Here is a 110,703-nt window from a genome sequence, read left to right as displayed (position 1 = left end):
TTTACCCCGGTAGCGGTCTAGCCCCGGTCTCCCCTACTGATAAAATATTCGTAGTATTGAGCATATTATTAATTTATATATAATTGGAATATATAGGTGTAAGGTAAAAAAGTAGGTATTTTATGTAAAAAATAAATAAAAATGTGAAATTATTTAATTCATATATAAACAAAGCTTTAGACAAAAATGTTATTTCACACTTTTTATTCATTTTTATATAAAGTATCTACTTTTTGATATAAAAATGTCTCTCATTTTACATTGCATATATATTTGATATCACATAAATCATATACATATATGTTCATATCACATAAATCACATATATTTCTACATTTTATAAAATATATGTATTATATAATCGGAATTTATACGACATAATCCGAATTTCTCGGATAAAAGATTCAATACGGCAATAGTGAATATTAAACAACTAAAATTAATCAGTTCTATATTCTCGAAGTCTTATTATTATTCAAAGAAATAACTTTCGCAGTCCTTCAATTGACTCGTTCTACAAAAGCTTTTAAAAAACTGACGACACGCTCGGTACAATTAATAACATTAAAGTTAGTCTAGTTTTCTACATTTTTGAAATATAATTAAAGAACAGTACTAAATAAAAGAGAAATAGTTACAAAAACTTAATTATGAGGACATATTAATAGCGAATATTAAACAACTAAAATCAATCACTTCTATATTCTCGAAGTCTTATTATTATTCAAAAAAATAACTTTTGCGGTCCTTCAATTGACTCGTTCTAAAAATATACAAGCTGCGAAACTCCGATTTGAATTTTGATAACAAATTTCGTTGACTAAAAGTTGACTTCGCCAGATTGGCCAAAGAAAAATATTTAAATTGAGGTCGCTTATATTCCAGGATACCCTATATTCGAGGCTAACTCAAACGAATTCTTTGTAGAAAAATAAAAAAATGTGCGGATCAATCCTCTCTGTTTGCGATTGCAAAAAATACCTCTTCATTCGCACTTCCTTGAAATCTCTTTTTTCTTTGGCAGTCCGTTCTTTGGCATGAGCTAACCATGTTTTTATCGGGGCTGATATCTGATCATCTGTTGCATACGTATGAGCCTTTCTTATCACACCTGGAACATATTAATTAGTATTATATATTACATAAAATATATCACTTGAAATATTGTGGCAATAATAAAATGATCATAAATAAAGTGATATTTAAAATAACAATATAAATTTTTAATATTATCAAAATTTATATGTTAATAAAATTAGAAACGGAAATATTGAGCAAAATACAAATAATATTCTAGATGAAATATTGAATGTGATAAATTAAAAACCTGAACATTCCAGACCGTGATAATATAATATCTTTATCAATTAGAAAACGTTGAAAATTAAATAAACTGTAATTAATAATTAAATATTTTGCTATCCTTAAATTATTCAGTAGTTTCTGCAATTCTTTTATGTGTGGGAAATTAATGTAGATATCCTAAAATATTATGAATATAATACTCAAAATTCTATAGGTTTTACTGTAATTTATCTTTCTTTTAAAAGGTGCTTAATAAAATAAATAGAATAAAATACAGAATACATTACATTTAGTACCATGTTCTATGAGCAGAAATAAGAAAAAAATGTTACATAAACATACATCTCCAAAATGCTTCATTAGAAAGTTATAACCAAAATACGAAATGTATAAAAAACAATTTTATTTAGGTTTGTATTTTAAAGTACCGTCCTTCTCTCTCTCTCTCCTGTCTATCCCTGTCAATACAAGCTATACAATGTAATATTGAATTTATCACGTACTCTAGAGATTTTATGTCAATTTTGCTTTATTTCTACAGCTGTATACAAACTTCCACTTTTTGGGACAATGTTCTACATGGTATATATTGCGTGGTACTATTAATCATAAAAGTTTTCACAATTACCTTCAATCATTTTAAATAACAAATACAATTAGAAGGATAAGATAATTGGCATGTTACTTATTCATGGCAATAAGTTCATGGTGGAACCAACAGATAGGGCCTATTAGTTTAACAGAAACCTCGCTGTCGCATATTAGGAGCCTATCTCATAATAGGGGACTTTCCTCTACAATTTAAAATTATTTTTAATTAAACGGAATTTAAATTATAGAAATTTTTGTTCGTGTTTAAAAAACGCAAAAAATTATGGATACAGAAAATTTTGTTGACTTTATGTTGAAAATTCATCTATGACGAATAACAATGGTCTGCATGATTTGATTTACACGTTCTTGGGATATTTTTGCCTGAAAATAACAATAAAAATGAATTAATAAAAATTGAGTATTATTAATAATAAATGAAACATGCAGCTATAACAAATACTTAAGTTCTTGTGATAATTTTGCCTGAAAATACAAAAAAATTTGATTAATGAAAATTGAATATTATTAATAAATAATATTAATAATAAATGAAACATGCAGGTATAAAAAATACTTCCTTAACTGCATTAAATATGTCAGACAAAAATATCGAAAAAGATTTTTAATTTATTTCGAATTGCAACATTTTTCGTTATAAACTAATTTAATTTTGATGTTCACTAGCCAAAGGCTAATTAAAATTAAAAAAAAATTAAGCAGCTGTCTTCTGAATTATCAAAAAAGAAAAATTATATGTAAAGGGAAAAAGAAAAATAACAATTTAATGAATGACAATTTAATTATATTATGCGATTAAGCTTATCAATTTTTTAACAAAAATAATTTTTTATAAAATTAGAATATTAACAAAAACGAAGAATATTAAATTAAGAAAAATCAAATTGTATACATCACTTATTTAATATAAAAATAAAAAATAATTTTTTATAAAATTATAATATTAGCAAAAACGAAGAATATTAAATTAAGAAAAATCAAATTGTATACATCACTTATTTAATATAAATATGCATTGCTATTGTTTTACTAGATTGCACGTTCACAGTCTTTGGTTTATTTAAAAAATTACATTTATTAAAGATGATCTTAATTTAAACAGACAATATCTAACGATCAATTTATTTTTTAAGTTGTGACAATTAGGAATAGAATAAGGGAGTTTCTGAATTTGAGATATAAAGTATTGTTTAGCATTTAGAGTTGAATCTGATAAGACTCTCTGCAAGTGGTTTCTAAAAATTTGTTCCATTGCTAGAAAAAATTTAAATGAAATTTTATTAATAAAATATAATGACTCGGCGTTGCTAATACGTTTTAAACGTGTTAATTTGGCATAAATATATCTTGTACTTTTTTTGATCCCACTGCTTGTACACATATTGCACAATATTTTTCCCTTCTTACGATCCATTGTAATATATATAACATAAAATATTTTGTTCAATATTGTTAAGTTGAATTGTTACATTGATAGTTGGTGTAGAATCTTGTATAATCATACTTTTATACTTTGATTACTATTTAGATTTGTGTTATTATTATTACTATTATTATTATGCTTATTATAATTACCATTAATATTATTATTATTAATGATATTACAGTTATTTTCCTTATTGCCGTCCTCTTCTTCTTCCTTCTTTTCATCATTAGTTCTAGTCTTTTTTGTCTTTCTCTTTTCTAAAATTTCTAAAAACTCTGATAAAAAAGTTCGATCATCTTCCTCATAATTGCCGTGGCTTACATTTGCCATATATTGTGATATTGTGATTAGCTTTAAATCATTTTTAAATTGAATGGAATTTGGTGTAGGATGTTTTTGCCGTACAATGCAAAAAACATTTTCTAAGCAATCTTGGCTGAATCTCGAACCCATAACAAAATCAAAACCTTTATTCAGTAAATATTCTGATACTTGAATATATGACGTAGTGGATATCGCAGCTGATGTTTGAAATGGTTTCCAACTTTGATCCTTTCCAACTTTTAATTCAGAAAAAAAAGTTATAGCTTCTTTGAGAAATGTTATGGTTTTATATACTCCTTTATATTATTTTTCCCCAAAGCAAAGAGAGGATGGCGCGCAGTCATTATTTGAAACCAATGAGCAATATATTTTACGAACCACGACGTAGACTTATATGAAACTTTGTTTTTTTCTTCAGCTAAAAAATTTAATGCTGAGCTAACATCATAATTCAATACGTTAGATGCGAAAAAATTGTATTCTTATCTTAAGAATATACCACTTATCTTTATAATATTTTCCACTAAAATAAGCGCCAAGAGGATCCTCTTAGTTTAAGAGAGAAATCCTCTAAAGATATTCTTAAGTATCAGATATTCTTAAAATGTAAGAATATATACTAAATGGAATGTTTTCTTATTATTCACTGAGAGAAACGTTTTATTACTATGTGAACCAACATTTTTTGCTGCAAAAGCTAATTAATTTTACAATAATAGCAAAACCTTTTATTGCAATAGCAAAGTTCAGTAAAACTTTGCTATTATTGCAAAATTAATTAGCTCTTGCAGCAAAAATGTTGGTTGTTCACATAGTAACAAAACCTTTCTCTCAGTGTTATATTATTATATTATTTATTATTTGGGATTATTGACCATGATAACATAAAACAGTTCTACAAATAAATATTCGCTATTTATTAAATAAACGCATACATATTGCAACTGTCGTTTAGTCTTTCGTATTGTATGCTACGCACCTTCCTTGCATCCTGACGAGGACTTTAGACGCGGCATTTATGCCTTATACTTCTTACAAATATACATTTTATTAAAATAAGAAAAGTTCTGCAACGTAAAACGAAATCGTGGAATAGCCTTAAACACTAGATTTTCTTTGAAACTAATTCAATTAAGGAACTAAGTATACTTGTTACTCGAGGAATATTATCATTCTCTTTAAGATACAAATCGTAAAAATACTTCTGAATAAAAAGCCAGACTGCTCGGCACTCCTCTTGATATGCAGCGTCCAGCGCATGAAACGCCTTGAAACACGTGTCCAGAGCTTTTAATGGAGTACGAAGCTCATACCGCACAGTATCTATTTGAACGTAACTGGCAGTAATGTTCGATAAAGTAGGTCCAACAAATACTAACGTCGGCTGCAAGTTGAGGCCATGATTTGCCAGTCACTCGCTATGAATCTTGATTTGACGATTCAAGTCCCCCGGAATCTGCAAAATATTTTTGAAAACAGTCAGTTTATGTACTTAATTATTATCATAAAATAGAAATATTTTCTATAAATGATAATTACAAGGACATGGAGGATGAAGACCTTTCTGGCTTCTGCGACAGATGGTATATTTACGCTCGCACCTCTTGTCCTTTTACAGCAAAGTGATGGCAGTAAATGAAATAGAATTACGTCATTTTTTTCTGAAAAACATAAATAAAGTAGTTAAAATAAATTAATAACAGTTATATAAATTAATATATAATTACAAATAAGTAACAAAAGAAATTGAGCCACAAAATACAGTCTTTTTATAAATACCTGTATCTGTAACAGTCAAATCTTTAAGTAACTTCCTGCCATACTCATCTGATTTAGCAATTTCAGCATTAAGAAGATTAATTAAGACTTCTTTGGGGTTGAATCCCACTTTGATATCAAACCATCTTCTCTTCCAGGATATAATTCTTTAAAATCTTGCTGAATCTACAACCATATACAAATCAATTAATTTAGCATGTTTGAAAGGGAATAAATTCGAAAGGAGAAAAAAAGAGCATCACACACACACACACACACACACACACACACACACACACACACATTCAAAACATGTATAAATTCAATTTTCTCACCAGTAGATATCCATTAAGTAGTGCGAGCACGCCCCAATTTTTGAAATAATCACTCACTAAAGCATCAGACTCTTGCGATTGTTGGACAGAAGACGTTGCCTTATTCAGCTGCGATATCGGTCTGGTTTCTCTCAGATACTGAAAGCGCAAAGGATGTGTCACTGACCAACTGCGCAAAAGTTCAGGCCAAGACTCAATACTGTCATATTTTAAGCAGGCGATTGCAGTTTTAACTGTAGAGTCGTTTGGATCACAACTTCCTGAAAAATACCAAAAATATTAAAATTAAACAAGTTTTGAATCTATCTCTTAATTATTTCCTACAATTTGCATACTTAAATTAGCTATAAAATTGTATTCTCCTTCTGTGTTGAATATTTAACTAATAAATCTGATTTCTTTATTACTAAACATATCTGATATTTTTATTAGTATCAAAAACTTGCTAGAAATTTTGACAAACTATAAATAAAGAGTAAAAGAGCAATTACAATTATTACCTGCAAATTTTGCAGGATGAGTGATTCGATTTTCACTCGAGACAAAAGAAGATTCAGAGTGAGAATATTCTGTTTCCCAAGAATCAGCAGCTTTTTTTTTACCTGATATTTTATATTTTTTACTTATTATATGTACTTAAATCACATAGTGATTTGAGTACATATGAAGTACATATTTAAAACTAGCGAAAATAATCGTTTTCTTAAAAAGGATTGCACATAAGTAAACAAAAAAGAAATAGGAAAGTATGCATTTTTTACATGTCGTGTATCTAATGACGCTTATTTAAAACAAAAGGATAGGAAAATGTATTATAGTCACACGACTTGTTGGAAAGATTTAAAAATCTGAGTCCTCACTCGTAAGTTATCGTTTGCACAGAAAAATTTACAAATTAAGCGTGATTTAAAATTCGAGAACACTGCAATCGTTCAAATATCTCGTGAATACATTTTCAATTGAATAATACATTAAGACAAACAATTTTTACAGTGCGAACATGCAATTATCTTGTAAGTTATGTCAGACAGTAATCTCGATATTTCGGATAGAAGATAACTTTATAAATTTTGTAACGTAATTGCAGCGCATTTACAGCTGTAAGCGGCAAGTTATAATTATACGAATGATACATATATGGCAAGAGAAGGCATCATATGTTCGTGGATGTTTCAATATACGTGTTGTATTATATATGTTACAAAATTATATAGTTGTCTTTCCATATACGGACCATCCTTCAGTATACATAGATGTACACACACACACACACACACACACACACACACACACACACACACACACACACACACATATATGCATAAGTATACATATATCATGTTACATACGTATGTGCACATGTCGCTGTACATAATATATATTTTTCAAGGAAAAAAAATACATATATTAACTATATGTCATCCTCTCGACGAAACATACCCATTACAAAATGAGAAGACGAAGCAAAATTCGTTGAGCTGTTGGTACATATTGCACAAATACACGATTGGTATCACAAATTGACTACAACGTACGCAAGCCAAACACTTCGTCGTCGCACGCAATCTGTTTTACGGGAACGAGAACCAGCACGTGAAATAGGAGCGATAAAATCTCGCGTTTAGAAAAGTAAACAAATAAGCTGCTCCTCCAGACACAACGTTTTAAATGTTCCGATAATCTAAATATGAACAATTCTAAATGTAAGTATATCAGCTCGTTGTGCATTAGCTGAAAAACGTAAGACGTAAGAAAAATAGGCGTTTAACGGTCAGTGTAAAATTGATTGCGTGTGACATACGCTTAACTAAAGGTTCTTATTTCCTAATATGAAACTTTCCTTACGAGAATAATACCTATCCGAAATAATACTTAATATTTTGCTAACGCGATTATCTACATATAACACTAAAATTAAAGATTTTTGGTTTTTTTGCATTACGCTAAACCATATTAAATAAGTTCTCTATGCAAAACTGGACCAACGCGGACAGTGTGTCACTACGGCAGAATTGCATTGATAATACTGGCACAGTGAGGCAATGACCTTAGGATTCTCTCTAAATAACTAAGAGTAGTTATTAACATATTTATCTGGAAAACTATATAATCATTTACGTCGCGTAAGTAATTATTATTTTGTTTATCCTATACTAGAGATGGGTGATACAGTCTGAAAGTATCGATACGCATCATGAATGAAAATATCGTCCATCTTTATCCTATACCATCAATCACTTCCACTTAATTCCTATACACGGAAAACCAATATTGCAGACCAACATTTAAAAAATAAAACTTTTAAGAAAGGAAACATGCGTTGCTACAGCATCTCGACAATATTGCAATATAATATAATAGGTTATTGCGATAAATATTACCACATGCCCCAGTGGTCGAACTGGTACGACATCTTCACGGAATGAAGGAGGTTCCAGGTTCGAACCCTGGCTGAGGTAATATTTTTCGCAATGATTTCTTTACAGTTATTTAGATGCATATAGCATCAAAAATTAAATCGATTCAATTTAATTAGGTGTAGGGAAGGATTTTATTACTCCAACCGGCACTGTGTTTCGAGTCTGACATTTAGTCGGTGCATCTCGATGTTGCAAGAGCGACAACTAGTGTAGACAATAAAATCCTAGTTTTTAGACGACATATAAATTTAATTACACAATTTAATTCAAGATCCGCACGAATATAGAAAACGGGCTATTAACTAAGAACCAAGCGCTGTAAATGATGCGCGAAAGTTTCATTTTTATTGCTATCTTACATATCTTTCAACCTTGACTGTGCGCCGACTAAATTTCAGTCAAGGTTGGAAGATATGTAATGATATGTTTCGTTAGCGAAACATTTGATACCTATGAAATTATATATGATATTTGGGGCAATGTGTCGCGACACTGCGATATTGACGTATACGCGTCGATATCGGGCGGGGCGCGGGCCATTGCGTCGTGGTCCAGCGAGCGGGTGGATGCTGCACGAGAGAGATACCGCGACCGCCGTGACAACCCTGGCAAAAATAATATGTTTATAAAATGTTTGCTTAAATGTTGAGTAGATGTTTCATTTGAGTTTTAAAAAATTTATTAAATTGTTTATAAGATGTAAATTTAAACACGGAATTGTTTATGAGATGTTCACAGCTACGTTTTTCTTATGAAATATTTAAGTGGCGTTTAATAACATAGTCTACGTTTCCATTATAGTTTTCTAAGTATTTATAAAATGTTTTGTCAGCAGGGGGTTAACCAAGTGTTTGCAACGTGCTTCCAAACAGTGTAAACATCAATAAAACTCTTTATAAATAGTGTAACCATTGAAAAAACTCATCATAAACAAATACAAACACAATCTCTCACTAAAAATTTTCGCCAGGGGAGCGGTGCGAGCGAGAAAAAGAGAACGACAGGCGGACATATATGGTCGCGGGGTCCGCGAGGCTCTCAAGTTACGCCTGCTATATGTCCCTCGGAAGCCCTACCGGGGATGGTTTTGTTCTATCGTTTACACGAGCGTCGCGAGGGATCTACAAACGGATTACTCGCGTCGTACTGCAGGCGAAAGCGCCCTTTCTATGCCATGGATGCGCTGAAAATTAACAATGGGAAGTAATCTCGCGATCTGATATTTCTATCGATTTACGTTGTAGTTATCTATTGTCGACGCAAATATCAAGAGTTGCAGTATTCATCGAATCGCAAATCGAATCGACGTAGGTACTTCTCCTTCTGGGCCGATATAACAGTGCGTATCTCCTTGCGATATTTACGACCACTCCGAAGGCTCATGTCTTCATAAAGATCCGCGAAAACATTCAACAAAGCGCTTCGTTGCGATCCATCGTTTTCTCCGCGGTTGGGAGAAGAAATTTATTCGCGTATACTCTTTACTTTAATGCGAAATAAAGGCGTGCGCGTATTCCTCGCGAATTAAGCAGGTAGCCACTATTGGGCGACGTAACAATATAATTTCCTACGAAAAAACGGCACTTCGTTAAAAAGTCTATCTAGTCTCCACAATGGATTTTTTTGCACGCTACCGAGTTTCGCAATCCGGCGCTGCTTTCACTTCTTAACACAGCTTTAATTCGTGAACTTTCGAGGCGCTATCACCGGTCGGACGGTAGAATTTATCGTGCCGTAATCGCCGTCTTAAAAATGAAATACCCGAATAATTATCGGGGTCGCAACACCGAACCGAAGTGTCCGAGTGAACTGGACTGATATTTCGCTCGTATATCATGTAATTTCGGAAGAAAACAGGTTTTTGCTTCTTTTAGCATTATCTCAACGCCCACCCTTTACAACCCTGGGAATGGGACGCAGTTCGTAAAAATGTCCAAATACCTATTCTGTGGACAAAAGAAACTTTGTACGCATATCAGAAATAAATAATTATATGTTATCGTACATTCTTCCTTTTTAATACTTTTATGTAAAGAGGATCGTTCACGTGAAAAATTCACGTTTCGACATTCCAAATTTCTGCCTAATTTGCTATATCCCAATTATTCTAGAGATGTCTTAAATTTATCGACGTCTATTTCGAGAGCTTTGTCCGATTGTGTGCGACGCGAAATCGCGGCGCGCCGTTTCGCGACGATCCGCGAAACCGGCGCAATGTTACTTTCACTTAGCGCGATTTATTTTCTGCGCCGTCGACGTGCGTGCGAATCGAACGTGCCTACCGTTCGCGGTCGGCGGAGTTAATTAATTAACGTCACTTGTACGTATGTGTACGCGTGTGTGCGTGCGCGTGTGTTCGGAAGAACGACAAAATGCATGCACTTTTCAAGAACAATAAAAAAACATTGATCAATTAAAATTCGCTAAACAGAGACAGAAATGGTCCCTAATAAACTCATTTTTTCACTCATAGAGGTAATTACCATAGCAGTTAACGTGCTAAAGTATAAATTTTGTAATTTTTTAGAAAATATTGTATCCTATTTCTTGTCCTATTTCTTCGCGCACTTAGTTTTATCAAAAATAAATGTAATATGCATGGAAAGCAAATATAACTATCATTATTATATAGATAGATGCATTCGAATTTATTGGCACGTGTGTAACATTTAATTCAAGATGTTTATATTTTTCACAAATTTCAAGACATAATAAAACACACTACAGGATACAATATTAATAAGAATATACATTCATCCACATATAAATTAAATATAATAATAATGATGACGCTTCGCAACGAAATCAAGAGACACGGTAGTGTCTCGTGCCAAGTACACGCGGAGCGAGACCGACCGTGACTCTTTTACGCGACGCGACGGGTTGCGAGTACCCAAGATGTTGAGATCTCGATAACGAGTGAACGGATCAAGTTCTAAGTAGGCTTGATCGATAGCTTGGGGTCGACTTTGGGGGGGTATCTCCTATAATATTTTCCGCTACGTGCCCTACGAGCGGAGATATTGCGACGCAAAGTCCAAATGTGAAAATTTATTTTTAAGATACGGAGATACGTCGTCGTCTCTCAATCAATATAACATATATATATCAGAAAATGTCACTTTCACTTTTTCGACGCTGGCGGCGCAGGTATCGCCAGTTTCGATATCGCGCGCGTATTTCGATCGATCTAGTAGGCAAATTAAATAAGGTCGATAGACTTATCGGTCAGGAGGAAGATTTCTATTTAGGTAAATTAGGTATTAGGTATATAATACATATTGAGTCAATTGCTTCATGTTTATCTGGAGAGATTTCGTATCCTTACATCGTATTACCACCGCTGCCGGAAAAGAAGGTTCTCTACGCTTGGCAGAAAGTGCCGCTAGGGAATTTTTAAGTCGATTCTTATGAATCAAGCTTGAATTCGACGTCTAGGTATCCCAGGTTGCCGATGACGAGGTCCAGATAGTGCGCTTCATAGTTTTCGGTGTCCAGGTGTAATAATACGTTGAATTCGATGTCTACGTGTCCCAGGTTGCCGATGACGAGGTCCACATAGTGCGCTCCGTAGTTTTCGGTGTCTACGTGTATTAATACTTTGAATTTGATGTCCACGTGTCCCAGGTTGCCGATGACAGGATCCAGATAGTGCGCTTCATTGTTTTCTGTGTCCAGGTGTAATCGTACGTTGAATTCGATGTCTAGGTGTCCCAGGTTGCCGATGACGAGGTCCACATAGTGCGCTCCGTAGTTTTCGGTGTCTACGTGTATTAATACCTTGAATTCGATATCCACGTGTCCCAGGTTGCCGATGACGGGATCCAGATAGTGCGCTTCATAGTTTTCGGTGTCCAGGTGTAATCGTACGTTGAATTCAATGTCTAGGTGTTCCAGGTTGCCGCTGACGAGGTCCACATAGTGCGCTTCGTAGTTTTCGGTGTCCAGGTGTAATAATACGTTGAATGCGATGTCTAGGTGTCCCAGGTTGCCGATGACGATGTCTAGATAGTGAGCTCCGTAGTTTTCGGTGTCTACGTGTATTAATACGTTGAATTCGATGTCTAGGTGTCCCAGGTTGCCGATGACGAGGTCCACATAGTGCGCTCCGTAGTTTTCGGTGTCTACGTGTATTAATACCTTGAAATTGATGTCTAGGTGTCCCAGGTTGCTGATGACGAGGTCCAGATAGCGCGCTCCGTAGTTTTCGGTGTCTAGGTGTAATAATACCTCGAATTCGATGTCTACGTGTCCCAGGTTGCCGATGACGAGGTTCACATAGTGTGCTTTGTAGTTTTTGGTGTCTAGGTGTATTAATAACTTTAAATCTGAATGTAGGACACGTAGATATCGAATTCGAGGTATTAATACACGTAGACACCGAAAACTACGGAGCGCACTATGTGGACCTCGTCATCGGCAACGTGAGACACCTAGACATCGAATTCAACGTATTATTACACCTGGACACCGAAAACTATGGAGCGCACTATCTGGAACCCGTCATCGGCAACCTGGAACACGTGGACATCGAATTCAAGGTATTAATACACCTGAACACCGAAAACTATGGAGCGCACTATGTGGACCTCGTTATCGGCAACCTGGGACACTTAGACATCAAATTCAAGCTTGATTTATAAGAATCGACTTAAAAATTCCCTAGCGGCAGAATTAAAATTATGTCATGACATAATAAAAATTCGCTGAATTAAAATTATGTCTAGACATAATAAAAATTGGACGAATAATAGTAATCTTTCGGAAGTAGAGGTTTTAAGCTTGAAATTTAAATTTTATTCATTTTTAAAGATAAATTTAGTGTTCCTTCAATTTTTGTGAGAAATGTATAATTTACTTTTACTTAAATATTATTAATTTTTATGTATTTGTTGGTATTGCTAATTTTGTGAATAATTAAAAAATAAAAAATAAAAATGTTTTGCAGATCCTTGCTTAACACTACAAAATAGGTGATATCAGTACAAAATTACCTTTTTCAAAAAAGGTAAAAAAAAGTGCCAAGTACACGCAATGTATTTTGTAAATTCAAAATTTAACCTAAGTGGTAGCTTTATATCTTTTTCACAAAATTATATTATCTAACTTAACTCAAGTGACATGTATTTCAAAAAAAAGATGTAAAATCTTTAATTTCTTCTTCACAAAATTATATTACCTAACTTAACTCAAGTGACATGTATCTAACCTAAGTGGTAGCTTTATATCTTCTTCACAAAATTATATTACCTAACTTAACTCAAGTGACATGTATTTCAAAAAAAGATGTGAAATCTTTAAATTAAATTGCGCCAATTGTAAAGAGAATATGTATATTGCTTTGAAAGATAATTGTTATGCAACTACTTTAAAGAAATAAAACCCAAGTGGTATCTTCGTATTCCTATTCAAGGGTCTTCCTATTCTAAACCCAAGTGATAATAGCTTCTTAATTCTCTTTAACAATTTTTTAATATTACAAAGAATCATTTTAATTACAAAGAATTAAAGAAGTAACAGTACAAAATAAAAATATTTAATTAAAACAAAATAAATAAATTTTTCTTGTAAAAAAACTTGGCGCTGCTAGACTTTGAAATTTAAACATTAAAATTTAAACATTAGTACTAAGATTTTTGATTGAATAAAAAACAATAAACATAATTTAGGGAAGAATGCGACAGGAGTAAAAAAGCAGCGCCAAGTTTTTTTACAAGAAAAATTTATTTATTTTGTTTTAATTAAATATTTTTATTTTGTACTGTTACTTCTTTAATTCTTTGTAATTAAAATGATTCTTTGTAATATTAAAAAATTGTTAAAGAGAATTAAGAAGCTATTATCACTTGGGTTTAGAATAGGAAGACCCTTGAATAGGAATACGAAGATACCACTTGGGTTTTATTTCTTTAAAGTAGTTGCATAACAATTATCTTTCAAAGCAATATACATATTCTCTTTACAATTGGCGCAATTTAATTTAAAGATTTCACATCTTTTTTTGAAATACATGTCACTTGAGTTAAGTTAGGTAATATAATTTTGTGAAGAAGAAATTAAAGATTTTACATCTTTTTTTTTGAAATACATGTCACTTGAGTTAAGTTAGATAATATAATTTTGTGAAAAAGATATAAAGCTACCACTTAGGTTAAATTTTGAATTTACAAAATACATTGCGTGTACTTGGCACTTTTTTTTACCTTTTTTGAAAAAGGTAATTTTGTACTGATAAAATAACAACGGCATGAACGACATTTTTAAGTGTGCAAATTTGGAGTTTGCACATTGCATCATCAACATTTTATTGCGCTTACAAAACTTCTCTTATGAGGAAACTTGTATTTTATTTGATGCATAATTATTAGTATTTATTATTTAGTATAGTACAGTTTGGCTTTCTCACAGAGGAAGTTTTATGAGCGCAATAAAATGTTGACGAAGCAATGTGCAAATTCCTAATTTGCACACTTGTTTATTTTTATATTTTGACAGAAATTTTACGGGCTCCATCCTGTTCCGGGTGCCTTTCCATTGAACTTTACGACCCGGGGGCAGGTCTTTAATCGGTTTTTTTGCTCAATATTTAAAAAAAAGAATCTCTTCACCGATTATCGTCAAATTCAATACTTCAATTCAATACTAACCTTCTTTAATGATACTTTATCGATTAAAGAAAAGTCAGTCCGAAATTTCCAAATTTGCAAGAGCAACCACGGATATTTCTCACTAAATTTCAAATTTTATTAGAAAAGAATTCTTTTATTGATTATCGCCAAATTCAATATCAAATTTCCTTTAATAATACTTTATTAATTAAAAAAAGTACAAACTTGCACATTTCTTCCTCATAGAGGAAGCAGAGATTTCGTCCAATCGTTAGTTAACGTTAGAAATATATAAAGAAATATATACATATATATATATCTATATATATATATATATATATATATATATATCAAAATCTATGTATATTACGTTTTTCTATAAGTAGGGGAGACCGGGGCCTAACCGTCGCCGGGGTTGAACTGTCAAATCAAATATCTCGGAACCTGTATATTGTGCGAACTCGCTATTAACATTGTAAACGCTGCTTATGGTACCCATGTGACCAACGGAGTTTCGGCAGGTTACCTGCCGTATTATGATTTTTACGAGGGCAAACGTGTTTTCGGAAGGTGAAAGTTACATTTTCTGCGCGTGGAAATTTTGTAATATCTGCAATAATATTTGCTTTCCAAGCCTCGAGGTACGTGATTATAAAGAGTAATGCATGCTGAACACGAATCCAGTGTAGTTTTTTCATTATCGTTGATGTCTAATATTTCGTGGGCGATCAAACCTGAAACTTGTGTTTGGGGTTAATCCGTCAGTAAGCAGTCCGGGTGCATTTTCAAGGCATTCTCGGGCATTTCCAGGCTCACTGCATATGGAATATGGATGAGACGGGAATTACAACCGTTCAGACACCGAATAGAGTCATCGGACGTCGAGGAGTGAAACAAGTCGGGCGAGTGACTTCTGCGGAAAGAGGAACCCTCGTAACTATTTTTTAATAATGTTTCGCATAAAAATTTTGAATAAATTTTTATATTTTTCTCTTAAAAAACAATTATTAAGATGTATCCTATCATTTTTCAGGATTAGATGTACGTATATGTATTGAAAATGCAGTGTGACGGTTAAACCCCGGCGTTTTTGAGATTTCAATTTTTCCACCGTTGTCGTTTTTGCTCTATACCAGTTAAACAAAGCGACGTAGACAAAAATTTCCTATATAAATTTTGTAGCTAAAGGTTCACTCTTTACAGTGGTATACCAGATTTAACTAAAATTATTTATTTTCTTGTTAAAAATCGGCACCGAAAAAAAATTGACGGTTAGGCCCCGGTCTCCCCTACCCGTATTCAAAAAGGAAATATAATCTGTGAAACAAGCAACTTATTTAGTCATTTTTTTAAATTGACAATCAGAGATATCATTTCTAAATGCTTGTTTCACAGATCAAATCAGTCGAACAAATATGTCGAAAATTTTTTTTAAAAAGAACCCCTTTACCAATTATCGCCAAATTCAATACCAACCTTCCTTAAATGATACTCTATCAATTAAAAAAAAATTCAGCCCGATATCTCAATATTTGCGAAAGTTAAAGCAACCACGGCCATTTCTAAAAAAATTCAAAATTTTTTAAAAAAAGAACCCCTTTATCGATCATCACCAAATTCAATACCAACCTTCCTTAAATGATACTCTATCGATTAAAAAATACTTGCACACTTAAAAACTATAAGTAAGCAATGTGCAGGTTTCTACTTGCACACTTAAAAACTATGAAAAAGCAATGTGCAAGTTTCTACTTGCACACTTTTTTTTATTGTGATAACCTTTATTGCGGCTAATATATGTTATACTAATATCTGTTCGCGTATAAAGCTGAATCTAATCAAGCAAATCTTAAAGAATTATGTATAAAATAGGGGTAGAAAAGACTGAAAAATATAATAAAATTAGAAACAGTCCTATATCTTAAAATTTACGGAAGTTAGAGCTATTACAGGCATTTCTCAAAATTATGGACCTTTGATTGCGTATAAAGCTAGGTCTAATCAACCAAATCTTAAAGAATTATATATGAAATAGGAGTAGAAAAGACTGAAGAATATAATAAAATTAGAAACAACCCAATATCTTGAAATTTACGAAAGTTAGAGCTATTACAGGCATTTCTTAAAAAATTATGGACCTTTGCTCGCGTATAAAGCTGGGTCTAATCAATTAAATCTTAAAGAATTATATATAAAATAGGGGTAGAAAAGACTGAAGAATATAATAAAATTAGAAATAGATCGATATCTCCAAATTTGCGGAAGTTAGACCTATTACAGGCATTTCTTAAAAAATTATGGACCTTTGATCGCGTATAAAGCTGGGTCTAATCAACCAAATCTTAAAGAATTATATATAAAATAGGGGTAGAAAAGACTGAAAAATATAATAAAATTAAAAATAGATCGATATCTCCAAATTTACGGAAGTTAGAGCAACCATAGACATTTAAAAAAAAAATCAGAATTTAAAAAAAAACCCCTTGATTATTAGCAATTTTTATTAATTCTATTATATTCTTCAGTTTTTTCTACCCCTATTTCATATATAATTCGTTAAGATTTGATTGATTAGTTCTGGAGTTATAGAAATTTCGGTAAATTTGGCACATACACACATACACACACACATACATTTTTTTAAATTACAATTTTTCGACGTTTTAGAACATTCTAAACACGTTCAGAAAAACAAAAAAAATTTTTTTTTTTACGAAAACAAAGCTTTCTCTATGAGGAAGCAAAAGTACATTTCTATTTATTAAATGGATTTTCTCCCAATGCTATTGTTACAGGAAATGCTGCTAAAAATACACCACACAATTGCTTTGTAACTTCTTCAAATATTACATTATTCTAGGTCAGAATATGTGTCTAATATGTGTTCTACTAATAATAATCGGCAAAAATTATTTGTATTCTGCAATTTTCACTAATTTTAAGAAAGAAACATAAATTACGCTTAACGATCGATCGCAGTCACTTATTTATGTACCAACAGCTTGTACGAACTGTCATGTGGAACATTGAAGAGCGATTCTACTCGTATCCCATTAATCACAAAGACCTTTAGTCCAGTCACTATGTACATTTAAAAAAGACATAATTCTGACCCAGGATTTTTCTTTTGGGGGGTGTTGGAGGGATCAAGAAAAGCTTAACCGGAAGTTTTCGACCTCTGTTTCCCGCTTGCTTTTTTTACGGGAGTAAAAAATGTGAAAAAATGGTTTTTCCGCGATAACTCGGTTTCTAATAGAGTTACAAGGTCGAATCGGAGCTCATTTTAAAGCTTTTTTTACGCTCTACAAATTATGTCGTATGACATTTTTACGTATGATCGATTGTTTTCGAGACATCGAACGAGAAAGGGAAAAATAAAAGTATGTACGTTTATTTCGTTTTTGTTTTTTATAATACATAATTTCTGTTAATAATAAATATAGACTATCATGATATTTTGAAATATTTTTTTGTGGCAGCGCCCGTTACGTTTCTGTCCGGTTTTAACCGACACTTTAAAATACCTGGAAGGGTCAAGCGGCGGAACACGTGTAGCATTGGAATGCGAGGGTCGGAAATCCCGTCCGGCGTCTATAGTAAACATCTGCTCGTTCGGTCCTTTTTATCGCATTTGCCAGCCGTTTTCTGTATATCGCAGCGAGCGGAAGCTTTTCGATGTAAATGCAAGGGAAACTGCAGTGGCTCGTGTGGTTGCCGAAAAGCAGGCATTAAATGTTCGATGATTTGCTATCACTGTTCCGGACAAACATGCCTGAATTCGATAACTCCGGCAGAAATTATGGCAAGTGAGATGGATGACTATTTCAACGACGACGAAGACGACGAGCAACACCCGAACGAGGTTCAACTTCAAGAAGACGATGGCGACAATCAGCCACGACCAAAACGTTCAAGACACGAATAACTTGTTATTTCCCTTTCTCGTTCGATGTCTCGAAAACAATCGATCATACGTAAAAATGTCATACGACATAATTTGTAGAGCGTAAAAAAAGCTTTAAAATGAGCTCCGATTCGACCTTGTAACTTTATTAGAAACCGAGTTATCGCGGAAAAACCATTTTTTTTTCACATTTTTTACTCCCGTAAAAAAAGCAAGCGGAAAACAGAGGTCGAAAACTTGAGATTAAGCTTTTCTTGAGCCCCCCAACACCCCCCAAAAGACAAATCTTGGGTCAGAATTATGTCTTTTATAATTCGTTTTTTTGTACATAGTGACTGGACTATATATTGTTCTACAACATCAACATCGTCGTTCCACGCCACGATTTGCACGCGTTTTCCGCTACCATTGTTTAAATAGAATTTAAAAACTTTGTATTGAGATTTATCACCTACATAACGCGGAGCGTCTATGCCATCAACGTAACCTACTACCTCACTGTAAGAATAATAAAGTTATTTAAAATATTTAAACAGTTAATGGATATGAATTGTTTTTTAGATGCAACATAAAAAATTGTTACAGACCACAGGATATTAAAAATTGTAAAGACAAAACTATAACTTGAAGTCCATAGAAAAGTAAACATAAATATTTGTATTTTAAGTTTTTATAAATAATAAAAATTTAGGAGTAAACTTACACAGTTGAATCGTACATTTGAACATTATCCAGCATTTCGTTAGAAGTTAACATATCCATGGCATTTAAATCTTCGGACTCATTACTGAAATAATCGTCTTCTTCATGCGACTCTTTTAAATTATTTATCTTTTCCATTTTTATATACTTTTTTGTTACAAATATGCTTTATGTGTTGCTGTATAACATTTCAAATCACTCCATTAATAAAAACTGCGTTTAATATGTAATTATTTAAAAAATGATTATTTTTACTTAAATGACTATTATTAGATACTTATTAATAATTTTTAAATGACATGATAAAATATATATATATGAAATATATAAAACGACATTTAACATAAAATATATTGAGTTGCAGTACACGTAATTAAACAATTACTCAAAAATATAATTTATAAAATGCCAATTATGTACAGGGTAATTTAAAATCATATAATTAAAATGTTTTAAAGAATGAATCTATTTAAAATATTATAGTGATTATAAATAATATACATTAAATAAGATATTTTACGACGTTACATATAATTTTGTAAAACATGCAAATAATGTAAAATAATAAACATCTATATATAATTTACCATTCCTAGAAAGGCAAATCCGATTTACGATAAAATTAAATAATTAATTAACACAACTTGAAACTAATCATAAAAAGTGAAATATACTCTACACACATACGTATACACACTGCATGCTGTAGACAAATTTAAACTTAATTCAATAATATTTTCATAAGAATCAAAGCGATTCTACAATTATTAGAGAAAAATTTAATTTATTGAATAAATCACTTTAACGTTAGAAAAAATACAAAGATATCTAAAAAATCAGATTTTACATTAACTTTCAGATATTTAGTGTTTTTTATATAAGAGTATTAAGAATAATGTATAGTGTATACAATAAATACAAAAAGGACATATATAATACTCCCATATTTATTATAATTGCATAATGTCATATAATTAAAAGAAACGAAATAAGTATCTTATACCTTTATATTAATTATCTCTCAGCAAGATCTCAATGTGCAAACGTCCTCTTCGTTTCCTTGCGCGATTATAGACTGTTATTTAATTATATAGATTTGTTAAATACATAGCAACGTGTAGCCGACAATAATCACTTGAAGTTGTAATCAAATGTATTGATCGCACGTAATTAAACAATTACTCGAAAACATAATCTATAAAATGTCAATTATGTATAGGGTGATTTAAAATTATACAATTAAAATATTTTTTAAGAATGAATCTATTTGAAAGTAAAGATTTCAAGCTTAAGAATTATTTTTTAGACTTTGAATGCCATTTTTTTTAAAACACAGTTACAGCTTGTTAAAATTTGCTTATTTTTTAAACAATTGTTTTTATCCCTTAATTATTTGATGGAGTGTATATTTCTTTATATATAATTTTTAACGTCTTTGGTATCTTGTTGCTTATCTAGATAAGCTTTTGACTTTACTTTTAATTTTTTTATTAGAAACTATATATAAAAACTTAAAGGGAGAGAAAATCATACGTATATTTCTTTATATACATAGTTTTTAACTTGTTTATTATTTCGCTGACTGCCAAGATAAACTTTTAATGCCTCCCAAGATCTAACTCGTGAAAAGGCAACATAAAGTTGTCCATGATTAAAAACGTTTCTGCGAAGATTTATTCCTACTCTGTCAAATGTCTGACCCTGTGACTTATTAATTGTCATAGCAAAAGTTAATTTTATCGGAAACTGTCTTCTTTTAAAAGTAAAAGGATATACATTTTCACAATACAACGTTATACGATTTAAGAAAACAATATCTCCTACTTTATCACCCGTTAAGATTTTGCATTTTAATAAGTGATCCGCAAGTTCTATAATCATTAATCTAGTACCGTTACAAAGACCTTCATTGATACTAAGATTTCTAATCAGCATAATGACACAATTCGGTTTTAAACGCAACTCATAAGGAAGAAGAGATGACGGAGACAAAGTATTTAAATATTCTGGTAATAAAACTTCACCAATTTCACCGTTATCACCGCAATTTTCAGTACTATCTGTACTTGTATAAATTCGTTCTTCAGATATATCTAATAATTCGACAACTCGTTTATTAATTTCATCTACATCAGCATTTCTTGCAGAAAGTATTGCACACTTGGCCATATTATTAAATTCTTTATTTCGTATTAGATCACCATATATATCTTCTACAATATCGTCATTATTGGGTGTAATACAACAATCTGGAAGTTGCATATTATCATTAGCATCATTTAATATGCCATCTCCCATATCCAATAAAAATTTTGCAAATTTAGTTTCCTCTGGAAGAACTCGCATGTTTTCCGTTAAAGAAAAACTTATAAAATGTTTCCAAGTAAAACTAAACTTAATAGAAAGATTTATGATTTCACATCGGGTACCATGTATCTTAATAGGAAGAAGTTGCCTGAAATCACCACCTAGTACAATAATTTTTCCTCCAAAAAGTAAGTCGTTATTCATAATGTCACGCAACGTTCGATCCATAATCTCTAAAGCATATCGTGGTGCCATTGGCGCTTCATCCCAAATAAAAATATCTGTTTCTTTTAAATATTGAGCTTCTTTTGATTGGATTTTAATGCTGGATGATGAATCAGCAAATAATGGAACCGGCAAACCAAAAGTCTTATGAATCGTTTTTCCCGCAGGCAGTAACGTCGCTGCAATGCCCGTAAAAGCCATCGTATATAAATACATGTTTATTTTGAGTTTTTGCTAAGTAATAAATAGTTGTATATACAAACGTTTTACCTAATCCACCTGAACCATCAATATAAAAACAATTGTTATTATGATTATTATTATCTAATCTGTTTAATATTAAATCAACTATTTCTTTTTGCTTTTTATTTAATTGATTATATTGTCTGGAACCAATTTCCATAGCTTGTTCAAGTGTCATAAAATCATCCTCTTCGTCATTTTGTTGCAATTGTTCCATTAGTGGAAAATCAGTAAGACTTTTGCCTTCAGTACACAGCATAGCATTGATTTGCGCATATGCTTTCGTTTGTCCTTGTAACATTTCAAAGTGTCGAATATAATCTTCTGACATTGCTACTTTGAAACTTTCCCAGAGTTCCTCGGGATGCAACGGTTGACAATGCAATAATATACGTACAAAATAATCTACGAAGTTGTCTTGGCATCATCCATCCAACAGCTTCATTCATAGCTCGTTTCCATTCATCATCATCTTCAATCAAACCTAAAGCTAAACATGCCGCTGAAAATGATCGACAAACTTCTCCATTTACAGTTCCTAAATTATCGAAACTCGTAGCTCCCTTTACAGTAAGTAATAATAGTCGTAAATGATATAATTCAGTTTGTGTTGGACTAACGGAATACATTCGTCCTATACAATTATAATGACTTTTGCGTTTAATCCAACGTGATACATTTCTTCCATTAATTTTCTCTTTCTTAAACGTATAATAGCGTGGAATTTCTACATATAAATATTGTCTTGCTTCTTCGTCACGAGAATTTAACGAGAAATAATCAATTAACATCGTAACTTGATTTAAAGCAGAAGTCATTGCTTCTTCAATTGCTTCGTTTTCAATTATGTTACATTTTGTTCATTAGGAAGATGAACTGGCAAACGCATTATAGAATGACTTTTATCTTGTAGCTTTTTCTCAAGTATACGCCAACTGGCTTCTACAGGTCCAACATAACGAGCCTCTATAAAATTACGTATCTCATCATGATCAGTAATTACATTTTCTGTTATCGGCTCAACTGTTATAGCAGCAACATCATGTCCCTTGTAAATATACTTATATAAATATTTAACCGATTTGATACTTGAAACTATCTCAACATTAATATGACAATTAAAAATAATCGATAAAATAGGGCAATATGGAACTACATAACGATTATCAACAACATATCCTCCAGGACGTTCAAAACTTTTGCCATTATTTCGTCGACGATAATAAGGATAAGCATTTTCATCCATTCTGGTCTCTTCATGATACGGTTTAGGATAATGTTTCGAACATTTTCCATCTACCAAACACCAATCACCACAAGGTCCATGAATCATATGCTTCATAAATATGTCGTGTATAGCACGATTTTCACCAGGATCAGGAATTTCGATCAGCAGAGATATATTTATCAACGATCTGTGGTGTTGTTATTTTGAAATGGTATTTTAAAGTAACTAATATGTGGACATGTGGCAAACCGCGTTTTTGAAATTCAATAATATATACAAAGGCTGCTACTTCTCCAAAAAATTTTTGCTTAACAATCAAATCAATTAAATAATCCTTTTTAAGATTAAAAACACGTGCACAAATGTCAGGTCTATCAGAAGCTTCGTGACCAGGCAAAAGATTTTCTTCAATTTCACGCCATTTTGGATTGCAAGTCATTGTAATAAAAAGATCTGGTTTACCAAATTTACTAACTATTGCCATTGAATCTTGAAAAAATGTGGATGGAAGTATAATCATCTTTCCAATACGTGCATTTAAATTATTCGCCGTACTTTGTAAATAATCTCTTAAACCTTGATATGTTTCAGTACGTAATTCTTTTTGATGATCTCTACAATAATTTATTCTGTCCTTTTCAATTTTTACATAACTGTCTACAAGCCACTGTTGAAATAGACGACGCCCTAATAAAAAGACGTTAAATTCGTCACAAATAGCCATGCGATATTTAATATACTGACCTCTCGTTACTCGTTTATTACTGTTTAATTTGGTTAAATTACAATGCCATCCTTGAGTAACATATGGATAAAATAATGGATATATCCATGGTTCAGCATTTGGATCCATGGTACTAACGTTTTGTAAAGTTTTGTCATTTCTATTACGTATTGTTACGTATGATTTTGGAATTTCTCCATCAGCAGTTGTACGAAAAACAGCAGCAACTTCATTAGTTCTTTGAGCATTATATCGGCGTCGATCCATACCTGGTCTTAATGTGAATAATAATTGTCATTCTGGCAACAATTCTCCAGATTCTATTTCTAATTGTCGTTGATTTTTCAATTCTTCACCCATCATTTGATAAGATTGAGCAAATATATTTAATTCCCGCATTATATGTTCAAGATTTTGTATGATTTCAAAATCTAAATCTAAATTTTCATTAAAACGATAATTTATTGCTTCATTAGAATCTATAATAAAAAGTTGACCATAAGTCGGATTTTCACTTTGAGCAGCATATAATGCTGTATTTATTTGATAATAAATTTGTCCTTGTATTTTGAAACAATACGCACCTGATCGTCTATTTTGAAAATTAACTAAATTATCATTAAATGACGCAAATGAAAATGAACTCTTGTAACTACGAATATATTTAAAAAATTTATTAGATTTTGCATGACTACCATCGAATAAACTACGAAGGAATTGTGGAAGTTGAGGTAAAGGTTCCAAATATACCGCACCATGATTACAACAATCATGAAATAAATCTCCTTTATTAGATATTTTTTCAGCTGCAAAATGTTTTGCATTGCAATGGATACAAAGCACATCCATGGAACCAATATAATATTCTGTTATATTGTTTATAGACATTGTATTATTAATATTTAAACGTGGTTGTTTTCTCTTACGTGATCGATAATAGGACTGATATTCGGCATATTGGTGGCATACTGCTGTAACATTCACGGAATTTTCTCCACTTATTTCATCGCTTAGATTTATTACACGATTACCATTTATTGTACCAGGAACATATGAAACATTATGAGATCTTGGATTAATTAAAGTTTTTCTAGCTTCATTACGATGACGTTGATTATCCGCTTTTCTTTTACGACGTTGTTGTTGAAATTCTTCTTCCTCTTCAAAAGAACGTTCTATTTTACGTCGTGGCATTATTAAAATATATCTTAATAAAAATTTAATACATATAAAAAATTGTTTAATTAATTTCAATATTTGTTGATTATATTTATATATTAATTATATTAATATATATAATATCAATAAAACAAAAGATTATCAAATATTTATTAATTATTTAAAAATTTTTTGAAGGAATTACTTTTTTTATTAATAAATAATTTTTATTAATTTTATCTTATTTATATATTAATTGTATTGGTCATGTACTTCAGCTTCATACAAATACTTCATACTTCAAACGCAATGTCGCAATACAAATCCATGCTTTACATCAGTATTTTCAAAAATAGAACTTCCTCCTGATCCAAATAATCATATTGAAGTATAACTGTAAATAAAATATAACACATAGTATCATCATTTTTAAACAGAACAGATGTAAGAACACAGGTTATAAAAAAGTTTTGTGAAACTTATCTGACACAGTCTGACACAGCAATCTTATCTTAATGACAAAAAAAGTCATAAAAGCAGAACCAACATAGTAAACAAATTAATTTTTATAGCAAATATATTGCACTATTATTATTATACTATTCTAACCCTCGATCTTTCTTATCCCGACCTGGCCATGTCGGCCTCTTACAATCTAGCTCCCTCCCGCCCCTTCTCGCCCCTTCTCCGACACAAGGGGTTAGGTTGGTTTTGGAGTTGTAATAAAAATACTAAAAGCCCACCCCCGTACCATTGTCGTAGCCAAAAATGGGGGTGCAAAAAAGGTCCCAAAAATTGGTTTTTTGCCAATAACTCAAAAAGTATCGCAATTAGGGGAAAAAGTGAAGACGTGAAAGTTGTAGAGAATTAAATTTCACACAAAAAAGGTCCAGAGAAAAATTTTGTACGACCAATTGCAGTCGATCTAGATTTTTTTTAAATAATAGGTATTTCATGACACATGGAAAACACATGAGCGCGTCGCATATTTTTTATCGATAGTTAGAAAATGGCGACTCGAATAAAAAAATAGTTCAAATAGAAGTTGTAGACAATTTAATTGCGAACAATTTCCATTTTTTTTTTTCGATACGATCAATATTGACAGAGATATGAATTTTTGAAAACATTTATTATCGATCCTCGAGTATGATTTTTAGTGGTAAAATCGCTTGTAACTCAACATCTGTAAGTTTAACGCAAATATTACATCCGATGAAAGTGAAAGATAATTAAATTTCGAAAATTTTGATGTATATGCAAACTCATTTTGGATATATGCGTAGGTGATAATGCTAATAAACATGAAAAATTGTCATTTTTTGTGGATTTTGTCAAAAAAAGTCACTTTCGGTTAGCTGTAGGTCAAAATGTCTGTCTACATTTTTTGAAGAGAATTAAATTATCTTTAAAACGGCGTTTGGTTCATCTTCGTACGATCATTTGTTAACAAGTTACAGCTGTTTAAAAATTTCATGAAAAATACAATTTCATACGAAATTAATAATATATTTAAAAAATATATACATAATAATTTTTTAAAAATTGGATTTCACCTATTTTTAGTAGTTTATATGTGTGTGAAAGTAATGCAGCACTGTAAGTTCATCGAAAGGTATGATTTCTTTAAAAAAAGAACCCTCGAAAAGTGGTGTTTTTTGAAGAAATTATGCAAAAGTGGCATTTGTATTTAGTTTTTTGCATGTATCTTCTTTTCTATTGATTTTACGAAGAAATTTCATCCGATCAAAATTAAAGCTGATAAAATTTCCTACAAAACTGATACTTTGATATTCGATTTGTAATAAGTAGTATTATGAAACGGACAATTGAAAATGCTTGTGATTTTGAATTTGCAGAAAAGTGAAATTTTGGAGCATTTGCAAAGTTAAAAATAATGTACTTAACAAATTTTTAAAATTTTTTCAAGTATTGAAAGTCATTCTGCATACATTTAGGTGTCATTCAGTACCGGTGCGATATTTTTAGAACGAATAGTACACAAGAAAGCCCCATGCTGTCGGATAGCATGGGGCGAGCAGGTAGTCGGGCTTCAGTGTAACTTGTTCAGTGTAACAAATGATCGTACGAAGATGAAGTTTTCTCCTATCCTACAGTCTTCAGCTGAAAACTACGCCCACTTCTCGGTCTTTGACCTCACTTCAGCTGAACCGTAGGGTAGGAGAAAGCGATGATGAAGTCAAAAGACCGAGCAGTTCCGAGTCGAATATCTCGCGCCGTAGTGTTGACGCTTTACCGCGCGTGTAATTGGCCGGTCGAAGCCGGCGATCGCGAGATCGCGGCAGTGTCGCGTAATAAATGTTAGTGACAGCTCGTGTGTGTCGTGTCGCGCAAGGTTAGTGTTTATTATATTATATATAAATAATACATATTATTTACAAATAATAAATATTATATAAATAAATACATATAATATATATAAATATATATAATTCATATTATTTATTGCATAATATATATATTATTAATTGTATAATACATATATATATATGTATATAATTAAGTATGTGTGTATCTATATGGATGTGTACATATGTATTATACAATTAAAAAACATGTAATAAAAATGTGTTGCTTAATTTATTAATTCAAACAATAATTTTAATTAATCAGATAAATTTTTTGACAGCCCGATCAAATATTTTTTAGGTTATCGTGGTTATCGTGAAGAAGTTTTCAACATGTGATTAATGAAAAAGAAATAAAGAAGAAGAAAATATCAAAGGAATCGAAGAGGGTGTCGTGTTATACCTACTACATAATTACTAAGAAATGGAAAGATCACATATAGATTATTTTGTTTGTGGTAAGTTTATTATGTATATATGTATGTATATTACGTATCTATGCTGATATATACATATAATATGTTATTATATTACATACTATTATTAAAATTAATAAAATTACCAATTTTATCATATGATATAATATTATAATACAATAACGTACCAATGTATATACAGGATGTGCTATTTTAAATACTCCAGGGAAATCTAAAAAAATATGGAAGATATGGAAAAACGTTTTAGACAAAAGTTGTAGGATATCAAGGAAATCAAATTTTCAAAAAATCGTCATATAAAGGTTCATCGTTATTTTTTAAAACAGAATTTTATGATTTTTTTATATAATATGATTCTTCTAATTATTCTACATATAAAGGTATTGGTAGAGTTATCAAAAAATAGTTCACGAAATATTTTATATTTTATTCTGGTACTTTTCGACATAAAATATAAAATATCTCGTAAACTATTCATTTTTTGGTAACTGTACCTCAACACTTTTATGTACAGAATAATAATAAGATGAATCAAAATTGGTGGAAAGAAAACATATTGTTACTTTGCAAAAAAGATAATTATTGTAGTTTATATAAAGCAATTAAATTTTTTATTATACAGTTACATCGAGTAATTTTGGAAACAGAGAGAGAGAGAAAGAAGGGAATAGAAAACTTCGTGCTTCCTTAGAAGATTGAAATGCCTTCAGTGACTCTTAGGAAACTTCATTTAATATATAGGTAAGCAGGGAATATAAAGTTAAATTGTTTCGTTTATTACTTATATCTGTTTATATGTGAAATATAAGATTACAAGGATAACTGTGTTTTGATATTAACTATTCACACTTAAAATCTAGCTACCGTTATGTAAACTTTAGATTTTTACTATGAGTAATGAATATTGAAACGCAGCCTATATGAAGTAATTAAACTTTTTATTTTTACAGAGTTACATCAAGCAATTTTAGAAACGGAGAGAGAAAGAAGGAAATAAAAAAGACATTGTTCTTCTCTTAGAAAATTAAAATGTTTTAAATGCCTCATGAAAAGCTTTGTTTAATAGGTAAGTGAGTAATAAAAAGTTTAATTGCTTTATATAAGTTGCGTTTCAATATTCATTGCTTGTACTGAAAATCTAAAGTATACGTAACAGTAACTATAGATTTTTAGTACAAACAGTAAATATCAAGACACAGTTATACGTGTCCTCTCTCTCTCTCTCTCTCTCTCTCTCTCTCTCTCTCTCTCTCTCTCTCTCTCTCTCTCTCTCTCTCTCTCTCTCTCTCTCTCTCTCTCTCTCTCTCTCTCTCTCTCTCTCTCTCTCTCTCTCTCTCTCTCTCTCTCTCTCTCTCTCTCTCTCTCTCTCTCTCTCTCTCTCTCTCTCTCTCTCTCTCTCTCTCTCTCTCTCTCTCTCTCTCTCTCTCTCTCTCTCTCTCCTCTCTCTCTCTCTCTTGTATCTTTATATTACATATTTGAGCAAATATAAATAATGATTACTATTATTGCATTATATTATAGTGTTATTATATTACATTCAGGCAGCTAAAAAATTCTCGCGTATTCTACATCTATAGGAAGCACGAGTTATGTTACAAACTTTTAGCATCTTTCCTACCCCGGCCTGGCCATGCGGCCTCTTACATTCTTGTTCCCTCCCTCCCTCCCTCGCCCCTTATCCTTTCCCCTCTCCCTCTCCACACCCTTCCCTTCTCCTCCTTCTTAGCCTGCTTTTTCTCCCATTCCTCCCGCTCCTCACTCCACCTCCACTCTCTGTCCTCTATCCATACTCTCCTATTCGTTACCCTGACTTTTCTTCCTTTCGCCCTCTCCTCCTTCGCCTTCTCCACAATCCTCCACCTCGTCTTCCTCTCCTCCATCGTTTCCTCCTCCGCTCTCTCCCTAACGTTTCCCTTTTTTCCTTCCTTTCTCTTCCTTCGCCCTTCACACCCTTTCTCTCTTCCTGCTACCTCTCTGTCTCTCTTCCCCGCTCCTGCGTCACCCCGTCACACTTCTTGTCTCGTCTCTCTGCTCTCCGATCTCTGATTCTGCTTTCAGTCCGTTCTTCCGTCTCTCTTCACCTTTCTCCTCCTCTATTATTCTCCCTTCGCCTTCACCTACTTCTTCTCTCCCTTTCTTCCGATTCTTTCTTATCTCTTCTTCGTATCCACTGTCTTCACCTCTCTCCACTCTCTCCCTCTGCTCTCTTCTCTTCGCCTTCCACTCGGTCCATTCCCTCCTCTATCCTTTCACCGATCTTCACTCTCTACTCTCTCGCTCTCTTCTCGCCCCTCTTCGATCATCCCTTTTCACTCTCCGTATTCCTCTTTCTCCGTTCCCCCCCCCCCCGGCCTTCTCTCTCCTTCTTCTTGCCGTGCGGCGGCCGATCTGTCCAGCTCACGCACGCTCGGCCGTCTCTCCTTCCTCGTTCTACTCCTCCGTTGCTTTCTCTCCTTCTCTTTCTATCACCTGGAGGTCGATTCTGTATTTTGAGACGAGGTGAAAATTACAAAAGTGAACAAATTTACTAAGGTAAACGGCCCAGTTAATGGCACCTTTATAGCAGCGGCCTTGATTTTCTATTATTTACGAACGCGATATATTGTTAAACCCCAAACGAACTATTTTAACACGTGCATTAAAGCTTTCTGAGTAAGATTCACCTATATTTTTAGTTAAATCATTCAGTTCTAATAAATAAATAATTATTTTCATAATGCTCGTTACTGCCGGCGTTTTTGGCACTATCGAAGTGCTCATGCCGCACTTTATAGCACCAACGGGCCCAATTTCCGGCACTTCAAGACGTCACATTCGAAAAGGAGTTAAATTGGCCTGCGTATAATTTCAGCAGTAATAAACAATGTTTAATTAGCTTGTAGGTATTATATTTTGTCAACCTCTATACAAAAACTATAACATATAATATAAAATAAGATAATATAAAATAATACATTTTGCACACTTTTATAAAGTTAATTTGCAAGTTTTTCTTTACCTTTTAGGATTTCTAATGGCTATTTTTTTACTCTTTTCGCTATTTGTGCTTGTTCTTTTTGAACTAAAGTAAGGAATTAATATTTAAAACGATAATTTATGGATATAAGTATATTTCGCTTAATTCTTCTATTTAAATCTACCCAAGAAACAAGAAATAACAATTATTGAGAAGTTAACGTTCATGAATCTTAGAATCCATCACTTCCGTGCTTCTTCACATGATCCTTCCTATTTTTCTTTTTCCATGGTAAGTATTTTTTCGTTTTTTTTTAATCCTTCTTCTCCTCCTACTTTACACTTTCTCTATCCCTTTGTGATATCATTTTGTATATCTATTTCTTTTAAATTTTACATATAGAAAATATCAAATATGCTCAGCAAAATCCAACCCCACGTCCGTGCGTTGTGAGCCACGTGCTGAGCGGGCAACATTTCTTATAAATGGCTAACGGGGCAATGGCAAACCCACTTGGAGTGGACAAATATCTGAGGTAAGTAAACATAACTTGTTGCGGTTGCTCGCTATACTTATATTATTATTGACATTGAAAATTGATACTGAAATTTATATTGAAGCATTGTTATATTTTTTTGGTTTATTTGTTGCAGGCATCTCTTCAAACTGGGAACATTTATTCGAGAATTGTATATCGATGATTGCTGGTACAAATGTTACTTTGGTGGTGTGCCCATAACGATCAAAGTTGGCCAAAGACTGGTTAAGACTGGCATCGTTCCCAATTTCTTGGAGCAAAAAAAGCAAAGAAGAAGAAGAGAAGAAAGAGTCTGAAATCACTCTAATTATATTCGACAAATCACAAACTCTTAAAGGGTAAGTAATCGTCTGTCGACGTTGCAATAAATAAGTAAACAGTTAAAAAAAGTTTGCAAGTTTCCACTTGCACATTGCTTTCTCATAGTTTTTAAGTATGCAAGTTATGTACGTTGCTAAATCAACATTTTATTTTGCTCAAAAGCTTCCTCTTTTGTGGAAGCCTTTTTATATGCATAATTATTAATAGATATTGATTTGTCTTTCTCATAGAGGAAGCTTTATGAGCTGAATAAAATGTTGATTTAGCAACGTGCAAATTTATAATTTGCATACTTAAAAATATATAAAATACTATGAGGAAGCAATGTGCAACCACGCAAGCACCATTTGTACATTTAAATTGGAGTCGGAGCAAGATCGGCAAATTAAATTCGTTTAACGTCAGTACTTGACGTGTTTTCTAATGCAGCTACAATTTGCTTGAACTAAAATGTCCTGCTTGCATAAACATGGGTCTCACGTTTGTAATCTTAAGTAAAACATTTGGGTAGGCAAATCCAAACATGGTTTTGAAATGGGGATAAATATTTAGTGACTGTAACACTATATCTGTATCCAATTTCATGACTAGATAGCTGTTTAATTATAGCTCATTAGAGAAGAAGGTAATTATATGTAGACTGTTATATTCGGTAAGGAATATGAATAGTTAGGTAAAAAGCTATTTATTTATAGACTTGTTACAGCCAGCTAACTCGATCGTGTCCGTTATTGCACTGGCGCGCTCCCCAGTGCTAACAACTTTCTCAACTTAACATCACTATAACATAGACAGTTATGAGAGATATGTGAGAAGCTATAAATAAGACATTGAAATTAATATGTCACGCATAGATTATTTATCTTTGCATTTGTCTCCAAACTAATAATTTTGCTCTAAAATCTTATATATTGTTACATTAAATTGCCTATAAATGTTTATCGCTAATATATGCTCCACTTATTTGTTTTAGGCTGTCGTCTGGGTGAGCAATGAATGTACTTCGTATTTTGACACACCGTGTGTGTTACAACGCAGACTTATAAGGGGTATAAATAATACTGATAAAAGGGACTCCTGGTTCATGAGAAGACTTGGAGATGCCTCTCACATGACACATAGAATGGATGCTTCTGCATCATCAAGCATCACCAGTGTAGGTGGAGATTCGGTCCAAGCAGCCAGACTCTCGGCGTCAAGTAGTCCGGAACAACATGGCATTGCAGTTAGGTACATATTATCAACGTTTTATACAATTTGCAATATTCGTAATGTCATTTTGCTTAGCGCTTAAGTTTTTAAATAATAAAAGAAATATTTAGTTCGTGTTTTACGAAGCGCGTAAAGCTTTGAACAATGACTATCTTTAAGAGTATTATCTCAAATAAGAAATGCAGAGAAATAATGAGTTTAAACAGTAAAAGTAATATGCTGTATCATATTTTATAATATATAAGTAGATAATGATTGATAGATGAGAGTTATAGATTTGATCGCACATCAAACTTTCTATAGTTGTTTATTCATGTATAGAGAGAAAAAGAAGAAGATGACAGGATTTGCAACGCTGCGCAAGAAATTTATTAGGAGACGCCGCTCCTCTAAAGCGTGTGATCATGGTAGAATTATTAGAAACCTGGTGTCCACATGGAGTCACTTAGAAGCGACCGCTTTGCTTGAAGAGTATGAGGCGTTAGCTGCGTTGAAAGATCTTCATGTTCAAGCCGAATTAGCCAGACCGCCAGCTGCTATTTTTAAGCAAGATCTGTCGATGTTATATGATTACAAACATTGCTCCGATGTGGATCTTGTATATAGAGGAGCGTGTTTTCCCGTTCATAGAGCCGTGCTTTCCGCCAGATGCCCATACTTTAGGGATTTGTTGGCTGGTTGTCCTGGTATATATTTTAACGATAGTTTACATTCTCTTTATAAAGCAATAAAAAATTTTCATGGCAATTTTCCTTTTATAATTTGAAAATTAATATTAAACGAGATGCTGTTATATTGTTCACGCATTATATGTATATTTCATAAAAAATTGCAGGATATGGTGCTAGAATATGTTTGGAGCTACGGACTCCGCATCTCGAGGTGCAGATGTTCTCAGCGTTATTACGATATCTTTACACCGGTGATATTTGTCCGCACGATGCGACTTTGGAAGCGAACCTACTCCAGCGACTCGGAGAAGAGTTCGGAACTCCAAATCCACTGGAGCATGATCTCAGATATTTGCTGGATACCGGTGATTATGCGGACGCCGCTCTCGTATTCACATCGGACAGTGATTATCAAAGACCGGATAGTGGAAGTTCGGAGTACGGATTTCGCCCCAAATTAGAGCTGCCATGTCACAAAGCGATACTTTCCGCAAGATCTCCTTTCTTCAGAAATTTAATACAAAGGCGGACTAGATCGGGCGAGGATTATACAGAAAGGGCGCTTCACATACCTACTAGAATAGTGTTGGACGAAAGCGTGATACCTAAACGATATGCCAGAGTATTGCTACATGCTGTGTATCTAGATACCGTTGAATTGTCATTAATACTGAGAGAAAGCGGTTGTGGAAATAGTGCTGGTAGTTTGGGAGAGGTAAGAAAATCTTAACATAGAAATATTCCGTACATTACGTGATATATTAATTTTATACGTTAATACTTTTGTTTAAATTTACAGGTTCAAGCTCTGACACATACGGGCCGAATGCAACCAAGCCCATTAGAGGAAGCGATGGAATTGTATCAGATTGGACGGTTTCTCGAGCTTGATATATTATCGCAAGGCTGCGAGGATCTTATTTTAGAGTATCTCACCTTGGAATCACTACCGACTGTTTTCAAGTAAATCTGATTACTAATAGATCTTTTACAACCATTAGAAATTAGATTGTTACTAAAAAAAAGTACATTACGTGCAGGTGGGACAATGAACCTCATGGATCAGCATGGGTGCACAGACAAGCGTTACATTACTTAAGGGAGGAATTTCAGCCAATTGCTTCGTCCTCGATTCTTCATTAGTTAGATCACGCCCACTTAGCGAATGTTTTACAGAGCCATTTTTTACAAGCGAGCGAACTTGAAGTACTGCAGGCAGTGCTCAAGTGGGGCGAACACGAATTAGTACGTCGAATGGAGGATCGGGAACCTAATTTGCTTAGCCATACTGTGCACTCGGTGACGAGAAAGGGTATTAAGAAAAGAGATCTCAGCGACATCGAATTGCGGGAAATACTAAGTGAACTTTTGCCGCTTGTCAGAATAGATCATATATTGCCGCCGAATAGCGAAGCATTAGCACAGGTATATTTCTCACAAAACATTTTTAAATTATTTAAAAGTAAATATATTTCTCGTTAATATATATTTTTTTATATTGATAATTTAGGCTATTAGGAGAGGACTGGTTTCAACCCCACCAAGTCACATGATAGGAGACGAAAGAGATAATTTGAGGGTGAATGCTTGGATAAGAGGCGGAAAGAAAAATGGATTTTTTGTGCGACCAAGACTATTCATGCCGTATTATGAAGAAATCAAGGTGATAATAATACATGGTTTTCAAAACCAGAAACATATTAATGACAATGGAATATACTAAAAATACGGGCCGATCTTCGATAGTCGAATTAGGCAAAGGTGCGGCAAAAACTGTCAACCCTTTGCCATCTGAGATAATTTCGAGTAATGCGATTTTAAATCTTCTCTTTCTATCGCAATCGTCTCAACACTACGTAATAGCACAATCGATATCTTTTCTGTACAATATTTTACGCAAAGTTCGAAAAATCTTTCTTGTAAATTATAATGATTTATTTAGAAAAATATATTATAAAAATATACAGATCGCGTAAGTCATAGAATGGAATTAATTCCACACTGTGAAGAATCCATCCTGACAATTTTAATACTTATTTAGAAATCGTACGTAAAGAAATTTTTTCGATTCATACATATTATTTAAATTTGGAAAGGAGAAAGAGCTTACGGCCTTGCGATTACTACTAAAATTTTTGTACGTGCAATGGCCTTTAAAGCTCAGACACAATAAGAAAAATAGGGAATAAGATAAAGGAATAAGGAATAAGGCATCTCACTTTAATGTACGTGTACTGAAGTGAGATGCGACATTCCCTTATTCCTTATTCCTTTATCTTATTCCTTATTTTTCTCATTGTATCTGAGCTCTAAAGGCCATTGCACGTACAAAAATTGTAGTATTCCAAATTTATGTATTTTATTAAAGGTGTAGTGTGTTTTGTAGAAAATATTTTTATGATACTTTCTCTCTCTCTCTCTCTCTCTCTCTCTTTCTCTCTCTCTCGTTTTTTCCACTTTTTACTTTCTCTTTGTGACATTATTCTTCACATATCTTTTTTAATTTCTCTATCGTTTTATGATTCAAATGTAGGGGAGACCGCGGCTAACTCGACACAATTTTTTCAAAGGCAATTTTCAACAATTAATTAAAATTTTCAAGCAAATTTAATGGTACACATTTAAAGAGCGTTCCTTCAGGTACAAAATTGCTTAAAGAAATTTTGCTGTACGTCGCTTAGTTTTGCCCCCAGGAAAGGAAAAGTGACGCGAAGACAAATTTTCAAATTGAAAAATGCCGGGGTAAACTCGACACTTTGCCTGATCGACACAATTTGATCTGGAACTTATTTTTTATTGTCTGAAACTAAACATACATTGTTTAGCGTGTATTTAAAAAGTACAAAAATTCGGAATTAAGTAAAACAATCGTTGGAAATAATGAGAACAGAAATTGTTAAACATTCAATTATTTTAATCTAAACTCATGTCTGAAAAACAATTTATGCAAATAAATTCGCGATTAGACGTGCACACACATTTGTCATGGGCTATATAGCTGCATGATAAGCATCGTTTGTTATTGGGAGCTGATAAAACGGCGTGGTGTCGACTTTGCCCCGAACGTCGTTTTTCACTTTTGTTACTCCAAAAATATAAAAATTTTGAAAATATGCAAAAACTATTATCGGATTCGTATAAACCATCGAATTTCCTATCAAAATCACTTACCGGTAGATTCGGACTTGGTTAGTGGAGCGAGTGTGTTGTGCATGCGTGTGAGAGTTGTGGATAAATTAGGCGAAAGTTTAGAGGGAAACAGGAGTCGAGGTAGGCGTTAAACCGGTAGAAAGGTAGGAAGAAGATCTTAAATTTAGGATAGGATAATAGAAGTAGCAGGGAAATATTAATTAGTGAAGGAAAAGAGCGCTAAATGTTGTAGAGAGAGGGAGAGGTTAGGTGAGAGAAGGCGGGAAAATAACGCGGTGCGTTCCAAAAGGGAGCGAGATTTGCGTCACGCATAGAGTAGGTAGCGTCACTAGACGGAACAGTCTAGGCATAGAGGCAGCGGTTAAGGAGATCGACTAGAAGGTGAGCGTGAACGTGGGACGTACATACAGGATGGAGGGAGAAGCAGACGAGAGCGAGAAAGCAGCAACGAGTAAAGAAATTTTTGCCACACCAAAAGAAGAAAAAAGAGGAAAAGGAAGACTTACAAAGGATGAGTTAAGAATGAGAGAAAGATCGAGCTCGGTCAGCATACTGGAGTTTATGACGAGTGATAACAGCACGGCATGCGAGTTAGCGAAAGCTAAGAGGAAAAGAGAGGAAAACGAACAACGTGCGAAGGAAATTTTCAAGAGAGATAACAAGACTGTGAGAACGCCACCAGGAATGGGCAAATCGAAGGAAGGAGTCGGCGTTGTAGGTGAGAAGAGAGAAGAGGTAGTTCCGTCAGCAACAAAGAAGGATGAAGAGGACGGTACGCTAATAGCAATCTTGAGAGAGATTAGAGACGAGATGAGGGACATGAGGGACGAGATGAGAGAGATGAGAGAGAGGATGAACGTCTTAGAAGAGGGTTGGAGGAAAAAAGAAGAAAAGGTAGCGGAAAGGATGGATAAGATAGAAGAGAGACTATCGATGATCGAACGAAGAAGTGAAAACACAACGGATGAGGCGACCGGCGGCAAAATGGAGGCGATTGTGGAAAAGGTGGCGGAGATGGTTAGGAAGAGAGAAAGAAATATGAAGGAAAGGAAGGAAAAGAAAAATAATCTAGTGATCAGAGAATTACATAAAGAGGAAAACAAGAGCTTAATGGACACAGCGGAGACGTTTCTTGAGAGGGAGTTTGGTGCAAAAGCGGGAGTAAAGAAGATGCGGTCAACAGGCAGGGTAGGAAGAGAGATAGTAATAGTTGAAATGGACTGCTGGGAATCGAAGGACAACATCATGAAGGAGAAGAAGAAGCTTGGAAGTAAGAAAATTTTCATTGATCACGACCTGACCTTTGAGGACAGAGAAGTGCAAAGACGGATAAAAGAAAGGGCATGGAAAGAGAAAACAGAAGGAAAATTGGTGAAAATAGGTTATAGGAAGCTAGAGGTGCAAGGTAGGAAGTACGTATGGAGCGAGGTAGAAAATAAGCTAATAGAAAAGGAAAATTTTTAGATGGCTGCCAAGTTAGGAGAAGAGTACCAGCAAGTGGCATTCAAGAGGACAACAGGCGAACAACACGAAAGGAGGTCGGAAAAGCGAAGCAACAGAAGAATGAAAATAGGCGAAAGATAATTTTTTGGAATGTTGCGGGTATTGAGAGGCAGGACAAAGATTTCTGGAATTACATAGTAGGTTTCGATTTTATAGGGCTATGTGAAACATGGTTAGAGGAAAAGGGATGGGATAGAATTAAGGGTAGACTGCCGGAAACGCACAACTGGAAAAACATTAACGCGGTAAGGGAAAGGAAGAAGGGTAGGGCGAAGGGAGGTTTACTAATAGGTATTAGAAAAGACTGGGTGGTGGAAGTGGAGAATTATGAAAGTGTATTGATTACAGAAAGAATTGCGCGAACGAGAATAGTAAAAGAGGATAAAGGTCTAAATATTTTTACAGTATATAATGTAGGAGCAAAGAAAGATGTTGAAGAGATAATGGCGAAAATAACAGAGCAATGCGAAGGATGCGAAGGAGAGAATATTATTATAGGAGGCGATTTTAATATTAGAATAGGAAACTTAGGAGGTTGTAGGGACGAGGAGTGTGACTTTGAAAAGGAGAGCAAAGATAAAGTCATAGGAGATGGGGGTAGAAGTTTTGTGGACATGATAAATGAAAAAGGATGGTATTTTTTGAATGGATGTACAGAGGGGGATTGGGATGGGGAATATACGTATGTGGGTGCGAGAGGGTGCTCGGTAATTGATTATGCAATTGTAAACGATAGTGCGCAAGAGCGAGTGTTGGAATTTAGAATAGGGGACAGGGTGGACTCGGATCATTTGCCTCTGACCTTGTTACTGGAGGAAGAAGAGAATACGAGACAAATGGAGGGGTGGACAGAAGAGGAAGAAGAGGAACAGAATATGTCAAAGAAGATCATATGTTGGAACGAAGAGGCAAGGAAATTATACAGGGAGAGGACGGAGGCATGGAATGTAAACGAGGACCAGGAAATAGAGTCGGTGGATAGGAAATGGGAGAAAATCAAAAACTGGATCCTTGGAGCCTTAGTTTATAAGGAAATCAAGATAAAGAAAAGAAGGAAAATAGGGCACAAAGATTGGTGGGATAGGAGTTGTACCAGAAAGAAGAGGGAGGTGAAAAGACAGTACAGAAGGTGGAGAAGTGGAAAGGGAAGTAAGGAAGACTATCTGGAAGGTAAGAAAGGCCTGAAGGGGTGGTTAGAGAAGAAAAGGATGGAGAAGAGAGAGAGGGAAGAAGAGGAATTAAGAAAACTGAAGGATGAAAAGAAAATTTGGAATTACATAAACAGTCGAAGAAAGAAGAAAGAATGGAAAGAGAATAATATTCCGAAAGAGAACTGGAGAAGTTACTTCATGGAGTTGTTAGGTGGGTCCGAGATGGAGGGAAGGGATGAGGCGTTGGAGGTGCGTGACATGGGAACAGAAGAAAGAAATGAGGAACAGGTTCAAGATATAGAAATGGAGTTGCAAGAAGAGGAGATAGTGAGGGCAGTCAGGAACATGAAGTTAGGCAAAGCTGCAGGTGTCGATGGAATCCCAATGGAAGCATGGCTGTATGGTGGCGCAGCGGTGAGAAGGGCTCTAACTGATCTGTTGAAGCTCATTTGGAAGGAAGGTAAAATTCCGACCGAATGGCAAACAAGTATAGTTGTCCCCCTATATAAAAGGGGGGATAAGGAGAGAACAGACAACTATAGGGGGATCTCTCTGCTGTGCACTGCATACAAGGTATATGCGGAAATTCTAAGGAACAGATTGGAGGAAATAATGGAGATGAAAGGGATGATACCTGACAGCCAAGCCGGCTTTAGGAAAGGGAGGTCTACGATGGATAACATATTTATCTTGAACCATATAGTGCAAAGGGAAAAGGAGAAAGGTATGGCAATTGGGAAAGACAAGATTTTCGCAATATTTGTGGATCTAAGGGCAGCGTTCGACAACGTTGACAGAGGAATTTTATGGAAGATAATGGAAGAGAAAGGAGTAGATCGCAGTTTAATAAACAGGATAAAAGAAATTTACAAAGAGACGGAGGTGACAATACGAACGAGGGATGGGTTCACAAGGTGCTTCAAGACGAAGAAAGGTGTAAGGCAAGGCTGTGTGATGAGTCCCGCCCTGTTCAATTTATACAATGCGGACATTAATAAAGTTTTAGAAAAGCGTGGTATAGGAGGAGTGGAGCTTGGAGGAGTGAGAGTGTGGTCATTAGCATACGCGGATGATATGGTTTTGGTAGCGAAAAATAGAGAGGCTTTACTAGATATGATGAGCATGTTAAAAAGATTTTTAAAAGAAAGGAAACTAGAATTAAATACAGAAAAAACTAAAGTGTTGGTATTTAATAGTAAAGGTAAAAGAGGCAGAATGACATGGAAATGGGGCGAAAAAATAATAGAGGAAGTAGAAATGTTTAAATATCTGGGTTTCACGTTTAATAGGAAAGGTAATTATATCGATCATATAAAAGAGCTGAAAAGAAAAGGAAGGATCGCTGCAAATATGGTCTGGGGTATAGGAGAAAGATTATGTAAAGATGATTTTAGTAGGAGATGGACGCTTTTTAAGTACCTAGTGAAAAGTGTGATGGAATACGGAGCAGAGATATGGGGGTGGAGTGAAAAAAAGGAGTTGGAGAAAGTCATGTTGGATTATGTAAGATGGATATTTAGACTAGATTTTTGCACACCGAGGTATGTAATATTAAGGGAACTAGGATTAGAGAAACTTAAAATCTGTTGGGGTATAAGAGCCATGAGGTTCGAGAAAAGAAGTAGAGGGAAAAAAGATGGAAGTTTAGTAAAGGCATGTTGGGATGAAAAGGACACAAGGGATAAAAAAAAAAGGATTTATATAATTTGGAACGAGAAAGGTTTTATAATAACAATGGTTGGAGCTCTGAAGTAATAAAAGAATTAAATTATGAAGGTAAAAATACTGAAGGCTTAGTAAGAATAAGGGAACAGGATATTCAAGGGCAAATAATAAACAGTAAAATAGTAGAGGCAAGGTATAATACAAGGTACAAAGTGATAGAGGCGAGCAACAAAACACCGAGTTATTTATTAAAAGCGAACTTGGATAAAGTAAAAACAGGAGACGAGATTAGAGCGATGATAAAATTAAGGTGCGGCAATTTCGAGGACGCAAATAAATACTGGCTTGACGAAGAAGATACGAAGTGTAGATTCTGCAAGTCAGGTAGGGACAATTTAGAGCATTATATAAGCAAGTGCAACATCACAAGTATATGGTTTGAGAATTTAGGTAGGAATAACGAAGAACGATTAGAGAATATATGCGATGACAAATTTAGAATGGAAAAAGGAAAGGTGCTAAATAGATTATGGAAAAGGAGAGAGGAATACTACAAAAAAGATAACGGTTGTAAATAATAATAATGTAAATAATGTATTGCGGCTTGTTTGTAAAGAAGAATGTTGTTTGGTGTGTGGATGGATGTGTGAGTTAAGTGGAATTGTAAACCAAGTCCTTTCTTGGCGTATAGCTGAAATAAACACACATATATAACACTTACCGGTAGATTCGCAAGAGTAAAGCTTGATAAAAGAGTAGAACTTTTCGAGAGATCAGAAAAATTACTTTTCACCATCAAAAACGCTTATGTTGCGCTAAAAATTACACCATAACTCAGAATGTCAACAAATTCCGTTGATAATACTGGCACATAAAGACGCATTTACAGTAGGAAAGGCAAGTTTCTACGATAGATATAAATGGCAAAAAGCCTAGTGTCAAGTTTGCCCCAATGTCGAGTTTGCCCCGGTCTCCCCTATTCTAAAATTTTAAATTTGTGTATCTTAATGGTTCTTTTCAGTTTGTTCTTCGTCAAATAAATACTTAAGCAGAATCTCAATTAGGACTTAAGCGTGTGTAAATTCTTGGAAGGTACTGGAAGGGACTTTTGGAAAAGAATTGGAAATAATTATTAAATTATCAGGTATGTGTAAATTTTTTACTTTAATGATTTAGAAAAATATGATGATGATGATATGATGATGATGACGTTGTTGTTTTTGTCGTTGTTGATGATATTGATGATATTGATGATGATGATGATGATAAAATTGATTATTATTGCTGTATATGTATATGTACGAAATTTATATTTTATAGTAATATTATAAAATTAAATAAAAATTTTAATTATTGGGTGTACAACTTAATTCGGTCCGTTTTTTGCTTGAAAAACGCATTTATTTGAACGATAAAATGAATTAATACCTTATTCAAAGTACTGTCCATCGCTAGCCACTACTTTTTCCCATTTTTCTGGCAATTTATGGATTCCGTCGCGGAAGAAGCGTTCATCTTTTGAAGCCAAGAATGAATCGAGCCAATTTTTGATACCCTATTCTGAAGTGAAGCGTATTCCAGTCAAAGCGTTCTGCATCGATCGAAACAAATGGTAGTCGGAAGGGGCAAGGTCTGGGCTATAAGGCGGGTGAGCCAGAACTTTCCATCCGATATTTTCCAAATAGTTTTTAACCGGAACAGCAACATGAGGCCGAGCGTTGTTATGGTGAAAGATTATGGATTCGTGTCTGGTCACATATTCTGGACGTTTTTCGGCTATAGCTCGCTTTAAACGGATCAATTGTTGCCTGTAGAAGTCTCCCGTGATGGTTTGACCAGGTTTTATCAGCTCATAGTGGATCACACCCTTCTGATCCCACCAAATACAGAGCATTACCTTGGCACCATGGATATTCGGCTTCGGCGTTGATGTTCCCGGTTGGCCGGGCTTTACATACGATTTTTTGCGTTTCGGGTTGTCGTAGTGAATCCATTTTTCGTCCCCGGTAATGATTCGATGCAGAAAAGACTTCTTCTTGTACCGTTCAAGCAACATTTCGGACATGCAAAATCGTCGTTCGATATCTCTCGGTTTCAATTCATATGGGACACAATTTCCTTGCTTTTGGATGTATCCCGCGGCTTTGAGTCGTTTCGAAATAGCTTGTTGAGTAACTTCCAATGTTTTTGCGAGCTCTTCTTGCGTTTGACACGAATCTTGATCGAGTAATGTTTTTAATTCTTCATCTTCAAACTTTTTCGGTTGACACGAACGCTCTTTGTCTTCAACACTAAAATCACCACTTTTAAATCGTCGAAACCATTCTCTGCAAGATTTATCCGATGGTGCAGATTCACCATACACGTCCACAAGCATTCGATGCGCTTCAGCTGCACTTTTCTTCCAATTGAAACAGAAAATCAAAACTTCCCGCAAATGGTGCTTATTTGGAACGAAACTCGACATTTTCAACGCAATAAAAATTAAACTTGTTGTGCAAAACTCAAAGGCTTGTAAACAATATTTGGTTGACAGATGTTGACACTTCACGATACAGCAAAAATCAGCTGTCGCCGTCAACCATTTATAGCAACTAGAGCCATCTTTTGAAAACGGACCGAACTAAGTTGTACACCCAATATATGTGTTTGGGTGTGTCTACAATACCCTTATGGAAAAATACACTCAACTTTTGGTGTTAACCGTTAAAAAACACACCAAAGAAAAACCCTTAAAGTTGGGTGTGATTTCGGACCGCCAATTGAAGGTTAACCATCATTTGAAGGTTAACCTTCAATTGGTGGTCCGAAATCACACCCAACTTTAAGGGTTTTTCTTTAGATGATGGTTAACCTTCAAGTGATAGTCAACCTTCAATTACCCATACAGCACAGGAACCTTTCAGAGATATTTAAAAAATGTTTTATCTGATATGGAGTTGAAACATGTCATAAATATTTCAAAATGTTTCTACAACATCTCTGAGACAACTCTGGAATAGCAAAATGTCCGCGATTCTCACACTTGAAACCTTTCTGAAAGTGTGTTGAAAGATTTCCGAAATATATTGCCGTATTTTTTTTATTCGGGCGGTCACCCATCCAAGTAGTAAGGCTGCGTTCGGAAACGTCACCCGAGTGCACACGAGTATACTCCCTTCTCTTTCTATCTCAGCGAGTTAGAAGGAGAAGGGAGTATACCCGTGTGTACCCGGGTGACGTTTCCGAACGCAGCCTGACTGGACGCACTCGATAATCGGGAAGCTCTCCCATTAATTCGTTGGCGATCGCGGCCTTTTCGCGAGTACATTTAACGCACCGATATAGGATCGCGCGTATCGTTTGGCGTGCGCGCAATATCCAAAATTCCTCGCGGAGGAGAGACAACGTCAACTGTGGCCCGGCGTGTAGCGCCCGGAGGTGCGTGTATTGTATTATCAGGGAAACCAACGGGTGTGCTGCAAGCACGACGGGATGCTTGGTTTTCTCCGCGAGTGTCGAGTGTCGGCGACGTCCTCCGACTCGAATTAGTCCCTTTTCGTCAAGAAAGGGATTCAGCGATGCCAATTTGCTCTTTCCTTTCACTTGAAGAGCATTTTGTAGTTGAGAATACTCTGTCGGAAAGAGCCGTTGTTGTATGAATTTTAGCCAAAAATCGCGCGCGGAATTAATTTCTTCCGGAAGAAGAAAGGAGCTTGTGACTTCGCGCTTTCGTGTTTGTTGGACGAACCGGAGTACGTACGCGGTCACCCGGAGCAACTTTGTCCACGAGGAGAAACGAGTGCTCAGCTCCCACTCGTCTAGAGACGGAAGGAGGTGGCTCACCACACTGGTTCGCTCTTCTGGAGGTGAGACGGAAGGATGGAGGAATTGTGGCTGTGGCCATTGATCTTGAGCCATTTGAAGCCAGACTGGACCATTCCACCAGAGAGGCAAGTCCAACATTTTGGAGGGAGGAGTGCCTCTTGAGATCCGCGGGATTTTGTTCTGAGGGAACGTGACGCCATATCGCATCCGGGACGAGTTGTTGCACTTCGTGCACTCGATTGGCCACGAAGACCTTCCATCGCGATGGAGATTGCGTAATCCAGGCTAACACGACTTTAGCATCTATCCAACCGTAGCACGCGATTTTTGGTAATTCGAGAGCTGATCGCACGAAAGCGATCAGTCGCGCCAGCAATAATGCTGCTAACAGTTCTAATCGCGGGACAGTCATTGGCTTGAGCGGTGCCACCTTTGATTTAGCAGTTAGTAGCGTGACTTGAATAGATCCGTCAATTTTTATAATTCTCAAATACACGACCGCGCCGTAGGCGGAGGTCGACGCGTCCGCGAATCCATGAATCTCGGCGGTGAACGTGTCCGAACCGTATTCGGTCCACCTTGGAATCGAGATCACCCGCACTAACTTTAATTGCGAATGATACGTCCGCCATCTTATTAGAAAGTCGTCAGGAACGACGTCATCCCAATTACATTTTATCAACCATAGTTGTTGCATCAGGATTTTGGCGGTTATGACCATCGGAGTTAGCCATCCCAAGGGGTCAAAGATTTTGGCAATGGTTGAAAGAATCGCGCGTTTTGTCTCCGGAACGGAAGAAATCGTGACTTCAAACTGAAATGCATCCGCGCTGGGATTCCATTTAATCCCCAGAACTTTGACATGATCGTCCGCGCAAAGAGGTTTTGACTGTGCGAGCCCGTGATCCGTCGGGTCTATGCCGGCCAGGAGTGAGGCGCGGTTGCTTGCCCATTTCCGAAGTTTAAATCCCGCGTTACCCAACAAGCCGATTAGTTGATCTCTTGTTTGTCGCGCGAGAGGTTCATCATCGGCACCAAAGACACAATCGTCTACGTAGGTGCGTCGAAGAATGACCGAGACGGCCAATGGAAATTTCGCGCCTTCGTCCTTCGCGGCTTTTTTTAAGGAGCAAAGGGCCAAAAACGGGGCGCATGCTGTCCCATACGTTACGGTGAGCATTATATATGCTTCAATCGGGGCGGCGGGATGCGGACGCCACAAAATTCTTTGATAATTGACATCGCGTGAATCTACTAGAATTTGTCTATACATTTTTGCGATGTCGGCCGTAAATACGAACCGGAATTGTCGCCATTGCAAAATTACTGCTGCCAAGTCCGTCTGCAATTTCGGGCCGACCAGGAGATGGTCGTTCAAGGATACACCGTTTGACGTCGGTTGGGAAGCGTTAAAGACGACTCGTAAGTGCGATGTAGCACTGTGTTCGCGCATGACCGCATGATGCGGTATGTAGACTGTCTGCGGATTGGAACTTTCGGATGGGGGAGCTTTGACCATGTGGCCCAATCGTTCGTATTCTCGCAGGAACTCGTTGTACTCTTTCGCGATCTCCGGTTGTGATTTTAAGCGAGATTCGAGACGCAAATACAGGGAACGAGCTATTGATTTTGATTCACCTATATCGATGGGTGGATCTGTTTTAAATGGAAGTCGGACTATGTACTGCCCATTCGGAGCTCGAGTGTGCGTGGATATGAAGTGTTCTTCACACCGGTGTTCTTCCGGGGAGAGGAATGTTTGTCGCGGAAGCTCCTCTATTTCCCAGAAACGTTTCAACTGATTATTGAGTTCCGTGAGCACTGTACAGTGGTGAATCCGTATCGACGCGCTGTCCGACCGTGATCGCGACGGCATGGGACCCGAGAGAACCCACCCGAAGATGGAGTTCTGAGCGACGGGCTCATTGGGACCGCGAGCGCACACGCCCGGCAACAAGATCGCGCCGTACAAATCCGCGCCTATAATGACATCAATTTGATCCGAGCTGGTCGGATCTCCGTCGGCTAGTTCAAGCTGACGGATATACGACAAGTGAGTCACTGTTTCCGCTCGTTGTGGTATGTAATTGGTGAGCGATTTTAAGACCAGTGCCGTAACGGGCAATGACGGTTCCGCCCCGTCGCGAGGGGATACTTCGATTTGAGCAGCATATTTTGCCGTGGCGGCGGTGTTCCCGATTCCCGTTATTGAAACGGATACGCGCTCGCGCGACAATCGCAACCGCTGCGCTAATCTCTCGGTTATGAGAGTTGTTACCGACCCTTGGTCCAACAACGCGCGAACGACATCGGTTCGACCGTTCGAGCCATTCACCCGGATCCACGCAGTAGCTAACAATATGCTCGTTTTCGAAAAACTTGTTTTGGAGAGCAAGTGAGAGTTGATTGTTGTGGATTCGTCAACCTTCGACTCGTTAGACTCAGGTGAATCCTCGACGGTCGTGTCTTTATTCGAACTATCGTGAAGCAGCGTATGATGCTTCTGTTGACACTGTCGACAGGTATGTTTACTTGGGCACGCATTCCGAGCGTGTTTGGTACTCAGACAGTTGAAACAGCAATTGAATTTCTTAACTAGCTCTCGCCGCTGAGAGCAGGCCTTTTGCCGAAAGTCCGGACAAAAAGTGCGTCTTTTGACACAGGGGACACTTAGCTGAATTCGCATTCGTTGTATGACTTTGAACGGACGTCGAGTTTTGTTTACTGCCTTTTGGCGACGGCAAGACTGGTAGAATGTTCTCGAACGCACGTATTCGCGCAGCGAGGAATTGTTCTAGTTGTTCGTACGAGGGATATTCCAACGTGTCTCCCAACTGCAATTCCCACGCCTTTCTCGTGACTTTGTCAAATTTTTGGACAATTAAGTACACTAGTATATCGTCCCATGTGTCAACCGAACGCCCGAGATTTCGCAACGCTTGAACCGCGACGTTCGCTCTATCACGCAACGCAGTGAGGACGGTCGCGGAGTCGATATTAGCTTGGGGAAGCGTGTGAAGAGCATGAATGTGCTCGTGCACTAACCGGCGTTGATTATCGTAGCGAACAGTGAGGAGGTCCCACGCGACCTTGAAATTTGCGTCGGTCAGTGCAAGATTCTGAATGACGGCTCTGGCGTCACCCTTTACACAGGAGTGCAAATATTGCATGCGATTCACATTTGCCAAGTCGGCGTTGCCGATTACTAACGATTTGAATTGATCGCGAAACGCTTCCCACTCGCTAAATTCGCCGGAGAATGTCGGAAGATTTATACGCGGGAGTTGAAATGTTGACCGCGGCGAAATGCTGTGATGTTTTTGGCTTACGGGTGATGATTCACAAGACGGCAGCGTCGGCTCCAACTGACTCTGGCACTCGGCCATGTAGTCGGAAGCGGTGAGGTACTTCGTCTCGCATGCAGAAAAGTGATCCTCGGTGAAGTATTTATCTGTCTCGATAAACTCCGTCGTGGCGGCCGCAAGGATCCGTCCATGTAATTGCTCACAGCGAGCAAAGGCCTCCTTCAATGTCTGCAGTCGGTTGCGTACGATTCCGTACGTGAAATTGGCTTTCCCAAGTTTTTTGAAATTGTCCAAGGCTCGCTCGATTGAGCGGATTAGGACTTGTTGCTGCGCCATTAGTTCGTCCATGATTTGAACGTCGTCCACGCCCTTTGGTTTTGGTGTAGTGGTCGGACGACGCCGGTTGCACGTTCTTGCCAGGCAAATTTCTTGTGCCGCTTGTCTCGTATGCACCCTCCGATCCGGCTCGAAGGACCACAAAATGTTGATTGATGTGCTGATTATCCCGAGAGGGATGCGGAGTGCAGGGATCGGACTCGACACAGGTATCGCCGTCACAAGAACTCGCCTTTATTTCTTTTCACAATCGCTGAGAACGTATCGCTGTTCGTACGCAAAGCTTGCGTGGGAGACGCTCGAACGCGACGACCGTGCTTTCGCGGTCGGACGATAGTGACTCCGGTTTGGCAACGCGGAGTAATAGTCGACCGGCTCGAGTCACTGTCAGAATCGTTCTGTCCTTTCGGAGCACAGCAATGACGACTACTGGAGCGGCCCGCGATTCCCCGATACGGGCGCTCCTTCCGGATCGCCGCCGAATTCTTCGAGAGTCATCTGTTCGACGCGTGATCAGCTCCGCTTTCCCTCGGAAATACGCGGCGCGGTGTTGATGACGAATGGTTCGCGCAGTATCGCTCGGATGGCGCCGTCGATCCCTTTTGTGGATCTTCGGGACACGCAAAATAACGGCACAATCGTCTTAATGATAATTTAAATTTGGATTTTGAAATCGTACAAAATCTTGAGCATATAATGCGAGAATGTAACGTGTTTGCTCAATCATATCAAATGATGGGTGAAGAATTAGAAAATCAACGACAATTAGAATCTAATCAATTGGGATTACAATTATTATTTAACTTAAGACCAGAAACGGATCGACGTCGATATAATGCCCAAAGAACGAATGAAGTTGCTGCTGTTTTCGCTACAACTGCTGATGGAGAAATCCCTGAATCATACGTTGTAGTACGTAATAAGAATACCAAAACTTTGCAAAATATTAGTATCATGAACCCAAATGTTGAGCCATGGATCTATCCATTGTTTTATCCATACGGTACTCAAGGATGGCATTGTCTTTTAAAGAAATTAAATAGTGACAAACGTATAAGTAGAGGGCAATATGTCAAGTATCGCATGGCTATTCGTGATGATTTTAATATTTTTTTATTAGGACGACGCTTATTCCAACAATGGCTTGTAGACAATTATGTAAGAATAGAAAGAGACAGAACGGAATATTGCAAGACTCATCAAAAAGAGTTGCGTTCTGAAACATATCAAGGTTTAATAGATTATATGGAAAATATGGTAAACAATTTAAATGGACGTATTGGAAAAATGGTTATACTTCCTTCTACGTTTATCGGCTCACCACGTAATATGTTTCAAAATTACCAAGATGCAATTTCACTTGTTGTTAAATTTGGTAAACCAGATCTTTTTGTCACAATAATGACCTGTAATCCAAAATGGCGTGAAATTACAGAAAATCTTTTGCCTGGTCAACAAGCTTATGATAGACCTGATATTTGTGCTCGCGTTTTTAATATTAAAAAAGATTATCTTATATAGATGTGATTGTTAAACAAAAATTTTTTGGTAAGGTAGCAGCATATGTATATGTTATCGAATTTCAGAAACGTGGTTTACCACACGTTCATATGTTGATCACTTTAAAACAAAATTTTAAAATAACAACTTCAGAAATTGTTCTAATTCTTCACCCATCATTTGATATGATTGAGAAAACACGTTACATTCTTGCATTATATGCTCAAGATTTCGTACGATTCCAAAATCCAAATTTGAATTATCATTAAGACGATAATTGGTAATTATTTACTTTTAGAGTGTCACCTCCGAACGACTTTGAGATTGACATATGTTGTCAAGGACATGACCCTGAGTAACTTTTCCTTATAACTTAATCGGCTGTCTTTGTTTATTAAAAAGTTATAAACAAAAAAAAATTGAGAAATGTAGCAGTTATTTTGAGTGTTAAAAGGCATGTGTGACTAATATATATGTCGAAATAGTACATGCATGAACAAAGGAATGCGGAACCTACTGTTCCACGCATATCTTTACAACGCGAAGCGAGATTTACTTCATAATTGCTATAAGTGAGAAAGAGTATGCGTGGAACAGTAGGTTTCGCCCCCCCCCCCCTGCGGAGGCTCCACATCCAAAAAACTAACCTAACCCAACCTAATTATGGTGTGGGTGGATCACACATATAATTTGATTTGAAATACATCCTTGCATAAAGATTACGTTTTAAAGTGAGCAAATGCCCTAAGTCTTTACTTGAAATTCTCGACTAGATTTTAATTTTTCTCTTTGACACCTGTTATTTCTTCGAAAATGAGGACGTACTTACTTATGAGAAATTTTAGACTGAATTTTAATTTTCCTCTTTTCCTTTTCTCTGTTACTTCTTCGAAAGTGTAAGGACGTATTTAAAAAAAAAATAGTTTTAAATAATTATAAATGAAATAGAATGAATGGCGCGCGCGCGTAGCGCGCGCCCTTGTGTTGTTCTAGTGCTCTAAAAAGCGTAAGACGCAATTTGGAAATGACTTCTTGAAATAATCATTAAACGCGTCGGTTCAGCTACTGAGTAACCTTGTGCCATTATTCAAGTACGTCTCCCAAAATTTCCGAGGTATCAAAATACTAGAGTACGTATTTTCTTCAGATGAGTCATGCGTACGGGGTTCCTTACTATATTGTGAGGTATTGTTTTTGAACTCATCGCAATCGGCAGAAGATGAAACACTTTCGTGCATATATGCGGAAATAGCACTATCATTGTCCTTAAGTTCATCGTCATTTATTTCGAATTCATATACGGGCGGTTAAATTATTAAAAGAGGCAATTTGACTTAAAATACCGCTATTATTAAAAAACTATTATAAGATTTGTTAATGGAATTAAAAAATATATACCTTTCTCTATATTTATCTAATTTGAAGTTTCAATATAAGCAGAATACTTCTTTATTTCTCAAGCGCTGCTAGAGTAATAATTTGACGTTTTTTGAGATAAAATTTATACGACCTATTCAAACGATTGTTATAACACAACTACAAGTGTGAATAGTAAATATTTTGTAGAAAATAAACTATCAGATATCTTTCTTATAAATATAATTATTTATTTTAAGAAATATTAATCTTCGAAAATCGACTTTTGTCCAGCTAGATTGGAATAGATAAACAACATTTAGAAATTAAGTTAAAAGTACCAATACCCGGACCTATATCTGGACACCTTTATTTATAAGTATAACGCCAATTAAAATCAAAGATAAAAATATTTTTTCTTGTAGTTTGAAACTTTAGTTATGGTATCCAAACGTTTATTTCCATAAATTTATATATTTTTGAAGGTATCCAGACATAGGTAGGTGTCCAGGCATTGGTACATTTACCTACTCTCTCTCTCTCGTAAACTATTATTTACTGTATATCCCCGTAGGGTTCACAGTCTAGTATCTTACGGCGTTTTTGAAGGGACGTACCCAACCCTATCCCACTCATCCATTTCCTTTTGGAAACAATTTGTTGGACCAACGGTTTAACGTCTCTTCCGAAAGACGGAGCCCAGTTTTTCCGCACAAGATCCTATCTTGCACGGAGGGCGCAGTTTCTTCGGAAAAAAACTTTTCCATGTTACATGGCTCTAGTGGACTCGAACCTGGTTCCTCAGATTACGAGTCTGGCGCAAAATTTATTTACCTACTCTTAAATGTCCGGATATAGGTACCTTTATACCTTAATTGGATCTGAAAATTAAATAATTCCCTCCGCACGAGCCGAAATAATTAATAAGATATTTTCTTTTTTCTATTATATGCAAAATAAAGATAAACTTTATATTCTACAAATTTAGATTTTGTGTTAGACATTTAATCATTTTTAAGTGGAATTAGTTGTTCGAATTTTCATTAGAAAATTAGATAATTTGTATATGACAATTAAAATAAATCCATATAATTAATTGCATCTTTAAGCTTATCGGTTAAATGAGTTTTTCTTGTGTTTTTACTAAATCTAGAATTTATTAGTACCTACAGTATATGATGAATAGTTCACGAAAGAGTACTTTTTAGTGAAAAGTAGATTATAGCGGATATACTGAATAGTTCTAGCTTGTGAAAATATCGTTTTGTTAATGATACTACGTAAATGTAATTTTCAAAAAAGGTAAAAAAAAGGCGCTAAGTACGCTTCTATAATATACATTAATGATACGCGAGATTCACTTACGTGTACAAGTTAAATGTCTATTGTTTTCTATTTTGTATACATTGAGCCGTTCGGAATCGGCGTTAAACTGTAGCTTCCATATACAATGTGTATAATCCACGTGCGCAACACATGTATATGAAGAGAAGTCACCACGCTCGGACATGAGTAATAGGACTGAGGTATACGATGAAAGACTATTTGTACCCTTAGGAAAATTTACTTAAAAAAACTTAAAATAAACTAGAAAGTTTACCAAAGAAATTACTATTGATAAACTATTGATAAACTAGAAGTGATTTCGAACCAAACTTTAAGTATTTCTATAATATACTTTAAAGGTTACTTTAAGTTAACTCATGCAATTACTATTAATTACCCCAAAAAAAATATTCTGTCATTTAGTGGCTCCCGCTTGATTTTAGAGGATTTTCCTCTGAAATACGGTCTCAAGAAGATATTTTAAAATCTAGAGGAATATCCTCTAACCATGAGACACTAGACTTAAGATTACAGTCCTCTTAATACTAGAGGACACTGATTTCCGATATTCACCCGGAATAAAAAAAAATTATTTATTTCGAAATTTTATTACTATTTTATAACTAAATTTGTTTCTTAAGATGCAGTCTATGATTATAAATATTTTCTCGTATTTGAAAAACACACTTACCTTGGTGGGATTCGAACTCGGGACCTCTGGATCGTGAGCCAACTGCCTTTATACGTGGTAGACTACTTCTTAATTTGATGTAAGTGTTATATATAGTCTACATATGTCATAACCAGCGCAAATATATAATTTTCCAAAAATCATCTTAAGAAACAAATTCAGTTTAAAAAGAGTAATAAAATTTTGAATTGGATATATGATATAATATTTCTTAATGTCTCGTGTGGTGCAAGTATGGTGAAAAAGGGAACTTGTCTTTTTAAGTATACTGTTGAAACAACACGCATAAGTTAAAATCAGCTTTAAGTATTACCTTTATAAAAAGTAAAGTTAAAGTATATTTATAAGTATTACGTTTGTTAAAAGTAAATTTAAAGTATATTTGCGACTTGCTTATAAAGTTTTTATTGAGGTTAATAACTTAAAGAAAACTTTACGCTCGGCGGTCAGTATACTATTAGTCTACTATTATACTATTAGTATACTATTATTACGGCTAGTATACTTTATAATACTTTAAAATACTTTAAGTAACTTTAAAAAACTTTAAGTAAATTTTCCTGTATCACTCGAGAAACATGCGTTACATTTATGACACGTAAATGTGGGATTATAATATTGTAACATCCAGTCTTCTGTTTTCTGCTCGGCCACTATAACCGTTCTATTCTGCGAAGAATGCGTATCTTCCGCCATTATAACCGCTCTATTCTGCGGAGAATGCGTTATCTTCTTGACGTGTCGCTTCTTTTGTACGTCTACTCTGTTTATAAATGCATAATTATGTATTTTTCTTTTGATATTTAAAGGCGCACGTTATATCATCAGTTGAAGTTCGGCCGAATCTGTTTGGCCGAAACGGTTGTTTATTATAAGTTTTAATACGATATCGTAACACGCGATTTGGCGTGAAAACGTGAACTTTCATTACCGCAGAGAGAGAGAGAGAAAAAGAGACTCTAAGAATCTCGAGATCCCTCGTGTACATGGATTTTTACGTAAATTTAACATTGTAATGACTTAACGCATTTTTATTTTTCGATATCCTCTCTCTATATTTGTAAAGGGTGTACAAAAGAATGGTGCACGGAAAAAACGGTTTTGCTGAAGTATCTAAAAATTTAGCTAGATACAGATCTGAAAATAATTTTGTTGCATCATTAAAATAATGATGTAAAACAATCAAACTGATTACTAATATATTAAAATTTTTTACAGCATTATCATCATACTTCAGCGACCTACTATAATTATTTTAATGGTGCAACAAAATTATTTTCAGACAGTATCTAGTTAAATTTTTAGATACTTTAGCAAAACCGTTCTTTCCGTATGTGTAGATTAAGGGCGTACATTTCCATGATGCGTGAATAAGAAACTCTGCAAGTTTCTGGTTTTCCTTTGCGCTTTACAAAACCGAATTTTGTACCCGTACTATCGTTGTCAATAATTTCTGCGTGGTCGACGTTACTTCGTACATGAGCGTGAATAAATTGCATGTTATCTTTTTTAACCCTAGGTATACACAGTCTTATTTTGTCTATACACTTATACACTGTACGGTCTCGAAGACCCCATCCATATTTGTCATCGTAACTTCAGCAAAAATGAATTTCAGTTTATTTATTTTTTTTCAATCGATCGAGAATCGATCGAGAATCAATCATCATGGGCCATATAGGCCCATAATGTATAAAAGTCGATAGAATTAAAGAGTTCCGAGATATACGAATAAAAGAAAAGAATGTATGGTACAGAAGTCTATAGGAACGCGAAAAAATGAAGCTGGGCTGGGGTCTTGGAGACTTCAGTGTGCATACCTAGGGTTAATAAGCAGCACTTTGCTGCTGCATTCTCGATGCTGCATAGCAACGAAGAAATCGATATAATTTTTATTTTTATTTAAAAAACCGTATATATGCAGTACATGGAAAGAACAGTTTTGCTGAAGTATCTAAAAATTTAGCTAGATACAGATCTGAAAACAATTTTGTTGGTCCATCAAAATAATTATGTAGAATTTAAACTAATTGCTAAAATGTCAAAATTTTTTACAGAATTATATTTCAGCGACTTACTATAATTATTTTAATGGTGTAACAAAATAATTTTCAAATCTGTAGGTATATCTAGCGAAATGTTTAGATATTTCAGCAAAACCGTTCTTTCCGTGCACATATTTTTATCAGGGTCTAAATATCGCTAATATATATCACTAATGTAAAATGTACATAAAAGAAGCCAGTTGTTGCCATTTGTACACGCATTAATCTAATAATTTCTTCATCTGAACGTTGTTGGAATATTATCGAATCATTGGAGAATCTTAATATCTTGAGTTCGACTGATCGAGATTCAGCGGAAAGGCAAATATGTATAATATATGAGAAGCTTGAAGAAGTTCAGGATGTCTCTACTGAGATTACCTGAAAAAGTAACAGACAGTATTTGAACATTTTTAAAGAAAGAGAAAGTTACGACAAATGGATTAACAACGCGTAATGAGTTAATATTTATTTTAACTGGCTCAGTAGATTAGTGTGATTATGGCATTCAAAATTATCATATGAACGTTATTTGTTACCTTATATATTATCTTTTGTGAATCATGGCAGAAAGGACAAAAGGTTCATGGACACATAGTTGTCTCACGTGTTGGCGCCGAACGACCCCCCCTTAAGGGTTCAAGCCCATTAAAGCATGAGATTATCTTTTACTTTAGCCGGGGAGTCGAAGTTGGCCGGCCTTGCAACGTGGGAGAAGCGGACGTGATTCCCGCCACCGTTGCGAGTCGATCCCTGGCGCCGGGCATGCTTAAAACGCAATGCCCGTGCACTGTGTTTGACACAGATGGATATCCATTCACGAAATAACTTATTACTATTTATTTCTATTTTAATTTGACACGGCTACTGGGGGCAAGTCTCGTCGAGACCGTGGACATGTTCGGACGTGTTTTGTCCTGAATAATTTTTGAAGATTGCTGATGCAATCAGCGCCGAGTTTGGATTGAATCTTTCGAGTCTGTATTTATTATTTTCGACTTGTTCTTGGCCATTATGTGATCCTGAGGAGGATTAGGTGCCATGAAATTTACAAAGAAGAAGAAGGCTATTGGGGGCCACGGCTACTCGTGGCATGAGTCTCGTGCGTCAAGAGGCGTCATGTTTTTATACCCGATAACTACCGCCTACTCTCGAGGAGACAGCTACGTAGTTACTGGGTGTCCCCGCACTAACCGAGTCATCAGTCTCGCATCGTGGTTGCAGTGCCCGGACCATACGAGAACCCGGGGGTGAAGATTCATTCTTGGCTTCTTCATATTTACTGCGTGTTGGGGAGCAAACGTATTGACAGCCGAGAGCTTAGCTTCTCAGATAACCGTGCCCTTCCTTGGCTCCACAACTCACCAACGGTACTTGAACCCGTATCACTACAGGCTCTTAGAGGCGCAGTCAGATTGCCATTGACGCCACTTGGTTACTGCAGAGCGCGCTGGCCAGCCGACATCAGATCTTGCGACCGAGCCGTACTGAATCGGAACAGTTCCATTGCAGCGCTCCAGCAAGACCACTGGGAGGTGGGCGCATGACTTGACTGGGAGAGGCTATATATTCGCCTCACCAGACCAGGAACTGGCTCTAACTCCAGGCCCAAAGAGACTCGTGCAGAGAATCAAGGGTCTAAGACAGCCTGACTTCCTCCGATACAATACGACAGTGCTCGCACCAGCGTAGTTTTCAGGCCATTTGAATCTTCGGATTGTAACACGGATTCGCCACTTTTTTCACGTTTCTTTTTGCCACGATTTACAAAAGGTAGTAGTCTTGTCACTGTTCGCAACGCGGACGGGAGCGAGGCCGCCGTGGCCATCGTGATTACCGGTAGTAGGTCCGACCGAGAGAACGAGTACGTGCATACGCGATCGCGTACTTAACGCGGATCGGCGAGCGACCGGTCGGTCGGCCGCGGGTCCGGTACACGGCCAACAGTGCCTCCGATCACGTAATCTGACTGATCGTTTCTAGTTTCGCCGGCGTGAACTCGCTTCTAGTATTATGGCCACGCGAAGTAAGACCATCTCCGCCCGTTCGCCGAGCGGGCGCTGATGATACGCCTCATACGTAAAGGCGAATCTGCACAATTCACTTATAACGATTATCCCGGAAAGATCAACCGGCAGGAGAGGAAGAAAAAAAATTCATCTGTAAACAGTACACTAAAAAAAACAAAAAACAAAAAACAAAAAAAACAAAAAAAAACAAAAAAACAAAAAAAAACAAAAAAACAAAAAAACAAAAAACAAAAAACAAAAAAAAAAAAAAAAAAAAAAAAAAAAAAAAAAAAAAACAAAAAAACAAAAAAAACAAAAAACAAAAAAACAAAAAAAACAAAAAACAAAAAAAAAAAAAAACAAAAAACAAAAAAACAAAAAAAAAAAAAAAAAAAAAAAACAAAAAAAACAAAAACCAAAAAAACAAAAAACAAAAAAAAAACAAAAAAGCAAAAAAAACAAAAAAACGAAAAACAAAAAAGAACAAAAAGAACAAAGAACAAAAAGAACAAAGAACAAAAAGAACAAAGAACAAAAAACAACTCAAGGTATTTGTTTAAATTTTATCTTTTAATATTTAATAGCGTAGAGAAAACTATAGTAATACTATAGTATACCATTTTTTAATTATATAGAGTATATAGACTAATGATTATATGTATAGAATACTTTGTAATTAATTTTAATTGCAAGCCGTTTTATCATACACTGTAAATCCAAGTGTGTTATTTCTGCACGCATAAACGTTTGAAAATGACACATTTGACTGAAGCTCGTTTTACATGTTTTGTTGCGTGTTAAATCAACATGTTTAATCGTATCAATATGTTCAACCGTGTTAAATGGCATCATTCAAAACGATAGAAATGCTTTAGTTAAAGAAGAGCTTTAGTTAAAATAAGAAGAAGCTTTAGTTAAAATAACACACTTGGATTTGCAGTGAATTAGCCGTATAAAAAAAGAATTTCTCATTATTTCATAAAATTATGCTCTTTAAATGAAAGAAAGTTACGCACGTTGCACGTAACTTTCTTCAACTTATTAATACGCCATGAATGTCTGTACTCGATGCATTAAATTATGCGTTTTATTCGTTGATATTGTTTACGATAATCTTATCGTCGCATCTTTAATCGATTATACGCATATATATAACGATGCTGCGAGATTTATATCAATATTACTCGTATAACGAACTCTTTCCGTGAATATATCTCCGATTTAAGGTCGATTTAGACATAACCGAGCCGTGCCCGTACCGTTTACGGACAGAAATATTTAGACTCGTTTCACACGTAGGTATCCGGCACCGGACTACCGATGCCGGGTATCCGATCGATTTTCTTTGTTTTCACAAGTCGGCTATTGGACAAACGTGTAAATGCTTCCATATTAATCCATACACTTCCCGATCGGATACCCGGCGTCAGTAGTCCAGTGTCGGATACGTGTGAAACGGGGCTTTTAGTCGAATTTCATCCGTTGCATGTTCGAATATCTTCGAATTCTTAACTAGTGGCCAGATCGCCACTAGTTAGTGGTAGAGTTACAGGCGTTTTGATGGGAGTTTTAAGAAGATATTCGATTTCGAAGGTCTGCCGTGAATGTCATTTGCGTTTTGATGATAATTTTTTAAAATAATTCTAAGGTTTTGCAGTTTTTTACTTATCAGGAACTCTAGAACTTTTTGAAAGAAATCAAATGAGCTACTTAGAACTATTTGGACTTTAAATCAAACTTTTCTTTTTTTTTGTTTTTTGAAAAAAATAAAAAAAAATTTTTCTTTTATCAGGAACTCTAGTGTACTCGTCAAAATGCTTCAGATGAGCTATTCAGAACTATTCGATCTTAAAGTTGAGTGTGAAGTTAGCATTCCATTTTTTAATTGCCTTTTTCAAAGAGTTAATCGCCGGAACTCTATTTATAAACATAAAAATACTCTTATACTCTTCGAAAAGAAGCTGGAACTCTAATCAGAACTAAAAAATATTAAAGTAAGGGTGCGAACTTCACACACCCATCTTCGTCAGTATCTGAATTTTCATCAGACATGTCAGAGTTTGTTAGACATTGCGTTTGTCTTTCTTCTGCAGCTTGTATGTTTGGTGGAATCAATAATTATAATTGTACGGCAACTGGTGATAGTTTTTAATTTTTTTGTGGCAGACTTTTGTAAACTAGATATATATGGATCAGATGTGATCATAAGCCGCACAAAACATCTTTCATTGTTTTTGTTCGAGAGCACTTTCTCGAGAAGTCTTCTCGAAACTTTTTTATGTGCTCGTTCATTGTTTCTTGGGCATCTTCAGACATTTGCCCTATCGGTAATAGAGCAGAGGCTATAATTTTCGGTCCATGAATTAATAGCGTCAGAGTAAACTGCTGCTAGGCTTGATAAAATTTTTGAGCTTGCTGATAAGCGAAAGCTTATCGGACAGTTTGTCCTTGAGCACAGACACCTGTTTCTTAAACTTTTCAATCTGCTCCTCCAAAGCTCTTGTCGCCGTCTCTTTCTCCTCGGGCTTCTTGGCGCTTTCATTGCTGCATATCTCCTCGCGTTTTTCTCGTTGTCACCACGTGACAACAATAATATGGCTCGAGACTGGGCCATTTGTTTATTCCTACCTGGGGAGCGCGCTGTAGCGTAGACGCTCGATGCGTCGTTGAGAACAAGCGTTGAAATTCAGGTCTTCAAGGAGAGCTACTCCACTCGCGTCCAGCTCGCTCCCAATATCACGGGAGGCTGGAATCTTCTGTCGACGATCGTGAATCACGCCCGTAATTATTCGTCAACACGTTATTGACACGTTATTAACACGTTATCAACACGTTAAAATAGCCTCGTTACCTATCGGTTCGGATAGGTCTTTATCAAAGGTCCGTCGAGCTTGAACTGAGCTCGCAGGATCGTCGCATAACACGCGAAATGTCGAATTCGGAAGCGACGCTGGTATGCGGGAGCATGGCCCGCGCGTGATCCCATTGTCTGAGACGCGTGTATGCGTGATCGACGTACAACGCTTTAGTCGTACGAAAATATCTAAACCTAACTTAAATTCCGGAGTAACGGCGAATCCGGAACACACATTATTACATTACGTTTCATTAGGGAAAATTATTATACATTATAAAATATATTCAGTAATTCTTCAATAACTTTTATTTCACTTTTCATCGATTTCATGGTACTTTCAGCAAAATTCCATCAGAGCCATCCGCTGAAAATATTATGAAATCGATGAAAAGTGAAATAAAACTTATTGAAAAATTACTGAATATATTTCAAAATAAATAATAATTTTCCTTATAAAATGTAATGTAATACTGTAAAATATAAGGAAAGGATTTTTTAAATTATATTATTGAAAAGTAATAACAAAATTGTTTTGAGGTATGAAATTTACTAAATTTAACTGAAGAAACTGAAATTTTTACTAAAATATTGATGGAATAACAATGAGATGGGATCAATTGAGAGAGATTTCAGTAAAATTTCATTATATTTTATTACATTTTTATTTAATATAATTTTATTATATTTTTAATAAAATATTTCCATCAGTTAGCATTATTTCAAAACGTTATATGATCATTTCATTGGCTGAATAAAGAATTAAGACCGCCTACGATCAGACTAATGACAAGACGATCTTAAATATAAGATCGAACTATAAATACTGTCCTATGATGACTCGCTTCGTCGTAGAAGGGAATTCAAAGTATGTGAGTAATTCGCAGAACGAGGAGCCGTTTACTTACAGAGAGGACAATCTCTGGCTGTGTGCCCTTGTTAATCAATACATATAAGTAAAATTAATGTTTTCGACATAGAATGCAATTATTATTTTCGTTAATTCTAAGTTGCTTATACTTATTGTTATTCAAATTCCACGACTAATTTCCCAATTAATGCAAGTGATGTATAAGTGTCTAATAATAAAAAAGTAGGTAAAATTAATAAAAGCATTAATCAATGGCAATTTTTTAAGTTGTATGATTTTCATGTATCTTTATTTTATGTTTGATGCATCAATATCGATATATGTCTATGTCACTTTGTAAAGAAATACATTTTGTCTTACACAAACATAAAAATTCATGAAAATATGATTTTGTTGTCTCATTTGCTCAGATTTAAATAAATATTAATATTGCTTGCTAGTCCCTTACATTCAAAGCATAAACAAATACTAAGATAAGTTTAACGGTCAAGTTATTCGTATTTAATATCCATATTCCTTGTTTATTGCTTCCTCATAGAGTGATAGAGGAAGGCCTTGTTGTCGTTTCTTTGATCGAGGTTTAGGAAAACATCACCGATCGTGACCTCTTCGTCGATTCCTTCGAAAAATCTAACGTATCTTGCTTTAATGACTGTCTTCGTGCCACGACGCCACAGACGATAAGCTTTTGATTCGTGAGAACACCCTACGAGAACATATTCGAGACCCTTCGAATCGAACTTTTTATTTCGTCCGTTTTTATTCAACGCAATTACCTTGCTTCCGATAACGCGTAAAAATCCAACGTATGATTTTTCGCCAAACCATGCCTCGTACGGCGTTTTATTTTCGAGCGATTTAGTTGAACACCAATTTCGTAAGAATGTAGCAGCATTGACTGCTTCTGCCCATAGTGATTTTGGTAATTCCGCTTGAAGCATGAGACATCGTGCCATCTCTACCAGGGTACGGTTTGCGCGCTCAGCCACGCCGTTTTGCTGAGGCGTATATTCGACGGTGAGTTGCCTTGCGATGCCTTCGTCTTCGAGAAATTTCTTGAATTCTTTCGAAGTATATTCTTTCGCGTTGTCCGTTCTCAACCGTTTTATGACGCACCCGGTTTCTTTTTCGACACGCTTTTTGAAATTTTTGAATGCCGTTAAAACGTCCGATCGTTGCCGAAGCATCGTTGTTTCCGTATATCGCGAATAATCGTCTATAAATGTCGCAAAATATTTTGCGCCGCCGAGTGATTCCGTATTCATCGGACCGCAAATGTCCGAGTGTATGAGTCCGAGTTTTTCTTTTTGACGATGTTCAGAACTTTTGTAAGGAAGTTGCTGAATCTTACCTTTTGCGCAAACTACACAATCCGCACTTGCACTTTTCACGTCCAAATTCAAGCCTTTAACCATGTCTTTCGTCTGTAAACTTTTTAGGTTCACGAAATTGAGGTGGCCGAAACGTTTGTGCCATCTCTCTAGATTTCCGGGGTTTGCACTTGTTTGCAACGCGCGATCTTCAATGATGTCCACGGTGTATATCTCGTTCCGTTTCTCAGCTACCATCGCCGTTGATCCGTCACTAATTTAATTAATTACCGCGCGATTTTGATCAAAAATCACTTTGAAACCGTTTTTTGTTATCTGCGGAATCGATATTAGATTATTCTTTAGTTCAGGCACAAAAATCGCGTTTGTTAGCTTCACCCGATTCGTACTTTTATCGCTTAGTTTTACGTTTAGTTCGATTTCACCGACACCGCACGATTTTATCCACTGACCAGATGCAGTGAAGACTTTTGATTCCACGTTCTCGTCGAGCACGCCGAATTTCTGTCTTTCATTTCGTAGCCGCACTATCTAAGCACCAAATATTCGGTTTTCTTACTTTGACGTTACACGCAATTGCCGTCATCGCGTCGTCCGTTTTTCTCATCCGCTTCTCGTTTCTTTCTCACATAGCAGTCTGCGCCTTTGTGTCCGACCTTTCCGCACTCGTAGCACTTTCCAGCGAATTTTGGTTGTTGCTTTGAACTGTTCTTGCTTTTATTTGCACGAAGATTCGTTGGTTTCGTCGCTTTCGTGAGCAGCGCTTCGTTGTTGACATCACTCTTCTTTTCCTTATCGGGACGTCCGTCTCTCTCCAATTGACGGGCTTCTTCTTCGATCAGTTTGACCTTCAGGTTGCTGACGCTAGAAATTTCATCACGTGACTCGATTGCCACTGTGAAACTTTCGAATTCCTCGGGTAATGATCCGAGTAACATAATCGATAATAAATCGTCGGGGATATTAATTACAGCCTCTGTCAGTTGTTCTGCTTTACTCGTGAAGTCGTTGAGGTACCTCGTCATCGATGTATCTAGATCCTTTTTCATCCGGTACAATTGTTTGTACAGCGTTGCTTTACGAACGGGACCTTTTGACTCGTAGATCCGTTCGAGTTCTATCCACGCTGCATACGATGTTTCAGCTTTCTTAATGTAATTTAGCTGACCGCGTGACATGCTAAGCATGATCATCGCCAGAGCCTTCTGATCCTTTTTCGTCCATTCTGTCCGCGGTTTGCCTCGGTTTTCACTTCAGCACCGCTTGCATACGCCCACAGTTCGTTGCAAATAAGGACGCTTCTCATCTGCAGTTTCCACGACTCATAGTTCTCATCGTTGAGTTTCTCGATACCGTGTGAGCTGTTCAACGCCGCCATTATTTCTTGTACGCGAACTACTCGACCACGTTTCACGCGCTTACTTTCGTCGAACAGATTTCTTAACTCTCGTTACCGATTACTCTCCCTTACGACGATGTCTGGGCCCATAACCTGACAGGATTACGTGTGGGATGAGTGAATTCACGGAGTTATGCAAAAGTAAATTATATACAAAACTTTATTATATATGAGCGACTCGTACAGCGACTTACAGCGCGAAGGTCTTGTAAGCGACTGACTCCTTCCTCGAGCTCCTTGTTCGTGAACATCGCCGTATCACGTGATTCTAATGTCTAATACATGTGTGTACCCGAGAGAGGACACTGAATGTGCCGAGTTACATCGATATATCCTAACAATTTGTAATTAAAACAAAAATTGAATACTTACATGGGAGATCATGTAATTTATAAGTGAATGACATAAAAGAATCTTTATCCGCCGTGATATCAATGTACCAAAAAGCACCTAATGCGTATGCTGCTATTTCATCAAATTCAGATGAAACTTTACTTAAATAAGTTGCATACAGTTTTTTGAGCTTCTGACATAATTCAGTAGTCTCCTTTGCGTTTTTGCGACACAGGTTAAATCTGTAGATAAAAAAGAATAACTAATAAAGTTAGGACTATAATCTGCTCTACCGTTGATTTGTCCTGTTCGTTGTTTATAAGTTCCTTTAGTTGTTTTATCATCTTGTTTAATTTCGTCTTGCAAAATTCAATCAACGTAGATACTTTATATATTTTTTCATTATACCAATCTGGGAGATTATTGGATGTTACATCGGTCTGAATCGATCACACTGTTATCTTCTAGGAGTAATTTATAATGTTCATCTACCGTCTGCGTTTGAACTGCGACCATTCCCGTTTCCGTGGAGAAATGAGAACTCAAGGCGTTGCTAGGTATTTCATGATTGTTTTTTCTCTTTCTCGCTCTTTAGGAAACGCGCTTGCAACTGGTTCGAAGACTTTTTTCAGATGGTCTGCTAATACTCTAGTTTTGTCCTTATTGGTTCTTGTCCATTCGTCGTTTTCTTGTTTTATGGGTGGAATTGTTTGTTAGGGAGTTTTTTTGATCTTTCTGGTAAGTTTCCACAACGAGTAGTTCTGTGGAGGTTAGATTGATAAGAAACTCTTCTAGATATTTGTCCTGTTCGTTGTTTATAAGTTCCTTTAGTTGTTTTATCACCTTGTTTAATTTCGTCTTGCAAAATTAAATCAACGTAGTTACTTACCCTTTATATATATTTTTATTAAACCAATCTGGGAGATCATTGGATGTTACATCGGTCTGAATCGATCACACTGTTATCTTCTAGAAGTAATTTGTAATGTTCATCTACCGTCTGCGTTTGAACTGCGACCATTCCCGTTTCCGCGGAAAAATGAGAACTCAAGGCGTTGCTAGGTATTTCATGATTATTTCTTCTCTTTCTCGCTCCTTAGGAAACGGGCTTGCAACTGATTCGAAGACTGTTTTCAGATGGTCTGCTAATACTCTAGTTTTGTCCTTATTGGTTCTTGTCCATTCGTCGTTTTCTTGTTTTATGGGTGGAATTGTTTGTTAGGGAGTTCTTTTGATCTTTCTAGTAAGTTTCCACAACGAGTAGTTCTGTGGAGGTTAGATTGATAAGAAACTCTTCGATTGATTTGTCCTGTTTGTTGTTTATAAGTTCCTTTAGTTGTTTTATCACCTTGTTTAATTTCGTCTTGCAAAATTAAATCAACGTAGATACTTACCCTTTATATATATTTTTATTAAACCAATATGGGAGATCATTGGATGTTACATCGGTCTGAATTGATCACACTTTTATCTTCTAGGAGTAATTTGTAATGTTCATCTACCGTCTGCGTTTGAACTGCGACCATTCCCGTTTCCGCGGAGAAATGAGAACTCAAGGCGTTGTTAGGTATTTCATGATTGTTTCTTCTCTTTCTCGCTCTTTAGGAAACGCGCTTGCAACTGATTCGAAGACTGTTTTCAGATGGTCTGCTAATACTCTAGTTTTGTCCTTATTGGTTCTTGTCCATTCGTCGTTTTCTTGCTTTATGGGTGGAATTGTTTGTTAGGGAGTTCTTTTGATCTTTCTGGTAAGTTTCCACAACGAGTAGTCTGTAGTTTCTGTGGGGGTTAGATTGATAAGAAACTCTTCGATTAATTTGTCCTGTTCGTTGTTTATAAGTTTCTTTAGTTGTTTTATCACCTTGTTTAATTTCGTCTTGCAAAATTGAATCAACGTAGATACTTACCCTTTATATATATTTTTATTGTACCAATCTGGGAGATCATTGGATGTTAACATCGGTCTGATCTGGATTGATCACACTGTTATCTTCTAGGAGTAATTTGAAATGTTCATCTACCGTCTGCGTTTGAACTGCGTTTGAACTAATATATTTATACACGGAATAATGTCTAATACATGTGTGTACCCGAGAGAGGACACTGAATGTGCCGAGTTACATCGATATATCCTAACAATTTGTAATTAAAACAAAAATTGAATACTTACATGGGAGATCATGTAATTTATAAGTGAATGACATAAAAGAATCTTTATCCGCCGTGATATCAATGTACCAAAAAGCATCTAATGCGTATGCTGCTATTTCATCAAATTCAGATGAAACTTTACTTAAATAAGTTGCATACAGTTTTTTGAGCTTCTGACATAATTCAGTAGTCTCCTTTGCGTTTTTGCGACACAGGTTAAATCTGTAGATAAAAAAGAATAACTAATAAAGTTAGGACTATAATCTGCTCTACCGTTGATTTGTCCTGTTCGTTGTTTATAAGTTCCTTTAGTTGTTTTATCATCTTGTTTAATTTCGTCTTGCAAATTTAAATCAACGTAGATACTTTATATATTTTTTCATTATACCAATCTGGGAGATCATTGGATGTTACATCGGTCTGAATCGATCACACTGTTATCTTCTAGGAGTAATTTGTAATGTTCATCTACCGTCTGCGTTTGAACTGCGACCATTCCCGTTTCCGTGGAGAAATGAGAACTCAAGGCGTTGCTAGGTATTTCATGATTGTTTCTTCTCTTTCTCGCTCTTTAGGAAACGCGCTTGCAACTGATTTAAAGACTGTTTTCAGATGGTCTGCTAATACTCTAGTTTTGTCCTTATTGGTTCTTGTCCATTCGTCGTTTTCTTGCTTTATGGGTGGAATTGTTTGTTAGGGAGTTCTTTTGATCTTTCTGGTAAGTTTCCACAACGAGTAGTCTGTAGTTTCTGTGAGGGTTAGATTGATAAGAAACTCTTCGATTAATTTGTCCTGTTCGTTGTTTATAAGTTTTGCTTCCTCATAGAGGAAGCTTTGTGATGGTGAAAAAAAAATTTTTCGAGATTTTAAAGGAAATAGATTTCGAATGTTCCAAAATGTCGAGAAATCATATTAGTAAAAAATGTCCGGAAGTATGTATGTATGTGTGTGTGTACGGATTTTTTGTACACGCATCTACTTCTACAATTTTTTAGATACCGGGATGCATTTTTTTTTAATCGATAGAGTATCATAGAAAGTATGTCCTCCTCAAATTTTATTAAGATCGGTCAACCGGTATAGATTTTAGGGGAATTTTTTTTTTTAGAAAAGTGTGTTTTACGCTATAGCCTTCTCAATATTTGAGATACCGTTTTATTTCTAATTCTACTATATTTTTCAGTTTTTTCTACCCCTATTTCATATATAATTAATTAAGATTTGGTTAATTAGTTCTGGAGTTACAGACGTTTGAAATTTCGGAGAATTCGTACATATATAGAACCCTGATAAAGTTTGGTCTAATCAACCAAATTATATATGAAATAGGGGTGGAAAATACTGAAGAATATAACAGAATTAGAAAAGTTGCCAATAATTAATACTAAATTGTTCAAAAACATCATTCTTTAAAAAGTCGTAAGCGGTTGAGACTTGAGGTATAGTCTATAAGGTTTAAAGTTTACTTGAGTGCTTATCACAATCTTTAATCTTTATTTAATTAAAAAATAACTACTTTAAAAAAAGTTTATAAAAAGTATATAAAAAGAAAATATATAAAATAGAAATTTTTATTATTTTAAAACACATTTAACGCACATTTTATTATTTTAAAACATTACATTTTGAATATAACAATAAATTATTTGTAATACAATATTAAATATAATAACACAATAATAGATAATAAACAATAAATTTTAATTATTAAAAATATAAATAGGGCCTGTAATTTCATGCCCGGAACGCCCCCTATTAAATCTTTTCCAGCCTCCTCCTATCCATCTTCCTCTATATCCTCTTCCTCGCCATTCTCCTTCTCTCCAGCTTCCTCTTCTCCATCCGCCTCTTCTCCATTCACCTTCTCTCCATCCTCCTCCTCTTTTCCATTCTGTACCTCTCCAATTCCCTCTGCTCCTTATTAACCGCGCTCTTGACGAGTAATAGCTATTCCAAAAATATAAAGATGGTTATGAACGGGGATTATAATTTTGTTTATAACCTTTTGTACCTAGTTACGTTATATATTAATATTACCTTTTATTCCTTTCCTTTAGGCTTTTTCCCTCCTCTTCTTTTTCTTTGATTATTATCTTCCTTGGCCTCTTCTTCTTCTAAACTTATTTCTTTTTCACTTTCTCTCTCTCCATTCTCTTCCTCCTCTCTTCTCTGCTTCCGTTTAGTTTCTCTGCTATGTTCTTGTTCCATTTCTATTTCTTTTTCTTGCTTTTTTCGATTTCTTTCCAGTCTCCTAATTATTCGTCAAGATAATTAATTTGAATTTTAATTACGTATCATTTGAGAATTGACAAGATATTCTAAGATAGTTTCTTTAAGAGTGTAAATCTAAAAATAAAGCAATAGTGTACAAACCTTTCTTTATTTAAGTTTAATTCTTTTTCCTTCGTCTTTTTTTGTTCTTCTTTCTTCTTTTTATTTTTTATTTTCTCCACTTCCATTACATTCTCTTCCTTATCTTTTTGGCTCGATATATTTGTTCGACTGATTTTTGATTGTCAATTTAAAAAAACAAATAAGTTGCTTGCTTCACAGATTATATTTCCTTTTTGAATATACGTGTACTAATAGACAAAACGTAATATACATTGAATTTGATATATATATTTTTTTTCTTTTTCTATTTCTCACGTTAACTAACGATTGGACGAAATGGAGGACCGCATAAACGAAAGGGAGGAATATAGAAGAAGTAATTAAAAATTAATTATTGTTTTTAATATTAAACAAAAAGAAAATATAAATAAAAATATTTAAAAATATTCCATAAAAAAGTGTCTTTTTAAATAATTAAATAAGTTAATTAAATTAATTTGCACATAAGAAGCATTTATCCATGTAGATTATATATCGGCAAAAATTTTTTTCACAAACACAAAGCACCATCACATATGTATTTACATGTATGGTATACATATATAAATGTTTCATAGACAATTTGACATGATTATATATGAGTTTAATCCTCATAGATGTAAACATCTATATATATAAAATAGAATGTCTGTATGTATGAATGTATGTATGTCTGTTCTTTATACACTCTTAAACTATTCGACCGAATTTTTACCAAAAGTATATAAAATAGGGGTAGAAATCGTTTGAAGAAAAAAATTATTTTTTTGAAAAAAAAACGTAATTTTTGAGGGAATTTTTTAAAATATATAAATAATTCAAACGGCACTTTTTATTTATATCAATTGATTTAACAATGTTCCAAGTACATTTGGAAATTTTTTCAAGCTGATCGCACTTGTCAATTTAAAATGGCGGACGATCAAAGTGTGTGTAGGGTCAGGTTGACCCAGAGTGTTCTCCGTGATTGAAAAAATAGGTGTGTTCTTGGAGGGTTAAATTACTTATATATAATTATATATAAGAAACTTAAACAAATAGATAATCACTGTTTAAATCATTGGTGTACTCATTGACTTGCCCACTATCAATTTCTTAAAATAGACACAGAATTTTTTAAACATTTACATTTGTAGAACTTTTTTTCTTACAAGTTCAACGCTCTATAATTATTCTTATATTCATCTTTGTGCTTTGGGCCCGAAGAAGATTATATCAATATCAATCGAATATAAATGTATCGAAATGCTGAATCCGTTATAGCGCGATGCTAATTGACCATCTCGCTTATGTGTCGCGCGGCTGGCTTCGCGTATTATCGTATTATGATCGTATTACGAGGTTATTTATTTATCGTATTACGAGGTTATTTAGTTTGCACCGAGAATTAAGATTACCATTAAGCGCTAAGTGTGTTAGAGAGAGAAAGAGATAAATAAAGAAAAAATAAGGTATTTATAAAATAAAAAGTATAAAAATAATGTAATGAAATTAATAATTGAGAGAGAGAGAGAGAGAGAGAGAGAGAGAGAGAGAGAGAGAGAGAGAGAGTAAAAAAGAAGTTATACATATTAAATAATTAGTAATATAATTAATAATATTAATAATTAATTCTTATGATTATTTTCGGCATTCTTGGGTGTTTCTAAAAAAGTGAGGAAGAGAAAAAAATTGATTGTTACGATAAAGAGAAAAAGGGAGAGAGAGAGGAAGAGAAAAATAGAGAGAGAGAGAGAGAGAGAGAGAGAGAGAGAGAGAGAGAAAAAAGAGAAAAAAAGTATTTATAATATATATAAATAATAAATAATATTTAATAAATTTTGTTACATAAATATATTATATTATGGTAACTTTTTAGTTTAGCTATCCCAGCACAGAAATCGATGAAATTAGGCTCCCTCGACGTGTTTTTGCAAAAAACGAAAGTTAGTAATCCCCAAGGCCTATTCTTTCAAGGTATTCCAAAAAAAGAATTACGCAAAAAAAAAATAATTGTGCAAAAAGTTTGACAAAATATTTGCAAAATTATAATTAATATGTGTAAACGAATATATAATCATATATGCTCACATATGGCCATAAATAATTATATACTAGAGCTTTTATATATGTTACGGGCAATATGACAAATTGGGCAATATGCATAATGGCCGAGCAATGTGCATAATTTTCGGAAACCGAGTAGAAATTGGAGGAAAAGAAGACGAGAAATGTACTACGCGATGAACAAAATTATAACAAATAACGGTATTTGTAACAAACAACGATATTCATAAAAGAGGCACGCACACACACACACGCATATACACACACGGTGGCGGGGTGCGGGGGGGGGGGGGCAATAATCAAGCGTCTTAATTTTATACACATTTTATGCATAAATACCGTTGTTATGATTTTGTTTGTCGCGTAGTACATTCCTTATCTTTCTTTCCATACACGTCAATATATCCTATATAATATATCAAAGTACATGAGGGGGAGGTTAGTAACGCGCTTTAAATAGTTAAATACTTTTGAAGTGCTTCAATAACTTCCACCCCCTCTCATGTACTTTGATAAATTATATAGGATATATTGAAGACGGGGATTATGCATATTGCCTGGCCAATATGCATAATGTACGAATTACATTTAAACTCATATATAATCATATCAAATTGTATATGAAACATTTATATATATATTTAAATATATTTTAATCGCCTACATAATTATTATATATTCTTCTTTCTCGTCGTATCTTCATGTCTGAAGAGTCGTGACATTATGGTCATGTACAGTGGCGAACCACCGTCCTCCAACAATGGCGGTCTTCCGCTTCTCGGAGATTCTTTTGTAGTGGTTGGCCTGTGATATCTTTTATTTGATCCAGCCAGCGCGATGGAGAACGGCCTCTTGGTCTCTTCCCCTCAACTTTCCCCTGTACAATCAGTTTTTCGAGATTGTCCTGGTTTCTACGTGTGATGTGACCAAAGTATTGGAGAACTCTTCTGCGGCAAATAGTGGACAGTCGATCGGTGATGTTCAGCTCCTTGAGAATTGACACGTTCGTTCTTCTTGCCGTCCAGGGGATGCCCAGCATCCGCCTCCAGCACCACATTTCAAACGCATCTATGCGGGCGGCGTCTGTCCGTCGCCTTGATGGTCCATGTCTCCACTCCATATGAGAATATAGAGAACACTAGGGATCTCACTAGGGCTATCTTTGTGTTCATTGTTATTTGTTTGTCTTCCCATATTCTCCTGAGGTTCGCCATGGCTGTTCGCGACATTGCTATCCGTCTTCTTATCTCTACTTCGCTTCCTCCTATGTTGGAGATTAAGGATCCCAAGTAGATGAACTCCTTGACTGTTTCCATGTCTGGGCGTACATTGTTTCGTTGTATCGTGTTGCCCCTGTCAATCACCATGAGTTTGGTCTTCTCCAGGTTGATATGTAGACCTACTTCATTGCTTTCCTTGGTAACTAATTCCAGCATTTTGGTTAGTTCCTCTTCGTTTTTCGCTATTAAGGTGGTGTCATCAGCGTATCGGAGATTATTCAAGTTTTTGCCGTTGATTATTATTCCCCCGTTGTATCCTTCCAGGGCGCGTCTCATTATATATTCGCCGTAGACGTTGAATAACCTGGGTGACAATATGCAGCCCTGCCGCACTCCTTTATGTGTTTTGAAGGGTTTCGATTTTTTGTTCTCCAGCTTAATGACAGCCGCACTCTCCTTGTACAAATTGCTTATCAGGGTCACTAAATGATCCGGGACTCCCATCTCTCTTAGCACTTTCCATAGGTCTTTCCATCTTACACAGTCGAACGCTTTCTTGTAGTCTATGAAGCACAGGAACATAGGCGTATTAAATTCGCGTGCTTTTTCTATCAGTTGGCGGATGTTAAATATTTGATCTCTGGTTCCTCTGCCTTTAACGAATCCGGCTTGTTCAGGAGGAATTTGGTGAGACAGATACTGCTGCAATCTCCGGTCGATTATTCTGAGTAGTACCTTGCTGGCATGGGATATCAGAGATATTGTGCGATAGTTTTGGCACTTTCGTGTGGACCCCTTTTTATGGATGGGTATTACTGCAGATTTGGCCCAGTCCTTAGGCCACTGGCCCGATTGCCAGACTTTATTGCAAATGTCATGAATTATCCTGAAGCCCTCGTCTCCCAGCAGTCTTATCTTTTCGGCGGATACTTCGTCCAAGCCGGGTGCTTTATTTGGTTTAAGATGCATTATGGCCTCTCCAACTTCACTTTTCAGTATCGGTGGTTCCCGTTCGTTTGTCATTTTTATCGCTTGTTCCTCGTTTTCTTCTACCGTATCTTCTTTGTACAGTTCTTCGCAGTACTGCCTCCAGCGTTCTACTATGTCTTTGCTTTCCCATAGAATCTTGTCGTTTTTGTCCTCGATGGCCGCTGTCCTCGGAGTGAATTTTCGTGTTAGTTCACGAACTTTCCTGTATAGATCTCGGGTGTCGTTGGAGTTTTGGTGCTCTTCGATTTCTCCGCAGATTTTCTTTATGTATTCGTTTTTGTCTTGTCTGCATTCTCTTTGTATTTTTCTGCATAGAGCTTTGTGCGTATCCCTTGCTGCCTGTGTTTTTAGTCCTTTCCTTTTTAATTCTTTCCGTTCCTCGATAGTGACGAGGGTGCGTTGCGTTATCCAGAACTTGTTGGATCTATTAGGGTGGTTTTTGCATTGAATTGTTTCTGAGGCTGTTTTGATCATCTTTTTGAGTTCTTCCCATTCTTGGTTCGGGTCTTGTGTGTTTATAATATCCGCTGTGTTGGTGGCCAATTTTTGCTGGACTTCTTGTCGGAATAGTTCTTTATTAGCATCATTGATTGCTATTACTTTCTGTGGTTGGCGGATATTTTTCAGGCGTAGTCTGAACTTCATTACCAGTAGCTGGTGATCGGTTCCGCAGTCAGCACCGAGATAGGTTTTGCAGTTTAGGATGGAGGATTTCCATCGTGATCCAACCATGATGTAGTCTATTTGGTTTCTGTACCTGTCGCCGGGCGACCTCCATGTGTATAGTCTTCTGATATGATGTTGGAACAGTGTGTTGGCTATTGTTAAGTTGTGTTCCTGGCAGAACTGAAGCATTCTGTCTCCTCGGTCATTTCTGGTCCCCATGCCAAACCGTCCCAACACTTCTTTGAGTTGCTGGTCTATCGCAGTTGTACGTCCAATTTTTGCGTTCACATCCCCCATTACAACAGGGATTTCGCCTCTGGGAAGGTCGTTTATAGTGTTTTCTAGCTGTTCATAGAATGTTTCGATGGCTTCTTCTGTCGACTCCGCCGTTGGGGCATACACTTGTATGATGTTGATGTTCAATGGATGTGCATTGATTTTTAGTATTAAAATCCTATCGCTGACCGCCTTATACCCTAGGACCGCTTTGTTAGTTGCACTGGAAAGCAGCAGAGCCACACCGTTGCGACTCTCCGAGTTGTGGCCCGAGAAATATATGACATTGCCGGACGCAGTGCTGAAGTGTCCTTCCCCTCTCCAGTGCGTCTCGCTCAGTCCTACTATGTCCAGCTTGAGGGACTGAATTTCTCTTTCCACAATGAGCAGTTTCCCGATTTGTAGGAGGCCCCGAGTGTTCCATGTGCCTATTTGGAGGTTGTTGCGCAGGTTTACTCCGTTTCGTGTGGCATCATTCAAAGCAGCTCCCCCCGGAGATCCGATTGGGGAGCTATTTAATCCTCCGGAAAATTTTACGCTGAATGAAGCCATAATGTTCTCTTGGGATAAATGATGAAGGTGGTTTCCCGTTTCCTTCCTTCATGGACCAACGGTTTTAACGTCTCTTTCCGAAAGACGGTGGCGCCGATATCTCCTCTTTCCCCCCCATACCCGTTAACGGGGCAGGTGAGGGCGAGTCCCCCATTAGGAGGGAGAAATCGACTTGATGGCGTCCCCCGAAAATTCCGAGGAGGCGCACATCCTGTAGCCCCCGCCGCCTTCTACTGGACCCGCCACGAATCACCGGGAAAAAAACCCCACCAGGATTTTGTGTACCCGGCTGGGATCGAACTCGGATCTCCGGAGCGTGAATCCAGCGTCTAGCATAGGAGACCACTGACTCGCTTTATTATATATTATTATACATATATAATCATATATAATCATATAGGGTTATATATACTTCCATATGAATCTTATATGTATCTATACATGAGTGCATATGATCTATTGTTCATATCTAGTTATATTTGGAATTATATATCCCCATACATAATGATATATGGACCCATATATCTATATGTATAAAATAGAATGTCTGTATGTATGTATGTATGTATGTTCTTTATACACTCTTAAACTATTCGACCGAATTTTTACCAAAGTATATAAAATAGGGGTAGAATTTTCCGGAAAGTGTTATAGAGTGTATAATTTTACGTTACCGATCTTTTTGGAAACCGGTATCTGAAATTTTTTCAATTTTTCGGGAAATAATTGACCGAATTTTAAAGATTTGTAAATAAAACAGGAGTAGAATTTCCCGGGGAGTGCTATAAACTGTATAGTTTTTTGTTACCGATCTTTTTGGGACCTGGTATCCGAAATTTTTCTAATTTTTCGAGAATAATAATTGACCGAATTTTAAAAAATTGTATATAAAACGGGGGTAGAATTTCTCGGGGAGTGCCATAAAGTGTATAATTTTTCGTTCAGTCCATAAAAAAGTGATATTTTTCAATTTATAGCATTTTTGTGGATTGGTGTGTATGTATGTTTGCTTAACTACTCATTCGTTAGTGGACCAAATTTTATTAGCCATTGCCTGATAAAGAAATTTTTTTCGATTAAGGATATTGAAACACAAATGAAGTCGTTTGAAGAAAAACGACTCCCGGACGAAGCCCGGGTAACCAGCTAGTAATTTTATATAAAACACCAAATTTCCCAAACACTAAATATCTATCTATATATATAAGTACCGTCGTCTGTATGTATGTATGACCGCGAACTACTCATTCGTTAGTGGACCGAATTTTTACCAAAAGTATATGAAGTAGGGGTAGAATTTCCCGGGGAGTGCCATAAAGTGTATAGTTTTTCGTTACCGATTTTCTGGAAACCGGTTTTTTTTATTTTTCCAATTTTTCGGGAAATAATTGACCGAATCTTAAAGAATTATATACGAAGTAGGGGTAGAATTTTCCGGGGAATGCTATAAAGTGTATAGTTTTTCGTTGCCGATCTTTTTGGAAACCGGTTTTTTTAATTTTTCCAATTTTTCGGGAAATAATTGACCGAATCTTAAAGAATTATATACGAAGTAGGGGTAAAGTGTATAGTTTTTTGTTACCGATAAATGTAATAAAATTAATAATAAATAAATCCTTTTCATAAAAATAAATTTAAATTTAACAAATGATATCGTTCATAGGTTGATCAGTTTTAAATGAAATATATATAGATAAGATATGTAGGATAAGTTGCTACTTTCACATATTATATGTCAATTGATAAACCAGTCATTTCAATTCGTGACTGTCACGAGCGATTATATTTTGTGTGTCAAGAGTTAGCATACAGAAAAAATACAGTTTTTTATGCAATCGATCAAAGACAAATCGCAAGAAAAAGAATTGTCTGCTGTAAAGATATACTATAAAGAAGACATTTAAAAAATCTATTTTTGACAGATTTTGACAAATTTGATTTTCAAATTAATTCGACCTATTTTAGTCATATTAAATTATTAAAACGTTAATTAGTCTTATTTTTAATTTAGGTACATCAGGTACATAATAGATTATAATTACAACGAAATAAGAAGAGATTTGTTTATATATAAGAATTTTTATAAAGGGTTAAAGAAATGCCTAAAAAAATTAAAAAAAGAAATGAGAAACAAAATAAATATTTTAATAGACAAAGAATACGTGAATTACGGCATGTAAAAATATATAAAGAAAAAAAATGTGATGATTTAAATATTAAAATAGATGAATGTGAAAAACAAATTGAAAGAAAAATAAAAGAAAATACAGCTAATACAGAGGAAGAGAAAAAAAAGAAAGAAGTTCAAAGGATTAGGAGAATACGACAAGATCCATCGTACAAAGAAAATGAAAGAGAGAGCAATATAAAAAGGATGAGGCAAACACGACAAGATTCGTCGTACCAAAAAAATGAAAGAGATAGCAATATACAAAGGATGAAGCAAACACGACAAGATCCGTCGTACAAAGAGAAGGAAAGAGATATGAATATTAAAAGAATAAGATCTGTGAGAAAAGAACAATTATACAGAGAACTAGAGAAAGAAAAAAATAGAAAACGAATAAAATTGAAACGAAAAGTTGAAATTTACCATATAAATGAGCAAATCCAAAACAAAGAAAGAATTAAATTTTTGCGTATTGATTCTGAATACAGATTAATGAATAATGAATTAAATAATATTATTAAAAAAAGAAAGTTTTTAGAAGATTCAAAGTTCGTCCAAAAACAACGAAGACAAGATATTGAACGTAAAAGATTGTTAAGATTAGATGATTTTTTCAAACATAGAGAAAACTACGAAAATTATGTTCAGATGAAGATAAAAAATGAAATTACAGAAAATGTATACTATTATTATTCTTTGTTAATAAAGTTTTTTAAAAACAGAAAAATTGGACCTGATATAGTTTGCGTCTGTTGTGAAAAATTGTTTTTTTTTTAATCTGTAGAGCATTTTAGTATTACCAAAATACGAAATAAGTTGATTGGCACAAGAATGGATATTGATGAATTCATTAATAAAATTATCAATAACTCATCGGAATATATGTGTAAGACTTGTAAAAGATATATCACACTAGGACAGCTTCCAAAAACAACAGCAAACGAAGATTTAAGGTTCAATAATGTGCCAAAAGTCGTAACAGATTTGACAGCGGTTGAAGAAAGAATGGTATCACCATATATACCATTCATGCAAATAAAAGCATTACAACCGTTTGCAATTAACCCACAATTATCATTAAAAGGAAGTATTGTTAATATTCCGGTTAAAATCAATGAGATGATAAATATTTTACCTAGAAGTTTTGACGAAATGTCGACTATACAAATTAAGCTGAAAAGGAACCTGGAACACAAGTCTGATTATATGTATGAAACCATAAAACCAGCTAAAATTTGTGAAGTTTTGGAATATTTACAACATACTCCTTTGTATATAAAAAACAATATAAAAATTGACGATGAATTCTTTAAAAAATATAACAAAAATTTTAATGCAGAATTGGATTTTATTGTAGATAATAATGACAAGTGCAATAGCTGCACGAATACAATAAATCGATTAAATTTAGAAGAACACAACGATAATTCAGATTCTGAAGAATCGGTTTCTTTCGAACCAATTGATGAAGTTCTAATTATAGATAGGAATAAAGAAATATCTGAAAATATAGTAATTATAGCACCGGGACAAAACAAATTTCCAGTACCTTGGCATTTAACGGAAAATATTGATGAATTATGCTTTCCAAAAATTTATGGAGGAGAAATTCTGGATTAAAAAAAAAATTGTCATACTCTGAAAGAATTAAATTTGAAGCCAGACATAGAGATAGAAGATCGTGTCAGCCTACAAGGATTTTATTTATGGCTAAACAAAAATTGGAAAGATCAGTAATGTCAAATTTAAATATTTGCTTAAGGAGAGTTAAAAGAAATGAAAACTTAACTGCTAAAAAAATTAAAGATCAGAATTTTTTAAATGATTCTATCCGTCATGACGATGGATATAGATTTTTGAGACAAGTGAGGTCGTCACCATCATATTGGGAAAGCAAAAAGAAGCATTTACTTGGAATGATTAGACAATGTGGAGTTCCAACATTGTTTATTACTTTTTCTGCATGTGAACACAAAAATCCTGCTTTATTAAAAATTTTATATAAATTACAAGAAAATAAAAACATCAGCATTCATGATGCTATAAATTTGGATATGGCAGAGAAAACTAAGTTGATTAGAGAAGATCCGGTAACGTGTGTACGATATAGAAGAAAGATTTAATCAGATTATGACAATATTGCAAAATGAACATGGTCCATTTGGAGAAAATTACGTTGTGGATTACTTTCAGAGGAGAGAATTCCAAGCTAGAGGATCAGTTCATACGCATAATCTTTTATATTGCAAAAATGCTCCAATTTATAATGAAGAAAATGATGACGAAAATGAAAAGTTAATAAAGTGGATTAATAAAATTATAACTTGTCACTACGACGATAAAAATCCATTAATACGTTTGCAGATACATCGACATAAGCCGACATGTTACAAAGGTAGAAGAAATAAATATTTGTGTAGGTTTAACTTTCCGATGTTTGTTATGAAAAATACGTTGATTCTTAAACCCTTAGAAGAAAAGGAGAAGACTAAAAATTATAAATCAAATGTAAAAAAAATTAAAGAGATGATGCAAAAATTTTTTGAAAAAAATATACTAATCTTTTTCGAGGAAATGTTAGAACGTTTAGAAATGACCGAAAGAGATTACATTCAGGCAATCAGAAGCACTTTATCAAGAACTAAGATTTTCTTAAAAAGACAAAGCAACGAAGTTGCCATTAATGCGTACAACAAAGTGATATTGACACTTCTTGAATCAAATATGAATGTACAATTTGTTTTGGATCCCTATAGTTGTACTTCGTATATGATCAATTATGTTACAAAAGTCGATGCAGGCCTATCACGATTATTAAGAGAAGCATCAAAAGATTTGGAAAATGGAAATTTAGTTATTAGATGGAAGTTTAGAAAAATTGCTAACATTTTTATAAACGGTAATACTATGTCTGCACAAGAAGCAGTTTATCACGTTCTCGGTCTACCACTTTCATTGTGTAGTAGAGCTGTTATTTATATTAACACTTCTCCGCAAAAAGAGCGTGTACGAATGTTGAAAAACAAAAAACATTTAGAAAAAATTAGCGAGGATTCAACAGATATATATTACAAAAATATTATCGAAAAGTACGAGAATCGGAATTATTCTAAATATCCAGATGTTTGTCTTGCTGATTTTGCGGCGAATTTCGAACAAAAAATTTATACAAATAAACGTGATAGCGATGACGAATATAGTGAAGAGAGTGAAATTAAACAACGAAATAACTTGAAAATTATTAGATTTAATCGATATAAATTGCAACAAGATCGATATAATTATTTTAGGGAACAGGTTTTATTATTTTTTCCATGGAAAAATGAATTAAACGATGTGGAGACACAAGATTGTGAGCGAATTTATATAGAAAATATTCAAAAAATAGAAGAGAATAGAAAGAAATACTCAGTTATAGGTGATGCAGAAATTAACGATGCATTAGATCAAGCACAAAAAGATCAGCAAGATATTGAAGATGAAGAAGTAGAATCTTTTATAAAAACAAATGTAGAAAAGGAGCAAGAGGTAGATATATTTACTCAAACTGGTATTGCAGATGGTTTAAATAAAAATAAAAGGAAAATAAGTAGTCCATCTAAAGTTACAAAAGAAGAAATGATGAATATACTTCGCAAATTAAATGATAAACAACGAGAAATTATAATGCATGTTTTATGTTGTTTCAAGAATGGAAAGTTACCAATTAGACTATTTTTAAGCGGATCTGCTGGTGTGGGAAAAAGCACGGTGATTAATGCGATTTATCAAGTATTGCTGAATTACTTTGATGATATGCCTGGTGAAAATAATAATAAAGTGAAAATATTATTATGTGCACCCTCTGGCAAAGCAGCATTTTTAATAGGTGGAACAACGTTACACACAGCTTTTGCTTTGCCAGTAACACAATACGGAGGACAAATGCCAGACTTGTCAGAAGATGTGGCTAATACTATACGAGAAAATTTATTTGGATTAAAATTATTAATTATAGACGAAATATCGATGGTGGGTAGTACGATGTTTAGTCGAATTGATACATCAATTGATTAAGACAAATAATGGGTCGAGACAGAAGCTTTGGTGGGGTTTCTGTTTTGATGGTAGGAGATCTTTATCAATTACCACCGGTTATGGATACTTCGATATATCTCCCACCTAAATCATGCATGTTAAGCGTTTTTTCAGAAAATGTATTATGGAGCGAATTTGAATTATTTGAATTAACGGAAATAATGAGACAAAAAGAAGATAAAAATTTTATTGAAGCACTTAACAATCTTGCGAGAGGAACAATGTCTGAAAATAATATTGATCTAATAAGATCAAGAGAAACGACAGAAGATGACATCCCTATAGACGCCGTAAGGTTATATGCTGACAATCGTTCGGTGGATATTTATAATAAATTGAAGATAGATTTAAAAGATGGAATTGCTTATGAATTTAAAGCAATAGACTCAATTTTAGGAAAAGTAAATAGTAAAACGAGAAATAAACTGCTAACATCATTAAAAAATAAAAAAAGAACAGAATGCAGTGGTTTAGATTTTAAAATCACATTAAAAATTGGAATCAACTATATGATAACCAATAATGTAGATGTTGCAGATGGCCTAGTTAATGGAGCCTGTGGAATTTTGAAGTATATAACATTTAAACCAGGTACCGTAGAACCAGTTAAAATATGGCTAGATTTTCAAAATGATAAGGTTGGTGTTGAGCAAAGACGACCATACGTAAAGTATATGAGTGAAAATTGTATGGAAATGTGTTTAGTTCCTTTATCACGAATTTCTGTCATATTGAATGTTAATGATAGAATGGGGTACCAAATTATAAGAGAACAGTTTCCAATTACGCCTGCTGAAGCTTTAACAATTCATAAAAGCCAAGGCCAAACTTATGAGAAAGTATGCATTGATCTGAGAAATAATTATCGTATGACGAGATCAATGTTGTACGTAGCACTAAGTAGAGTAACTAAAATATCAAATTTATACATTTTGGGTCGTTTTATACCTCCAAAAAAACCATCTCCAGAAAATTCTTTGGAATTAGAAATAAAAAGACTTAAACAAGAGAAAATTCTTGAATTAGCGTATTCAAAAGTTATAAAAGGAAATATAATAAAAATTATATACCAGAACGTACGATCTTTGAATAAAAATATTACCAATATAAATTGTGATAAATGGTATAAACAAGCCGACCTCTTAATTTTTTCAGAAACACAAACAATAGCAAAAGATAATTTTACATTAGAAGGATTTAATATTATTTTTCGTTCAGATAATTATGACAAACGATCAACAAGAGGAATAATATGTTTTATAAGAAAAGAACTGAACGGAAATATTAATGGACATATACAAAAAGATGAAACAATAAATGGACAACATCGACATATTGACTTAATACTTCTAACTGTAAATAAAGTACAAGTCATTACAGGTTATAAGTCACCATCAGTAACTAATACAGCATTTACCTATGAATTAAGTAATATTTTGAGAAAATCATTAGGTAATGAAAAGATTGTAATAGGTGATTTTAACTACGATTCGTATAATGATGGAGGATTCTTGGAAAAACATTTAGAAAAATTAAATTTTAAACGTGCTCTTTCAACGCACGTTTCAACTACAAATTTTAATACGCAAATCGATGTAATATTTATATCTGATCGAATATTTAATTACACTGCTGGAGTATATGAAACTTTTTTCTCAGACCATAAACCTATTTTTATTGGATTAAACGAGCAAAGTGAGATACCAATAGCAAGTGTGAAGACTTTATTTGAAGAAAATTTTCTTTCTAATAAGGATAATAAATATAATTCAGAAAAACTGTCAATCAACATTAAGTCTTCACATACTAGTGAAAAAAATAAGAATGTACCAATAAAATGTATAATATTAAATGATAAAATTGAAAATAATGATTTTAACATAGATAATCTTATTTATCCATTGCCACAAACAATTGAAGAGAACGTGTTAAAAGAAAATTCGTGGTTAGATAATCGACCTTTAAATGAAATTATGATGATAATAGAAAGATATACTACATTTTCTCGTGTTGATGTTCTTTTCATAATGAATTTACATTGGATTGAACCGATCTTTATTTCCGATGTTCAGATTGTCGGAGGTGAGCATTGCGGTAACCACTGGCACTGTATTTACTATGATGGTTTAATGCTTCATATATATGATAGTTTGTATTTTGATACTCATTCTTATTACGATCTAACATTATTTGAACAAAAATACATTGAAAAACGATACCCTAATCTGGAACAAAATAATATAATATTTGAAAAAGTAACCAAGCAGCCAGATCTTGCATCATGTGGAATATTTGCAGCAGCATTTGCAGTATCAATAGCATTGGGAGAAAATCCTTCAAATAAAAAATATTCAACAGATATGCCAAAAATGCGTAGACATTGTCTGAGAATCATAAAAGAGAAAATATTATTACCCTTCCCGGAAGAATAAAAACAACAACAATTACATAATGACAATATTTATATTGCATATTTACACTGCACTGCATATTTACACTGTAAATACCATTGAAATTAACAATAAAAAATAATTAGCCACAATAATGTCTACAGGACAGCAAATAAAGTCTAAAAATTAAATAATATCGGAATTATATTACACCCAAAACGAAAAAAAAATACCAATCCGTAATTCAAAATATATAATTGAAGTAAAGAGACAAACAATAATATAAAAAAAAACGGAGAAATAAATATCTAGATCTACATAAAAAAATTAAAAACATTGAAATAACATTGAAATCATGGTAAATAAATTTAGAAAAAAAACCAAAAAAATTTGTCGCACAAAGAAATGAATAAAGTTAAAATGCATTCTGCGCAAAGCGCAGTAATTACTGTAAAAATGCATTCTGCGCAGAGCGCAGTAGTATTATCAAAATGCATTCTGCGCGGAGGGCAGTGATTATTATAAAAATGCATTCTGCGCAGAGCGCAGTAAAATTGTGAAAATGCATTCTGCGCGGAGCGCAGTAAAATTATGAAAATGCATTCTGCGCTAGGTGCAGTAATTATTATGAAAATGCATTCTGCGTTAAACGCAGTATACAATAAAATGTATCTATTATAATCAGTTTAAATAACGAACAGAAATCAACAAAAATATGCACCGTTCAACAACCTGCATTATACGCTTAACGAAGTAAATCTTATCATAATAAAAAATACGTTGCTAATTAAATAGATAAAATTAACACGGAAATTTATTATTTTACAAAACGAAAAGCACTAGTATGTTTTACAATCTGCACATATAAGGAATCGTGCAAATTAAGTAAACATATACTAAATTACTGGGTATTCTTCTCTGTTATAGTTATAATCATAAAAATTCGATTATATCCTAATATTATTTTTTAGTGGACTAGGCCTACAGGGGAAACCACTTAAAAAAAAAACGCGTCAACAATAGTACCTCATGGGTAACGAGGAAATCTATTGTCGTGATTTTATAAACGTCGGTTAACTTTAAACTTTAGTTTACTCACTATTCATCTGTTTTTAAGGGGGACAGTTAGAACATCTCAAGTCTCAATAATTGAGACTTCAAAAAATGATGTTTTAGGACAATAAAAAAGTGTGCAAGTAGAAACTTGCACATTGCTTCCTCATAGTTTTTAAGTGTGCAAGTAGAAACTTGCACATTGTTTTAAAGTGTGCAAGTAGAAACTTGTTTTAAGTGTGCAAGTAGAAACCTGCACATTGCTTTCTTATGGTTTTGAAGTGTGCAAGTAGAAACCTTCGCTCACAAAGCTTCCTCTATGAGGAAGCCAAAACAAATAAATACTAATAATTATACATCAAATAAAATACAAGCTTCCTCATAGAGGAGCTTTGTGAGCGAAGGTTTCTACTTGCACACTTCAAAACCATAAGAAAAGATTCGAAGACTGTTTTCAGATGGTCTGCTAATACTCTAGTTTTGTCCTTATTGGTTCTTGTCCATTCGTCGTTTTCTTGTTTTATGGGTGGAATTGTTTGTTAGGGAGTTCTTTTGATCTTTCTGGTAAGTTTCCACAACGAGTAGTCTGTAGTTTCTGTGGGGGTTAGATTGATAAGAAACTCTTCGATTAATTTTTCCTGTTCGTTGTTTATAAGTTTTTTTAGTTGTTTTATCACCTTGTTTAATTTCGTCTTGCAAAATTGAATCAACGTAGATACTTACCCTTTATATATATTTTTATTGTACCAATCTGGAAGATCATTGGATGTTAACATCGGTCTGATCTGGATTGATCACACTGTTATCTTCTAGGAGTAATTTGAAATGTTCATCTACCGTCTGCGTTTGAACTGCGTTTGAACTAATATATTTATACACGGAATAATGTCTAATACATGTGTGTACCCGAGAGAGGACACTGAATGTGCCGAGTTACATCGATATATCCTAACAATTTGTAATTAAAACAAAAATTGAATACTTACATGGGAGATCATGTAATTTATAAGTGAATGACATAAAAGAATCTTTATCCGCCGTGATATCAATGTACCAAAAAGCATCTAATGCGTATGCTGCTATTTCATCAAATTCAGATGAAACTTTACTTAAATAAGTTGCATACAGTTTTTTGAGCTTCTGACATAATTCAGTAGTCTCCTTTGCGTTTTTGCGACACAAGTTAAATCTGTAGATAAAAAAGAATAACTAATAAAGTTAGGACTATAATCTGCTCTACCGTTGATTTGTCCTGTTCGTTGTTTATAAGTTTCTTTAGTTGTTTTATCATCTTGTTTAATTTCGTCTTGCAGAATTAAATTAACGTAGATACTTTATATATTTTTTCATTATACCAATCTGGGAGATCATTGGATGTTACATCGGTCTGAATCGATCACACTGTTATCTTCTAGGAGTAATTTGTAATGTTCATCTACCGTCTGCGTTTGAACTGCGACCATTCCCGTTTCCGTGGAGAAATGAGAACTCAAGGCGTTGCTAGGTATTTCATGATTGTTTCTTCTCTTTCTCGCTCTTTAGGAAACGCGCTTGCAACTGGTTCGAAGACTTTTTTCAGATGGTCTGCTAATACTCTAGTTTTGTCCTTATTGGTTCTTGTCCATTCGTCATTTTCTTGTTTTATGGGTGGAATTGTTTGTTAGGGAGTTCTTTTGATCTTTCTGGTAAGTTTCCACAACGAGTAGTTCTGTGGAGGTTAGATTGATAAGAAACTCTTCGATTGATTTGTCCTGTTCGTTGTTTATAAGTTCCTTTAGTTGTTTTATCACCTTGTTTAATTTCGTCTTGCAAAATTAAATCAACGTAGATACTTACCCTTTATATATATTTTTATTAAACCAATCTGGGAGATCATTGGATGTTACATCGGTCTGAATCGATCACACTGTTATCTTCTAGGAGTAATTTGTAATGTTCATCTACCGTCTGCGTTTGAACTGCGACCATTCCCGTTTCCGTGGAGAAATGAGAACTCAAGGCGTTGCTTGGTATTTCATGATTGTTTCTTCTCTTTCTCGCTCTTTAGGAAACGCGTTTGCAACTGATTCGAAGACTGTTTTCAGATGGTCTGCTAATACTCTAGTTTTGTTCTTATTGGTTCTTGTCCATTCGTCGTTTTCTTGTTTTATGGGTGGAATTGTTTGTTAGGGAGTTCTTTTGATCTTTCTGGTAAGTTTCCACAACGAGTAGTCTGCAGTTTCTGTGGGGGTTAGATTGATAAGAGACTCTTCGATTAATTTGTCCTGTTCGTTGTTTATAAGTTACTTTAGTTGTTTTATCACCTTGTTTAATTTCGTCTTGCAAAATTAAATCAACGTAGGTACTTACCCTTTATATACATTTTTATTGTACCAATCTGGGAGATCATTGGATGTTAACATCGGTCTGATCTGGATTGATCACACTGTTGTCTTCTAGGAGTAATTCGAAATGTTCATCTACCGTCTGCGTTTGAACTGCGTTTAAACTAATATATTTATACACGGAATAATGAAAATAATCAGATAACTCGAAAAATCATTAATTTACAATTCTATCTTTTTACATGGATGCATCAATATTTGTACTTTTTTCAAAATAATGGTTTATAATTTTTAATGTGTTGACCTGGTTTTTTGCCATTCTTTTCTGATTCTTCTTTTCTCTGCAGCTAATTTATCCTTTATGGCTGTTGAGCAACTTATTACTCTTTCAGTATCTTGGCTAATAGGAGTCGAATCTCAGTGTGCATTTTGAATCGTATTAGTAAGTTTGTCAACTGCCTTATGTATATCCTCATATGTTTTGAAAGGAATTTTACAGGTTATTTCATCGTTTATATGCTCTCTGAACAGGTTCCAGTTCGTTTTAGCGTTATATAAAGCCAGAGGTTTCTCTTTTTTCATTGCAGATCCATTGAGGGTGATTATTATAGGAGAGTGGTCCGAGATGTTAAATCGAGATAAGATTCCGCTCTAAAATTTAATTTTGAAATACCTTTTACTACACAGAAGTCGATAACGTTCGGTGATTTCCTCCGGTCAGCGGGCTAATACGTTGGTTCCCCCGTGGTAATTGGGTGCAGATTGTTTTCCATCATTGTCAGATATAGCTGGCGACCTTTCTGGGAGGGTGTGTGTTGTCTTGACCCCTACCACGGGTGTTTGGCGTTGTAGTCTCCTCCAGCAATGAATCGATTACTCAGAGTATTAAAAAATTCCGAATATTGTTCTTGCTTAATTGAGTGTTTGGGGGGACTATATATATACAGCTGCAAGAGTAATTGGTCCTGTCCAATCCTCTATTGTAATGCTGGTAGCTTGCAGGTAGTCTTTGATATATTTTGCATTTTCGTGATGTTTTATTCGAGCTTTAATAATTATGGCATTATACAAATAGGTATATTTTTGCATGATGCCTACATATAAAGTATAAAGATCATAGACTTTTTGGAATATATATGTTTTTTAAACCATTCTTTGTAAATTAATATCTTTGGTACAAATGCGATTCAACGTTGGAAGAGGTGGATATTTCCTCAGAGTCTCATTTATTACTTTGGTTATATAAGGCATATTTCGTTCACAGCGTTATAAGTCACACCACCATGTTTTGTCAACGTTTCGTCGATTTCCTTGTGAACTTTCTCTTGTATATCTTGATACTGAGCTAATTCGTATAAAGCGAACGTTGCCGTCGCCGCGGAGGTTTCGAAGCCAGCTAGGAAAAAGGTAAAACTTTTCGCAATAGCTTCCGCCATGGTAAGCTTATTTATGGTTGATGTTACGTCGGTGGTCTTCTTGTTTGGGCGCCTTTGCCGGCCTGGGCCACCATGTGCAGTATCGGTATTATAATACCAGTATCGGTATTATAATAGAATTAGAATGAATACTGACGTCTCTCGGTATTGTTATTTCAGTATCGCTCACACTCTTCGTAAGTCATTATTCTCGTGTGAATAAATCTCTCTATAAAAATATGTACATAATTGGTCTCTTTAATTACAATATAGGTCGAAATTGTACTTTCCTTAAATTGTATTTATTTACGAAATATAATAGTAAATTGTAACAGTAGAACAATTCAATAATCGAAGAAAGGAATGGAGAGCAATTTCAAAGAAAATTTAACTTCTTTGAATTTTTGTTTTATAGAGCAGTCTGTGGTAAGATGTTTTTCGGCGCATTTTACGAAATTTTGGGCCCCTGAAACAATACTTTTTGTATGACCGTAGGCTTGACATCTTGTACATTGAGCAATGTCTCTTTTTTTATACGGCTGTTCGAAGGTAACGATTGTATTTAAAAGTTTTTTGACTTTGTAGATATCTTTGTTGTTTTCCTTTTGTTGTAATTCTACGAAGAAGAGTGGCAAGGGATTCTTTGTTCTGGGATTCAATCTATTTGATATATTTATGACTTTGTGATTTTGGGCTTCAAAATCTGTTTTAATATCATTGACACAAGCTGATGGGTGCATATTTCTTAACACCGTGTAAGGTTGTATTCGGCGTTGCGTGACGTGCCTGCGATGGCGGGCGGCCTCCCCGCAGCCTCTCATGGGAAGCCTCCCTGGCCCGAGGGTAACTCCCGCTCGGCCATTCCTGAACACGGGAGTCGACTACGCCGGACCAGTGTGGCTGAGGACCTCTAAAGGACGAGGCCAACGGGCCTCCAAAGCATTTATTGTCGTGTTTGTCTCTCTATGTTCCAGAGCTGTACACCTTGACGTGGCCTCGGACTACACCGCCGACGCCTTCCTGGCTGCGCTGCGCCGATTCGTTTCTCGCCGAGGCCTGTGCCAAACGCTGTACAGCGACTGCGGCACTAATTTTGTCGGTGCCGACGCTCAATTGCGCGATCTGTTCTCTGCAGGCAGCCAGGAGGGCCGACGCATCGCCGAGCGCGTCGCCGAGGAGAGGATCTCATGGCGCTTCAATCCCCCCGCGGCGCCTAACTTTGGCGGTATCTGGGAGGCGGCCGTCAAGTCGACCAAGCATCACCTGCGGCGAGTGATTGGCGAAGCGACGCTCACCTACGAGGAGATGGCCACGCTACTGTCTCAGGTCGAGGCGTGCCTAAATTCCCGTCCGCTGCAGGCCCTGACGGACGATCCGGAGGATCTCTGTCCACTCACTCCTGGCCACTTCCTCGTAGGCTCGGCTCTCAGCGCCGTGCCGGAACCGTCGCTGACGGAGGAAAAGACGGCTCGCTTGTCTCGTTGGCAACAGGTCCAGCAGATGCGGGACCACTTCTGGGCGCAGTGGTCCCAGGAATATCTGCAGACGCTGGCTCACCGGCCGAAGTAGTTCAAGGCCGATGTGGAGGTGCGGGCGGGCCGCTTGTGCCTCGTGAGGAGCGAGACGACGCCTCCGACCAAATGGCCCCTCGCTCGGATCGAGGAGCTATTCCCGAGAGACGACGGCCAGATCCGAGTCGTCAAGGTTCGGACGGCGGCATCGACGCTCACCCGGTCCGTGAGCAAGCTCGTCCTCCTCCCGGACTGCGACGCACCGGGGAGCGAGGAATAATCGTGAAATCTTTCTCGATTTGCCGTGGTTGATGTATATCGCGTAGAAGAAATAAAGCCGCGTATATCTCCCGCGTACAACCGTCAGCGAATTTTATGTCGCGTTGAAAGCCTAGCTTCAAGCGAAACATTTCCTGTTCTGCGAATTCGTGGCTCGCCGCTGCGGTAACGCGACGCAAGTTAATCTTTCGCCGACGAGTTGACATCCGCCTTTAAAGCGCATACGCGTCCGCGAAAATTAATCGTAAGTTGCACCATACGAGGCGGGCGGAATGTTCGCGATCGAACCTAAAACCGTCGGTCAATTAATACTGCGAATTAAGGTAATCATTAACTTAAATTATCTCTGTCAAATTCTGCCTTCCTAGTTTGCCAGTTGTCTAAATTCAGTTTAAGAATAGATCCGTTCGCGGAAATATCAGTATATTTCCTGGTAAACTAGAAGGGCAGAAAAACAAAGCGCTCAGTTTTTGCCTATCCCGCCTCGCTCCTTTGTCTCGGGAACTCGGTGCGCGAGGCATACGCCCGGGACAAAGCGAGCGAGCGGTGTTTCAAAACAGCTGATCAGCTGCCGGCCTCGAGATCAGTGACATTCGTTAAATACGAATTTGTCGGAGTGTCGATAGCTGATTGGCTCGGCTGGATTTTCGGCTCGTTACCGGGAGTCCGGAATGAAGGTTCGCGAAAATTCGACAGTCGTAGGAATAAAACCCCGGACCTCCGCGCGCGAGCCCGCATTCGACCTAAGTATTTCGGCGAACGTACGTCTAGAAAATAAAGTCACTCGCATTTCCGTGGCTCGCGGTTTTCGTGTACTTGCTTTCGTCGGTCGTAAGACTATCTGTCCGTGGCTCGCGGTATAGAGACTGTAAATACTGTAATTATTGTACATAATATAGACGTTTAAATACAGACATAAGTTTATCGACGATAATCACGCCTAATCTCTTTTCTCGCCTCTGCTCCGAGATCTCTACCGCGCTCGCGCACAATTGTCACATAAAAGAGATCGTAAAATTTATCAAAGACAATTATCTGCGAATCGCGTGAGAATTTTCGCGCTTTATTATTTCGTGATATAAAATGCGTGTGCATAAAATGACAATAAAATGTTCATTTACTTGTTACAAAGTATCTTTTGAAACTTCCGTGTAATTGTTTGTAAGCGCTAAGATACTGCCCACACAGAACAAAAAGCTCTAATAAACGTCTACTAGACGTCCATCATGGAGATTAAAAACATCCATGTAACTTCCTATGGACGTCTACTAGACATCCATAGTTCCGCATTTCACACCTTTATTCGACCTCCATCATTAGACGTATTGATAGATGTATTTTAGAAGTCATATAGATCAACCATAGATGTTTCATGGAGCTTCGATGAATAATTAAAATATGTTAACTAAACGTTTTATAGATTCTTTATGGATATACACCTTGTTTATAAAGCTTACAACAAATTAGATAATTATTTATAAATTGTATCCAACAAATTATCAAAAATTGCTTCGCAGACCCGTGCTATGTGATACCAGAGGTATCACTTCAGATGATCTGCAGCAAAAAATTATCGCAGTCAGACCTCTCACAGGCTCGTCTCTTATACTAGCGCGTGATGTTTTTTTATTATGAGAAAGTACTGGCGCGTGGTAGCCGCGTCGTGTCGTTAACGTCTATTAGATATCCACCAAAGCTTTATTTAACGTCTAGTTAACGTCTATTAGATATCCACCAGAGCTCCATTAAACGTCTACGGTTAATCTATATAACGTAATACTTCCAAAAATTGTATAAAAATCAATCATTTTAAATTATCTAAAAATATAAATTTACTTATAAAACTTAATATTGATCTGTTAGAAACATTATGTATATAAATCTATCATACATCCATAATAGACGTCTAATGGATGTCCATTATGGATTTGTAGAAGATATCTATGATGGAGTATGGATCTCTATTAGAGATATATATATGTCTGATGTTCACCGTGGAGATAGAGGTCGCATGAAGCTATAGAGGTTGTGTGGACGTCTAATGGAGGTTATATGTTCCGTGTGGGTGTAGAAACTTGTCTCATTTATATATATTATCTTTATTTTCTTTTCTCTTTATTCTTATATTTTTCTTTTGTAGCTGCGTTTAATGTATGAATGTTTTATATCCTTAATTTGTTACTATTTTTGTAATTCAGTTTCGACGCTTTAGGGGACGTAGTCCCAGAGCGTCTAATAAATGACGATTCTGATTCTGATTCTGATTCTCTCACGATGAAGAGACCGCTTAGAATTAAGCGGTGCCGCGCGGTGCGCGCAAACCGATTACACATGGAACGCGCGGAATTTCGCGTGCGAGCTTTAATTAGATCGTCGGCGGCGAGGCGATCGTTGATTGGAAAACGCACGGAAATCGCGCGATTTGCGCGCTCGTCGAGCGTGAGCGCGGAGGCATCCGCGTTGCGAAGCGCGTTTCTCAACGAGAAACCTTCTCCGCGATCCGTGAAATTGCGCTCGCTGTCAGAGGCTTGATTAATACCGCGGGTGAGTACCGAAGACACCGCGGGTTAACCGAGTCGCGTAACCGTAGACATCCAACTCGCGATCTCGAGCGGTCCGCAACCACCCTTGCAACGTTTGTCTTGTATAATAGCGTTTTTCATTGGGCAGAACTGAGTGCGCACTGCGAACTCATAGAGAGCGGGATGGTACTGCTCGAGTGTACCGCTAGTGCAAGTTTAATTCTTGCATGCCCACTGAAACACTCGCGGCTTGGTGAGTGCGTAACATGAGTGCGCATTTTTTCGGCTCCTTAACTTGCTTAACCTGCCTCGACAAAACATAAAAGTTTACTTTCAAAATGAATACTTCAAGAGCTTTATATTCAATAAAATTAAAAATAAACACGAATAATTTAGAATTAACACTTGAAGATGGTGAAGAAGAATTATATGAAAAATTACAGAGTAAGTATACATTCTACCGATTCTGCCAATCTCATAACCTAACTATGGAAAAAATTTGTTATAAAGACTGCTTTTCTTTTATAAAGCACATACAACATACGTAAAACATATTTATATGTCTGTTCAAACACATCAGACATCAAAATAATACACTGTGTTCAAGTGTGTCAATTCGTGTCAGTTTTTGCTTCGTAAAAGAAAAGCAGCTAAAAATAAAAGGTGCGTATATTTAATCGACTATAATTGGCCAAAATTTTCAAAATTACACGACGTTTCGACCCAAGCTTCGGGTCCTTCTCAAGTAATCTAACAACAAACAATTATAAAATCGCAGCGTCAATACAGCGGGTAAAAATATGTACGGAATTTAAATCGTGAGTAACACTTAAAAATACCTGATGAGGAAAAAGCGCCATTATCAAACAATTCTCAGTCAACTGTTCATGAAATTTTGATAGAAAAGTCACAGAGTGCTAAAAAATATATTCGTCAGTAAGTTGTCAAAAAAAGTAAAAAGGAACACGAACAAAGAAAAAACTTAGTTACACAGAGAAAGTTTTCCAAAGGCACCGGTTCGTATCATGCTCGCTGAGTTAACGAAGTATCGTCAGAACGGCACAGCAATTACATGTTTATGCGATGGACGTCGGAAACGAACTGAACATATCGCGTCATGTAGTTGAGAACAGATCGAAAGGTGACAGAGCGGGTAACCAAAATACAAACTATAAACAAGAGATGACGTTGTCATAAATAGGGTTCAAGTTATCCGTATCTTTCTGTAAATTAATGGTATCAGAATATTTCTTGATTAGAAACATTTCAGCGATTTCTCTTTTTTTAGTATTTTTTTCTTTATGAAGTATCTCAACTTCAGACCATTTAAATTCGTGGCCGAGAGAAACGCGGTGCTTGCTGACCACGGAATGCTGATGATCAATCTTTTTAATATCATTGAAATGTTCCGTGACGCGCGTTTTCAAGTATCGCTTCGTTTGACCAATATAGGAAGCACAACAATCGTTACAGTTGATTCTATAAACTACCTCAGTAGACTGGTTTTTATCGAGACGATCCTTGCCCTTCTTTATGATAGTATCTAATTTTTTGGGGACAGTATAAACTGTAGTAATACCAACATTATTGAGTGTGCGACTTATAGTCCCGCCAAGATCTTTAACATATGGTAGTACCACGCAACGTCGAGGATCAAATGAACCGGCGAGCTAGCAATATCTGGTTTGTGTCGCAGCTGCTTAATTCTATTGTTGATGTGCTTATTAATGAGATCCATTGGGAAGGAGTTATTCACCAAAATTTTTTTGACTAAATTGATGTTTGAATCATGGTAGCGAGCATCAGACAATAGAACAGCATGATCGACTAAGCTCGTAATTGTATTCACTTTATATTTCAATGGATGGCTAGAGAAATAATTCGTGTAACGGCCGGAGAACGTTGGTTTTCTATACCAATTCGAGGTCAATCTATTTCCATCTAAAAATAGTTCTTTATATTGTTACACCGTATGATAATTAATACATTATTGAACGATGTCTCTATTAACTTATTTCAGATGATGATTCATATACTATCCAGTACGTGAAACTGTTAATCCAAAATGGATTGTATACAATAACCGATGGCGGCGAAGAGAACTTACTAAGGGAAATATATCGGCTGCAAGGAGATAGGTAATGTTATTGAAAATAGATTTTCGCTCGTACTTGTTTGTTTTATGCCAAGAATAACTTAATAGAATGACTATAAAATGTCCATACTTTTTGTATATACCTTTACAATGATATGCATTTTTTTATTTAGAGAAATATTAATATACAACGTGAACATTAATGAGAGTCAGAATCGTCGAGATAAACAGTGCACCGACAAAGAAAATGAGTTTGACTTCAGTTCAGCACTATCCGAAGACAGTAATAGTCAGAAGTCAATAGGTAAATATATTTCAATACACATATATATGTAGTATACATGGTGGTGTGTACTATAGTCATCACTTTCCTGGGTTAATACGAGAAAGAAATGGAAATCACAAATGTAGTATCCATCCGGTTACACTCAACACACAATTTTACAGATTTGCTTTTTCCGATTTTTGCGACACTTGTTCCCATACGTCAATACAAACATAGGCTTTTTTACACTTTACATATCTTATTCCTTTGACATTCATGTTTTGTATTTCTCAAATAATATGTGCAACTATTTTCAGATTCATGGACTGATTCAGCAACTGTATTTATCCTAGATAAATATAAAATATACCTTTCTCAAATAGGCCCAATGAAAAAATTTAAAACGAAGAAGACAATGTGGGCAGAGATTTCAAAAGAATTGCATGAAAATTTGAATATCTCGAAAACACCACTACAAGTCGAAAATCGTTATAAAACGGTTCTGAAACGAAAAAAAAAAGCGATAGAAAATAACCGTAAATTAGGCAGTTCACGAGAAGAAGTACCGTTTGAAGAAGAGTTAAGAGAAATTAGTCAGGCTGATGATAGCATCGAGCCAGAAGTACTTCAAAGTGCAAAGTCTGTGAAATACCCAAAAAGGGCCTCTACTCGAAATCATCTCAGACTCAAATCAGGACTCAAATATTATTGACGACAAGGAAATGTCAAAGATTCTCCTCCACAAAGAAATCATAAATTGAGCAATGAAGAAAGAAAATTTGAATTATTTAAACAAAAGGAGGAGGCAAAGGAAAGGAGACACCAGGAGAAAACTACAACTTTTGAGGGAATTGTTCAACAAGAAAGAAAGCGATTAGTATATAGAATAACATTAAAAGTTAAAGGCTTCTGTGGTTTTCTTATTTACTCTTTTCCAGGTTTCCAGGTTATCATCGTGCATAAAGTTGCTTAATCGTCGACGTTTTGCAAACATTGTACTTTGCTTTATCAGGGCAGGCTCTCTGATGCTAGTATAACAAAACTATATAGTTTTTCAGTATTAGAGAGCCAATCCTGATAAAAAGCAAACAATGAGCAATGTTTGCAAGACGGCAATCAAGCAACTCTACGCGGCGAAAACTCAAAAACCTGGAAAAGTATTTAACATAGTAGTTGACTGTAAACAAATTTTTTCATTTATTAATTATTATTTTATAACACAAAACGTGTTAAATTATAGAAAAAGTTAATTTTTAGTTTTCAGATTGTATTATTAATAGCCGCATTAAGGCACATTTTTTCGAAAGATTATTTTTTAAGTATTTGTATTAAATAAAAGGCCTGTTTGTTTTCGCTGCACTTCTGAACTAATGCAATAAGTTAGAATGAAACAAATATATTTTCTTTCATTCTAATTTATTGCACTAGTTCAAAAGTGTAGCGAAAATGAACAGGCCTAAAGACAAAGTGGAAGCGCAATCCCAACCAACAGATAATATTTTTTAAACAAATATTCAAATAAATATTCATTCAAAAAACGTTAAACTTTTACAAATCATTGTCTGTTGGTTGGGATAAGGAAGTTGGTGCGAAGGCTTGTTGCAATTTAGTCTACGCTAGATAGTTTTATACTTTACCTACATTTGTAAGAAGTTCTGGTCCGTTTTTTTTTCTATCGTAATGCAGTACTGCAAAAATGTGTTTTTATTTTTTTATAATTTTTATTTTATAAAGCTTTATTATTTTATTATATATGTATTCATTGTGATAAAAAGAGTCTGATTTATTAAGATTATGAAAACGTGAGGCGTTTATAAAAATATATATTGTGTTTAAATATAATATTTTATTATGAAATACAACTATACATATGTTTGTTTATTTCAAGGAAATAATCTCTCCAGAAGTTGGTTTCGCTTGATTTCTCCCAATCTACGTAGAAGAGCTTCCTGCTCCCGTCTTTCTTCGTTATAAGGCTCATCCACATTATGTTCTAATTCGATTGGAAAATTAAAATCGTCGTTGTTGTCAATATATAAATTATGCAATACACAACAAGAAATGATAAATTTTGAAATTTTATCGATATTATGCATATCTACTTCAATGAGCTGTCGAAAACGGCCTTTTAGCAGACCGAATGCATTTTCAATTAATACCCGTGTAGCATAAAATTTTTTGTTGAACAACTTCTGCCTTTCGGAAAGATTTCCATAATCTTTATATGGAACGATTAGCCATTCTCGTATAGGATAGGCTCCATCTCCTAGTATATGATATTTATTGCCTTCGCATAGTCCTGGCAACGCCTCATGTACATCTGATAATTTCAGAACACGTGCGTCGTGAATCTTTGAGGGGATTCCTGTAAATGCATCGACAAATCTCTTACGGGCATCGCATATACCCTGTAATGTGATTGAAGGGATGTCATGCCTGTTCACGTACGTTGATTTGATTTTATGTGCTGGTGTTTGCACTTTAATAAATGTGCCATCGATGCAGCCAAGCACTTTAGGAAAACCTGCAATCTTAGATGTTATACATACATTAATAAATAACTTACTATGTAATTCTTTTACATAATGTATAAACAATAATATATATTAAGCGCAATAATCACAGATGTACATACTTCAAAGAATTCATTTGCAGCATTTTCTTTGTCCGAAAATTTGATTATGTTCCCAGCTATATCGCATAAGAAATTCATGACTCTGTTATTTTGTCGGTAAGTTGTAGTAGGACACACTCCAAATCTCTGTGCGACGTCTCTCAGGTACACTTTATTTCCAGCAAACCTATACATATTTTCAAATCGTTTTTAACATTTGTTATGAGTTATTGAATAACATTGAACAACTGTATATACAAACATATACACATCAAGAGACACGGCAGTGTCTCGCGCCAAGTACACGCGGAGCGAGGGCCGACCGTGACTCTTTTACGCGACGCGACGAGTTGCGAGTACTCGAGATGTTGAGATCTTGATAACGAGTGAACGGATCAAGTTCTAAGTAGGCTTGATCGATAGCTTGGGGTCGAATTAGGGGGGGGGGTTTCTCTTATAATATTCCGCTACGTGCCCTACGAGCGGAGATATTGCGACGCAAAGTCCAAATGTGAAAAATTTATTTTTAAGATACTTTCTTCTACGTCGACCGTCTCTCATGCCATGCCATGCCATCATTTCATTGGCTGGAATCGCGTCCTTTTCACTTTTTCGACACCAGGGCGATGCTAGTATCGCCAGTTTCGATATGCATATATGTATACGTGTGTGTACTGCGCGAGTGCAGATAGTGCGTTTAGCGCGCTGTCAACACATCAGTTAACCTATCTCGAGAGATAAGCCCCTTGCACAATGCCAGGCAACAGGCAATAGGAACAGGAAATAACCAAAAAATCGTTAATTACAACCTAAAAAATTCGAATGCTATGATTGGTTGGCAACAGGCAATAGACACAGAATTTTCAACGTGACGGAAACTCTGTGTCTATTGCCTGTGTCACTGTTTATTCTGCATTTATACATGATTTCTAATTTCTATTCCCTGTTCCTATTGCCTGTTGCCTGGCATTGTGCAAGGGGCTTTACGGTAGTACGCGGCCGCAGGGGGAAGTGATCCGCGCAATTCCTTGGGCCTAACGCACCTACGGCATACCGAGTTCACTACATCGCGGACATAAACACACAGTTACATGTACACTCATACATATACACAGTGTCATATAGCCCTAAGGTGGTGCTGAAGGCACTTAATTTTCCTCATCCGAGGGATCTAACAAAAAAAAAAAAAAAATACGGTAGTACGCGCGGAGCGAGACCGACCGTGACTCTTTATACGCGACGCGACGATTAATTCAAGGTAATTGTTTTATGTAATTATCCTATAATTATCTTATTTTATATATTACTGTTACTTATTTTACTGTTTACTTTACTACGTTTACGTGAGTGTTTACATACAGGTTAACCTATATATATTGACGGCAGGGACGGCAGGGAGCTGATACTGAGATCAAGGAGCCTGTTCACACGAGGCGTTTGCACGAGCCGCACGCTGTCGCGAGGTAAGGTGCGACAACGCGCGCATACGCGCGTACGCGAAACGGCAGTAACACCGTAATCGGGAGTCCGTACCGGACGCCGGCTCATGTGCCTTACATTCGGAGACTTATGAAGAGATCTTGTGGCGGGCTCCCTCCTTTTGTGATTAGAGTGTTTATTTATAGTATTAGATCTGTATTATAAAATGATTGGGAGTCCTTTCAAGTGGAAGAACGAACGAAATAACGGACGGACTTCCTTTAGTGGAGCATTCTGTGTTCACGTGACTTGGTGCAATTTACGATAAGTACCTTATGGGCGATTAGCCTGACTCGTGAATCTGTTTCCTGGTGCAGGAAGATATATTTTGTGAAAGATAGTATCTTTATCGAACTATGTAAAGAGAAAGACTTTCCCTTAATGTTATAATTATAAATCGAAATAATCTTTGTAACTGATTTTGGCCTTGCTTTACATTTATATGCGCGAGTCCATGTTTTTTGTTTAGTTTGTAAGTAAGTTTATTTCAGCGAGCGTAGCGTCATACGCCGTGTATGAGTGTATCTTTTTGAGCAAAATCGTTATTTTTCCTGGTGCAGGAAGATATATTCTTTGTGAAAGATAGTATCTTTATTGAACTATATAAAGAGAATGACTTTCCCCTTTAACTATATAATTATAAATCGAAATAACTTGTAACTGATAGGATCTTTGGCCTTGTTTTGCACTTATATGCTCGAATCTATGTTTTTGTTTAGTTTATAAGTTAAATTTATATCAACGTAGCGTTTCCATGCGCCGTATATGAGTGTACCTTTTTGAGCAAAATCGTTACGATTTGCTTGAATACATTTTGTAAGAACGTACGATCTGTGTAAGAAGGAGCGTATTTTCGTTAAATCTTGAGAATTTATTCCTATTTAATTTTCTTGTATATGTAGAAATATTTTAGGAACGATTCACATTGCTATTTCGTTTGAAATGAGGTATTTGCCTCTAATGTTTATGTCGATTTGTGTTTGGGTGTTTTTCTGATGTTTACGATCTATGGCCATTGTTCAGCTCGTGTTATTCTCGAGTTGTGTGTGGATTCCAGTCAATGGAACATGCCTCGAAATGATGGCGATGTTTTCATTGATGGTGGAATCCTTTGTATAGTATTCTGGTAGTACCTACGTTCCTCTTTATTCTGGTTCATTAATACATGTAATTCTTAATATTTAGCTTAATATCTATAAATTTATTAATCCTGCGATGTTGGGAAGCTAAGAGATTATGCGACTTGTCTATGTTGTTTAATGAGCGTTAATCGACCCTCTTGGGCGTCCCTATCCCGGGGGAGACGCTTGGGATGTCGACCACGCGTTTCAGTCGTTCTTTAAACAGTGTCTGATTTCAACTACTTGAGTATATGGTATGGAGATAACGGGATCTCGTTTAAAGATGCGTTCTCTTGTATGATGTATGAAGATATAGATTCTCAGTTTCGAGTGATGTTAATATAGTCTTTTGCGATAATTCATCGGGAAAGCTAAGGGTTAAGGTTGGCTATATATATATAATCATTTATTTTGATATACAATACGGTAACGTTTTACGAGTGAGCTTCGGACTGTACTTGCTAAGTGAGATTGCAAACTTTGTATTGATTTTGAAATACCGTGGTGTTTGACCGTAATTTGAAATACGTTTAAAGCGAGTTAAGGAAAAATATTATATATAATAGTTTTCCTTATAATATTTATAATATGAATTTGAATAGCCGTGTGATTGTAACGGTTATAAATGAGTTTTGGGCTGTATCCGCCATTTAAGTTTGCGAATTCTTCATGAGTCAGGACTTGTTATATATTGAGTATTGGACCCCTCCTAGGTGTCCCTTAAAGGTCCGGGGGGGACGCCTGGGATGCCGACCATACGTTCTAGTCGTGCTTATCATAATCTATTTTTTTATGGATATATTTAAGGAAATACTCTGAAACTACTTATTAGTGGTGTTTGTCCTTAATTTAAATATGCGATGGATTTAAAAGTTTAAAAAAGCGATAATTAACTACTATGAATTTGCGAGCTACTTATCAGTAGTGTTTGACCGTAATTTAAATATGCGATAGATTTAAAATTATAAAGTGATAATTAACTCTTTGAACGATGATCATTATTAACTGAAGGATTGCTTAAAGGATCATTTATTTGCACCATTTCTGTGGAATACTTGATGGGAAACTTGAATATAAAAAGTACCCATAGGGTAACTTGAGATAAAGCTACATTGGAATATCGAACTACCGAGAGGGCGCCTCCGACCCAACTAGAGGCTCCTCTAGAGATTTAAGCACTGTGGTACTTTGACTCATGCGAGTCGGAAATCCATTGGGTCTCAAGAAGAAGAAGAAGAACACCGTAATCGTGCCGGCGATATACTGAATTTGAATTGCTTCGTGCTTATCTGGAGATTTCGTATCCCTACATCGTGTTACCTCCGCTGCCGGAAAAGAAGGTTCTCTACGCTTGGACTACGGAAATTCGGCACTAGATTACCAATGAAACAGAGCGCACGATCTTCGTGCGCACTAAAATCCCCAATAGAACGCACAGTCCGCGGTTAGTGCGCACTCAGTGCGCACCAGTTCTGCCAATGAAAAACGCTATAACCCACTCGGCATGTAATATTTCAGAAACATTTCTGCAAAATTCCATTTGAAATATTACACCTTTCATCAATATTTCAGAAATATTTCACGACCGTTTCTGCAACATTTCTGCAATGTTTCAATCGGCACAATTATTTCAAATGCAACTTTGCTGAAAGATTTTCGGCAATATTTCTGAAATATTTCTGAAATATATCTACGAAATATTGCAGAAACACTTCAGAGATATTTTAAATACATTTTACACTGAGAAAAATGTTTTGTATTAGCAAACAAAATTTTGTTACTGACGCAAAAACTATTTGTTGATATGTGAAAAATGAAATATTTTATTACCAGGACAAAAAAAAGTATATTAAGCCATGTGCGTATAGCCGCCGCGCATTTGTCCGAAGAAATCCACTCTCTCAGCCGGTCACCCATCCAAGTAGTATACCGGCGCCTTGTTGCTTGACATCGATGATCGAACAGGGTAGTGGTGATCCTCTGACTCTGGCGCTTCTTTCTTTCTTATACTTGCTTATTTTGGTAAGCATAAAGCTATCGCATAAAAATAAACAATACAGATATACGAATAAATCTTTTTTGCCAGTCAGCGTCGAATATTATTTTATATTAAATATTATTAAATATTATATTTTATATTAAAATGCCATATGACAAAATTTGGAATATTAAAAAATTCTTAATAAAAGAGAAAAAATGCAATAATTATAATAATAAATTTAATTTTTATAAGTTCTAAAGTCTGTCAGCAATTTTTCGGAAATATTACAAATGCAATGTTGTATGTGAAACATTCAAAAATATAACGCGTGTAATGTAAACGTAATAATAGTTTTATCATGTATCAGAAATGTTTCTAAACCATTACATCTGCAATATTTCTTCTGCAATATTGTAGAAATTCACTGCCTGCAATTCAATTTTTCATTATCTACGCAATCTTTCAGAAATTTTTCAGAAATATTTTAAATGCAATGTTGCGTTTGATATGTTACAGAAATATTATTCGTGCAATGCAAACGTAATATTACTTTTATAATGTTTCAGAAATATTTCTGAAATATTGCATCTGCTACATTTTTTTGCAATATTACAGAAACTTACAAATATTGTAAACAACTTTCTAAAAGATTTCAGAAATATTGTTAATGCAATATTATAAAAAACATGATGCAGGTACATTTCTGAAATATTTCAGATGCATAGTTACAAATGAAATGTTAACGAAATATTTCTGCACCATTTCCGAATATTTCAATATTTCAGCAACATAACATGCCGAGTGGGAAGTGAAATGTCAGGAACTTCGCTCGCATTCTCAGCTATTCACGCAATGTCGAGGACGAACATTGCTATCTCTTAAAGAATGAAGACCAATAAATGATTAATTAATCATGTAGAACGTTTCGAAGCTCGATTCTTTTTCGCGTCATATATAATATTCTTTGCGAAAAGTTGCTCGAAGCGTTTGGCGGAGATCGGCCGTGTGCCGTATGTCGCGATGATGCAAAACAGCATCACAACGCGCATTATTAGAGAGCAAACATCAAATTGTCGATTGACGATTATCCGCGGACGTGCGACAATCACATTCGCGGCACGATTTCCGGGCGGTACAACGACACACTGATTGCGGTATTGCGTCAAGTGCGGGCCGGATATCGGGGGGAGGGCGAGGGTAATCTCGTCCAGTCTCGCTGTAAAACAATTAGCCCGCTCGTCCGATATGTGGCATCGTCGCGTTAAGCGCGGTCTGCACAGAGTCGACAATCTCTGCCGGCTCCGCCGTGGCGAATACAATGCGACGCACAATCTCGACATGTTCGGCCGCCGCGCAAAGTCGCGCGGTCGATTTGACGGCGTTCGCGCCACGCCGGTATAGCACGTCGTCGACGGAATTACGCGCGTGTCGCGTCGCTGCATACGTAATCGGGCGTTGCGTCGCGTCGCGTTACACCCTAGCCCTAATGCATATTCGCTCATCATCGATCCTGCGATTTTCATCGGGCGCCGCGCCACTTGACAAGCAAACCTTTTTCCACCGTTAGAAACAACGGGGTAGAGCAGGGTAGAGACACACGCGGGGAGATCGTCTGATCGATTTTCGAAATACACGGCTCCTTGACGTGTGTATCTTTCCCTCTTTTGCCAAAATTGTAATAATCTCTATTGTGCATGGAATGTCGAGACGTCGGAAGAAAGTGATATGTTACATAAAGTTCAATATCCGAGTTACTTGTTTTATAAACGGGCTTTTGATTTTTTAAACTGTTTCTCTTGCAAAGGAAAAATATTTTTCAAATTAAGGAAAACTCCGTTAACAGCCAGAACTGCATCTTGATTGCCTAATAATATTATTAGAATGAATCTTACGTTCAATTCTTCGCCTTAGCAAGCTTTGCGTCGTTACTTTCGGACTTAAAACGCAATCTCAACCATAGCTAGAACAGCAAAATCGTATAATTAAATTGATAATCAATTTAATCACAATAACACAATCGTTATTAAATATATTTTTCATAAACGTGCGCGATATATACAATCGCAATGATTTCGACTAACAATTTAATTAGTATTCGCAAAGCCGATCAAGGGTGCGGCCCGAGCGGAGAATCAATATTTTTCATTGCACAACAATTTAATAAATTAAAACGGCAACTAAATTCGCACGGAATTTTTGGGGCACGTCACCAAGTCGAACCTCCTTCCCAAATGGGGAACTCGCCCTCCACGACCACCGCTTTTTCCAGGTGGATGCGTGGAGGAAGAGGGGGTATCGGCGATACCGTGTGGGATTGCTAGATCCTCCATCGGGCGCCTCCCCAGGTGGCGGATCGGGGAATGCCTCCCAGATATGGGTGGTACCGAGGAAATGAAATACTCGGGGCGGACCAAAAATCTAGCACTGATGAAAGGCAGCAGTTTCATCAGAATCAGGCTGTAGCGCGGGAGCGGTAGAGTACTGAACACCGGAAGGCGTCTAGCAATAGTGAGCGAACCCGGCTTCTGCACTGCGGTATAGAAAAGGAACGGAACCCTTACTACACTATTTCTTCCAAAACATCTTAATGGCTGACGAAAACAATAAAAATTCGGCCCTCAGTCCGGGGCACCTCTTAAGTGAGGAGAGGGTGCTAAAGAATCTCCCCGTTCGTCTACCACTAAGAATAATGAAAGTAAATGCAAGATCAAAATATATAACACAAAAATACGAATTGCCACCTGGAACGTACGCAGCTTATACATGGCAGGAAAACTGGCAAATGTCGAAGCAGAAATGTCCAGATTGAACATCGATATATTAGGACTCAGCGAAGTTAGATGGCCTGGATCCGGTATGCAGAAAACAAGCAACGGTGTCATATACTACTCTGGAGGCTCAGCTACCAACCATAGATATGGAACGGCCATCCTTGTAAATAATATAGTTGCTGAATCAGTTGCGGAGTTTATACCTTTAAATGACCGAGTTATGATGCTGAAACTGCAAACCTCGCACCGAGCACTGAATGTTATACAAGTGTATGCGCCAACAAATGACAAGACGGATGCAGAAATGGAAGATTTCTACTCCAAAATAGAGGAAGCTATGCGGCTCACAAAGAGAGGTGAGCTAACCATGGTCATTGGTGACTTCAATGCAAAAGTCGGATCTGGTGCAGAAGACACCGTAGGACAGTATGGCCTGGGTGAAAGAAATACTAGGGGAGATAGACTCGTCCAGTTTTGTGCCGAAAATAATCTCCTTATCACTAATACGTTCTTCAAACAACATCCTAGAAGATTATACACCTGGAAGTCTCCTGCTGATGTCAGAGGAAAAATCATAAGAAATCAAATTGATTTTATTCTAATAAGAACGGAGTTGAGGAAATATGTGCAAACAGTAAAAACATATCCTGGTGCAGATATTAACAGTGATCACAACCCAGTCGTCATGGACTTCCGTATGCGACGCCTTACAAAAGTCAAGAAGACGAGAACATCGCAAAAAATAGATATCAGACAGTTACAGAAACCAGACATGCAAACATACGTGAGTTCCAGACTCGAGGATGAACTGAAAGAAATTCAGAGACCGGAACAAACCACAGTGGAAATAGAAAGAACCTGGGATAAGATAAAGACCACCATAACGGAGATACAGGTTCAGGACATTGGATTCCCCGAGGTAGGAAGGAAAAAGGAGTGGATGACCACGGAAATTTTGGAACTCATGACCGAAAGAAGGATACAAAAGCCAAATCCTCTGCTATACAAAGAAATCAATAGAAAGATCCGGAGAAAATGCAGAGAGGCAAAGGAACAGTGGATGTCTGAGAAATGCAAGGAAATCGAAGTACTTCAAGAAAAACATGACGCGTTCAATGTGCACAAAAAAATAAGGGAAATGACAAGGGAAATGCCCGAAAACATCAAGTTCTAACCCTACGGGATGCTAACAACGAAATAATCACGGGAGTGGAAGCAAAACTGCAAGTATGGAAGAGATACGTGGAGGAGCTCTTTGATGACGATAGACAAAATACGCCGCCGCAAGTAGACAAAAACATAAATGAGAGCGGTCCAGAAATTACCAAGGACGAGGTTGTCCACGCAATAAAAGCTCAAAAGAACGGAAAAGCCACTGGCCCAGACAACGTATATGCTGAAGTCATCAAATTGATAGCCGACCGAGAAGGAAAGGGACTGGATCTACTGATCGCACTTTTCAATGCGATTTATAGATCAGGTAATATCCCTGCCGACTGGTTGAAATCGACATTCATTACTCTTCCAAAAAAGACTCAGGCCTCACGCTGTGATGACTATCGCATGATTAGTCTTATGTCCCATGTTCTAAAAATATTCCTTAGAATAATTCACACCCGGATCTTCAAGAAATGCGAATACCAGCTAGGATGAAACCCAAATTCGGATTCAGGAATGGTCTTGGCACCCGCGAAGCATTGTTCTCCTTGAACGTACTAACACAAAGATGCAGGGACATGAACATCAATGTATTTGCATGCTTCATTGACTATAGAAAAGCATTCGACTGCGTCAAACATCATAAGATGATAGAGATCCTCAGAGCGACTGGGATCGACAGTGAAGAAATACGCTTAATCTCAAACCTCTACTGGCAACAAACCGCAGAAGTTAGACTGGAATCAGCAACGTCGGAAACAACTCTCATCAAGAAAGGAGTGCGGCAAGGATGTGCTTATCACTACTACTATTCAATATATACTCGGAGGCTATTTTCAAGGAAGCTCTAGGGGGAGTTACTGGTGGAATTAGGATTAATGGCAGGACGATTAATAATATCAAATATGCGGACTATACCGTTGTGTTAGCAGAGAACATGCAAGACTTGCAAAACATGATAGACCGCATAGTTCGACACAGTGAAAGCTTTGGCCTCTTCATGAATACTACGAAAACCAAAACCATGGTTTTCTCAAAGGACACATGTGCATGCACATCTAATTATTAAGGGGGCAACTGTGGAACAAGTCTCGTTTTTCAAATATCTTGGAACCATTATGACCAGTCTATATGACCCTAAGAAGGAGATCAGATCAAGAATCGAGCAGGCTAGAAGAACATTTACGAGTATGAAGACGAGATCGGATTTAAGCTTGAATCTCAGGGTCCGTATGATCAGGTGCTACATATTCTCTACCCTGTTATACGGTTGCGAAAGTTGGACTCTTGACCCAAGTACGGAAAGGAAAATAGATGCTTTCGGAATGTATCTGTACCGTCGTATGTTGCGTATATCATGGGTAAACAAAATAACCAATGAGGAAGTCCTCAGCCGTATGCAGAAACAGAAGGAACTCATGTTGGCAATCAGGGAGAGAAAGACGAGATATATAGGACACCTGATGCGAGGAGAAAGATAAGAACTCCTGCGACTGATCATCCAAGGCAAGATTCAGGGGAAGAGATCCATCGGCAGGCGCCAAAATTCCTGGCTGAAAGACATCTGAAGATGGTTTGGTTGTACCTCGGTGGACATCTTTCGCATGGCAGTATCTAAACTATGTTGGCCATTTGGATCGCCAACCTTCGAAAGGAGATGGCGTCATAAGAAGAAGAAGAAATTCGCACGGATAAAACAACGGTCTAATACATACATTGACACAACAAATCTCCGCCCATTCGGATAGCATACGTTCCACAACCTGGTGTGTTTTAATCAGCCGCGTGAGTCCGGAGCAACATTATCAATCTGAAACGCGAAACGCGCGTAAATAAAGTCCGGCGAAAACGTCAACGGGACAACCGGCCGCGGAAGTACAGCATGTTGCAAAACTGCGTTTTACAAATTTGCGCCCCTTCCGTTGTCGACAGGCTCTGCCGGGTCCCGGGGGACCGGAGAACCGGAAGCGGCGAGCAATGACGAAGAGGCGCGCCGGTAGTGGCCCACTCGGCATATAATATTTCAGAAACATTTCTGCAAAATTCCATTTGAAATATTACACTTTTCATCAATATTTCAGAAATATTTCACGACCGTTTCTGCAACATTTCTGCAATGTTTCAATCGGCATAATTATTTCAAATGCAACTTTGCTGAAAGATTTCGGCAATATTTCTGAAATATTTCTGAAATATATCTACGAAATATTGCAGAAACACTTCAGAAATATTCAAATACATTTTTACACTGAGAAAAATGTTTTGTATTAGCAAACAAAATTTTGTTACTGACGCAAAAACTATTTGTTGATATGTGAAAAATGAATAATTTGTTACCGGAACAAAAAAATATATTAAGCTATGTGCGTATAGCCGCCGCGCATTTGTCCGAAGAAATCCGCTCTCTCAGCCGGTCACCCATCCAAGTAGTATACCGGCGCACAGTGGGACGAAGGCTTCCAAAATTCGAAATTGCGACTAATACAATAAAAAGAAATGAATATATTTTCTAACTTATATATAAACTGAATCTTCATATTATGGTCCGAAATAATATAAGCGCGTTTATTTCGTACTTGTACAGAAACGTGAACATAAACGTATTATCAAACTTTTTATGTGTATGACATATCTCTGTTTTGTTGCTAAATATTTCAAGGAAAAATACAACTAAACAGTACACAATCTAAGAAACTCTATTCTTATAAAAAGTACTATTATTAAATATGTGAGATACACGATTAAAATTTGTTTACCTTACTGAACAATAATTTAAACAATATCTCTTCGAAACTCTGTTTGGATCGATTTTTAACATTTAAATTAACGTGCAGTCTTTGGAACCTACTAGAAACCACTTGAAATCGAATAATTTCGGAAGAGTACACAGTGTAGATTAATTATCAGGCGATAATTTTTGCCATAAAAATGCCATACGGTTTAATGCACAACGTTTATATAAATAGATATAAAATAGATAAATATATTTGTATTGTGGTGTGTATAATTTTTCGGATAAAACATCTTATCTTACAGGTTTGTATTTAATAGTGATGATATCTAAATCTCATATTAATAAAAGATCTATTTTTTTTAGCTGCACTGGCTGAACTGGTGGACACTGGTTAGTTCGAGTGAAATAAAATATTATACTTGTCTCACTCTAGCTTATTGCACCAGTGTACACCAGTTCAGTCAGTGCAGCTACACCAGTGTACACTAGTTCAGTCAGTGCAGCTAAAAGGGACAGATCCAAGGTGTCATGGTCGAACTCGGCATTTTTGCTGTTATTATTACGTTATTATATGGACTTGTAACAAATGGTTTAAAAAGGTGTTTTTTTAGATACATTTTTAGAAGCCCTACAACTTTGCTTCTTACATATTTTTTATTATAGTTGCTTATTTTCTAGATATTGAATATTGAAAAAAATGGCGTACTCATCCCCACTGTGCGGCGCCTTGTTGCTTGACATCGATGATCGAACAGGGTAGTGGTGATCCTCTGACTCTGACGCTTCTTTCTTTCTTATACTTGCTTATTTTGGTGAGCATAAAGCTATCGCATAACAATATTAACAATACAGATATACGAATAAATCTTTTTTGCCAGTCAGCGTCGAATATTATTTTATATTAAATATTATTAAATATTATATATTTTATATTAAAAATGCCATATGACAAAATTTGGAATATTAGAAAATTCTTAATAAAAGAGAAAAAATGCAATAAAATGCAATATTAAATAATAATAAATTTAATTTTTTATAAGTTCTAAAGTCTGTCAGCAATTTTTCGGAAATATTACAAATGCAATGTTGTATGTGAAACATTCAAAAATATAACGCGTTCAATGTAAACGTAATAATAGTTCTATCATGTATCAGAAATGTTTCTAAACCATTACATCTGCAATATTTCTTCTGCAATATTGTAGAAATTCACTGCCTGCAATTCAATTTTTCATTACCTACGCAATCTTTCAGAAATTTTTCAGAAATATTTTAAATGCAATGTTGCGTTTGATATGTTACAGAAATATTATTCGTGCAATGCAAACAAAATATTACTTTTATAATGTTTCAGAAATATTTCTGAAATATTGCATCTGCTACATTTTTTGCAATATTACAGAAACTTACAAATATTGTAAACAACTTCTGAAAGATTTCAGAAATATTGTTAATGCAATATTATAAAAAACATGATGCAGGTACATTTCCTGAATATTTCAGATGCATAGTTACAAATGAAATGTTAACGAAATATTTCTGCACCATTTCCGAATATTTCAATATTTCAGCAACATAACATGCCGAGTGGGGGCATTATTGCGCAATTAACGAGGGGCAAAACGTGCTATGACGAGGGGTGGAACTCGCGAAAACCGGCCAATAATTATAACACGACTTCGCGGAGCGGTTTTATTGTCCCAATTCGACGGACAGAGGTGACGGCAACAGGCACGAGATGGAAGAGGGGTCGGACGGGGGGGAAGGGCAGTATAGCGCTTTCCCGATAAAAACAGTACGTGAAATCCACGTTATTGCTACGTGGATCAGCATCGTGGAATCCACGTGGACATTCGAGTGGACAATCCGCTCAAGAACGGTACTGTAGTCCACGTGGATGAGATCATCGATTTGACGTGAAATCCACGAGCTTTCTCTCTATTGGAGTGGAATCTCACTCCAAAAGAGTGAGATTTACTCCTAAGAATAATGAAAATACTGCCAGTCTAATTGGAGTGAAATTTCACTTTTCGAAAAGTGAGTTATTCATTCTTT

At 35.8% G+C, this 110,703-nt stretch overlaps 5 protein-coding genes, 2 long non-coding RNA genes and 1 pseudogene across 7 annotated transcripts; 5 read left to right on the top strand and 3 right to left on the bottom strand.

Annotated features, from left to right (window-relative positions):
• Positions 1–5,069: 5,069 nt before the first annotated feature.
• LOC139781860 (uncharacterized) lies at positions 5,070–6,323 on the bottom strand. Its single transcript, XR_011720711.1, has 5 exons — positions 6,261–6,323; positions 5,761–6,020; positions 5,447–5,611; positions 5,228–5,328; positions 5,070–5,123 (listed from the first exon to the last, which is right to left on the bottom strand). It is a non-coding gene; the product is annotated as an uncharacterized lncRNA (long non-coding RNA).
• A 12,563-nt stretch (positions 6,324–18,886) lies between these two features.
• On the bottom strand, positions 18,887–19,567 carry LOC139781868 (uncharacterized). The gene is made up of 2 exons (XM_071720753.1): positions 19,396–19,567; positions 18,887–19,190 (listed from the first exon to the last, which is right to left on the bottom strand). The coding sequence occupies exons 1-2, from the start codon at positions 19,530–19,532 to the stop codon at positions 18,887–18,889; spliced, it is 441 nt and encodes a 146-aa protein (XP_071576854.1). The 5' UTR covers positions 19,533–19,567.
• Positions 19,568–28,275: 8,708 nt separating this feature from the next.
• LOC139781869 (uncharacterized) lies at positions 28,276–29,318 on the top strand. Its single transcript, XR_011720716.1, has 3 exons — positions 28,276–28,387; positions 28,708–28,826; positions 29,036–29,318. It is a non-coding gene; the product is annotated as an uncharacterized lncRNA (long non-coding RNA).
• Positions 29,319–29,537: 219 nt separating this feature from the next.
• On the top strand, positions 29,538–31,914 carry LOC139781865 (uncharacterized). Its single transcript, XM_071720752.1, has 2 exons — positions 29,538–31,576; positions 31,695–31,914. Exon 1 carries the CDS (start codon positions 29,675–29,677, stop codon positions 30,614–30,616), a length of 942 nt encoding a protein of 313 aa, XP_071576853.1. The 5' UTR covers positions 29,538–29,674; the 3' UTR covers positions 30,617–31,576; positions 31,695–31,914.
• A 978-nt stretch (positions 31,915–32,892) lies between these two features.
• LOC139781864 (BTB/POZ domain-containing protein 7-like) lies at positions 32,893–90,842 on the top strand. The gene is given in 8 exon segments (XM_071720751.1): positions 32,893–32,913; positions 32,916–33,130; positions 33,416–33,798; positions 33,948–34,498; positions 34,583–34,746; positions 34,824–35,208; positions 35,294–35,446; positions 89,093–90,842. Coding segments are annotated over 8 exon segments (1,887 nt in total). The 3' UTR covers positions 89,108–90,842.
• Positions 90,843–92,613: 1,771 nt separating this feature from the next.
• Positions 92,614–95,668, top strand: LOC139781859 (uncharacterized; annotated as a pseudogene).
• Positions 95,669–96,616: 948 nt separating this feature from the next.
• LOC139781863 (putative nuclease HARBI1) lies at positions 96,617–97,622 on the bottom strand. Its single transcript, XM_071720749.1, has 2 exons — positions 97,426–97,622; positions 96,617–97,321 (listed from the first exon to the last, which is right to left on the bottom strand). The coding sequence occupies exons 1-2, from the start codon at positions 97,597–97,599 to the stop codon at positions 96,674–96,676; spliced, it is 822 nt and encodes a 273-aa protein (XP_071576850.1). The 5' UTR covers positions 97,600–97,622; the 3' UTR covers positions 96,617–96,673.
• A 7,126-nt stretch (positions 97,623–104,748) lies between these two features.
• On the top strand, positions 104,749–106,765 carry LOC139781858 (uncharacterized). The gene is made up of 3 exons (XM_071720748.1): positions 104,749–105,843; positions 105,891–106,145; positions 106,361–106,765. Exons 1-3 carry the CDS (start codon positions 104,749–104,751, stop codon positions 106,763–106,765), a joined length of 1,755 nt encoding a protein of 584 aa, XP_071576849.1.
• The last annotated feature ends 3,938 nt before the right edge of the window (positions 106,766–110,703 follow it).

This window comes from Temnothorax nylanderi, unplaced genomic scaffold (assembly GCF_030848795.1).
Source record: "Temnothorax nylanderi isolate EJ_2023f unplaced genomic scaffold, tnyl_v1.0 TNYL_tig0369_pilon, whole genome shotgun sequence".
Classification (NCBI taxonomy): Eukaryota; Metazoa; Arthropoda; class Insecta; order Hymenoptera; family Formicidae; genus Temnothorax; species Temnothorax nylanderi.
This window is presented reverse-complemented; position numbering and strand designations above follow the sequence as displayed.

What these genes read in the sequence shown, in the direction of transcription:
- LOC139781863 (XM_071720749.1), bottom strand. Translation starts at nt 97,599, where the DNA reads ATGTATAGGTTTGCTGGAAATAAAGTGTACCTGAGAGACGTCGCACAG. An exon ending in CTGCAAATGAATTCTTTGAA is followed by an intron (nt 97,322 to 97,425) that starts GTATGTACATCT and finishes ATAACATCTAAG; the next exon opens with ATTGCAGGTTTTCCTAAAGT.
- LOC139781865 (XM_071720752.1), top strand. Translation starts at nt 29,675, where the DNA reads ATGTTACAAACTTTTAGCATCTTTCCTACCCCGGCCTGGCCATGCGGC.
- LOC139781868 (XM_071720753.1), bottom strand. Translation starts at nt 19,532, where the DNA reads ATGGAAAAGATAAATAATTTAAAAGAGTCGCATGAAGAAGACGATTAT. An exon ending in CAAATGTACGATTCAACTGT is followed by an intron (nt 19,191 to 19,395) that starts GTAAGTTTACTC and finishes TTATTCTTACAG; the next exon opens with TGAGGTAGTAGGTTACGTTG.
- LOC139781858 (XM_071720748.1), top strand. Translation starts at nt 104,749, where the DNA reads ATGGCAGGAAAACTGGCAAATGTCGAAGCAGAAATGTCCAGATTGAAC. An exon ending in AGAAATGCAAGGAAATCGAA is followed by an intron (nt 105,844 to 105,890) that starts GTACTTCAAGAA and finishes CAAAAAAATAAG; the next exon opens with GGAAATGACAAGGGAAATGC. An exon ending in AAGCCACTGGCCCAGACAAC is followed by an intron (nt 106,146 to 106,360) that starts GTATATGCTGAA and finishes AATATTCCTTAG; the next exon opens with AATAATTCACACCCGGATCT.